The 131465-nt window shown below is 47.0% G+C and overlaps 1 protein-coding gene across 1 annotated transcript; it reads left to right on the top strand.

The window, feature by feature from the left end:
• Window positions 1-6549: 6549 nt before the first annotated feature.
• LOC137525529 (uncharacterized) lies at window positions 6550-109814 on the top strand. The gene is made up of 4 exons (XM_068246656.1): window positions 6550-6604; window positions 48084-48145; window positions 90326-90676; window positions 108977-109814. Exons 2-4 carry the CDS (start codon window positions 48091-48093, stop codon window positions 109177-109179), a joined length of 609 nt encoding a protein of 202 aa, XP_068102757.1. The 5' UTR covers window positions 6550-6604; window positions 48084-48090; the 3' UTR covers window positions 109180-109814.
• Window positions 109815-131465: the final 21651 nt, after the last annotated feature.

Raw genomic sequence — 131465 nt, forward strand, 5'->3', positions numbered from 1 at the left:
GTGTACTGTTCTGTGTCTGCTGGGAACAGTAGTACACCGCTCGTTAAGCCACACTATATAGCATTCTGTGTACTGTTCTGTGTCTGCTGGGAACAGTAGTACACCGCTCGTTCAGCCACACTATATAGCATTCTGTGTACTGTTCTGTGTCTGCTGGGAACAGTAGTACACCGCTCGTTCAGCCACACTATATAGCATTCTGTGTACTGTTCTGTGTCTGCTGGGAACAGTAGTACACCGCTCGTTCAGCCACACTATATAGCATTCTGTGTACTGTTCTGTGTCTGCTGGGAACAGTGGTACACCGCTCGTTCAGCCACACTATATAGCATTCTGTGTACTGTTCTGTGTCTGCTGGGAACAGTAGTACACCGCTCGTTCAGCCACACTATATAGCATTCTGTGTACTGTTCTGTGTCTGCTGGGAACAGTAGTACACCGCTCGTTCAGCCACACTATATAGCATTCTGTGTACTGTTCTGTGTCTGCTGGGAATAGTGGTACACCGCTCGTTCAGCCTCACTATATAGCATTCTGTGTACTGTTCTGTGTCTGCTGGGAATAGTGGTACACCGCTTGTTCGCCACTGTATAGCATTGTGCTCTGTGTCGCTGCTGGGAATAGTGGTACACCGCTCACCCGTCACTGTATAGCATTGTGCTCTGTGTCACTGCTGGGAATAGTGGTACACCGCTCACCCGTCACTGTATAGCATTGTGCTCTGTGTCGCTGCTGGGAATAGTGGTACACCGCTCACCCGTCACTGTATAGCATTGTGCTCTGTGTCGCTGCTGGGAATAGTGGTACTGTATAGCATTTCTGTACTGCCACTGTACTGCTGCCAGTCAGCGTGTACTGTAAGGATAAGTGAAATGAGGAAGAAATCCGGTGAAAGAGGGAGGGGCAAGGGAAGAGGTGTTTCCCCTGACGGTTCACGTACAGGCCACAGGGGAGCACCCAAGAAAACCCACTCAATACCGCCCATGTTGTCCAGGACAACAACCCTCACAAATCCAAAAGAACAAGACCAGATAATTACTTGGATGACCTCTCAAGCGTCCAGCAGTGGGTTAAGCAGCACCAGCACATCACGCACGAGGTCCGAGTCCTCAGCCAGTTACAAGGAGCCAGTGGGCACAAAGCTGACACAACCGGCAGCGACACCACGCACACAACTGCCAGATAACCAGTCCGATGAATTACCTCAGGACACAATGGGGTATTCGCAGGAGCTATTCCCAGCCCAACAAACTTCCACCTTTCAAAGGTCAATGGAGGAACAGCCAGAAATGTTGTGCCTGGATTCACAACCGTTAACTGTGGGAAATGCACCGCGCACTGAAATACAAGGCGAGTCCGAAGAGGACTCGGAAACCCAAATCCCAGAGCAATTTGGGCAGGAGGGGTTGCAATTGCAGGAGGTCGGCCGACAAGATCTGGAAGACGACGTTGGAGTGTGCTGCGCAGAGGTTGTTGTGGGGAGCTCTACTCCACGGCGGTGGCCCACAATGACATATGACGAGTTTGAGGAAATGGAAGAGGAGGGTATGGACAATGTGGACAGAGACCCAGATTTTGTTTGTGAACGAGAACATCGCCGTCGTAGCAGCAGCACAGATGAGTCTGTTGAAGAACACACTGCTGCACGAGTTCGCCTTGTGCCACAAGGTAGGCGGCGCGCAATTTCAGGCACCACAAGCGTGGAAGTTCAAGTGAGAGGCAAAAGAGGAGCAAACAGAAATCGCCAGCAAGGAGGCAGGTGCTCCAAAGTCTGGGCTTTCTTTGAAGACTGCACTGAGGATGTTACCATGGCGATTTGCAAGGTGTGCAAGACCCGCCTGAGCAGGGGGAAAAATATTAACAACCTCTCCACCACCAGCATGAGCCGTCACATGCTATCCAAACATCCCACTCTTTGGGCAAACGCGTCAGGACAGGGTACCAGAAACAACACTGCCTCCCTTGGGTTCACCAGACCCGCCTCAGCAGCAGCAGTAGCCCAGCCATTGCGTGGTTCACAACATTCACAAACATCAGACGACGCTGACACTGTCACTTTCCGGAGTAGTGCTCTTGAGGTCTCCCAGTGTTCATCAAACACAACAACCAACAGCCCTTCCGTGTGCAGCGCTACGGTTCAGTTGTCTGTGTCGGAGATGCTAGAGCGCAAGAGGAAATTGCCAGCAAATGACCCCCGGGCCGTGGCAGTAACAGCCAGCATAGCCAAGCTTCTGGCCTGCGAAATGCTGCCATATCGATTGGTGGAGACAAACAGCTTCAAGGGCATGATGTCAGTGGCCATCCCACGTTACGTGGTTCCCAGCCGCTACCACTTTGCACGCTCTGCAGTGCCTGAGTTGCATGAGCACGTGGTCAGCAAAATAACCCGAAGCTTGAAGAATGTCGTTGCCTGCAAGGTTCACCTCACCACTGACACCTGGACGAGTGCGTTCGGCCAGGGTCGATACATCTCCCTTACCGCGCACTGGGTGAACCTTGTGGAGCCTGGCAGCGATTCCTCACCTGCTACGGCACGGGTGTTGCCCACGCCACAAACAGCTGCACCGCCGTCCCTCCCACTGGATAACAGCAGCACCTACCTCTCTGACTCCTTCTCCTCCAACGCATCTCAAAGCTGTACCTCATCCGGAAACGCTAACCCAGCAGCAGTAGGATCGTGGAAGCAGTGCAGCACAGCTGTTGGCATGCGTCAGCAAGCGTTGCTGAAGCTAATCTGCCTTGGGGATAAGCAGCACACAGGGGAGGAAATTTGGAGGGGAATAAAGGAACAGACGGATTTGTGGCTGGCACCGCTGGACCTGAAACCGGGCATGGTTGTGTGTGATAATGGGAGTAATCTCATTCGCGCTTTAAGGTTGGCTAAGCTGACACACATCCCTTGCCTGGCGCACGTGATGAACCTAGTAGTTCAGCGGTTCCTGAGGACATACCCAGGCGTGCCCGATCTGCTGTTGAAGGTGCGTCGAGTGTCCAAACATTGTAGAAATTCCAGTACTGCTTCGGGGGCACTCGCCAAGATGCAGGAGCGCTTCAATCTCCCCCACTATCGCTTGCTGTGTGATGTCCCTAGGCGCTGGAATTCTACGCTGCACATGCTAGCCCGCTTTTGCGAGCAGAAGAGTGCAGTGGTCCAGTACATGACGGCGCAGTACCGAGGCGCATCCGGCCAGCTGCCAAGCTTCTGTGGATCCGATTGGGCCAACATGTTGGACCTCTGCCAAGTCCTCCAAAATTTTGAGCAATCCACGTTGCTTGTGAGCAGTGACAACTCTTCAGTCAGCATTACCATACCACTGCTGTGTTTACTGAAGAGGTCGATGTTAAAAATCAAGGAAACAGCTGTCATGATGCAACTGGGGGAATCTGAAGGAGAAAACGATCAGCGTGATGGTACCAACATCAGGCCATCCGCCTCAGGGAACGCTGGCCCCAGCAGCTATGACGAAGAAGAGGAGGAGGAACAGCTGGAGTTGGAGCAGGAATTTCATGCCACCACTGACGAGGGCCAGAGCGGTGCACGTTGGACTTCCACAATTCAACGCGAATGGTCAGCAGAAGCAGACCAGGAGGAAGGTGACGACTATGATGCATCACAACAACTATCACAACGCTCACAAGAGGATGATGAGGATTCTGGTAGGACTCTGGCACACATGGCTCAATTCATGCTAGACTGCATTGAACGTGACCCACGCATTGTGCGCATTCTGGACAACACCAATTACTGGGTTTATACCCTTCTGGATCCACGGTACAAACACAATGTTCCAAAACTGCTTGAAGAAAGAGTCAGACAGGTCAAAATGGAAGAATACCAGCAGGCCCTTGTGGAGACTTTAGAGAGGAGATTGACATCCTCCCCCTCCTCTAGCCAGTTGTACGCAGACAGACTGACTTCCGCAAACCCAGGACGACCAGGAGGGCAGCAAACAACGCAAGCCGCAGCTAGTACCCAAAAGGGAATGGTATCGGCAGTGTCCTTGGAGTGGGAAAATTTTCTGACACCCATGCAGCCGCAGCCCACTGAACAGCAAGCGTGCAGATCCACCTCCAACACCGATCGCCTGGAGAAGATGGTCAAGGACTACATGTCAGATGGCGTAGCTGTGTCGAACCATCCATCTGCACCCTTCAACTATTGGGTATCGAAGCTAGACACCTGGCACGAACTGGCAATGTACGCAATAGAGGTGCTGGCTTGCCCGGCAGCCAGCGTTATGTCGGAACGCTGTTTCAGTGCTGCCGGAGGTATCGTCACAGATCGGCGTATCCGCCTCTCTACAGAAAATGCAGACCGTCTGACTCAAATTAAAATGAATCAATCCTGGATTGGAAATGACTACGCAACACTCCAGGACCCCAACCAAGTAACATGACCAATGAACATCTGGGATGGTGTTGCGTTTCCGGGCCCTGTTTATTGAACCTCTCATCTGTATTACATTTATGACTGCATGGCGGCAAAAAGCATTGCTGCTATATCCGCACGCTTTTTGTCCACATGCAAGGCCTGGGTTGTTGTGTCTCACAAAGCGTGGCCTTCTCCTCCTGCGCCTGCTCCTGTTCCATCACGTCTGCTGCTGCTGGGTTAGCGTTGCCGCGTGGTCCCTGTTTATTGAACCACTTATCTTTATTACATTTATGACTGCATGGCGGTACAAAGCATGCTATCCGCACGCTTCTTGCCCTCATGCAAGGCCTGGGTTGTTGTGTCTCACAAAGCGTGGCCTTCTCCTCCTGCGCCTGCTCCTGTTCCATCACGTCTGCTGCTGCTGGGTTAGCGTTGCCGCGTGGTCCCTGTTTATTGAACCACTTATCTTTATTACATTTATGACTGCATGGCGGTACAAAGCATGCTATCCGCACGCTTCTTGCCCTCATGCAAGGCCGGGGTTGTTGTGTCTCACAAAGCGTGGCCTTCTTCTCCTCCTGCGCCACCCTCCTCCTGTTCCATCACGTGTGCTGCTGCTGGGTTAGCGTTACCGGTCCCTTTTCCTGGAACCTCTTATATGTATTACATTTATGACTGCATGCCGACAAAAAACATGTTACCTGTGCAAAGAAAACAGACATTTCCCGCATTTAAAAGACAGTTTTCCCTTTGAAACTTTAAAATCGATTTTCTCAAAAACTATAAGCTCTTTTTGCTAATTTTTTTTTCCTCTTGTACCCACTCCCAAGGTGCACATACCCTGTAAATTTGGGGTATGTAGCATGTAAGGAGGCTTTACAAACCACAAAAGTTCGGGTCCCCATTGACTTCCATTATGTTCGGAGTTCGGGTCGAACACCCGAACATCGCGGCCATGTTCGGCCTGTTCGGCCCGAACCCGAACATCTAGATGTTCGCCCAACACTAATGGTGTGTGCAATTAAATACATTGGGATTGGCATGTTGTTTGTATCTCAGGGACTCCCTGTATTATGCATCCACCCTATACGGCACATGGTTTTATCTGTGATTTGTTTTTTTTGTTTTGTTTTTTTGTGTTTTTTTTTTTGTTTTTTTGGTGGGGTGGGGGGGGGGGGGGGGGGTTGGTAGGGAGGAAGATAACACAGGACTTCTTGCCTGGAACGACAAAGAGGCTTGAATTGCCATTAATATTACCGTTACTTCCGCTTGTAAATACCGTGTGATGCGCTAGTAGTGTGACCCGCTGTACTATAGTATAGCGCCCTGAATCAACCATTCTCAGCTCTACTTGGTCCCAGTGCCAATTTTTATAAATGTATCGATGGATGCAGATGTATTTGAGTTGCAGCAGTTTTTGAGTTTTCCAGTGTTTTTCCAGATGAATATTGCTCCTTTTCCATTTTTTTTCCAGTCATAATTGATTTACATTAAAGAGGAACTGTAACGACAAAACGGCCCCTGGGGGGTACTCACCTCGGGTGGGGGAAGCCTCAGGATCCTAATGAGGCTTCCCACGCCGTCCTGCGTCCCTCGGGGGTCTCGCTGTAGCCCTCCGTACAGCCGTGACGCAATATTTACCTTCCTGGCTCCTGCGCAGGCGCTCTGATGCCTCTCGGCGCCGAAGTAGGCGGAAATACCCGATCACCGTCGGGTCTGCTCTACTGCGCAGGCGCAAGTTTCCGGCGCCTGCGCAGTAGAGCGGACCTGACGGAGATCGGGTATTTCCGTCTATTTCCGTGCAGAAAGTCGCCACAGCGCCCCCGCTGGAGCCAGCAAAGGTAAATATTGAACTGACAGTCGGCACAGTCGCCGGCTGTTCGGAGGGCTGCGGCGAGACCCCCGTGGGACAGAGGACGGCGTGGGAAGCCTCATTAGGATCCGGAGGCTTCCCCCTCACCCGAGGTGAGTACCCCCCAGGGGATCTTTTTAATGTTACAGAGTCTCTTTAAGGTTCTATTAGGAGCATATTAAAAAAACATGTTACTAATTCAGTACTTTGAAATAGATTTGCTTGCCCTGCGGACATCATCACTCTAGCCCCACTACAGTCTCCGAGCTGGTGGGTGGGGTTAATGCTGTTGCCTGTGTCAGCTGATTACTGGAAACACGTCACATGATCCTTACAGTTGAGGTGTTAGCTGCTAATGTCCTGCTATTGGCTAAGCAGAGGTACTAAGCAATGTGTGTGTGTGTGGGATGGAGGCGGGGGGTGATTTGGCATGATAACTCTAAAGGTGGCCATACATCTAATGATGTGGCTGTACGATCGACCATTTGATTCGATCATCTTATAGAATCCAGAGAGAATTGAGTGTTTCAGTATGTTCAGTCAATGAAAAGTGGCTAATATCATGTCGAATCAACCAGCTTGGTGGATCGAGCCGGATGCAAGATATCGGTCGTTCGCACAGGCTACTGTTCACGTCATTTGATCTACTCTGAATACATTTTTTTGCATTCAAAGCATAGAGACACAGCATGGTTCGGATCAATTAGTGAAGGTGAATTGCATAGACTATCGTTTGTAGTGTGTGGGCCACTAGTCCATCGATTTTCGATCTACCATACTGAAGCCGTTTCCTTAATAAAGTCAATTGCTTTGTCAATTGATTCAGAATTGCTAGATGTATGACTACCTTAAAGAAAACCTGAACTGAAAATTAAAAGTCAAAATAAGCATACACAAGTCATACTTACCTTCCAAGTAGTCTACTCCTCAGTGTCTTTCTCCTGTCCCGCATCCTATTTGTTCACTGTGATCAAGGGAATTTTCCGTCCTCCATTTTGAAAATGGCCATTACCCATAACAGCTTTCTGGTCAGCACACAGTCAAACTGTAACATCGCCCACTTGAGCCATAGGGAAACATGGACATTACCTGGTACATCAGTTTTCCTCTCAGCTATAACTGACAGCAACTGATATTTTACTGACAGCAACTGATATATTTCAGATCTGACAAAATATTGTCAGAACTGGAAGGGATTATTGTCAGAAGAAAATGGTGAGCTTCTGAGAGGAACTGATGGCAAGGTAACTATGCAATGTTCATTTGAAGTTATCTCATGTGTTTATTTTAAATATTTTTACTCAGTACAGGTTCTCTTTAAAGTGAACCTCCGGGCTAAAAATCTACTCAGCAGAACTGAAAAGGCTTGGTGTTTCTTTAACCGTATCACAGCATCAGAACTTTGTTTTTCTTACCAAAGCATCATTTTTAGCTGCATTTTTTAGCTAAGCTCAGCCCCATCAAGGAAAACTACCCGGGCTTTTTACCCTGATGCCGTGCAAAGCATGATGGGATTTCCTATGTTGTTGTTCACATTGCCTAGCAACTGGGTGGGGTGATCAGCACACAGGACAGTTGGAACTGTGTCTCATGCTCCCTGTCACCTCCTTTCAACCAAAAAGATGGCTGCACACATGAAATCACAAACATTTGCCTGTTCTTTTTAAACAGGGTGCATACGAGATTATATTACCTATCTATTTTAATTAACATAACTAATGTAACTTAATGACAGTATGTTTGTTTAGGCTGGAGTTCCTCTTTAAAGAGGCACAGTGACATCACACTGTGGGAGGGGTTTCACCACAATATCAGCCATACAGAGCCCCCTGATGATCCGTTTGTGAAAAGGAATATATTTCTCTTGGGAAAGGGGGTATCAGCTACTGATTGGGATGAAGTTCAATGCTTGGTTACGGTTTCCATTCCATTGACTGATCTTAACTTTGAGTTCTGCTGGCCACTGGGAGGGTAACAACAAAAAGCGTTCAATCACAGAAATGCAGTCCAATTGTTATCCTAAGACAGAGGGTCAAGGGACGGTAAATGTGCAAGACATCTGTGTACATGGATACAACATACTTTTGTCAGATTAACCAGGTCACTTGTGTAGCGAGACAGACTGGATCGCTAATTAATGTAACGGGGCCTCTTAGTGGATACCGCCTCCAGTGGCACCCTGCCTCCCAGAATCATGCAGACACCAGTATCAATCAATATATTTATTCCCCACAGACCAACGTGATCTAATGGGGTGAAGTAAGCAATAGAAAATATAGCACTGATCAAACACTTGTTAACTCAGCAAGATCATAACAATAAAAGTAATATGCTTCACACATTCAAAGTGCATCAAAAGTGTATGTCCAAAGTAGCCACCTCCTGCGCCCCTCCAGTGTTACTCCTAAACAAGAGTACACTAGACTGGCGCAGAACGCACCGCAGCAAATGGACAAGCTTAATAAACTGCAATCAACACACGGTAGTAACCTCTTGCACCCCTCCAGTGTCACTGTAAAGAAGTGCACACTACACTGGCGAAAGACGCACAACCATAGCAAAGAGACAAACTTAAGAAAATGCAATCAGTAGCACAACCTTATTTAACTCCCGACTGGCCAGTGGGCTATAATGCAGTTCTGCACTCGGGGTACCCCTTTAAGGAACATTATGTGCACAGTTGGGCGCCTTGTGAAAAAGCTGCAGCCGCAGGTAGACTCCTGATGCACTCAGCAATAACAGCATAGATGCCAGTGATGTGAGAGGGGACAGGTTAACCAGGCTATAGTTCAGAATGGCAGGCTATGGCAAACAGTCCTGACATGCACTGTCCACAGTTTGTTGTAAGAGGAGTGGTATGACTCCTAAACCTCTCAGCCAGGTTACTGCCCCTTTATCACTGCAAAGATAGTTCCTACCATGAGGTGCAGGGCCAGTCCCTGATAATGGTCACTCAGCAGGTGCAGAACTCACAGGCAGAAATTTTGAGGAGACTGAGATTCTTTGTAATCCAGCTAAAATGGTTCCTTCTGAAGTCCACACGGCTTGTACAATCCAGACTCCACCAACTTCACAGGTTCACACAGTTCTGGCCTGGCAGCTGTATCCTTTCCCCAAGATCCAGCAGCAAGATTCAGCTCAGGGTGCAGCAAATCTGTGTCACAGGATCCCTTCTTCACACTCAGCAATCAAATGGAAGCCAGTCCTATCGATTTAGCGTACATTAAAAAGGGGCGCTGGGAAAAAAGGGCGCGGGGTTTTAAACGATAAACATGGATAACGTACTATATTTCGTTTAAAAATAATGTTTTATAAAGTTATAAATCATTAAATAATGTTCATGAAATCGGCAATTGTGAAAATGTTAATCTTCCGTTTAAAAAGTGAAACGTATAATAACGTTTAAAAAAAAATTAGTAAGTAACCCTCCCTGTACCTACCCCTAACCCCTAGACCCCCGTATTGGTGCCTAAACCTAAGACCCCCCTGGTGGTGCCTAAACCTAAGACCCCACTGGTGGTGCCTAAACCTAAGACCCCCCTGGTGGTGCCTAAACCTAAGACCCCCCTGGTGGTGCCTAAACCTAAGACCCCCTGGTGGTGCCTAAACCTAAGACCCCCCTGGTGGTGCCTAAACCTAAGACCCCCCTGGTGGTGCCTAAACTTAAGACCCCCCTGGTGGTGCCTAAACCTAAGACCCCCCTGTGATAAGCATTAACCTATTTTGGTTCCTGGACGTAGTTTCTACGTCCAGGAACCATGCGCCCTACCACGCGCTCCCACGGCCGATCGTGCGCGTGCACGCGCACTCCCGGCCGCGGATTCGGTAGCCAAGGAATCAATGTATCGGGCTACGTCATGTAAACAAACTCATGGCCGCCATCTTGTGGCCAAAAAGTAATACTACACCTGAAAAAAAGAAAAAGAAAGAATTAACACACATTTACATTATAAATCTATGGTTTACCTCCCACCCTCCCAAAAGTACCCAAATAAAATGTTTTGTATTAAAAAAAAAAAAAACATTACAATTAAAAAAAAAAAAACATGTAAATATTTACCTAAGGGTCTAAACTTTTTAAATATCAATGTAAAGATGAAATATTTCTATATTTTTTTATTTTAAACTTGTTAATAGTGATAGATGCAAAATGGAAAAAATGCACCTTTATTTCCAAATAAAATATTGTCGCCATACATTGTGATAGGGACATAATTTTAACGGTGTAATAACCGGGACATATGGGCATATACAATACGTGAGTTTTAATTATGGAGGCATGTATTATTTTAAAACTATAATGGCTGAAAACTGATAAATAATGAATTTTTCCATTTTTTTCTTATTCTTCCTGTTAAAATGCGTTTACAGTAAAGTGGCTCTTAGCAAAATGTACCCCCCAAAGAAAGCCTAATTGGTGGCGGAAAAAACAAGATATAGATCAGTGCATTGTGATAAGTAGTGATAAAGTTATAGGCTAATGAATGGGAGGTGAACATTTCTCTCGTGAAAACCACGGAACCTGAATGGGTTAATAACGTTTCAAAAAAATATTGTGCGGTTTTTCGTTTAAAAATAATATTAAAACATTTATAAATCATTAAATAATGTGTGATAATGAGGAGCAGTTATAAAACATTAAGTCTCCGGGCGCCGCTTTTAAAACGTTATTTTTCTCCGGCGCCCTTTTTTCCTGTTGGGCGCCCATTAAACGATATTTATTATGGGAGTGAATGGCGGCGCCCTTTTTGTCCACTAGCCTCCTGCGCCCTTTTTTACTGTTACCATGGATTTAGGCCTGAAGATCCAGTCCCAGTCATTCCAGACCTCACTCCCAGGCTCTAGTGTTGTCCGGATCATGAACGATTCGGATCTTTGATCCGAATCTATTTTGTGAGTCGAATCATCCGAATCATCAAAATGAGTGATTCGGATCGCAAAGGGGGCGGGGCCAGGAGCGGCACGCCCCCTCTCAGCGGGCAACGGGGTCCTGGAAGGAAGCAAAGCAGAGATGGATCGCTCTGTTGGAGGGGAGCCAGCCTTGCAGGGACAGGTAGATGAGAGAGAGGGGACATTGGTGCCACTGCCAGATATGTGTAGAGCACAAATACTGGCTGAAATGTGCTGCTCATTATAGGCTGTCTGTTCCGTAGTTGTGCACAGTGAACACATTGGAAACTTTTGGCACAGCTCAGTAACAATACAGGCAGCATGCTGGGCTAGGACAGGGCAGGCACTGTGATTGCTGTGCAATATGATCCTCCTGCACTGCTCTAAACAGCTGCACTTCACTTCTGGGAATGCTTTGGGGAATGGGAGTTGGGAGTATACAGATGAACATATAGGTGAAATATATGTAAAGCATGATTGCAGCATGTTGGTATTGTGTGCAAACAAACATTTCTGCTCATCCCTCCTCCCTTCTTTGTCCACTCCCTGCCCTCTGTCCATCTTCTCCCCTTCTCTGTGTGTCCACCCCCTCCCCTTCTCCTGTCCTGCTAGTCATTTCACCCCCGAATGCTTCCCTTGTAAAAGGAAAAAGAGAAGAACCGAGAGCCCGATATGGTGTAGTATGTCAAGATAATTGGATTATTAGAAAGAGTATGAATTGTATACTCACAAACCAGGGTTACCTCCAGGCAACCACTGTGTAGGCAGGTGAGGAGATTAGCCTGTCCCCACTCAGGATTAAGAAGTCGCTCTCTGTAGGCTTGAAAAAGAAGAAGGGGTATCCCCCTCCACCAAAGGTGGATACAATCAGTATTATGATAGAGAACAGAGGCGCCAAAAGGATAAAAACAATATTTAAAAGTTTTAAAATTATTGCTTAGGAGGCAGTGGTGGACTCACCTCCCATAAGCAGACACAACGACTGTGTATTCACAAAAGGGAAATTTATTGGTATACTCCAATTAGGATCGCAACGCGTTTCGCAGGTCAAACCCGCTTCATCAGGCAATTATAGGAAGGAGCACACAACAGCAGTATGTCCAGATAGCACCTGGCGCCTCAGCACTTCCCTTGTAAAATGATCCAAGATTCGGATCAAAGATCCGGATCTTTTCAATGATCCGATTCGAATCATCCGGATCATTGAAAAGATCCGAACTTCGCATCTCTACCAGGTTCTAGGCACACCAGCCACACCTCAGCTCCCAGCAGCCTCTGCTCACTCCAGCCTCTCTTCCAGAATTCTCTGCAGTCTTAAAGGAACTATGCCCTCTAAAGGCAGCAGTATATAACATATCAATAACAGCACATTATATGGTGTTACATTTGTTTTTTAATGTACTAAAAGGGAAGAGATAAACAAAATCATAGTGTTTCTTTTAATAATAAGTATAACAACTTCTGATCCCTGAGTCCCTGACTGATTAGTTAATGCAATTTGTTTTCAGTGTGACCACACTATCCCTATCTAGACTATCAGTGGCGTAGCTAAGGAGTTGTGGGCCCCGATGCAAGTTTTACTATGGGGCCCCCCAAGCACTCTGTACATAACAATTGATACGACGCACCATGTTATTGCACATCCCATTCATATAGACAAATCATAGCATCATAATAAATAAACACACAAACAACAGTTGGCGAAAAGGCCGCGGCCATTTATTTTGGGGTAACCAAAAGATGTTTCCATAATAAACAATTGAATTTTTTGTTTTATTTAATAACTGAACAAGTAAAACATCACACAACTTTATTAACCAAATGTCCGCCCGCAGGGTGACATTACCCAGAAGGTACCCCAATGACCGCGACAGCGTAACTATAACTGGGAGGGGGGATGTCAGACGCTTGCTTCAGTCGGCTGCAGGATCCACGCAGCCGACCCTTTATATACTGCTGGCTCCCTTCCCATAGGCTGTTCCTTCAAACCCTGCACACCTGCAAAATTAAACAGACAAGAGCCAGTACCTGAGGGAAATACCCTTCAGGGACGGCTCTAACATGCAGGTGCAAGCTGATTGCTTGCACCTAGCAAAATCTGCCAGTGGCAACTACAGTGTCAGAGGTGCAAGAAGGGGATGGGGAACAGCTTGTTAATGATTACCACTATTCAAAGTATCTGTAGAAGTGATTATTATGAGCACAGGACCAATAGAGAGATAATACTGTATTTGAGGGAGGGCCCTTCGGGGCACCTCTGGCCCAAGGGCCCTGATGCGGTCGCAACCTCTGCAACCCCTACTGCTACGCCCCTGTAGACTATATAACTATTTGTATGGATTTAAAATGGTGAATATAAACTCTATGAACTGGGAAAGGAAAAGGGGGGGGGGGTTCTCCCCTTGAGAGGAAAAAAAGTTGAAATAGGGGACTACGAGGTAAGGGGAATTAAAGAGAGGAGCGAAAATAAAAGCTAACGGAGGCGGAGAGAAGAAAGAGATAAAAGGGATGAGAGTAAAGAAGGAATAATATAGTGTACAGCAGGATAACTGAGGGGGGGGGGGGATGAAACAGGTAAGAAAGGAGAGGGAAATAAAGGAGAGAATCAGAGAAGAAATAGAAAGGATTATATGCGGGGAGGGGGAAGGAGAGGAGGTTGAGGGAGTGAGGGAAAGTGAAGGGATGATGGAGGAGTAGAGAAGATAGAAGGTCTTAGGTAAAAAGGAAAAATAAATGGAGGAGAGGACAGAGAAGGTATGGTGGAGAGGAGAGAGAAGGTATGGTGGAGAGGACACAGAAGGTATGGTGGAGAGGACACAGAAGGTATGGTGGAGAGGACACAGAAGGTATGGTGGAGAGGACACAGAAGGTATGGTGGAGAGGACACAGAAGGTATGGTGGAGAGGACACAGAAGGTATGGTGGAGAGGACACAGAAGGTATGGTGGAGAGGACACAGAAGGGATAATATGGGGGAATAGAGGCACAAGAAATAAAGGAGAGGAGATAGGAACATATGGGGAGAGAGGCAAGAGGAATAAGAGAGCGGAAACATCAGAAAGAAAAGAGAAATAATGGATTGGAGGTGAAACACAGGGGAAAGGCATGAAGCCTTGTTAGGTCATGAGTTAGTGGGTGGTGCCATTTTATACGGGCAGTACAGTAGTTTGTACTCCTTTATTAGAGGATCATACCTGGTTTATTGTGTTTGTTTCTAGAGCTATCTCCCAGATTATCTTAAAAGCACCATAAATGTCAAAAGAAATATTTCCATAAAATACATAAAGCAAAAGTAAATTGACAAACATGTAGAATATCCCTTTAGGCTGCTCACAGTTATCCGTGCAAATGCACATTGATTCTTCATGTTTTGTACATACCAGATCTTACATTTTGCATTTGCTTTTTTCCTCTGCAATTTTGTGTTGTGTTTGTTTTGTTTTTGATTTTTGTGTGATCTGTCTGATTGGGATTGGTGTGTGCATGCCAATGTAGTTAATTTACATGAGAACGTATCCGAATAACTGTAAAATGGGACGGGATTTTCACATAACAAATGCGATTTTTCCGCATTTTTATTGACTTACATCACATGTGAATCGCACATCACACACGGAAAAAATCATCGCTGCAGCACGAAAAAATACAGAAATATTGCAAAATGCTTGAAAAATTTAATAAACATGAGTCAAAGGTGATGCTACTGAAATATATTAGATGTGCAAAGTAATGCAACTAATTCTGCATTATGCACTGTCACAGGAGCCCTTGTGGCTGACCGCACTTAGCCTTCTAAACGGTGCCAGCGCACAGATCGTGCGAACTCTGGTTGCAGTCAATGCGCAGGAACCGTTAAGAATTAGCCGCAGACAACTCAGAAGGGAGCCTGTGAGACACGGGTAATTACAACGTCACCTACTGGTTCAGAGTAAACTGCCACCACCGCGGTTACTATGGGACCGTGGGGCCCACTAACTGACTGACTAATCCTGCGAATAAAACGGTTAAACACACGATATTCTGTCTAGCCAACAACAAACAAACAGTAGCGTATCTTCAGAGACCCGGGATCATTTCTGTGTGTGCTGATAAGCAGGGTAGCGAAACAGTGAATGACTTGGGAAAAGTCGTTTATTCACGCAATATAAATAATTAATATATACAGACAATTATGAAAATCAACAATTATTAAAACAGTAATAGCCAGTATGAAAAATAAAAGAAGGGAGAAAAATACTTAGTTCCTGGAAAGATGTCCTTATTGTGGGAAGAATCATAAAGTCCTTGGTTTCAAAGTCCAGAGTTCAGACCAGGTGGATGCCAGCATATCCTCAAGCTGGCATCTGATGAGTGCAAGATGGTTCAGTGTGGAGGACTCCAGCCCGCCTGCTGGCTCTGTGCTTTTGATGAAGCTGGTTTGGGGGTGTGGCAGTGCCAGCCCCCTCTGAGCTACCAGCAAATGACAGTTCATTCCCTCTGAGAGATTTTAGAGCTAAACTTATGAATTGCTGTAACTCCTGAACCATACATGTTACATTTAGGGGGGTAACAGCTTCAGACTTGTTGGAAAATACAGATTAATATGACATCAGACACGGCTAAGCCAGCGGGTCAGGCTCCTGAGAAGATTCATATCTCGATAACCGGACGGTCTATCCCAAGGAATTTCATATCAGCACGATGGCCAGATTTTACCGGACAAGACGATATGAATTTTATAGCTGTGCGACATACGGTTTTCGTATGCCGACAGGAAATCATATCACCCATGCTTTCCTTATGGCCCATGCTCGGTGCCGGATCGGCTGGCTTTCTATGGCCCCCCTGTGGAGACAGTTTCCTGGTCCTTTTCATGGGGACATCTGCTGTAGGGGGAATGAGCTGGGCCCCACAGGGAGTCCAGCCACGTGCGACATTCCGGAGGGGTGAGGGGACTGCTTTGGCTCACAGGGGAACAGATCTCTGGATTTAAAACAACACAAAAATGTCATTTTCGGATCGCTTGCCTGACTACACAGATCCGACAGGGAGCGATCAGGAAAGCGACTGTGAATTCTCTAGATTCACCTGCGTTTCTCACGGCTATTCCGTGACACCTCCCTTTCCTGACGCTGTGTAGAGGGTTGTCAGCAAGACATCCGTCGTAGCAGCCATTGGCGCTGTTGGGCCTAGTTCCCCCTGACACCAGGACAGCCCATCAGCGTTCCGGTGTCGGCCAACCTGGCTGACGGGTCTCGGGTTGCCGGTGCGGCAGGGAAACCTATTGGAGCCTGTGGCTCGGTTCCCCTGGACCGGTCGCGGTCTGCTACCCTCAGGGTTGACCCGACATGGACCGTTCTGGACAGGGCGTTTGCGCCACTGCAGTCGGACGTGGTGTCTGCCGGGACTGCTGACAACGGGCAGTGGGTTGGTTAGGTCAACAGCCAGCCCACGCAGGGTTCCCCTGCTAAGTGGCTGTGGACCTAAGGGAACCCCGCGGGAATCCCTGGACCTTCCCAGCTCCTGACAGACGGCACATGCTCCGCAGTAGTTTGCTACATCCCTGTTCATCCGGGGCCAATAAAACTGTTTCCGAATACCGGCAAGTGTCTTGCGGACCCCTGAGTGCCCTGTCAGAGGATTACCATGTGCGGATTTCAGCACATGTCCCCTGAACGCACTCGGGACCACAAGCCATTTGGTATTCGCGTGGGATCTACCTGCAGGGGGCTGTACAGACTCACTGTACAGTCTCCCACCTTCCCAGTACACCTTGAAAGCGGCCCCGTCTGCGAGGGGCTCAGCGGCTTGCTGCCTGAGCACCTCCAGGCTTGGGTCACTTTGTAGTGCGGCTGAGAATACGGCGCTGTCAGTTTCAGCCAACTGGCTCATGTCACACGAGGGCAGCGGCGGAAAGGTCTCATCCCTGCGGTCAGAGGAGGGGGAGGAGGCCGGAACCCCCTCCACCTGTTCTGAGCTCGGGTTCTGAGCAGTGCAGCTGCGCGGTACTGCTAGCACAGGTACACTGTCAGAATGGCACAGACGGACATTACTCAAGTCATCATTGCATGCAGTAATGACATTGACAGGTATAGACATTTTTCCATTACAGACAGGTTGTACAGTAAACTCAGGTACAGTTACAGCATCATCACAGCAGACAGTCTGTACATCAAACTCAGGTGCCTTTGAAGCAGGCACTATTGAACCTGGTACCCTTGAACTGGGCACATTCAACCCGCCTCCCCCTGGTGCTCCCCCAAGTGTATAAAGTACCTGGTGGTGGGTGGAGAGTCCGTCTCCTTCCGTGAGCGACAAGGCAGTCGTGGCAGGTTCATAGTAGGACACAAGCTTGCCCAAATCAGTCCCTAGCAACACAGGGACTGGGAGATCCTTCATAACCCCAACAACCCGTTCTTGGACTCCTCCCACTCCCCAATCCAGCTTCACTTTTGCGTGGGCTATGTGGAAAAGGGTGCCCTCTACTCCAGTAAGGGCAAGGGATCGGCTGGAGCTGATGCTCTCCTTTGGTACAAGGTGTGAGTGAACTAACGTGAGGTCAGCTCCGGTGTCTCGGAATCCGGTGACAACTTTGCCGTTCACTCTAACAAGTTGCTGCTGGTCGGTTCGGTCGCGGATTTCCTTTCCGCGGGCAAACAGGACAACATCTGATGATCCAGGCTGTGGTTCGCTGGCGGATTGCCTCTGCTGTGGGTGAGGTGCAGGTGATGCAGATGATCCAGGTGCTGGTGGTGTCTGTCTCCGCTCCGGACAGTCGAATTTCATGTGTCCGGGCTGGCGGCAGTAGTGACAGGTGACCTCTCCAGGCGCTGCAGGCCTGGGTGCAGCAGCTGCGCTGGGTGGCCTCTGTGGAGGACGGCTCACAGGGGCAGGAGGGTCTGCCGAGGTATTGGGCTGACCTCCTCTCCAGCTGGATGGGACAGTTCTGCGGGTATCAGCCACCCGGGTAGTTGCAAAAGTCTCAGCAAGGTCTGCAGCGACAGTGGCTGAAGCCGGCCTGCGTTCTAACACAAACTGTCGTACATCAGCAGGGCAAATGTTCAGAAATTGTTCGAGGACTATCAAGTCCTCCAGGACGCCATAAGACCCTTTGGTGAGGCCTAGTGTCCACTGGCGGAGTGTGGTGAGCAAGCTGCTGGCCACATCTCGGTACGAATCAGAAGACTTTTTCTGCCAGGCCCTGAACTTTTTCCGATAGGCTTCTGGCGTCAGCTGGTACTTAGTAAGGATAGCGTCTTTTATAGCAGCATAATCATTATCCTTTTCCGCAGGCAATTCTGCGAAAGCATCAAGCGCTTTGTAGCGCAGCAAAGGTGTCAGATGTCTGGCCCACTGGTCTGGGGACAGACGATACTGACGGCATGCTTTTTCAAAAGACCGCAAAAACAAGTCAATGTCTGTGTCTTTTTCAATATTAGCAAATTTAAATTTTGCACTTACGGGTGCTGCAGCTCCTTCAGCAGGGAGGCTGGGCGGTGAACTCCGGCTGGCCTGTTGCACTTTTGCCATGTTTAGCTCATGCTGTCGTTGGCGCTCCCGTTCTCGCTCAGCGGCATCCCTCTCCGCGTGGCGTTCAGCAGCAGCAGCCTTGCGTTCTGCAGATTGGCGCTCCCGTTCCTCTCGTGCTTCCATGTACTGCATGTACTTTTCCAGGTCAGTCTCCATCAGCTTTTGTAATGCCTGCTGCATTACCGGGTCAGCACCCATGGACAGTCCAGTACTGGCCGGTTCCAGGCGAGTACTTTCAGAAACTCTGGGGTTGGGGTCCACACTGACATTCTCCTGCGTAACTGTTGATGCAGGGCCCTCAGGATGCACAACCTCTGTACGGTCAGGAGTCTCAGTCTCTGGTTCCCCTAGACTGTCAGATGGGCTGGTATCCACTTCAGCGGACACTCCCGGCTCCCGCAGTTGCTGGGCATCCCATCTGGACAAGTCTGCTATCAGGTCCCGTTTGTTCTTGCGGAGGATGCCAATGCCCCTCTCTTCGCAAAGATTTTCCAGGTCTGCTAGGCACATGTTCTGGTAGTTCCCGGACATTTCCATGCCAAATAAAATAAAACTTTTGGGGAGGGGTACTGGCTACACAGTCTCTCTGTATATATAAAAAATATATTGCCTTCCAGCTACACCAACGAATTAGTTCGTTTCTCGATAGCGCTAGCGCTATCGTAGATACTTTCAGCACAACACAGGTCCCAACCGCTGCCTAACACTGTCACAGGAGCCCTTGTGGCTGACCGCACTTAGCCTTCTAAACGGTGCCAGCGCACAGATCGTGCGAACTCTGGTCGCAGTCAATGCGCAGGAACCGTTAAGAATTAGCCGCAGACAACTCAGAAGGGAGCCTGTGAGACACGGGTAATTACAACGTCACCTACTGGTTCAGAGTAAACTGCCACCACCGCGGTTACTATGGGACCGTGGGGCCCACTAACTGACTGACTAATCCTGCGAATAAAACGGTTAAACACACGATATTCTGTCTAGCCAACAACAAACAAACAGTAGCGTATCTTCAGAGACCCGGGATCATTTCTGTGTGTGCTGATAAGCAGGGTAGCGAAACAGTGAATGACTTGGGAAAAGTCGTTTATTCACGCAATATAAATAATTAATATATACAGACAATTATGAAAATCAACAATTATTAAAACAGTAATAGCCAGTATGAAAAATAAAAGAAGGGAGAAAAATACTTAGTTCCTGGAAAGATGTCCTTATTGTGGGAAGAATCATAAAGTCCTTGGTTTCAAAGTCCAGAGTTCAGACCAGGTGGATGCCAGCATATCCTCAAGCTGGCATCTGATGAGTGCAAGATGGTTCAGTGTGGAGGACTCCAGCCCGCCTGCTGGCTCTGTGCTTTTGATGAAGCTGGTTTGGGGGTGTGGCAGTGCCAGCCCCCTCTGAGCTACCAGCAAATGACAGTTCATTCCCTCTGAGAGATTTTAGAGCTAAACTTATGAATTGCTGTAACTCCTGAACCATACATGTTACATTTAGGGGGGTAACAGCTTCAGACTTGTTGGAAAATACAGATTAATATGACATCAGACACGGCTAAGCCAGCGGGTCAGGCTCCTGAGAAGATTCATATCTCGATAACCGGACGGTCTATCCCAAGGAATTTCATATCAGCACGATGGCCAGATTTTACCGGACAAGACGATATGAATTTTATAGCTGTGCGACATACGGTTTTCGTATGCCGACAGGAAATCATATCACCCATGCTTTCCTTATGGCCCATGCTCGGTGCCGGATCGGCTGGCTTTCTATGGCCCCCCTGTGGAGACAGTTTCCTGGTCCTTTTCATGGGGACATCTGCTGTAGGGGGAATGAGCTGGGCCCCACAGGGAGTCCAGCCACGTGCGACATTCCGGAGGGGTGAGGGGACTGCTTTGGCTCACAGGGGAACAGATCTCTGGATTTAAAACAACACAAAAATGTCATTTTCGGATCGCTTGCCTGACTACACAGATCCGACAGGGAGCGATCAGGAAAGCGACTGTGAATTCTCTAGATTCACCTGCGTTTCTCACGGCTATTCCGTGACATGCACATATCTCCGCCTCCCCTTTCCATAGAGCACTGCACAGTTTTGGCTTTAAGCAGTCATCCTAAACTAGCCCCCCTCTCCCTGACAATTAATAAATAAGTAAATCTCCATTTGTGTCCACATTGCTTAAAGGGAACCTAAATCGGCATAAAACATATGCTACATGCTCGCGCTAAATTACCGAACGCTCGATAAAGCATTTGGTAAGCGTTCGGTAACACTTGATGAATTGAGGCCATGGTCTGGATCCAGTGGGGTTTTTTTTATATGATACTCATTTTTTGTATTAAATTGATAATAAAAATTACTTTTTTTCGTTATTATACTATTGTTATTGTGTATATGTGTATATACATGAACTTATGTGGGTCTTTATAAACTGTAAAGTAAAAAAAACACTTAATTGTTCCTTACATGTGTTTACAGTGTAAGTGATACTATTGAAATTCTGCTACTCTACAAGCCCAGCGTTGCAATTTTACAACATCCTCCCAAAAAGTTACTAAAATGTCAAAATAAAATAAAACCCTGATTTAGGCATCACAAGCCTCCTATAACAACATGTGAAAGGTTGAAAAAAATTTTTTGAAGTTTTTTTCTATATTTGGGTCTCTAGGGGTTAAAGTGGATCCGAGGTGAACTTTTACTCATTGCATAATTGTGTTCCTATCCTATTGTTTATAGGGCATTCCTCAAGCCAAATACTTTTTTGTTTTTGTTTTAATACTCTAATTCCCTATAAACTAAATAAACCACACCTGCGGGATTTCAGAGAGCCTTGACAGTAGCAAGGGCTCATGGGAGCTCAGTCTGGGCAGGAGGAGGTGTTACTAGCCATTGATTTCAGAGGCAGAGGGGAGGAGGGAGGAAGGGGGATTAGGTTTTTTTCACAGGCTGAGTGCTCAAGATACAGATAACCCTGCCTCTGTGTAATGTTTACAAACAACATGGCTGCTGTCATTGTATCACAGGAAGAAATAATCATTTTCTATTAAAGCTGTTTGCCACCATGTGCCAAAATTACATCCTGAAGATACCAACTACATCCAGGAATGTGGGCGCTGCAGTTTGGTGAAAACAGTGGTGTTTTGGCTATTGCACAGCCAGACACCATAGCAGTGAGGACTAGTGTTGGGCGAACAGTGTTCGCCACTGTTCGGGTTCTGCAGAACATCACCCTGTTCGGGTGATGTTCGAGTTCGGCCGAACACCTGACGGTGCTCGGCCAAACCGTTCGGCCACATGGCCGAACTAAGAGCGCATGGCCGAACGTTCCCCGAACGTTCGGCTAGCGCTGTGATTGGCCGAACGGGTCACGTGGTTCGGGCCCGAACGCGCTCTGATTGGCCGAACGGTCACGTAGTTCGGGTAAATAAATACCCGAACCACGTCATATCTCCGCCATTTGTCTGTGGGTTTAGCTTTGGGTAGGCAGGCAGGGTAGTTCGCTCTCCAGCCACGCTAGCCAGGGTCCCCCCCAGTCATTGTGTGTCGCTGCTGGGAACAGTAGTACACCGCTCGCTCAGCCACACTATATATAGCATTGTTTACTGCCACTGTGTACCTCGCTCAGCCACGCTATATATATAGCATTGTGTTTTCTGACACTCTGTGTACACGGCTTAGCCTGACTAATATAGCATTGTGTGTACTGCCACTGTGCACCTCGCTCAGCCACGCTATATATAGCATTGTGTGTACTGCCACTGTGCACCTCGCTCAGCCACGCTATATATAGCATTGTGTGTACTGCCACTGTGCACCTCGCTCAGCCACGCTATATATAGCATTGTGTGTACTGCCACTGTGCACCTCGCTCAGCCACGCTATATATATAGCATTGTGTTTTCTGACACTCTGTGTACACGGCTTAGCCTGACTAATATAGCATTGTGTGTACTGCCACTGTGCACCTCGCTCAGCCACGCTATATATAGCATTGTGTGTACTGCCACTGTGCACCTCGCTCAGCCACGCTATATATAGCATTGTGTGTACTGCCACTGTGCACCTCGCTCAGCCACGCTATACATAGCATTGTGTGTACTGCCACTGTGCACCTCGCTCAGCCACGCTATATATATAGCATTGTGTTTTCTGACACTCTGTGTACACGGCTTAGCCTGACTAATATAGCATTGTGTGTACTGCCACTGTGCACCTCGCTCAGCCACGCTATATATAGCATTGTGTGTACTGCCACTGTGCACCTCGCTCAGCCACGCTATATATAGCATTGTGTGTACTGCCACTGTGCACCTCGCTCAGCCACGCTATATATAGCATTGTGTTTTCTGACACTCTGTGTACACGGCTTAGCCTGACTAATATAGCATTGTGTGTACTGCCACTGTGCACCTCGCTCAGCCACGCTATATATAGCATTGTGTTTTCTGACACTCTGTGTACACGGCTTAGCCTGGCTCTATAGCATTGTGTGTACTGCCACTGTGCACCTCGCTCAGCCACGCTATATATAGCATTGTGTTTACTGCCACTCTGTGTACACCGCTCAGCCAGACTATATACCGTTGTTTACTGACACTCTGTGTACACCGCTCAGCCAGACTATATACCATTGTTTACTGACACTCTGTGTACACGGCTCAGCCTGACTATAAAGCATTGTGTGTAGAGTTGGGCCGAACGGTTCGCCGGCGAACGTGGTTCGCGCGAACGTAGGTGGTTCGCGTGCGGGTACCGCACGCGAACCTTTTGCGGAAGAAGTTCGGTTCGCCCCATAATGCACTGAGGGTCAACTTTGACCCTCTACATCACAGTCAGCAGGCCCAGTGTAGCCAATTAGGCTACACTAGCCCCTGGAGCCCCACCCCCCTTATATAAGGCAGGCAGCGGCGGCCATTACGGCCACTCGTGTGCCTGCATTAGTGAGAGTAGGGCGAGCTGCTGCAGTCTCTAATATAGGGAAAGATTAGTTAGGCTTAACTTCTTCCTGGCTGCATACCTGTTCTGTTCAGTGAGCCCTCAGCCCACTGCATACCTGTACTGTGATCCTGCCACTGCATACCTGTTCAGTGATCCTGCCACTGCATACCTGTTCAGTGATCCTGCCACTGCATACCTGTTCTGTTCAGTGAGCCCTCAGCCCACTGCATACCTGTACTGTGATCCTGCCACTCCATACCTGTTCAGTGATCCTGCCACTGCATACCTGTTCTGTTCAGTGAGCCCTCAGCCCACTGCATACCTGTACTGTGATCCTGCCACTGCATACCTGTTCAGTGATCCTGCCACTGCATACCTGTTCAGTGATCCTGCCACTGCATACCTGTTCTGTTCAGTGAGCCCTCAGCCCACTGCATACCTGTACTGTGATCCTGCCACTCCATACCTGTTCAGTGATCCTGCCACTGCATACCTGTTCTGTTCAGTGAGCCCTCAGCCCACTGCATACCTGTACTGTGATCCTGCCACTCCATACCTGTTCAGTGATCCTGCCACTGCATACCTGTTCAGTGATCCTGCCACTGCATACCTGTTCTGTGAACCCGCCACTGTATACCTGTTCTGTTCAGTGGACCCGCCACTGTATACCTGTTCTGTGAACCCGCCACTGTATACCTGTTCTGTTCAGTGGACCCGCCACTGTATACCTGTTCTGTTCAGTGGACCCGCCACTGTATACCTGTTCTGTTCAGTGGACCCGCCACTGTATACCTGTTTAGTGAACACGCCACTGCATACCTATTGTGTTCAGTGATCCTGCCACTGCATACCTGTTCTGTGAACCCGCCACTGTATACCTGTTCTGTTCAGTGGACCCGCCACTGTATACCTGTTCTGTGAACCCGCCACTGTATACCTGTTCTGTTCAGTGGACCCGCCACTGTATACCTGTTCTGTTCAATGGACCCGCCACTGTATACCTGTTCTGTTCAGTGGACCCGCCACTGTATACCTGTTTAGTGAACACGCCACTGCATACCTATTGTGTTCAGTGATCCTGCCACTGCATACCTGTTCTGTGAACCCGCCACTGTATACCTGTTCTGTTCAGTGGACCCGCCACTGTATACCTGTTCTGTGAACCCGCCACTGTATACCTGTTCTGTTCAGTGGACCCGCCACTGTATACCTGTTCTGTTCAGTGGACCCGCCACTGTATACCTGTTCTGTTCAGTGGACCCGCCACTGTATACCTGTTTAGTGAACACGCCACTGCATACCTATTGTGTTCAGTGATCCTGCCACTGCATACCTGTTCTGTGAACCCGCCACTGTATACCTGTTCTGTTCAGTGGACCCGCCACTGTATACCTGTTCTGTGAACCCTCCACTGTATACCTGTTCTGTTCAGTGGACCCGCCACTGTATACCTGTTCTGTTCAGTGGACCCGCCACTGTATACCTGTATGCTGTCCTGCCTGTTGAGGGACCCCCGTATAAAAAACCTCAAGGGGAATGAGCTGTACTGGGTGGCCACACTACTAGACCCTCGGTACAGGCACAAAGTGGCGGACCTGTTACCAACTCACCGGAAGGTGGAAAGGATGCAGCACATGCAGAACCAGCTGTCAACTATGCTTTACAATGCCTTTAAGGGTGATGTGACGGCACAACGCCAGCAAGGTACCACTGCCACTAATCCTCCTCCCGTGTCCACGCAGTCAAAGACAGGACGCTCCAGCGATCTCATGGTGATGTCGGACATGCGGACGTTCTTTAGTCCAACGCCTCGCCGTAGCCCTTCCGGATCCACCCTCCACCAACGCCTCGACCGGCAGGTAGCCGACTACCTGGCCTTAAGTGTGGATGTAGACACTGCTGTGAACAGCGATGAGGAACCCTTGAACTACTGGGTGCGCAGGCTTGACCTGTGGCCAGAGCTGTCCCAATTTGCCATCCAACTTCTCTCCTGCCCTGCCGCAAGCGTCCTCTCAGAAAGGACCTTCAGCGCAGCTGGAGGCATTGTCACAGAGAAGAGAAGTCGCCTAAGTCACAAAAGTGTTAAGTACCTCACCTTTATCAAAATGAATGAGGCATGGATCCCGGAGGGCTGCTGCCCGCCCCAAGACTAAGTCAGTCCCCGCACACACAGCATCTCTGCCTGCACGCCGTGTGACTGGCTGCCTGGCCTGCCCCAAAAAGACTAAGTCGCTCCCAGTCCCTCCACACAGCATGTCTGCCTGCAGGCCGCTTCACTACCTTCTCCGCCACCACCAACAGGGTCCGGGACTCCAGGCGGATTGCTGAATTTTTTAGGCCGCTGCTAGCAGCGGCCGCTGTAATAATTTTTATGGTGCGTGTACATGACTGCCTAATTTTTCTGGCTGCACTGAGGGCAGCTGCAACAACAAAAGAAAAGGCATGTACATGCGCCCATTCCCCTTCGTGATCATTACCTTGCCGTGGTGAAGGGGCTTGCGTATCACAATGAAGCAATGACCGGCGCCTAGATGAGTGTCTCGGGGGGCACACAAAAGATAATAAGGTCGTTGCTTCATTGTGGTCAGACCAAATTTGATCAGCTGGACAGTCACTGTTCTGTCATTCAGCTACATCAGCCAGGCCGACCATATGGGCTGTAAAGCCACCAAAACCTGCACTCTCGCCATGGTGCGCACCAGTCCAGCACGGCCGTCACTAGTACAAACAGCTGTTTGCGGTGCGTTACACGGTGAGTTTGGTGTGCCAGTGTGAAGCAGTACCTTAATTACACTACCTGATTGATGTATACACATGCAAGATGTTTTAAAGCACTTTAGGCCTGTCATTTAGCATTCAATGTGATTTCTGCCCTTAAAACGCTGCTTTGCGTCAAATCCAGATTTTTCCCGGGGACTTTTGGCGTGTATCCCACTCCGTCATGCCCCCCTCCAGGTGTTAGACCCCTTGAAACATCTTTTCCATCACTTTTGTGGCCAGCATAATTATTTTTTTTTTCAAAGTTCGCATCCCCATTGAAGTCTATTGCGGTTCGCGAACTTTAACGCGAACCGAACGTTCCGCGAAAGTTCGCGAACCCGGTTCGCGAACCTAAAATCGGAGGTTCGGCCCAACTCTAATTGTGTGTACTGCCACTGTGCACCTCGCTCAGCCACGCTATATATAGCATTGTGTTTTCTGACACTCTGTGTACACGGCTTAGTCTGACTATATAGCATTGTGTGTACTGCCACTGTGCACCTCGCTCAGCCACGCTATATATAGCATTGTGTTTACTGCCACTCTGTGTACACCGCTCAGCCAGACTATATACCGTTGTTTACTGACACTCTGTGTACACCGCTCAGCCAGACTATATACCATTGTTTACTGACACTCTGTGTACACGGCTTAGCCTGACTAATATAGCATTGTGTGTACTGCCACTGTGCACCTCGCTCAGCCACGCTATATATAGCATTGTGTTTTCTGACACTCTGTGTACACGGCTTAGCCAGACTATATAGCATTGTGTGTACTGCCACTCTGTGTACACCGCTCAGCCAGACTATATAGCATTGTGTTTACTTCCACTCTGTGTCTGCTGGGCCTGGGAACAGTAGTACACCGCTCACCCGCCACTGTATAGCATTGTGCTCTGTGTCGCTGCTGGGAATAGTGGTACTGTATAGCATTTCTGTACTGCCACTGTACTGCTGCCAGTCAGCGTGTACTGTAAGGATAAGTGAAATGAGGAAGAAATCCGGTGAAAGAGGAAGGGGCAAGGGAAGAGGTGTTTCCCCTGACGGTTCACGTACAGGCCACAGGGGAGCACCCAAGAAAACCCACTCAATACCGCCCATGTTGTCCAGGACAACAACCCTCACAAATCCAAAAGAACAGGACCAGATAATTACTTGGATGACCTCTCAAGCGTCCAGCAGTGGGTTAAGCAGCACCAGCACATCACGCACGAGGTCCGAGTCCTCAGCCAGTTACAAGGAGCCAGTGGGCACAAAGCTGACACAACCGGCAGCGACACCACGCACACAACTGCCAGATAACCAGTCCTATGAATTACCTCAGGACACAATGGGGTATTCGCAGGAGCTATTCCCAGCCCAACAAACTTCCACCTATGAAAGGTCAATGGAGGAACAGCCAGAAATGTTGTGCCCAGATTCACAACCATTAACTGTGGGAAATGCACCGCGCACTGAAATACAAGGCGAGTCCGAGGAGGACTCGGAAACCCAAATCCCAGAGCAAGTTGGGCAGGAGGGGTTGCAATTGCAGGAGGTCGGCCGACAAGATCTGGAAGACGACGTTGGAGTGAGCTGCGCAGAGGTTGTTCTGGGGAGCTCTACTCCACGGCGGCGGCCCCCCACAATGACATATGACGAGTTTGAGGAGATGGAAGAGGAGGGTATGGACAATGTGGACAGAGACCCAGATTTTATTTGTGAACGAGAACATCGCCGTAGTAGCAGCAGCACAGATGAGTCTGTTGAAGAACCCACTGCTGCACGAGTTCGCCTTGTGCCACAAGGTAGGCGGCGCGCAATTTCAGGCACCACAAGCGTGGAAGTTAGAGTGAGAGGCAAAAGAGGAGGAAACAGAAATCGCCAGCAAGGAGGCAGGTGCTCCAAAGTCTGGGCTTTCTTTGAAGACTGCACTGAGGATGTTACCATGGCGATTTGCAAGGTGTGCAAGACTCGCCTGAGCAGGGGGAAAAGTATTAACAACCTCTCCACCACCAGCATGAGCCGCCACATGCTATCCAAACATCCCACTCTGTGGGCAAACGCGGCAGGACAGGGTACCAGCAACACTGCCTCCCTTGGGTTCACCAGACTCACCACCAGACCCGCCTCAGCAGCAGCAGTAGCCCAGCCATTGCGTGGTTCACAACATTCACAAACATCAGACGACGCTGACACTGTCACTTTCCGGAGTAGTGCTCTTGAGGTCTCCCAGTGTTCATCAAACACAACAACCAACAGCCCTTCCGTGTGCAGCGCTACGGTTCAGTTGTCTGTGTCGGAGATGTTTGAGCGCAAGAGGAAATTGCCAGCAAATGACCCCCGGGCCGTGGCAGTAACAGCCAGCATAGCCAAGCTTCTGGCCTGCGAAATGCTGCCATATCGAGTGGTGGAGACAAACAGCTTCAAGGGCATGATGTCAGTGGCCATCCCACGTTACGTGGTTCCCAGCCGCTACCACTTTGCGCGCTCTGCAGTGCCTGAGTTGCATGAGCACGTGGTCAGCAAAATAACCCGAAGCTTGAAGAATGCCGTTGCCTGCAAGGTTCACCTCACCACTGACACTTGGACGAGTGCGTTCGGCCAGGGTCGATACATCTCCCTTACCGCGCACTGGGTGAACCTTGTGGAGCCTGGCAGCGATTCCTCACCTGCTACGGCGCGGGTGTTGCCCACGCCGCAAACAGCTGCACCGCCGTCCCTCCCACTGGATAACAACAGCAGCACCTACCTCTCTGACTCCTTCTCCTCCAACGCATCTCAAAGCTGTACCTCATCCGGAAACGCTAACCCAGCAGCAGTAGGATCGTGGAAGCAGTGCAGCACAGCTGTTGGCATGCGTCAGCAAGCGTTGCTGAAGCTGATCTGCCTTGGGGATAAGCAGCACACAGGGGAGGAAATTTGGAAGGGAATAAAGGAACAGACAGATTTGTGGCTGGCACCGCTGGACTTGAAACCGGGCATGGTTGTGTGTGATAATGGGAGTAATCTCATTCGCGCTTTAAGGTTGGCTAAGCTGACACACATCCCTTGCCTGGCGCACGTGATGAACCTAGTAGTTCAGCGGTTCCTGAGGACATACCCAGGCGTGGCCGATCTTCTGTTGAAGGTGCGTCGAGTGGCCAAACATTGTAGAAATTCCAGTACTGCTTCGGGGGCACTCGCCAAGATGCAGGAGCGCTTCAATCTCCCCCACCATCGCTTGCTGTGTGATGTCCCTACGCGCTGGAATTCTACGCTGCACATGCTAGCACGCTTTTGTGAGCAGAAGAGTGCAGTGGTCCAGTACATGACGGCGCAGTACCGAGGCGCATCCGGACAGCTGCCAAGCTTCTGTGGATCCGATTGGGCCAACATGTTGGACCTCTGCCAAGTCCTCCAAAATTTTGAGCAATCCACGTTGCTTGTGAGCAGTGACAACTCTTCAGTCAGCATTACCATACCACTGCTGTGTTTACTGAAGAGGTCAATGTTGAAAATCAAGGAAACAGCTGTCATGATGCAACTGGGGGAATCTGAAGGAGAAAACGATCAGCGTGATGGTACCAACATCAGGCCATCCACCTCAGGGAACGCTGGCCCCAGCAGCTATGACGAAGAAGAGGAGGAGGAACAGCTGGAGTTGGAGCAGGAATTTCATGCCACCACTGATGAGGGCCAGAGCGGTGCACGTTGGACTTCCACAATTCAACGCGAATGGTCAGCAGAAGCAGACCAGGAGGAAGGTGACGACTATGATGCATCACAACAACTATCACAACGCTCACAAGAGGATGATGAGGATTCTGGTAGGACTCTGGCACACATGGCTCAATTCATGCTAGACTGCATTGAACGTGACCCACGCATTGTGCGCATTCTGGACAACACCAATTACTGGGTTTATACCCTTCTGGATCCACGGTACAAACACAATGTTCCAAAACTGCTTGAAGAAAGAGTCAGACAGGTCAAAATGGAAGAATACCAGCAGGCCCTTGTGGAGACTTTAGAGAGGAGATTGTCATCCTCCCCCTCCTCTAGCCAGTTGTACGCAGACAGACTGACTTCCGCAAACCCAGGACGACCAGGAGGGCAGCAAACAACGCAAGCCGCAGCTAGTGCCCAAAAGGGAACGGTATCGGCAGTGGGAGTGGGAAAATTTTCTGACACCCATGCAGCAGCAGCCCACTGAACAGCAAGCGTGCAGATCCACCTCCAACACCGATCGCCTGGAGAAGATGGTCAAGGACTACATGTCAGATGACGTAGCTGTGTCGAACAATCCATCTGCACCCTTCAACTATTGGGTATCGAAGCTAGACACCTGGCACGAACTGGCAATGTACGCAATAGAGGTGCTGGCTTGCCCGGCAGCCAGCGTTATGTCGGAACGTTGTTTCAGTGCTGCCGGAGGCATCATCACAGATCGGCGTATCCGCCTCTCCACAGAAAATGCAGACCGTCTGACTCAAATTAAAATGAATCAATCCTGGATTGGAAATGACTACGCAACACTCCAGGACCCCAACCAAGTAACATGACCAATGAACATCTGGGATGGTGTAGCATTTCCGGTCCCTGTTTATTGAACCTCTCATCTGTATTACATTTATGACTGCATGGCGGCAAAAAGCATTGCTGCTATATCCGCACGCTTTTTGTCCTCATGCAAGGCCTAGGTTGTTGTGTCTCAAAAACCGTGGCCTTCTCCTCCTGCGCCTGCTCCTGTTCCATCACGTCTGCTGCTGCTGGGTTAGCGTTGCCGCGTGGTCCCTGTTTATTGAACCACTTATCTTTATTACATTTATGACTGCATGGCGGTACAAAGCATGCTATCCGCACGCTTCTTGCCCTCATGCAAGGCCTGGGTTGTTGTGTCTCACAAAGCGTGGCCTTCTCCTCCTGCGCCTGCTCCTGTTCCATCACGTCTGCTGCTGCTGGGTTAGCGTTGCCGCGTGGTCCCTGTTTATTGAACCACTTATCTTTATTACATTTATGACTGCATGGCGGTACAAAGCATGCTATCCGCACGCTTCTTGCCCTCATGCAAGGCCTGGGTTGTTGTGTCTCACAAAGCGTGGCCTTCTCCTCCTGCGCCTCCTCCTGTTCCATCACGTGTGCTGCTGCTGGGTTAGCGTTACCGGTCCCTTTTCCTGGAACCTCTTATATGTATTACATTTATGACTGCATGCCGACAAAAAACATGTTACCTGTGCAAAGAAAACAGACATTTCCCGCATTTAAAAGACAGTTTTCCCTTTGAAACTTTAAAATCGATTTTCTCAAAAACTATAAGCTCTTTTTGCTAATTTTTTTTTCCTCTTGTACCCACTCCCAAGGTGCACATACCCTGTAAATTTGGGGTATGTAGCATGTAAGGAGGCTTTACAAACCACAAAAGTTCGGGTCCCCATTGACTTCCATTATGTTCGGAGTTCGGGTCGAACACCCGAACATCGCGGCCATGTTCGGCCTGTTCGGCCCGAACCCGAACATCTAGATGTTCGCCCAACACTAGTGAGGACATCGGACATATCGGCGGGGGAACAGTGGGGCTATTGGAAACAGCAGCGGTGGAGCAGTGGGGACATTGGAAACAGTGGCAGTGGAGCAGTGGGGACATTGGAAACAGCGGCAGTGGAGCATTGGGGACATTGGAAACAGCGGCAGTGGAGCAGTGAGGTTAATTGAAATAGCAGCGGTGGAGCAGTGGGGACAGTGGAAATAGTGGCAGTGGAGCAGTGGGGACTGTGGAAACAGTGGCAAGGGGTCAGGGGAAATAGCAATAGTGGAGCAGTGGGGACAGTGGAAATAGCAGCAGTGGAGCAGTGGGGGCAGTGGAAATAGTGGCAGTGGAGCAGTGAGGACAGTGGAAATAGCGGTGGTGGAGCAGTGGGGACAGTGGAAATAGCGGCAGTGGAGCAGTGGGGGCAGTGGAAATAGCGGCGGTGGAGCAGTGGGGACAGTGAAAATAGCGACAGTGGAGCAGTGGGGACAGTGGAAATAGCGACAGTGGAGCAGTGGGGACAGTGGAAATAGCAGCGATGGAACAGTGGGGACAGTTGAAATAGCGGCGGTGGAGCAGTGGGGACAGTGGAAATAGTGGCAGTGGAGCAGTGGGGACAGTGAAAATAGTGGTGGTAGAGCAACAGGAACAGCAGAAATAGTGGCGGTGGGGCAGTGGGGTCAGTGGTAATAGCGACAGTGGAGCAGTGGGGACAGTGGAAATAGCGGCGGTGGAGCAGTGGGGACAGTGGAAATAGTGGCAGTGGAGCAGTGGGGACAGTGGAAATAGCGGTGGTGGAGCAGTGGGGGCAGTGGAAATAGCGACAGTGGAGCAGTGGGGGCAGTGGAAATAGCGGCGGTGGAGCAGTGGGGACAGTGAAAATAGTGGCAGTGGAACAGTGGGGACAGTGGAAATAGTGGTGGTGGAGCAGTGGGGACAGTGGAAATAGCGGCAATGGAACAGTGGGGACAGTGGAAATAGTGGTGGTGGAGCAGTGGGGACAGTGGAAATAGTGGCAGTGGAGCAGTGGGGACAGTGGAAATAGCGGTGGTGGAGCAGTGGGGACAGTGAAAATAGTGGCAGTGGAGCAGTGGGGACAGTGAAAATAGTGGCAGTGGAGCAGTGGGGACAGTGGAAATAGTGGTGGTGGAGCAGTGGGGACAGTGGAAATAGCGGCAATGGAACAGTGGGGACAGTGGAAATAGTGGTGGTGGAGCAACAGGAACAGCAGAAATAGTGGCAGTGGAGCAGTGGGGACAGTGGAAATAGCGACAGTGGAGCAGTGGGGACAGTAGAAATAGCGGCGGTGGAGCAGTGGGGACAGTGGAAATAGTGGCAGTGGAGCAGTGGGGACAGTGGAAATAGCGGCGGTGGAGCAGTGGGGACAGTGGCAGTGGAGCAGTGGGGACAGTGGAAATAGCGGCGGTGAAGCAGTGGGGACAGTGGCAGTGGAGCAGCGGGGACAGTGGAAATAGTGGTGGTGGAGCAGTGGGGACAGTGGAAATAGTGGCAGTGGAGCAGTGGGGACAGTGGAAATAGCATCAGTGGAGCAGTGGGGACAGTGGAAATAGTGGTGGTGGAGCAACAGGAACAGCAGAAATAGTGGCGGTGGAGCAGTGGGGTCAGTGGAAATAGCGACAGTGGAGCAGTGGGGACAGTGGAAATAGCGGTGGTGGAGCAGTGGGGACAGTGGAAATAGTGGCAGTGGAGCAGTGGGGACAGTGGAAATAGCGGCGGTGGAGCAGTGGGGACAGTGGCAGTGGAGTAGTGGGGACAGTGGAAATAGCAGCGGTGGAGCAGTGGGGACAGTGGTAGTGGAGCAATGGGGACAGTGGAAATAGCGGCGGTGGAGCAGTGGGGACAGTGGAAATAGTGGCAGTGGAGCAGTGGGGACAGTGGAAATAGCGACAGTGGAGCAGTGGGGACAGTGGAAATAGTGGTGGTGGAGCAACAGGAACAGCAGAAATAATGGCGGTGGAGCAGTGGGGTCAGTGGAAATAGCGACAGTGGAGCAGTGGGGACTGTGAAAATAGCGGCGGTGGAGCAGTGGGGACAGTGGGAATAGTGGCAGTGGAGCAGTGGGGACAGTGGAAATAGCGGTGGTGAAGAAGTGGGGGCAGTGGAAATAGCGGCGGTGGAGCAGTGGGGACAGTGGAAATAGCGACAGTGGAGCAGTGGGGGCAGTGGAAATAGCGGCGGTGGAGCAGTGGGGACAGTGAAAATAGTGGCAGTGGAGCAGTGGGGACAGTGGAAATAGCGGCAGTGGAGCAGTGGGGACAGTGGAAATAGTGGTGGTGGAGCAACAGGAACAGCAGAAATAGTGGCGGTGGAGCAGTGGGGTCAGTGGAAATAGCGACAGTGGAGCAGTGGGGACAGTGGAAATAGCGGTGGTGGAGCAGTAGGAACAGTGGAAATAGCAGCGGTGGAGCAGTGGGGACAGTGGCAGTGGAGCAGTGGGGACAGTGGAAATAGCGGCGGTGGAGCAGTGGGGACAGTGGCAGTGGAGCAGTGGGGACAGTGGAAATAGCGGCGGTTGAGCAGTGGGGACAGTGGAAATAGTGGCAGTGGAGCAGTGGGGACAGTGGAAATAGTGGTGGTGGAGCAACAGGAACAGCAGAAATAGTGGCAGTGGAGCAGTGGGGTCAGTGGAAATAGCGACAGTGGAGCAGTGGGGACAGTGGAAATAGCGGCGGTGGAGCAGTGGGGACAGTGGAAATAGCGGCAGTGGAACAGTGGGGACAGTGGAAATAGTGGTGGTGGAGCAACAGGAACAGCAGAAATAGTGGCAGTGGAGCAGTGGGGACAGTGGAAATAGCGACAGTGGAGCAGTGGGGACAGTAGAAATAGCGGCGGTGGAGCAGTGGGGACAGTGGAAATAGTGGCAGTGGAGCAGTGGGGACAGTGGAAATAGCGGCGGTGGAGCAGTGGGGACAGTGGCAGTGGAGCAGTGGGGACAGTGGAAATAGCGGCGGTGAAGCAGTGGGGACAGTGGCAGTGGAGCAGTGGGGACAGTGGAAATAGCGGCGGTGGAGCAGTGGGGACAGTGGAAATAGTGGCAGTGGAGCAGTGGGGACAGTGGAAATAGCGTCAGTGGAGCAGTGGGGACAGTGGAAATATTGGTGGTGGAGCAACAGGAACAGCAGAAATAGTGGCGGTGGAGCAGTGGGGTCAGTGGAAATAGCGACAGTGGAGCAGTGGGGACAGTGGAAATAGCGGCGGTGGAGCAGTGGGGACAGTGGAAATAGTGGCAGTGGAGCAGTGGGGACAGTGGAAATAGCGGCGGTGGAGCAGTGGGGACAGTGGTAGTGGAGCAGTGGGGACAGTGGAAATAGCGGCGGTGGAGCAGTGGGGACAGTGGAAATAGTGACAGTGGAAATAGCGGTGGTGAAGAAGTGGGGGCAGTGGAAATAGCGGCGGTGGAGCAGTGGGGACAGTGGAAATAGTGGCAGTGGAGCAGTGGGGACAGTGGAAATAGCGGTGGTGGAGCAGTGGGGACAGTGAAAATAGTGGCAGTGGAGCAGTGGGGACAGTGGAAATAGCGGCAGTGGAGCAGTGGGGACAGTGGAAATAGTGGTGGTGGAGCAACAGGAACAGCAGAAATAGTGGCGGTGGAGCAGTGGGGTCAGTGGAAATAGCGACAGTGGAGCAGTGGGGACAGTGGAAATAGCGGTGGTGGAGCAGTAGGGACAGTGGAAATAGCAGCGGTGGAGCAGTGGGGACAGTGGCAGTGGAGCAGTGGGGACAGTGGAAATAGCGGCGGTGGAGCAGTGGGGACAGTGGCAGTGGAGCAGTGGGGACAGTGGAAATAGCGGCGGTTGAGCAGTGGGGACAGTGGAAATAGTGGCAGTGGAGCAGTGGGGACAGTGGAAATAGTGGTGGTGGAGCAACAGGAACAGCAGAAATAGTGGCGGTGGAGCAGTGGGGTCAGTGGAAATAGCGACAGTGGAGCAGTGGGGACAGTGGAAATAGCGGCGGTGGAGCAGTGGGGACAGTGAAAATAGTGGCAGTGGAGCAGTGGGGACAGTGGAAATAGCGGCGGTGGAGCAGTGGGGACAGTGGCAGCGGAGCAGTGGGGACAGTGGAAATAGCGGTGGTGGAGCAGTGGGGACAGTGGAAATAGCGACAGTGGAGCAGTGGGGAAAGTGGAAATAGCGGCGGTGGAGCAGTGGGGACAGTGGAAATAGTGGCAGTGGAGCAGTGGGGACAGTGGAAATAGCGGCGGTGGAGCAGTGGGGACATTGGCAGTGGAGCAGTGGGGACAGTGGAAATAGCGGCGGTGGAGCAGTGGGGACAGTGGCAGTGGAGCAGTGGGGACAGTGGAAATAGCGGCGGTGGAGCAGTGAGGACAGTGGAAATAGTGGCAGTGGCGCAGTGGGGACAGTGGAAATAGGGACAGTGGAGCAGTAGGGACAGTGGAAATAGTGGCGGTGGAGCAACAGGAACAGCAGAAATAGTGGCGGTGGAGCAGTGGGGTCAGTGGAAATAGCGACAGTGGAGCAGTGAGGACAGTGGAAATAGCGGCGGTGGAGCAGTGGGGACAGTGGAAATAGTGGCAGTGGAGCAGTGGGGACAGTGGAAATAGCGGCGGTGGAGCTTTGGGGACAGTGACAGTGGAGCAGTGGGGACAGTGGAAATAGCGGCGGTGGAGCAGTGGGGGCAGTTGAAATAGCGGCGGTGGAGCAGTGGGGGCAGCGGAAATAGCGATGGTAGAGCAGTGGGAACAGCATAAATAGGAGCGTTGGAGCAGTGGGGACAGTGGAAATAGCAGCGGTGGAGCAGTGGGGAAAGCAGAAATAGCGGTGGCATAGGTGGGAGTAAGTTAGTGCTAGACATAGATGGGGAGAGGCTAGTGTGAGGATAGGATGTAATAGGCAGATAGTAGAATATTGGTAAATAATTAAAATAATATCTGGTGCCCAAATTAATGTGCAATGCTTTAAAGAGAATCTGTATTGTTAAAATCGCACAAAAGTAAACATACCAGTGCGTTAGGGGACATCTCCTATTCCCCTCTGTCACAATATCGCTGCTCCCCGCCGCATTAAAAGTGGTTAAAAACCGTTTTAAAAAGTTTGTTTATAAACAAACAGAATGGCCACCAAAACAGGAAGTAGGTTGATGTACAGTATGTCCACACATAGAAAATACATCCATACACAAGCAGGCTGTATACAGCCTTCCTTTTTAATCTCAATAGATCATTTGTGTGTTTCTTTCCCCCTGCAGCTATCTTCCACTGAAGTGTCAGGCTGTTTCTTCCTGCAGAGTGCAGACAGCTCTGCCTGTATGTAATGCCTCAGTATGTGAAAGCCCAGCCAGCTCAGAGGAGGATTTATCCAGCTTGTAAAAGATAATAGAGCAGAGAGAAGCTGCACTAATCTAAATAACACACAGGCAGTGTGCAGAGAGGGGCCTGGAGGGGGGAGATGCATCACAGAACCACAACACTGAAGAACTTGGCAGCCTTCCAGACACAGGCTGACAAGTCTGACAAGAGAGAGATAAGTTGATTTATTACAGAGATGGTGATAGTAGAACGTGCTGCAGTAAGCCAGAGCACATTAGAATAGATTTTGGAACTTGTAGGATGGAAGAAAACCGGATGAAATTTTTGTTACGGAGTCTCTTTAAACATACGCTTATTGTGTTGTTCTTTTTACTTTGTTGATAACTACTAAAAAAATGTCAGCACGGGTGCAATGGTTATGTAACAAGGAGGTAAAAGGAATCTTCTTTGAACAAGATTCACACGAATAAAGATGAAATGCTAAATGTCAGCAATGTGAAAAGCCAGACTTCCAGGCACCAATGTTCTCATGGTTGTTTGGAGACTCTTAGTTGCAGAGTTTGTTTTTTATCTTTATAGAGGTTCCATTTAGCCACTGTCACATAAATGTCTGTTTAGGAACCTTTGTGCACGTTGTGTTACAATACCATAGTAACGCAATGGGGCCATACCTCCCAACTCCTTAGTCCTTAAAGGAAAACTGTAGTAAGATGTATATGGAGGCCACCATATTTATTTCCTTTTAAGGCAGAGGCAGAGACATAGGTGCTCATACCTACTGCTTGACCCACCGAGTTTTGCTCCCATTTTTGCCTGAGGAAGTGGGTTCACGCCCGTGAAACGCGTTGCATTTGTGGAGTTGAATAAATTAATTGTCAATTCTGTTTTATCGAGACTCAAGTGAGTTTTCTTTTTTGTAAGAGGGAGGTAAGTCCACCCTAACATCCCCCTCTGCTTTTAAACGTTTTTTAAAATGTTTTACTCTACTCTGGTGCCTCTGTACACCGAGCTTTTGCTGATCTTCTAGTCCACCCTGGGTGGAGGGATGCATTCCCATCTGCTATCTACAGAGAGCGACTTCTTAACCTGAGTGGGGTCAGGTCCTAATGCTCCCCACCTGCGTTTAAAGTGGTTGCCTATGGGTAACCCGTGTTTGTGAGTATATACACATAAAATTGTATTGAACTCTTAATTTTACCTGACAATACTGCACCATATTGGGCTCTCGATTCTCTTCTTGTTTTTAAGCAAGTGGCCATACTGTGCATGCACACGTAGTATGTCCAGGTCAGAGGGCATGTGCTCTGGCTATATCTTCCCACAGGAGTGTGCGCATACTTCAGTGGACATACTGTGCCTGCGCCGACCCCGCCGACCATGACTTTGGACGACACATCTTTACATCTAAACAGAGACATATGCCAGGCCATGGGAGGTGCAGTAAGCCTATGAGTATCTCCCCACACACATGTCAATTACTGAATTGATTTAAGACTAAGATATACTTTATCTTAAGAAACAGGCACACTTTGAGACACGCCCCTGCCACACATCTAGCCACACCCCCTAGTCACAAATATCAGAAGGAATTCAAAAGCAAAAGATATTTTATCATGTAAACCAAGGTGGTCCATTCTATCATTAGTGGTGATGACAGTAATCAGCAAAATTACGATTTCGGTAAATTTTACGTACATTTTTGTAATTATACGTAATTACGATTTGCAAACTAAAATGATTTCATAGTCCTTCGTAATTTCACATAAAAATGTGTGTAATTGTCGTGAAATTTCACGTAATTTTGTGCCAAATTTGGAGGTTAAAAGCAAAGCCCTCATACATGCTGTTGAGACCAAAATTGCTACCTATGTTAAAGAGAGTAGAGGGTAAAAGGGAAAAAAGAATTTTCCAAATAGACCATATAGTTTTTGAGAAAATCAATTTTAAAAATGCAAAGAAAAAATGGTTTTTAAACTTTTAAAAATGACAGTTTAACAACCATTTTTCTTTGCATTTTTAAAATTGATTTTCTCAAAAACGACAATGTATTTTTGAAAAATTCTTTTTCTGCCTTGTATCTAATATTTTCCTTAACATATGTACCAATTTTGGTAGTAATAGCATGTATGGGGCTTTGCTATTAACCGCTAAATTCGGTACAAAATTTTGCGGAAATTACACAAAAAATTTAGCAAAATTATGAAATACTACTATTACATACGAAATCAATTACGATTTTCCCCGAAATTTTGTATTACAATTACGATGCGTAAATGTGAATTTCGATGCCAAATTTCGGCCCACCCGGCGTTGCCCACTTTTTCTAACCCTACTACACAAACACTCAATGACCAAGTGTGTGGGCTTTGGGGTTCTTGGCATCAATAATTTGTATTTTTTCATTGACTTAAAACAAATCTAATTGACTGTTTTTGGCTCCACCCCCTTTTCTGAATTTGAATCCCAGTGACCCAATGCCCAACTGTATCAGGTTTGAGGCTTGTGCCATTAACAGTGCAAGAAAGGCAGCAAATTAAATATTTCCCACGAAAATCAATAGGTGAATTTGAATTGGCTTTTGTAGGCTCCACGTACTTCCTTGATTATTAATCCCAGTCCTCCAGTGACCAATTGTGCAACGTTTGAGAACTCTGAGTCTGAGGCCACATACACACATCAGACCATAGTCTTTTGAAAATGAAAGATCACAGACCAATCTTACCCCCTACCATGTAGTATGAGAGCCATGCTCTACACAGTCTATTCTATGGAGCTGAACTCCCCATCAGAAAAAAATCTTTGCAAGATGCTGCACACACAGATGCTGTACAGACACAAAAGATCATTATCTGCAAAAGATCTGTTCCTGCCAAAGATCCGTTCCTGCAAATTGCATTCATAGTCTATGAGATCTGCAGATCATCATACACACCTTGTTTAACTGACATTCATCTGCAGATCAAGCAATCATCCGCAGATCTGAAAATCCATCCTGGTGGATCTGATCTGCAGATGAATGTCTGTTAAACAAGGTGTGTATGATGATCTGCAGATCTCATAGACTATGAATGCATTTTGCAGGAACGGACCTTTTGCAGGAACAGATATTTTGCAGATAATGATCTTTTGAATGTGTGCAGCATCTTTGTGTGCAGCATCTTGCAAAGATTTCTGTCTGATGGGGAGTTCAGCTCCATAGAATAGACGGTGTAGGTATGGCTCTCATACTACATGGAAGGGGGTAAAATTGGTCTGTGATCTTTCATTTTCAAAAGACTATGGTCTGATGTGTGTATGAGCCTTTAGAATGGCTGCAGTTTATATTCTCCCAGTAAAACTTGTATTTGGCTCTGCCCACTTTTTGTAACCCTGACACAGTCACTCAATGACCAAGTTTGTAAGCTTTCAGGTTCCTGGCATCACAATTGTGTGAATGGAAGCAGTTTATCCAGCAAATACATCTGATTGGCTGTTTGTACCCCTTTAGTGAATTGGAACCCCAGTCACACAATGACCGACTGTAGCAGGTTTGAGGCCTCTGCCATTAACAGTGTAATAATGGAAACAGTTGACATATTCCCCTTGAAAATCAATAGGTGAATTTTGATTGACTGTTGTAGGCTCCACCCACTTTATAAAATGTTAAAGCAGACCCAAACCAAACATGTTTTTTAATTAAAAATATTTAGTTGCACCACTCTGACACATACAAAGATAAATAAACACTGCTGCAAACCTATGAGCATTTCAGTGCATGCTTTTCACCCTTCTCTTTTCATAACTAGGGTTATACTGGGGGCAGCCATTAGCAATTCCTCCATTGCCAGACACCACTTACTCCATCGGCCGGATTTTGTCCCGGCAATTTGAAAGGAAGGGAGGGTTTCCTCCAATAAACGTAAAATATTTTATATTTGTCATCATGCAGCTGAAAAAAGGCTGCTATTTATTATTATAATTTGGAAAATAGATTTTATTTCTGAAATCTTGTATTTTTATTAATTTGGGTCCACTTTAACCCCAGTCATCCAGTGACCAACTGTGCAAAGTTTGAGATCCCTAAAATTAGCAGTGTAAGAATGGCTGCAGTTTATATTTTCCCAGTGAAATTTGTATTTGTCTCCACCCACTTTTTGTAACCTTGACACACAGTCACTCAATAACCACGTTTGTGAGCTTTCAGCTTCCTAGCATCAAAATTGTATGAATGGAAGCAGTATATCCAGCAAAGAAATCTGATTACCTGTTTGTGGCTCCGCCCACTTTAGTTAATTTGAACCCCAGTCACTTAACGACTGACTGTAGCAGGTTTGAGGTCTCTATCGTTGGCTGTTGTAGGCTCCATTCACTTTTCTGAATATTAATCCCAGTCACCCAGTGTAACGATTGAGGAATTATTTCTGTGGTCAGCGCACAGGATGCGCGCTGACACTGCGGAAATCCTCCACACGCGTATAATCTGAGTCAACCCAGCTGCGGTGCAATGCACCTGTAGAGGGGAATTCCTGCCGGCAGATGGAGCTGTGGAGAACAGAGGAACAACCCCTCTGTACTGCCACAGATGCCAGATAGGAATTGTACGAGGGAAAGCAATGCAGGGCAAGATAGCCCTTAAAGAGAGAGAGCACGGAGACAGGATGTATGTGTGTCCACCAATCTAGTCTCCACCCAGCGACGATGAATACACAACAGTGAAGACCAAGTGGGAAAGCAATCGCAAGAGATGGCGATTGCTAACAGTGACACAAGACAGAATAAGCACAGAGATGGGATGTATGTATGTCCACCAATCTGGTCGCCACCCAGCGACGGCGAACACACAACAGCGGAAACCAAGTGAGAACACAATCGCAAGAGATGGTGATTGCTAACAGCGACACAAGACAGAATAAGCACAGAGATGGGATGTATGTATGTCCACCAATCTGGTCGCCACCCAGCAACGGCGAACACACAACAGCGGAAACCAAGTTAGAACGCAATCGCAAGAGATAACGATTGCTAATGAGAATGAGCACAGGGACAGAATGTATGTGTGTCCACCAATCTAGTCGCCACCCAGTGACGGTGAACACACAACTGCAGAAACAAAGTGGAAATGCAGTCGCAAGAGTGGCGATTGTCAATATTGACACAAGACCGAGAAAGACAGAACACAAGTGTAGCAACAAAGGCACAGCAAACAACAATGATCAGAACATCAAGGAAAATAACAAACGCTAGCTAAATGTGAACACCGCACTCATTTGCAACAGCGAACTCATTTGAGACACGATCACCGCGCGTTAGGCGCCCAGTGATAAGCGTGCCAACCTAACTAACCAATGTAACACAAACACGGAATAGAGAACGCGAACGCTTGCTAAACGTTTACCTCACCGAATCTACAGCAAGCGTTCGTATCAGACAAGACAGACAGAAGGAGTAGCCAGTAGCAACCGCAGCTCTGGCCTACACTCCCAAACTGAGTACAGAAGGATCCACCGCCTCTAACGCTAGGGCGAGTGCGATCCAAACAGACAGAATGATCTCCTGTCGACCGCCGCTGGCGACAAGACAATCGCAAGACAGAAGGAGTAACCAGTAGCAACCGCAGCCGAGGTATACTCCAAGATACAGCAAAGAAATGAACAGCACTACTTAAAAACAGATGAGTGCTTACCTGCAAAAGAGTGCAAGCCCCACTTATGGGATAAAATACACACTGAGCATACACATGACCTGTCTACCACTTGGAGGATGTTAGTTTCCTATAACAGCTTGCATGCAACTTGTTAAGTACTTGTCCCTCCCACTGTCGAAGAAGTCTTTCCTCCATGGGAGGGGACCTAACACTAACTAAATCCTACCTATGCATATGCATAGCCTGGGCGCGCTACCAAGTAAAATTGAAAATTGCGCAAAAAGTGGGACCAGCGCATCACCTGAATGGCCTCTGCTCAAAGATGCGCTGAGCCCCCCCAGAAACTACAAACGCACCTTGAACCCAAACAGAGGCTCTGCATATACACCAAAGGCAAAACTGTTAAGTGGGAGCAGCTGACCAGAAATAAATACCACTGAAATGAAACAAATCTGGCTGTTTGTGGCCCTGTCTTTTTTCAGAATTTGAACCCCAGTCACCCAATGACCGACTGTACCAAGTTTGAGGCCTTTGCCATTAACAGTGTAAGAATGGCAGCAAAGTAAATACTCCTCTTGAAAATCAATAGGTGAATTGTGATTGGCTGTTGTAGGCTCCACCCACTTTTCTGAGTATTAAACCCAGTCACCCAGTGGCCAACTGTGTAAAGTCTGAAAACCAGCAGTTTATATATTTTTTTATATTTCCCCATGTAAAAAACATTTAGTTGTTAGCTCCACCCACTTTTTCTAACCTTGACATGCAGTCACTCAATGACAAAGTTTGTGAGCTTTGTGATCCTTGGCATCAATAATTTAAATTTTCCCACGGAAATGAAACCAATCTGATTGTCTGTTTGTGGCTCTGTCCCCTTTTTAGAATGTGAACACCAGTTACCCTATGACCGACTTTACCAGGTTTGAGGCCTTTGCCAGTAAGAATGACAGCAATGTAAATATTCCTCTTGAAAATTAATATGTTAATTTTGATTGGCTGTTGTAGGCACTTTCTTGAATATTAATCCCAGTCACGCAGTGACCAACTGTGCAAAGTTTAGGAACCCTGCCATTAAAAATGTGAGAATAGCTGCAGTTTACGTTGGCTCCACCCACTTTTTGTAACCTTGACACACAGTCACTCAATGACCAAATTTGTGAGCTTTCAGGTCCATGTCATCAATAATGTGTGAATGGAAGCAGTTTATCCAGCAAAGAAATCTGATTGGCTGTTTGTGGCTTCACCTCTTTAGCGAATTTGAGTTCCAGTGACCAAATGACTGACTGTAGCAGGTTTGAGGCTTGTGCCATTAACAGTGTACGAATGGCAGCAGTTTAAATATTCACCTTGAAAATCAATATGTAAATGTTGGCTGTTAGGCTCCACCCACTTTCCTGAATATTAATCCCAATCACCCGGTGACCAACTGTGCCAATGCCAAGTTTGAAAACTCTGCGATTTACAGTCTAAGAATGGCTGCAGTTTACATTTTCCCATTTAAAATGAATGGCTGAACTTCAACTGACTGTTTAATGCTCTGCTCACTTTTCCTAGATTTGTAACCTCGGTCACCAAGTGACCAACTGTGCCAAGTGTGGGGACTCTGGCTTGATTACTGTGAGAATGGCAGCCTTTTACATTTTTCCATTGACATGAATGGGTGAAATCTGATTTGCTATTTGTAGCTCCGCCCAGGTGTGCAGGGGAAACGCGAGACCCCCAGAACATATCATCCCAGGTAGTAAGGAATCTGTATACCAAGTTTCATTGAAATCAAGTCAAGGCGTTTTTGAGTGATCGCGGCACATACACACACACACACACACACATACATACACACACATACATACACACATGCAGTACATACAAATTTATATATATATAGATAGATAGATAGATAGATAGATAGATAGATAGATAACATTTAAAAAGTTAGAAATGTATACGTTTAAAAGATAATAATAAAGTTTCGAGTTTATTTAATGTCCTTGCCGGTCTAATTCTCGCCGGCAAGGAGGCAGCGCAGAACTTTTTTTTAATTTTTTTTTCTCAAATCATGTAGAGACTAGCGAGCCCAGGGCTCGCTACATGATAGCCGCTGAGCAGCGGCATCCCCCCACCCACTCCGATTGCCTTCGGCGATCAGAGTAAGCAGGAAATCCCGTTCAGAACGGGATTTCCTGCAGGGCTTCCCCGGTCGCCATGGCGACCGGGCAGGATGACGTCACCGAGGACGTCACAGGGAATCCCGATCCACCCCTCAGCACTGCCTGGCACTGATTCCCCAGGCTGCGCAGGGGTCTGGGGCGGGGGGGGGGGGGGCGGCTCGGCGCGGTGGGTAGCGGCGGATCCGCGACGAGCGGCAGCGATCGAATGTTACAAGCAGCTAGCAAAGTGCTAGCTGCATGTAACAAAAAAAATTTATGCAAATCGGCCCAGTGGGGCCTGAGAAATCCCCCTGCGCAGGTTACCCCGAGCTGAGCTCGGGATAACCGGCAAGGAGGTTAAGGCTGGTTTCACAGTGGGACGTTACAGGCGCACGTTAGAGCAGCCTGTAACGCACCCCACCGCACAGTAATGAAAAAACCATGGGGCTGTTCACAGTGCCCACGTTGCGTTACATTGTAACGCTGCGTCACAGGACAACGTACTGCATGCAGTACTTTAGACGCGGCTGAGCCGCGTTAGACTGCTTGCACATGCTCAGTAATCCTGTGGAGGAGCGGAGAGCGGCCAGGCACATGGCTAATTAATATGCACTGCACGTTGTGACGTGCAGTGTTTACTTCCTGGAGCGGCCGCTTTGTGCGGCGATTGGCCGGCGGGACCACGTGATGCCGCATGTGCACAAGAGTGCGCATCACGGCATCACTGACGCCAGAGTGAGCTGCACAACGCGGCTCACTCTGACGTCCAGATCCAGCACCACCAGGCGTTCCGTTAGGGGGACGTTATGCGACCTTAACGCCCCCTCTAACGCAACGTCCTGGTGTGAAATTAGCCTAAAGGATTGTTCAGGTAAAAAAATAAATATATTTACACAAATTTGTTTATCATTCCCGAAAGAGGGACACATGAGGAAAAAAAGGGACAGAGGGATTTGGTTGCCAAAGAGGGACTGTCCCTCCAAAATATGGAAAGCTATGCAGTGGTACAAAATCACGTGTGCCGTCTCTCTTTCGTTTGTTTATGGTGTACAAAGTCACATTGCCTATTAGACGTGCGGTGCAACCATGCAGTGAAGCACACAGTACAATGAAAGTATGCTTCACCGCCACTGTAAACACGTATGGGACTCACAGCACCGTACCCAGTGTGAATGTACCATAGGAATATCACTAAATCACATTGCAATGCAATGATATTGTCCCTTGCATCTGAGTGCATTGCATTCAGAGACAGATCATCCACAAGGATATTCTAGGCAGCTTCCTAGGGCCTGGAGAGAGCCTTGGGGCCCGGTGGACAAAACATGCTCTCTTGCCTAGGGCCCAATTTCATCTTAATCCTTGTTTGGGTGGGAGGTAAGGATAAATGCTGGGTGCTGGTGGGGTGGGAGGGAGGGATACATTCTGGGTGCTGATGGGGTGGGAGGGAGGGATAAATTCTGGGTGCTGATGGGGTGGGAGGGAGGGATAAATTCTGGGTGCTGGTGGGGTGGGAGGGAGGGATAAATTCTGGGTGCTGATGGGGTGGGAGGGAGGGATAAATGCTGGGGGCTGGTGGGGTGGGAGGGAGGGATAAATGCAGGATATTGGTGGGGAGGGAGGGATAAACGCTGGGTTCCGGTGGGGTGTGAGGGGTAAATGCTGGGTGCTGGTGGCGTGGGAGGGAGGAAGGGATGAATGCAGGGTAATGGTGGGGTGGGAGGGAGGCAGCAATAAACGTTGGGTGCTGTTGCAGTGGGTGGGAGGAATGGATAAATGGTGGGTGCAGGTGGGATGGCCTGGAGAAAGCCTAGGGGCCTGGTGGTCAGAAAGTGCTATCTTGCCTAGGGCCCCATTTCATCTTAATCTTTTTTCTGGATTCTGTGAAAAAGTACCCTTAGGGGCCACTAATGACAGTACAGAATTCAATCCAGACCAATAAGCTGAGCTCTTGTTGGACAGCTCTGTCTCTGTACCGCCCCCTGCAGGTTGAACAGCATGATGATGCAAAGTAGAAATGGTACAATTCTGCTGCATGCATTATTTTTGCTGGAATTCAATGGGCTTGATTCACTACAGCGTGCAAAGTGTTAGCACGCCAGTGAAAAGCCACTTAGCATGTGCCAACTGGCTTCGCACGTGCTAAGTAGCGTGATAAGCATACTTTGCACGCGAAGTAGCTGATTTGCACGTGAACGGAACGTATGGCGCAACACGCAATCAGTAACAGCTTTGCTGTGCAAACTACTTAGCACCCTAGTTTGCATGTGCAAAGCTTTTAAGCATGCTAACTGTGTTAGCACGCTTTAGTGAATCAAGCCCTATGTGATCGATTTGAACATTAAACTGATCTCTAACGACTCATATACACTCTATACAGTTTTCTGCCTTAACAACTAGTCAGGGCCAACTGTGCTGATATAATGCAGAGTGTACAGTGGCCTCAATTAGGGGCATCACCAAAAAGCATTAGGTCCCCCCTGCAAAACTTTAGATGCCCCCCTCCCCCCCACAGTCACACACACACACACACACACACACACACACACAAACAAACACACACACACGCACACACACATACACACACATACACACACACACACACACGCATGCACGCACGCACGCACGCACGCACGCACGCACACACACACACACACGCATACATACACACACACACACACACACAACACACTCACACACATACACACACATATACACACACACACTCGGGCGGGACACTAACAGGGACATGTAGGAGGCACAAGTGCAGGGAAGGCCCTGCGCCTTCCCTGCACTTGTGCCTCCTACATGTCCCTGTTAGTGTCCCGCCAGTACTACCTGTGTCCCCTCTAGTGTCTTCTCTGTGCTCGCTCCCTTCCTTCCCATTGTGACTCCTCAAATGCCACCTATGTCTGGTTAGCTGGCTGCAAGCTGATGCAGAACAGGATGTATAAACTGATATCAGGAGGTTTGGCCTCAGGCAAAGCTCTGCACATCAGAGGGAAGAGCCAGTGGCAGTAAGTGGAATTTCAAGTTTACGTTTTGTCACTCGGTGAAGCTTATATAGGCAGATCAGGTGTGCAGAGTGGCTGTACAGAGACAGGTGACTCACAGATCTCTTAGGGCAGAGGCACAGCTCATTCCCTCTCTATACAGTCCTGTCACCAAAGTCCTAATGTCATCTGTCATGTAAACTTCCACATCTTCTCATCCTTCCGCAGAGAAACGATGACCTTCAGGGGACTAGAGGTGACCCTTGTTCTGTGCATCCTCCTCAGGAGAGGTAAGTGAACCTCTATGTGTCACCTAATATAGATATATAATTCACATTTCCAAAGTGTTATTAGTAACTGACTATGTGAAAAAGGGCCCTGACACACTGGAGAGCGTTTTGTGGGTAATTTTCATTTTTTTAAGAAAAAAAAAACACTTTCACTGACTTCCATTAAAATCACTGTAAAATCGATGCAAAATTTCTGGGATCACAATTTTTTGAAAAATCTTGATCCTGTGAAAAAGTCATAAAAAATAAATGGGAACGTTTAAAAAAAAAAACTATTATCGACCCACAAAATTCTCTCTGGTGTGTCAGGGGCCTAATTGATGTTATATTGATTATAGATAAAGATAAGTAGGCAGATAGATGGGTCGAGAGTGGGTAAATAGATAGATAGACAGATAGATAGGGGTTGGCAAATGTTTGCTTCCTTCTTGCAGAGTCCCCCCATGCCATGGACCATGTTGGCTGGTATTGCTCCGGTGGTGGAGCCCCATGCTGGCTGGCTTTTGATGTCGGCAGCTTGCATGACGAGGGGGCTATGTTGATAAAAAGTTTGTTTAAAAAAAATCAAAAGTATCAGTAAAGCACTGAGGCATTAGCTAGGGGGCCTTATTCAATTACCTTTTTTCTCTTAAGTTTTCTCCTAGGTAATATTTTCACACCTTATCAATGACGTGCATTTTAAGAAACCAGCAAAACAGACAATACTTTTTTGGGGTTTTGACAGGACTTTTTCACCTACTTTTTGGCACTTTTTTATTTGCAGAGTCCTATAAAGTTATTTTATACAAAATATGAAAAAATTATCTTCTAGGAGAAAAAAATAGGCGAAAAGGGAATTGAATGGTGGTGGTGTGGTGCTGGAGTCAGTTCAGCAATATCCATAGAAATACATTCACCCTGATACACACTCCTGACATTAAAGTTGATTAGTTCAATGGGTCACTTAAATTAGAATTTCCACAGGCAACAGGAGTGTTACGTTCTTACTAGTTGAATTTGCTGATAACTTGTAGGTACACACATCCAATTTTGATTCGAGCACTGTAATCACAGCGCAGGAGATTTGGGCGCACACTGAGTAACTTTGGCGCCGTCAGAAGATGGAGCAGATGTTACATTTTAAAACACTAGAATTTGACCTCCAGCAATAGCTGGAAGCCAACTTATATTATACCCCACCATCCACGTGGACCTGGAGGGGGAATAGTAATTAACATCGCCGGTGCAGCAGCAGGATAAACCATATACCAGCTGTATCCTGCGCCCAAGTCTCCTGGCGGTGATTGCATATGTATGCATTTTGATTGGCCAATAATAATATTACATGGAGGTGGTTAATTTGGTCAGTGATTGTCCAATTATAATTGAAAGTGGGTACTAGGCTTAACTCCTGACTTACAGATGTGAGAGTTTCTATGTGAGTAAAAAGCACCACTCAGTATTTTAAGCATTATGAGTATGTATGTAGGTGGTGTAGTGGGTAGTACTATATTGTAGAGCAGCTGGGTCCCGGATCTGAATCTGAGCCAGAACACTATCTGCATGGAGTGTGTTTGTTCTCCCTGTGTTTTCTTGGATTTCCTTCAAACACTTTGGTTCCCTAATCCTTCCACATCCTAAAGTGGACCTTAGACAATGACAATAACATATCATTATGGAAGGGATTAGATTGTGAGGAGCAAATGTGAATCAGCAGTGAAATAATATTTTTCTATGCAGTTTGAGTCGGCTCTACCTTCAACTTACTCCGAGTCGAGATAATATCTCTGATCTTCTGTCCAAGGTGACTCTGAAGACTAGTTTGAGGTTTACCAGAATGCGGTGGGAGGGCACACTTGTTTTTCATGAAACTGAAGGCAATATCAAGTCAAGTTCACATCAGGGTATGGCCAACTTTATTAAACTGTCTCTTTGGCCAACGTCCACTACCCGAGAAAACGGTTTTCTGGAGAGTGACCCATTTGAGCTCTTTAGCTGAGGGAAACTTGGTTCTAATCTTCTCTAAAAGCTTTACGTTATGGTACCTTGAACATGCAATCCTGTTTTGTGAGCATAATATTCATTTTCCTAACCCAGCTTTTACTAAGTTCACATTTTTATATCTCTTTTACCAACATGTTGCCCTGAGATGGGTACATTTAGAAGTTAGAAGTGGTTGCTAGACATTCCTCAGGAGATCCTAGTTTTGGTGTAATCTGATCCAGCCTTCTTTAATTCTTGCATTAAAAACTATGATGGGTGCTAGTCAGTCAGAAAAGGTGAACAAATAATTGAACTGGACCTTTAAGGGGCCCACACACTCAGCCGATTTTCTGGCCGATCGATCAAAATCGATGATCGATTGGTCGATTGCAAATCGGTTGACCGATCGACCGATTGGCGGCCGATTGTGATCTATTTTGATTGATTTCAATAGATCTGGCAGGGTGGAAAATCTAGGTCGATCTGTTGAGATTGCTTATCATTTTGCATTGGCCCTAATGGAAATCTGATGGCAAAAAAAATGCCATCAGATCGATTTTCAATAGAAGTCATACTGAAATCTATTGGAGTTCTAATCCTAGTAAAAAATGTTCCTAAACACATCAGATAGATAAGAAATCTATCTGTTGATCTATCTGCTGCTAATCTAATGAGTGTATGGCTACCTTTACTTTACCAGGAAGGATACAAAACAGCAGGGACCATTAAATGTAGTACTTAGTAGATGCTGAGTTAGAAGTATGAATATTATGCTCACAAAACAGGGAAGCTTGACCATGTCAATCAGCTGAGGAGCTCAGGTGGGCCACTCTCCAGAAAAATGTTTTCTCGGGTAGTGGACGTTGGCCACAGAGACAGTTTAACCTCCTTGGCGGTAATCCCGAGCTGAGCTCGGGGTATGCCGCCGGAGGTCGCCGCTCAGGCCCTGCTGGGCCGATTTGCATTCTGAAAAAAGCAGCACATGCAGCCGGCACTTTGCCAGCCGCGTGTGCTGCCCGATCGCCGCCGCTCCGCGGCGATCCGCCGCGTGCAGCGGCGAAAGAGGGTCCCCCCAGCCGCCCGAGCCCAGCGCAGCCGGAACAAACAGTTCCGGCCGGCGCTAGGGGCTGGATCGGGCGGCTCTGACGTCAGGACGTCGACTGACGTCCATGACGTCACTCCGCTCGTCGCCATGGCGACGAGGAAAGCGAAACAAGATAGGCCGCTCATTGCGGCCTATCTTGTTACTTTCGATTGCCGGAGGCGATCGAAAGTACGCTTCCGGAGCGCCCTCTAGTGGGCTTTCATGCAGCCAACTTTCAGTTGGCTGCATGAAATATTTTTTTTTTAATTAAAAAAAAACCCATTTCAGCCTCCCTGGCAAAATAAATAAACCGCCAGGGAGGTTAATAAAGTTGGCCATACACTGATGTGAACTTGACTTGATATTGCTTTCAGTTTTCTTGAAAAACAAGAGTGCCCTCCCACCAGATTCTGGGAAGCCTCAAGTGTTTAGAGTCACCTTGGAAAGAGAATCCGTGATATTATCTCACCTCGTGGCCAGGTGAAGATGTATGCCTGTTCAAACTGCATAGAAAACAATTTGCTGACAATCAATCTGATCAAATTTCCGAATTATTATTTTTCTTTTTTATCTGAAAATAGTTTGTTGGTCAGGAATTGTTTGATCTGTGCAGCACACACTGAAATCGATTTCTAAAAGATTTTAATAGAAAATGGCCTCAATTCCAGTAGATGAGTAAACAAGAGTAATAGAGGCGCCAAAGTAGGATAAAGTAGTTAAAATCAGTCTAAAAGGAGGGATGTGGGTGGATTCACCTCCCTCAGGTATAATAATGACCAGGCTGAGTTTAGCCGTTAATATCACAATTATGTTTATTTCATAACAATCTCCAAAACATTGATGCAACGCGTTTCACGGGTCAAACTCCCGCTTCATCAGGCAATCGAAAAAGGAGAAACACAGCTGAAGATCAGTGTCAGGTCAGAGTGCCTGTCAGGATAGAGGCGCTCTGACCTGACACTGATCTTCAGCTGTGTTTCTCCTTTTACGATTGCCTGATGAAGCGGGAGTTTGACCCGTGAAACGCGTTGCATCAATGTTTTGGAGATTGTTATGAAATAAATATAATTGTGAGATTAACGGCTAAACTCAGCCTGGTCATTATTATACCTGAGGAAGGTGAATCTACCCACATCCCTCCTTTTAGACTGATTTTAACTATTTTATCCTACTTTGGCGCCTCTATTACTCTTGTTTACTCATATACTTAGTCCACCCTAGGTGGAGGGGTATATCCCCTAATCTTTTTTTTTTCTGTCTATAGAGAGTGACTTTTTAGACCTGAGTGGGGTCAGGTTATAATTCTCCCCACCTGCTGTTCCATTGGTCGCCTGTGCGGTGACCCGTGTTTGTGAGTATAACTTTAAAACACATACTTTTTTCACTTTACGCTAACATACTACACCAGATTGGGCTCTCGGTTTTTCCTTGTCTCCAAAGCTCAATTCCAGTAGGGTTTTCGAGCAAACTAGCGCATTTATAGTAATTTACCACGTATGGTAATGACATTTAGCTATTCTGGTAGATTTTAGTCATGTCTTACCGCATGCAGTAAATTTAAGTCATGAATTACTGCATGCGGTAAATTATGAGGTAATTCATGCAATAATTTGCATTAATTTTACTGAAAATTGCTATTCTCGTAGAAAATAGGGGCATGTTACCACATAATTTACAATCAGTTTAAGACCTGCATGTACCTGGTGGTAAAGTCAATTTGTATGCATTTTCAGTTTTTAGTGGAGTTCGTATAGCTATTGTAGTGGAGTTCCTATTCAGGCTGTGTAATAAAAAAGAATAGTAGAAATAAAACTCAAAATATTTATTGGATTTTTTTATAGGGGATAACTATAAATATACTTTCCATATAATGCTACATACTCAAATACACCTGCCCCCCACACTCAAAAAAATCTTCCAAAGACTATCCTAACTTATAAAAGACAATAAAAGACTACTATTATTTATTTACCGAATACCGCACTTTGTGCATTTTTCACACGTTTTACTGCATGTTTGAAAATGTGGAAAAATCTTTCAGAATTTCTATAAAAAAGAGGAAAATACCGCATGAGGTATTTTACCAACAAAAAAAATATTTACCGCACATAGCTACCAGAATTGAAGCCAATGTGCTGCCATGAGCTTTGGGTTAGGCCACAAATAAAATGAAGCCCTCTAAAGGGACTCCGAGCAGTGCAGAAACTATGGAAAGATGCATATCATTTTAAAGTTCTCTTTCTCCTCTTTCCAATGATATATAAACCACCGCCCTACGCCTTTTATTTTTCGCTATTTTCGCAATTGAAATTGATTTTAATCACGAAAATAGAGAAAACTAAAAGGCGTAGGGTGACGATTTAGGTGTCGCCAGAAAGAGGAGAAAGAGAGCTTTAACATGATATCCATCTTTCCATAGTTACTTGTATTACACAGGGCGACTTTTTCCTAAAGTCAGCATCTCCATTCTGCTGAATAGAGCTGCTGAAACTGGGGAAGGTGTCGCCCTGTGTAATACAAGTAACTATGGAAAGATATCATTTTAAAGCTCTCTTTCTCCTCTTTCTGGCGACACCTAAATCGTCACCCTACGCCTTTTAGTTTTCTCTATTTTCGCAATTGAAATTGAATTCCATAGTTTCTGCACTGCTCGGAGTCCCTTTAAACTCTGAAAATATCCTTTGCTGGACAACAAGGCCAGTTACTGGATCTAAATGTATTTTTCTAAGAGGTGATCGGTCTTGAGTGATGAAATCAGTCGTCGTAATTGTTTAGGAAGATAGAAATAATTTGAACACACCGGGTTTCTTTTGCCTTGGAGCCATGTATGTATGTATATTTTTATATCTGACTAGCCGACCCGCGGTGTACCATACGCCGCATAAGAGGGTAGAGGGCAGGAAGGGGGTATTGGGCACAGCGGCAGGGAGGGGGGTTTGACCCCCCCTCAACTGGGTCCCCCATGTGTGCTGTACCTCCAGCTTAAGCTCAGCAGGAACCCCCTCACCTGGGTGGGTCCCCATGTGCGCTCCCCCTGCAGCTTAAGCTCAGCAGGAACCCCTCCCCCCCCTGCTTAAGCACAGTAGCAGCCGCAACTATTAGTAAGAGGCAGCAGGCGGGGATGACTCACCTCTTCCATGTTCCATCATGCGTTCCACTGTTGTCACTTCCTGCGATGCCACACACTGTATTGGTGTAATGTGCCTTCCTAAAACAGAAGCAAATCTGCAATAATTCAGCTATAAGTGAACATTTGTGGTTACCCACAATGCACCACTACTAAATATGCAAATTATTCCTTTTCACCTTTGGTAAGTCAAGCAAGCCTATAGCTTTCAGTTTTACATAATCATATCAAACCCACATGTAACAGCCTATATCAGACTTTTGGTCCTCATCAGTACATAGCAGGAATTGATATGGCTGTATGAGATAGGGCTTGGACCAGTACAGCAGAGTAACCAAGCAGCTCAGGGTGACCCAAACTTCTAAGAATGTATAGGAGGGTAAAATAGACCAAAAAGCCCTTCTACTAAAAAAAAGCAAAGCTTGGTGTAATTTTCCTTCTTAAAACAGAAGCAAATCTGCAATAATTCAGCTATAAGTGAACATTTGTGGTTACCCACAATGCACTGCTACTGAATATGCAAATTATCCCTCTTCGCCATATGGCCCTACATATTCTTCTTGCTCGGACCAGCCTCTTCTTCTTCCTTGGACCGGCCCTGGGGGCAGGGCGCTACTTCTTCTTCTTGCTTGAAGGTTGAGGCACTTAGCCTATTATATATATAGATAATATACAGTAGTATATGAAGTATATACACAACTCATTCAGACAAACAAATACAAACCCTCACCATCCCAGACAACAGCTGATAATGGCCTTATTTGCAATTCCTATTTAACATAATATAGCGACTAACATTTGGCCTTTGAAAATATTTCTATCTACACTCCCAGGATAAAAAACTAATTAGGCGATCCAACAATAGCATGGCAATAGGGCTGTGTACACAGCAGCTGAATTATCAAACTAGATAATGGTTTTATTAAAATGAAATAACAAATCTTTATCGGTTCGAATAATCACCGCTGACAAAATCGCATGCGGGTAGATGTTCGGTTCAACTCATAAAACAGTGACACTACTCCTATCAGGACCCCATATCTTAATAGTGTGTGGTACGAACACTTCAGAACACAAGACCCTAGCTTAAGCACATTAAGGCAGCAATATCTGATCGCTTTTTGATTGATAGGTCTAAGTACCACTGCTTCAATCGAACAATGTAGCCAGGAAATGTTCCCCGTTACTAGTCAATCTGCCAGTAATGGTTAGATAGTGACTAGATAGGAGTTCATTAATCTGGCAAGGTTTAAGCCAGGACAACATGAACAGCTGAAGGCATGTTAATGTACCTGTATCACTACACTATGTTCATGTTTATGAAGATGTTGAACATATATTTGTCCAAACTAGATATACTCAACCTATGTGAAACTCCATGGACATCATGTTACAGTTTCCTATGTCATTGTCTTAACATATCTTTCAATAAAAATGTAATGATGGAAAAATTAAATAACAATATAATCAATAACTCCAGCTGGAATCCCGGGTCCATGCCATCTACCATACAAATCAAGTAAAGCCTGCCAGTATGCAAGAGGCATCTAAATTTGGCTCGAAGCACTGACTGGGCACTTTTATTTGGTCTGATGAAGTGGGTGCAGTCCCTCGAAATGCGTTGCTAGTGCACATTAAACATCGTTAATTGTATGATTGTGTCTTCACTTGAGGTAAGCCACTGCAACCTTTTTTCTTTTTAGCTGGTTTATCGTTTTTTTGTACACGGAAGAGTTTAGCTCATCAAAATGATAATTGCTGTTAAATTAGAGGGCATATGTTCAGAAAATGTAAAGGAGAACTGAAGGGAGAGGTATATGGAGGCTGCCATATTTATTTCCTTTTAAGCAATACCAGTTGCATGGCAGTCCTGCTGATCCTCTGTCTCTAAGGGCCCGTTTCCACTATCTCGAATCCGCATGCGTTGTCTGCATGCGGATTCGAATAGCCAATAGAAGTGAATGGGACTGTTTCCACTTTTCAGTTTTCCTGAGCGTGTTTTTGTGCAGGATTTTCTGCATGGCAGAGCCCGCAGAATTCGCTTGCGTGTGGAATGCATGCGATTTCGCATATAAACTAATGTAAATTCACACAGGCAGTGACATGGTTAAAATTTCATATACCCTAACCTATGCGAAATCGCATGCGAAATTGCGGCAAAAAACGCATGCGGAATCGCACCCGCATGCGATTTCGTCAGCGGTGATTATTCAGATCGCACACGTGGAAACGGGCCCTAATACTTTTAGCCATAGACCCTGATCAAGCATGCTGCAGATCAGGTGTTACTGACATTATTGTCAGATCTGACAGGACTAGCTGCATGCTTGTTTCTGGTGTGAGTCAGACACTACTGCAGCCAAATAGACCAGCAGGGCTGCTAGGTAACTGGTATTGCTTAAAAGGAAATAAATAAGGCAACCTCCATATTCTTCTCCCTACAGTTGTCCTTTAATCAAAAAGGGGCCTATTTTAGAGCTGCAAATACCTCTAATTCAAGCATTGGATAACTACACAGCATATCACCTTAAAATTTCGGGGGGTAGTCCATGTGACTAGCATGCAAGAAGGGGTTGCAAAGCTTCCCACCCGCTTGAAAAGTTGCCAACCACCGTTTTCTCAGTGGTGAGTTTTCTCACCGCAGAGCAGCCGCCGCCGTGCATCTCTCACATGTGATTCTCTCACATGTGACTCGGCGGCGGCGGCTGCTCTGCGGTGACGGCGCTGGAAGTGCTGCCGCTCTCTCTCCGTGTCAGAGCGGACAGCTGTTTGGTGGGGAGAATATATTGGCACCTGGTCCTGGTGGGGAGAGGGGGGTCGGGCAGACATAGGCATGCTCTGCATGCTAAGCAGTATCAGATATGCGGCTTTGCGTCCGGAGCGGGGAAAAAGGTTACATTGTAAAAAAATTAGATTGATTTTAAAGTTCTGCATTGGCTTTTTGGTTCACTGAAATACTAAATAAAACATTGCAATACAGATTTAAATTTCAATTTGGGGGCTAACAGTTACTCTTTAAGCAGTGGCTGGATGGTGTAATGGTTAAGGGCTCTGCCTCTGACACAGGAGACCAGGGTTCAAATCTTGGCTCTGTCTGCTCAGTAAGCCAACACCTATTCAGTAGGAGACCTTAGGCAAGTCTTCCTAACACTGCTATTGCCTATAGAGTGTGCCCTAGTGGTTGCAGCTCTGGCGCTTTGAGTCCACCAGGAGAAAAGTGTGATATAAATGTTATTTGTCTTGTCTATTTTTTCTCTTGACAACTGTTGAACACGAAAGGCAAGGCCATGCCTGCCTACATATCCTTAAGCAGTGGCTGGATGGTTTAATGGTTAAGAGCTCTGCCTCTGACACAGGAGACCAGGGTTTAAATCTCGGCTCTGTCTGCTCAGTAAGCCAGCACCTATTCAGTAGGAGACCTTAGGCAAGTCTTCCTAACACTGCTACTGCCTATAGAGAGTGCCCTAGTGGCTGCAGCTCTGGCGCTTTGAGTCCGTCAGGAGAAAAGCACGATATAAATGTTATTTGTCTTGTCTAATTTTTCTTTTGGATTGAGCATAAATTGTACATGCTAGGCTAGTTTCAGCTAGCTTCAGCTAGAAGTGTTGGTGGTATAATGGATATGTTAGTTTCCTACCATTCACTGAGGCCTGGGTTCAATCCCCAGCCACGGTATGTAAGCTGGCTTTTGAAATACTGGAATTCCCTGGCAGTTGAGACCCTCCTCCCTCCGGTAGGAGGGAATCGGTGGAGGGAGAGGGGAGGAGGGTGCTCCAGGTATTAGAACCCTTGAAACATGTTTTCTATCATTTTTCTAGACAGTAGACATTTTTGTAAATTTTGAAGTTAGCATCCCCATTGAAGTCTATTGCGGTTCGCGAACTTTTTCACGAACCGAACTTTCCGCGGAGGTTCGCGAACCGAAAATCGGGGGTTCGCGACATCACTAGTCCTGTGCAAGAGTTCAGGCCCACTTTAAGTTTGAGGGATTGTCTAGTTTCTCGACTCATAACCCTGTGTCTTCTGTGTAAATGTCGTGCAGTTTTCACCAGCTCAGATATAGTGTTGGGCGAACATCTAGATGTTCGGGTTCGGGCCGAACAGGCCGAACATGGCCGCGATGTTCGGGTGTTCGACCCGAACTCCGAACATAATGGAAGTCAATGGGGACCCGAACTTTTGTGGTTTGTAAAGCCTCCTTACATGCTACATACCCCAAATTTACAGGGTATGTGCACCTTGGGAGTGGGTACAAGAGGAAAAAAAATTTAGCAAAAAGAGCTTATAGTTTTTGAGAAAATCGATTTTAAAGTTTCAAAGGGAAAACTGTCTTTTAAATGCGGGAAATGTCTGTTTTCTTTGCACAGGTAACATGCTTTTTGTCGGCATGCAGTCATAAATGTAATACATATAAGAGGTTCCAGGAAAAGGGACCGGTAATGCTAACCCAGCAGCAGCACACGTGATGGAACAGGAGGAGGGTGGCGCAGGAGGAGAAGGCCACGCTTTGAGACACAACAACCCAGGCCTTGCATGAGGACAAGAAGCGTGCGGATAGCATGCTTTGTACCACCATGCAGTCATAAATGTAATAAAGATAAGTGGTTCAATAAACAGGGACCACGCGGCAACGCTAACCCAGCAGCAGCACACGTGATGGAACAGGAGGAGGCGCAGGAGGAGAAGGCCACGCTTTGTGAGACACAACAACCCAGGCCTTGCATGAGGACAAAAAGCGTGCGGATAGCATGCTTTGTACCGCCATGTAGTCATAAATGTAATAAAGATAAGAGGTTCAATAAACAGGGACCACGCGGCAACGCTAACCCAGCAGCAGCAGCAGCAGCAGCACACGTGATGGAACAGGAGGAGGCGCAGGAGGAGAAGGCCACGCTTTGTGAGACACAACAACCCAGGCCTTGCATGAGGACAAAAAGCGTGCGGATAGCATGCTTTGTACCGCCATGTAGTCATAAATGTAATAAAGATAAGAGGTTCCATAAACAGGGACCGGCAACGGTAACCCAGCAGCAGCAGCAGCAGCAGCAGCAGCACACGTGATGGAACAGGAGGAGGCGCAGGAGGAGAAGGCCACGCTTTGTGAGACACAACAACCCAGGCCTTGCATGAGGACAAAAAGCGTGCGGATAGCATGCTTTGTACCGCCATGTAGTCATAAATGTAATAAAGATAAGAGGTTCCATAAACAGGGACCGGCAACGGTAACCCAGCAGCAGCAGCAGCAGCAGCAGCACACGTGATGGAACAGGAGGAGGCGCAGGAGGAGAAGGCCACGCTTTGTGAGACACAACAACCCAGGCCTTGCATGAGGACAAAAAGCGTGCGGATAGCATGCTTTGTACCGCCATGTAGTCATAAATGTAATAAAGATAAGAGGTTCCATAAACAGGGACCGGCAACGGTAACCCAGCAGCAGCAGCAGCAGCAGCAGCAGCACACGTGATGGAACAGGAGGAGGCGCAGGAGGAGAAGGCCACGCTTTGTGAGACACAACAACCCAGGCCTTGCATGAGGACAAAAAGCGTGCGGATATAGCAGCAATGCTTTTTGCCGCCATGCAGTCATAAATGTAATACAGATGAGAGGTTCAATAAACAGGGACCGGAAACGCTAAACCATCCCAGATGTTCATCGGTCATGTTACTTGGTTGGGGTCCAGGAGTGTTGCGTAGTCGTTTCCAATCCAGGATTGATTCATTTTAATTTGAGTCAGACGGTCTGCATTTTCTGTGGAGAGGCGGATACGCCGATCTGTGATGATGCCTCCGGCAGCACTGAAACAGCGTTCCGACATAACGCTGGCTGCCGGGCAAGCCAGCACCTCTATTGCGTACATTGCCAGTTCGTGCCAGGTGTCTAGCTTCATGCCCGGTTTCAGGTCCAGCGGTGCCAGCCACAAATCCGTCTGTTCCTTTATTCCCCTCCAAATTTCCTCCCCTGTGTGCTGCTTATCCCCAAGGCAGATCAGCTTCAGCAACGCTTGCTGACGCATGCCAACAGCTGTGCTGCACTGCTTCCACGATCCTACTGCTGCTGGTGCTGGGTTAGCATTTCCGGATGAGGTACAGCTTTGAGATGCGTTGGAGGAGAAGGAGTCAGAGAGGTAGGTGCTGCTGTTGTTATCCAGCTGTTTGCGGCGTGGGCAACACCCGCGCCGTAGCAGGTGAGGAATCGCTGCCAGGCTCCACAAGGTTCACCCAGTGCGCGGTAAGGGAGATGTATCGACCCTGGCCGAACGCACTCGTCCAGGTGTCAGTGGTGAGGTGAACCTTGCAGGCAACGGCATTCTTCAAGCTTCGGGTTATTTAGCTGACCACGTGCTCATGCAACTCAGGCACTGCAGAGCGCGCAAAGTGGTAGCGGCTGGGAACCACGTAACGTGGGATGGCCACTGACATCATGCCCTTGAAGCTGTTTGTCTCCACCACTCGATATGGCAGCATTTCGCAGGCCAGAAGCTTGGCTATGCTGGCTGGCTGTTACTGCCACGGCCCGGGGGTCATTTGCTGGCAATTTCCTCTTGTGCTCAAACATCTCAGAGACAGACAACTCAACCGTAGCGCTGCACACCGAAGGGCTGTTGGTTGTTGTGTTTGATGAACACTGGGAGACCTCAAGAGCACTAGTCCGGAAAGTGACAGTGTCAGCATCGTCTGATGTTTGTGAATGTTGTGAACCACGCAATGGCTGGGCTACTGCTGCTGCTGAGGCGGGTCTGGTGGTGAGTCTGGTGAACCCAAGGGAGGTAGTGTTGCTGGTGGTACCCTGTCCTGCCGCGTTTGCCCACAGAGTGGGATGTTTGGATAGAATGTGGCGGCTCATGCTGGTGGTGGAGAGGTTGTTAATACTTTTCCCCCTGCTCAGGCGGGTCTTGCACACCTTGCAAATCGCCATGGTAACATCCTCAGTGCAGTCTTCAAAGAAAGCCCAGACTTTAACTGGCTGAGGACTCGGACCTCGTGCGTGATGTGCTGGTGCTGCTTAACCCACTGCTGGACGCTTGAGAGGTCATCCAAGTAATTATCTGGTCCTGTTCTTTTGGATCTGTGAGGGTTGTTGTCCTGGACAACATGGGCAGTATTGAGTGGGTTTTCTTGGGTGCTCCCCTGTGGCCTGTACGTGAACCGTCAGGGGAAACACCTCTTCCCTTGCCCCTCCCTCTTTCACCGGATTTCTTCCTCATTTCACTTATCCTTAAAGTACACGCTGACTGGCACTGGCAGCAGTACAGTGGCAGTACAGAAATGCTATACAGTGGTGGGTGAGCGGTGTACCACTATTGTCAGCAGTGACACAGAGCACAATGCTATACAGTGGCGGGTGAGCGGTGTACTACTGTTCCCAGCAGACACAGAGTGGAAGTAAACACAATGCTATATAGTGTGGCTGAGCCGTGTACACAGAGTGGCATTAAACACAATGCTATATAGTCTGCTATATAGTCACCCCGAACAGGGTGATGTTCTGCAGAACCCAAACAGTGGCAAACACTGTTCGCCCAACACTACTGGGAGGGAACGCAGATTTTAGTACCTAAACACACGATACAACATGTTTTCCGGGGTCGGACTCTGAGGCACATACAGATGGTCCCGATCATCATCCTCATCATACAACTCTTCTCCTGAGTCTGACCCACCCACCACCTCTGCCACCCCAACATCCCCAGACACAGACCCCTCATCGTCCTCAACATTAACTTGGGATGCTGGCCTGAGCCAGACCTCCTCCTCCACATCAGGCCCCATCATCTCCTCAATGGCAGCCCTCATTAATCGCTCTGGCGACGGACTGATGGACACAACGTTCTCCTCCGGGGAGGGCTGCTGCTGACCACTGGCTGCTGGGGTGGATGTTATAGCTTGCGTGGGGCGTTGGCTGTTGCTGTTGTTGGGAGTGCTGCTCACAGCGGAGGTCTCTGGGGAACTCATGTTGAGCTCATATAGTGGTTGACGGTGAGTGGAGTATTACTGATCCCAGCAATATACACACTGACTGGCAGAGTACGCAATGCTATATAGTGTGGCTGAGCGGTGTACACAGAGTGGCAGTAAACACAATGCTATATAGTCTGGCTGAGCGAGCGGTGTACTACTGTTCCCAGCAGAATCAGAGTGGCAGTAAACAATGGTATATAGTCTGGCTGAGCGGTGTACACAGAGTGTCAGTAAACAATGGTATATAGTCTGGCTGAGCGAGCGGTGTACTACTGTTCCCAGCAGAATCAGAGTGGCAGTAAACAATGGTATATAGTCTGGCTGAGCGAGCGGTGTACTACTGTTCCCAGCAGAATCAGAGTGGCAGTAAACAATGGTATATAGTCTGGCTGAGCGGTGTACACAGAGTGTCAGTAAACAATGGTATATAGTCTGGCTGAGCGAGCGGTGTACTACTGTTCCCAGCAGAATCAGAGTGGCAGTAAACAATGGTATATAGTCTGGCTGAGCGGTGTACACAGAGTGTCAGTAAACAATGGTATATAGTCTGGCTGAGCGGTGTACACACAATGCTATATAGTCTGCTATATAGTGTCAGTAAACAATGGTATATAGTCTGGCTGAGCGAGCGGTGTACTACTGTTCCCAGCAGAATCAGAGTGGCAGTAAACAATGGTATATAGTCTGGCTGAGCGGTGTACACAGAGTTTCAGTAAACAATGGTATATAGTCTGGCTGAGCGGTGTACACAGAGTGTCAGTAAACAATGGTATATAGTCTGGCTGAGCGGTGTACACAGAGTGGCAGTAAACACAATGCTATATAGTCTGGCTGAGCGAGCGGTGTACTACTGTTCCCAGCAGAATCAGAGTGGCAGTAAACAATGGTATATAGTCTGGCTGAGCGGTGTACACAGAGTGTCAGTAAACAATGGTATATAGTCTGGCTGAGCGGTGTACACAGAGTGTCAGTAAACAATGGTATATAGTCTGGCTGAGCGGTGTACACAGAGTGGCAGTAAACACAATGCTATATACTCTGGCTGAGCGAGCGGTGTACTACTGTTCCCAGCAGACACAGAACAGTAAACAGAATGCTATATAGTGTGGCTGAGCGAGCGGTGTACCACTATTCCCAGCAGACACAGAACAGTAAACAGAATGCTATATAGTGTGGCTGAGCGAGCGGTGTACCACTATTCCCAGCAGACACAGAACAGTAAACAGAATGCTATATAGTGTGGCTGAGCGAGCGGTGTACCACTATTCCAAACAGACACAGAACAGTGAACAGAATGCTATATAGTGTGGCTGAGCGAGCGGTGTACCACTATTCCCAGCAGACACAGAGTGGCAGTAAACAGAATGCTATATAGTGTGGCTGAGCGAGGTACACAGAGTGGCAGTAAACAGAATGCTATATAGTGTGGCTGAGCAAGCGGTGTACTACTATTCCCAGCAGACACAGAGTGGCAGTAAACAGAATGCTATATAGTGTGGCTGAGCGAGGTACACAGAGTGGCAGTAAACAGAATGCTATATAGTGTGGCTGAGCAAGCGGTGTACTACTGTTCCCAGCAGTGACACAATGACAGGGGGGACCCTGGCTAGCGTGGCTGGAGCGCGAACTACCCTGCCTGCCTACCCAAAGCTAAACCCACAGACAAATGGCGGAGATATGACGTGGTTCGGGTATTTATTTACCCGAACCACGTGACCGTTCGGCCAATCAGAGCGCGTTCGGGTCCGAACCACGTGACCCGTTCGGCCAATCACAGCGCTAGCCGAACGTTCGGGGAACGTTCGGCCATGCGCTCTTAGTTCGGCCATGTGGCCGAACGGTTTGGCCGAGCACCGTCAGGTGTTCGGCCGAACTCGAACATCACCCGAACAGGGTGATGTTCTGCAGAACCCGAACAGTGGCGAACACTGTTCGCCCAACACTACTCAGATATAATTTATATAAGCATGGAAATTACCTGAATAGCTGCAAGAATAGATTTAATAGAGACAATAATTATCTCTGAATCAGAGATAATCTTCATAGTTAAAAGCTGCCAGAGCCCATATACTGTATATTACATCACCATTTCTATAAATGCAGTAGCAGTCTGACATCACCGATAATAAGGCATCTACTTACTGCTAAAGCATAATGGCCTTTTATTAGCTCAAGTAATGCAAGGTGATTAAACGCTCAGCAATAGTTGTTTGATGTTTATATGAGGCACATGCGAAGATTTATGTTTTTCTTGTAGGATACGAAAAAAAAAAAAGAAAATAATTTACTTTAGTAAAAGACCAGTCCCTATATAACGGACCTAATCGCTATACAGGCCACGATATGTAAATAGAGACGAAAAAGAGGCACTGTTGCTGCAAAAAAAAGAGGTACTTTTTAGTCCACGGTGTAAAGACACATCAGGATATACAGTGGGGGTGAGGGGGGCCTGACAGCTGTTTTGCTTAAAACAAAAGCTTCTTCAGAAGCCAATCAGAGGAACCTCTGCATTAAAAGGTACAGTGCCTCTTTTTTTTCTGTATTCACAACTGCATTGACTGTCTCTGAGCAGCACGTTGAAGCATGGAGTACGTAATCCGGTGAACCCAGCATCCTGTCACTCACATCTAGTGCCAGTCTCTCTCTTTTCAATACAGGCCACTATATGTATGTAACTGAATGAAATATCACCTGTTCTGCCTGCAGTGGCTATGCATATTTTTTTTTTTTCTTGCAAAGAAAATTCTGGAAACTATGACAACGATATATAGTTTGCAGTTAGACATACCCAGATTTTTAGATGTCTGCACCAAGCAATAGTGTTGGTGTTTGGATGTGTGCATGAAATAGAGGCACAAGGAAAAATGGGTTTTCAACTTTACTTTAAAAACCATTTCATTATTCAAAAATACAGCTTAATTTAACCCTACTCTCACACAGAATCCTCCGCTTTTGGTGCCTAACCCTAAGACCTCCCCTGGTGGTGCCTAACCCTAAGACCCCCACTGGTGGCGCCTAACCATAGGACCCCCCCCCTGGTGGTGCCTAACCCTAAGACCCCTCATGGTGGTGCCTAACCCTAAGACCCCCACTGGTGGCGCCTAACCATAGGACCCCCTGGTGGTGCCTAACCCTAAGACTCTCCCATTGGTGTCTAACTTTGACCACTCCCCCACCGCACAAGCTCTGAGTGGTGCCTAACCCTAACCACCACCCCTGCACAAGCACCCTTACAAACATAGAAACAATAACATATTTGATAACGTAAAATTAATATGACAAAAACTATAATGTTGCAAGTTTCAAAACCATAACATATTTCAAAAACCTTCATGTTCTAATGCTGAAAGCAATATTTACCAGGTACCTTAATTTCTACTTTGGGCGATATTTGCATTAGTGTCTATGGGGCAGCCAGATCGTCCACTAGTCACCGGCGCCCAAATTTCCTGCTTATGTTTGTATTTGGTTTCCCCTCAATTTCCACCTAAACAACCCTTATTTGATCAGAGTCATATTTGTGTATCAGGCGGTAGGATGGGCTCTTTCATAATGTCCTGGCTTACCCACAATTCCCTGGCTCACCAATGGTGTTTGGATTGGGATTGCCCTCAAGTACTACCGGAACAACCAGGTGTAGCAATAAATCATGAGGTCCAATAGCAATATTTTGTTTCCCCCCCCCCCTAAAAAAAAATAAAGTCCCCTTTTTTGTGCTCCCCTCCCCCAAACGTTAGGTAGCCAGAGGTGCCCTCCAGTATGGGTAGCCCATCACTGCCCTGCAAATAAACAGGACCAGTTGACAAGCAGTTAAAGCGCATGTAAACTGGGATAAGAAAGTTGATGTTCATTTGCCTGGGACTTCTTCCAACCCTCCATAGTCTTTGAAGCCTCTCAGTTCCTCTGGGTACAGCCAGTGTGCCTCCTCCATTACGCTCCAGTGGCCAGGAGTGTCCGGTGGATGCATGGTTAACATTTTTTATGAACCATGCAGAAGGCTGGAACAGTGCAGGTGCCATAGCTGGGATCAGTGAATAATGGCGCACAGCGCCTATGCATAAAAATGGTGCCGCATTAAAAAGATACGCTTATCGCTATTTATTGTTAGTACTGCATAATAATGGCGCACAGGGAAAAAAGAAGAAAAACGGCACACACTAACGTTATTTATCAATAGTGGCACACACTAACGTTATTTATCAATAGTGCCCTACATAAGCCAAACTGCAGACATTATTTAACTGCAAAACGGTGAATGGATTTAATGTAACACTGTCAAGGTTAGGGTTAGGCACCACTGGGGGGGGGTCTTAGGGTTAGGCACCACCAGGGGGGTCTTAGGGTTAGGGATAGGTACAGGGAGGGTTCTGTGTGAGAGTAGGGTTAGGTATAGTTACAGTACAATATACACCACCAGGGGGGTAGTTAGGGTTAGGCACCACCAGGGGGGTGGTTAGGGTCAGGCACCACCAGGGGGGTGGTTAGGGTTAGGCACCACCAGGGGGGTGGTTAGGGTTAGGCACCACCAGGGGGTGGTTATGGGTTAGGGAAAGGTACAGAGAGGGTTCTGTGTGTTAACATTAAATAACAATAAGGCTTAAACGCTAAATAACAATAAGGCTTTAACGTTAAATAGCGATAAGCGGCAAACGGATTAGCGGCAACACCGTGCGCCATTATTCACAGGCGCCATTTTCAGATGGACGCGCCATAGCTACGACGCAGCCAAAGATTTTAATTAGGGATAACAGCAGCTTATCAGAGAGGGACTGGAGGACACTGAGGCGCCTCAAAGACTATGAGGGTCTGGAAGGAGCTCCAGGTTAGTAGGAATCAACTTCTTAACTCCCAGTTCCGATGTGCTGTTAGTGTACTACTGTACTGCTGTCATAGGTGCTCAGAGCTCATTTACACTGTGAACCTAGCACTTTTATTGACCTGAGGAAGCGGCTGCAAGCTGTGAAATGCGTTGTCATTTTGCAATCCTCTATAATAATCCCCTACTGTCGCTGCGTCCAGCAGCTGTCCCTGTGTCCGTGTTATTTTGTTACTGCGCATGTGCGCAGTAACGGACAGCTGGAGGGACCAGGGAGCGAGGTGGGTGGGTGGGCAGTTGCGTGCGCACGGTGGGCGCGGGCGTGAGGCGGACTGCGCATGACTGGTGGTGGCGGCGGCGGTAAAAAAAGACCTAGAGCCCGTTTTTAAACGGGTTTGGGTCTACTAGTTGTAAATAAAAATCTAACTATTCATCCAGCATCTTATTGAAGATAAAACCCACACTTACCTTCCTTTTCAACTGATTTTAAATATCCTGTGATCATCTTGGGTGCTTCCGTCCCTTTATCAGTTCAAACTGCTGTAAACCATTTAGGACCCATTTCCACTAGGAAAGCACCGCGGGTGTGCTGAAACGCATGCTGCAGAGTTTTGCATGGCCGCATCCACCCGCAGCCACGTCCCATCTCCTCAATTCTCTTCGGGAGATGCGGAAGTGATGCGGGCGACGGCGGAAGTGATGCGATCCTGTAAACGGAATTTCCACAGAAAGAAAAAGCCGCAAGAGTGTGGAACAGTAGGAACACTAAATGTGATGCAAATAATTTTGAGTTAATGTGGGCTTATGCAAATGTACTGTATGCTGCTTCAAAATATTTCAATCCCCATTTAACCCCCCTGGCGGTATAAAAAAATCCGCCAGGAGGGAGCGCCGCTGTTTTTTTTTAATTTTTTTTTCCCTATATCATGTAGCGAGTCCAGGGCTCGCTACATGATAGCCGCTGCTCAGCGGCATCCCACCGCCCTCTTCGATCGCCTTCGGCAATCTCCGATCAGGAAATCCCGTTCAAAGAAAGGGATTTCCTGGAGGGCTTCCCCCGTCGGGACGTCATTGGGAGTTCCGAACCACCCCTTAGTGCTGCCTGGCACTGATTGGCCAGGCAGCGCACGGGGTCTGGGGGGGGGGAGGCCGTGCGGCGCGACGGATAGCGGCGATCGAGCGGGGGGCGGCGGCGATCGGTGTGCTGACGCAGCTAGCAAAGGGTTACCGCCAAGGAGGTTAAAGGAGTCATCATTAAAAAGTGCCCTTTTGCTGACCTGGGGCTTCTACCAGCCTCTGTAGTCTTGTAGGTACCTCGCTGTCCTCATGGTTCCATTCATTGATCCACTGTGTGACCCAGTAAAGTCTGTGACCCAGCGAAGTCTCACACTTCTGCGCATGCACTGACCCAGTGATGTGCCCCCTCCTGCTCCTGTGGCCGTGAGTGTTCTGTGTATGTGCAGTTCTTAACTGCGCATGCGCAAATTGCTCCCAGCTACGGAAACGCATTCAAGGATGCAGTAGTGCGTGACTAAAGCTATGTAGCCATGTTGCGATTTTACAGACAATTTTTCAGATGACCGGCAATTTTTTTGAGCGCCGATCTGTTGTTTCCATTATTAAGTGGGTACAGGCGTACAACCATGCATCGTGCAGCAATATTGACTGTCACAGCAGATTGGATCTTTAAGTTTCCCGATGACTCCCATGCAAAGTGTAGCAAGTCTCGTTCGGCCCAGTGTGTAACAGGGCATGATGTGGTGCATACCTGCCAGAAAGAGGCTTCGCTGAACGACCGTTGTCAAGGGGACATCACTGGACCCGTCGAGTGGGGAGTATGGAGCTTTTAGCTGAGTCACAGACTCACTCACGGATCAAACTAGGGGACTGGTAGGGACTGCAAGGAACCTACTAGGCTATGGGGGTGGAAGAAGCCCCGGGTAAGTATAAGCACACTTTTTATTGCGTCTCGGGTATCCTTTTAGCCAGAAATTATTAGCTGTTAACAGTGTCAGACTGGGAGGTGGAAAGGCTGAGGAAATACCACCCGCTGGCCAAGCAGCAGTAACCCTGTGTTATCAGAAGTCTTCACTGTGGCCCGAACGGTTCGTCGGGGAACTTTTGTGGTTCGTGATCCCGGAGAACCGCAAATTCGGAAGTTCGGTCCTCTCCTATACTACATCATTAGGGTCAACTTTGACCCTCTACATCAGTCAGCAGGCACATTGTAGCCAATCAGGCTACACTCCCTCCTGGACCCCCCCCCCCCCCTTATAAAACGCAGGCAGCTTCAGTCATTTCACTAACTCATGTGCCTGCAGTAATTAGAGAAGGGAGAGCTGCTGCAGAGAGAGATATAGGGAAAGCTTAGTTAGGCTCTTGTAGGCTTGTTAGCTTGCTCCTTGCTGATTCTTATTGCTATAAAAAACACCCCTCAACAGATCTTTTGAGAGTTAATCTTGTTCTTGTGACTTATTTTTTTGTTTTTTTTCCTGTAGCCCACTTGCATTATACACAGCCCTGTCAGTCAGTCGCAGCTGGCCTTTGGCCCCTTGGTGGTAATTCCTACTGTGCCACTGCCAGGCCCAGCACTTTCAGTGATTACCTGTGTGTGTGACAGGCAGCTGCACATTTGTAATCCCAATTACTGCACCTGTTCACTGTTCAGTGCACCTACCTACCTACCTTCGTGAGCGCATGCATTGTTAATACCACCAGTCATTGCACATGTTCACGGTACCTGTGTGTGTGTATGACAGCTGCACATTTGTAATACCAATCATTGCAGTGCATACTTGTAACCTGTTCAATGCATCTACGTGACCGCAAGCAGTGTAATATACCACCAGTCACTGCATCTGTTCACGGTACCTGTGTGTGACAGCTGCACATTTGTAATACCAATTACTGCAGTGCATACCTGTAACCTGTTCAGTGCACCTACGTGACCGCAAGCAGTGTAATAAACCACCAGTCACTGCACCTGTTCACGGTACCTGTGTGTGACAGCTGCACATTTGTAATACCAATCCCTGCAGTGCATACCTGTAACCCGTTTAGTGTACCTACGCGACCGCACGCAGTGTAATATACCACCAGTCACTGCACCTGTTCATGGTACCTGTGTGTGACAGCTGTACATTTGTGTAACCGCACGCTGTTTAGTATACCAGTCCGTGCATACCTGACAATATGTAAATATAACACGTAAGAATCTGTATCCTGCTTCCTCTCATAATCTCCAACTGGCTCCACATAATCGGTGGGTGGTGTTGTTGATGGAATTCAGCTCATCAACAACCCTAACATGGCTGTTTGAATTCGATTTGGCTTGTCCACAAAAACACCTGATTTGACTGTACAAATTAGTCAAATTTGCATTAAAGTCAATGGTGTAGAGATTCACGGTAATAGTAAGGACCGCATGCATGCTAGAATCACCAAATTTGCTGCATATATAAGGGAGAACACTGGGAACAAGGGGTAAAAAATTAAAAAAGTCCTTGTAGTTTTGAGAAAATTGATTTAAAAGATTCAAAGAAAAAATGTCTTAACCTCCCTGGTGGTAATCCTGAGCTCAATGCAGAGTATGGCACGTAGCAGGCATTTTTACTCACCTCCCGGGGGATACAGACGTTGGTAGCCATTCTCCTTCCTGTCTTCTGAGGCTCTGAATCACTCTGGTGAGATTGCCATTATTGATCTCATCACAGAGTTACAGCGTCACCCAAAGGACGGAGGTAAAATTGCAGCGCTGGAGCCCAGGGAGGTGAGTGAGAGCAGGGACCGCTGCAGAGACTCTGGAGGCATAATTTTTTTCCTGATTTTATGGTCTGAAATGTTTTAAAAAGATCCTAAAATCTGGGAATAATCATACAGTAAAATGGCAGTAAAATTACATTTTGCTGTGGTACACTTTAATATATATATATTTTTTCACATCCCTATTTGATACATTTTTTAAAAGAAAAAAAAAATGATACATTTTTTTTCTTTAAATGTAGGTTGTAGGGTCCCCTAACCACTTGTCACTCACGCAGGATTGTGTCACCCCCCACTGGCGCACAGGGCAGGGCACCCACAGCACCCAACCCTGTGACAGCCCAGCTCAGGCTGCGGAGCTCCACACAGTCCAGGCTTTATAATCTGGCTATACGTACCAGCCGGTATGGTGACAAGGGGTTAAAGAATCTTGAAAGGTGAGACCCCATGCTGCCCATTTTTTTTTTTTTAAATGTTTTAATATATCAAATGTGTATACAGAGCTCTGAAAAGTATACATTAACCACTTCACCCCAATGGACAAGAGTGATTTTCACCTTTCAGTGCCCATCCCTTTCATTTGCCAATAGCTTAATCACTACTAATCACAATGAAATGATCTATATCTTGTTTTTTTTCACCACCAATTGGGCTTTTTGGGGCTGATATTTGTTTTCAGTAATTACTTTATTTTTATGCATTTTAAAGGGAAATACAAGGAAAAAATACACTATTTCTCTAATTTCATCCCCTATGGTTTTAATATAAACACTGCTACTGTACATAAAACCCACACATTTTATCTGCCTATTTGTCCTGGTTATCACAAGATTTTAATTATGTCCCTAGTACAAAGTATGGTGACAATATATTTGGAAATAAAGGTGTATTTTTTCTTTGGTGCTTTTTTTTCTTTACTATTTTCCCGTGCAGGTGAATGCACGTGCACATGCGGGAGCGCGCACACGCACAGCTGCAGCAGCACTGTCTGACTTATAAAAACATCCTTGAGCAATTAAGAGGCTCTAGCAGGATGTTTTTATAAGTCAGCATGTCATTAAGTGGTTAAAGTGAACCATTGCAAAATGACATTTTCCCGCCTTCAAAAACATTTTTCTTTGAATTTCTAAAATTGATTTTTTTTTACAAAATCTACAGGGTCTTTTTGAAAAGAAATGTTCCCCATGTTTTCACTATTCTTCTTAAAATATACAGCAAATTTGGTGATTCTAGCTAGAATGTGGCTTTGCTATTTACCAAAATTGGCACACTGACTTCAATGCAATTTTTTTTCAATTCAACATTCTATTTTGGGCTGCTACATAGACAACATACTTATCCTGTGGGAGAGCCCTGAGGCAGTTTTCATGGATTTCATGACTATGTTGAAAAACAACAATAGAGGCATGAGATTTACACATGAAATTCAGCTGGGATGTATCAACTTTTTCAAACTAAACATCAGCACACAGATTTGTCACAAACCAACATCTACAAACACCTTCTTACATACATGATCAAAGTCATCGCCCTGGCGGATCAACTTGGCCGAGTGTCGGCCAACTCCTTTGTGCACGCCACTCCCCTGCCCGCCGTGGGATGGCGCTGCTTTGTCACCCAACTGCACATCTGTTCAGAGGGATCGGGTCCCAATCCCCAACGTGCAATATCAGTCAAGATGTGTGTGCACCTTTACATTGGAGTAGTTTACACCCCCACTCCCTGATATCTGGCATTCTTCTATCTTTCCGAAGAGCACCTTCTCTTCGTGATCTTGTGGTTAATAGCCATTTTGTAGATCCCCGGTCTAATACTAAGCACTGTAAAATCACGGGCACATATACCTGTGGTGGTTGCACCATGTGCCGATTTATTCAGGTTGGAAGGAGTGTGTTGCTGCCGGATGGTAGGGATTGGTCGCTCTCGCACTATGTTAATTGTGGCACTGTTCTTGTTGTCTATCTATTGATCTGCCCCTGTGGGGCATTTTATGTGGGAAAGACTAAGAATGAACTCCGCTCCAGGATGTCACAGCACATTACTAGTATCAAGAGTTCGAGGGCGACCAATCTCACCCCGGTGGCGAGGCACTTTAAGGAAGCCCATAATGGCAAATACTTATCCCTGCGGTTTATTGGACTGGATAGGATCCATGGTTCACCTAGAGGAGGCAATATGGACCGCCTCTTGTTACAAAAAGAAGCCAGATGGATATTTGAGTTAGACGCAACTAAATACCCTGGCTTAAATGAGAATATCAGTTATGTTCCGTTTTTGCCCCTCTGAGTTTTGAGTTTTGACTTTTGTGGGTCTCTGGTGTGCTGCTGCATTCCCGTTTTACTGTCTGTGGGTTTAGGTGGGACCATCTGTTCTATTGGAGTATTCTCGTAGCCTTGCTATTTAATTTAGATTGACATTTGCTATTTCCACCTTAGTGGTGGTATACTTGCCCCACATGATTGGCACCATATGCATTCTGAGGGTGCCTATTCTATCTGTGGGGCATATTATCTTATATTATGATGGTTTGCTGGCTGCTGTTTTACATGGATTTATTTCTGATAAAAGGCTGGTTGTCAATGTTTATGAGGAAACATCAAATTGAGAAATCACCTGGCTTGTGAATGGTTTGTGCGCGCTCCCTGTGTGTCCCCGCCGCCTGATCCGGCTTCCTGGTCTCTCTCGCCCCTGCCCCCGGGCCTGCGTGCGGGGGGTGGTGGGGCTTGGCGGACGCGCTGGGCGCGCCATTGGTTGGCTCGCCCGTCGTGTCTGCCTGCCCCGCCCCCTTGGCCGCTCTGGCCCGGGGGCGGGGGCGCGAGTGGCCGTGTTGTGCGGCTGGATTGGGCGGCGGTTGCTACATAGGGAGTGCGTCACAACTGTTTGGACACGCCTCCTGAAGAAGCCGGTAGTAGCCGGCGAAATCGATCGAGGACGCCGTCCTCACATATGGCGGCGGGTCCCCCTGGTGCCTGACTCCCCATGCTCCCACAGGACATCACCTCCTCCCGGATAACGCTGCTGACATCTGCAGGAACTTTGCCCTGATGGGTGAGAGCCCACTGGGCAACCTATATGCAACCTGTATGCTCTGGCTGATACACATTGCCATCACGCTCCATGGCTGCTGCTGCTAATTTTCAACTGGCTGCTTGATCTGTTTTCAGCTCTTATGTGCTTATCTGCAATGAACTGCTATTGCCAATATTTGCTAATATCTGCTTGTGTTCATCTGAGCTATTGCTATATGGACTTTTGCTTCCATTGAATGCTGCATTACTCTGGCCTTCTGTGTATGTGCAACTTGAATTGATTTCCAGATACACAGGAATTAATGTGCACACATCAGTAGGGATATCATCAAGAGATAACAAGCAATTTGAGCACACGTGAATATCAATGAGCTGTTAACATCTGAGGTGGTGTCTGCATGGTTTGCAGAGAGTTGAGGACACCCGCTATTCCTTCTTTTTGGTCTCTCTCCATATATGGAACATCAACAATGAATTCTGGCTAAAATCATACGGCTAGACTGGACTCTTTTGTATTTTGAAATTTTTTTTTTTCTGTTTTTTGAGCTGCGCAGCTCCCATTCATTATCTATGTGCATTGAGTCCCCTGGTTGGATCTTGATTAAGAGGGCCCTAGGTATAGCGGGTTTATGGGTTTGGGGTTGTTGGGAACATGGGGTTCTCTGCTGCCATATATGGTTTTATGCTAATTTTGTATATTGTTATTGCAAGTGATTAATAAAGTTCTGTATTTTTACAAGTAATATATATATATATATATATATATATATATATATATATATATATATATATATATATATATATATATATATATATATGTATATATTTTGTATTCAATCGGGTCATACCCCTTCCATAAAATATCTCACAAGGTATCTTTCTAACCTTCTTACATACATGATCAAAGTCATTGCCCTGGCGGATCAACTTGGCCGAGTGTCGGCCAACTCCTTTGTGCACGCCACTCCCCTGCCTGCCGTGGCATGGCGCTGCTTTGTCACCCAACTGCACATCTGTTCAGAGGGATCGGGTCCCAATCCCCGACGTGCAATATCAGTCAAGATGTGTGTGCACCTTTACATTGGAGTAGTTTACACCCCCACTCCCTGATATCTGGCATCCCGACTGGGAAGTTCCTAAGAATGAGGAGGAATTGTACCACTGGAACTATTTTTGAGACTGAATGTAGCAATCTGGAATGCAGATTCCTACAAAGACGATATCCAAAGAGGGTAATTGATAAGGTTACAACAGAGCAAAGAAAACAAGCCATAGTGAAAACCTTGCATACAACTGGGATAAAACTGAGGTAATTCAAGGTCTCATGCTTGATCGGAACCTACTCCACTGAGTCACACATGATCTTAAGCATTCTGGAATGATACTGGCCCATCCTCCGGGAAGATAAAGACTTAAGGCCTTGCCTTTCTTTCCCTGAGCCATAATAGGCATTGGAAGTGATAAGGTGGCCATACACTGGTCGATTTGCCATCAGATTCGACCAAAAGATAGATCCCTCTCTGATCGAATCTGATCAGAGAGGGATCGTATGGCCACCTTACTGCAAACAGATTGTGAATCGATTTCAGCCTGAAACCAATCACAATCTGTGGAGCTGCCGCTGCTGCTGCCGCACCCCCGCATACATTACCTGTTCCGGCCGGCGCGAGTCCTCTGGTCCCCGCTGTCTTCTTCTCCGCCTGGTCCCGGCATCTTCTCCGCATCGGCTCCCGTCTGGCATCTTCTCCCATCACCTTCCGGCATCCGCAGATAACTTTCTGTCACTCCAGTGACAGCAGAAGTTCAGATAGAACGCCCTCTATTTGTACTTCCGCTGTCACTGCAGTGACACAGGAAGTTATGCCGGATGCCGTGATGCGGAAAAGATGCCAGCCGGGAGCCGACAGCGGTGACTCGCGCCGGTGGAGCAGGTAATGTACCTCCGCTGTATTGCGTCGGTCGTCGGGCATTCGAACGCCGCTATCGACGCACTCTCGACCCGCCGGCGATCGAGAAAAATCTTCCACACGGATGGATCGATGGGAGTAGACGGGAACGATGGATTTTGGACGGAAATCCATCATTCTGTCAGCGGGGTGCGCGGCGATTTCACTGCCGTTTCGATCACTGTGATCGAAACGACCGTATTTTGGCGGGAAAATCGTTAGGTGTATGGGCCCCAATAGATAGATACCCCTAGCAGTATGCCGCAGTTGCACAAACTGAAGCAGCAATGTGCTGGTGAAATAACCCTAAAAGCTGCCCACTATGGCTTTACATCTGTAGGACTGCTTGTGAACACATCACTACAGTCTGACCCCTTACATAATGCCAGGGGACTTATAACATTGCCTACACTTTGCAAGTTATGTAGCAGTGGGGCTACATTCCCCATTTTCCAGCTGTTACTTTGGATATTTACTCTCAACTAGCAACCAGTAATGTCTATGCCATTGATGGACAGACTAAGGAGGGTGGGATTAGACAAAAGATCCCTCCCATCTCTGACTAGCTCCCTGGTCATTCACGGGCCTCTTGATACATACAGTATTCATCATGCACATAGTAACATTGCCTTCACCTCCTCGCTGTCCAATCTGGACAAGTATGAGTGAGGATTCTGCTCTCATTCATGTCATTAGTAGGGAGGCAGGAACACAGGCATTGGGCAGAGCAGTGCAGAAGAAAGGAACATCTATCTGTACTCATGGAAGCCATCTGCCATGAGTGGTTTCCCTGGGCAATCCTCTCAGGGGTTGTACTCCTTTCCTCCCACTGTATTATAATCATATGGGTAGAGGAGGGATATATTAGAGTAGGAGTCCTATGGGTCATACAGAGAGTAGGGGCTCCATTATAGGAGTGTTAATGTGACACACCACTCCTAAAGATCTGTACCAATTGTATCTGTGCACCTCACATATGGGAGGAGATCAAGGGAAGGATCCTGTTTGAGATGACTCAGAAGATGATTTGTTGGGTTCTGGACATTACCACAGGTAGACTCTTTAGATCCAAATATTAATTAAATACAGGTGTTCTTTCAGTAGCACCTCAGCTCTTGCCTGAGCCACTTCAGGTCTGTAACAGGGTTTTTTTTTAGAAGCTATGATCAAACTTAGGAAAGTTTCAGCAAAACTCCACGAGTTGTTAGTTTACAAAAAACACACACTTTTGGATAGCTGTCATGATCGGTGCCTTTGTCATCCTGCTGGTGGCAGCACTGAGGAACTTGATGTGGACTTCCGCTGTCTACCAGCAGATGGCTCTCATATGCGGGGAGCTGTGCAGCTCCTCGGCTCACCAGCAGATGGACTGTGAAGTAATTCTGGCCAGTCACCTGATCAATGTACTGCATATTTGAGGCCGGACTTCCTAGCAGCACATTGCTAGATGATTTTGTTTGTTTCCTTGCAGTGTTGTGACTCTGGCCAACCTTCCTGTGTTCCGTGAACCTGTACTCTGAACTCCTGGTATTGACCCTTGCTTATCCGACTATTCTTTGCCTGCCGTCTGTATTACCGTGTATTCTGATTGCCTGGTTTGATTACTGCCTGTCTGACGATTCTCGTGTATGCTGATTTGGTTATCCACTTCTGTGTATATTGTGTGATATGCATCATTGTATGTTTTGTATATATTCTGTGTAGATAGACTGATAGGTTCAGTTGGTTGTGGTGCACCACATGTAGGTTGTATATAGATTGTATGTGTTTGGTGATCTGTGTTTGTACACATTGCATAATTGTAAATAAACACATTTATCATGTCTACTCCGTTGTACAAACGTTTATATTTCAGCGTGATCTTCTGGTTTCGTTTAAACCTAGAGGATTGCCATGCAGAGATCATGGATCTGCCAGTCTGGTTCTAGTCACGACCACGATCTGCATGGTCAATCCTTACATAATGACCTAGCCAACCCATATATTGATCACAGAAATACTGCAGATTCATCTATCTGTACAAAGAGTTGGAATTTTGATGCTGTGTACTACCATGTCTTGGTCGCTGAGGATAACAAAAGTTATTCCTTCATGTATTTTGCAGCTTCAGCAGTTAATGGAGTTAGTGCAAAACTATGTAAATCAGAAAATCTTGTCTGCAGAAGAGGTGCCGAACTTGCTGCAGGTCCTTCAATGGTTGCTGAAAAGTAAATTCTCCAAGGATAATTTTCTGGATCCACCATTTAGCCCATCTGATATTACAGTTTTGACTTATATTCTTAAGAATGACAGAGAATCTTTCTTTGACTTTTACTCCAAGAAAGACAAAAGTATTATGCAAGCTTGTGTTAAGTCCCTTCTATCGCTAATTGATTCAAGTGTATGCAAATTTGAAAACACCTCATTGTTATTATCTGCCTGGGAGGAGATGTTAATTTCCCAATGCAAACCTTGTTCTGTGACAGCAAAGAATAATATACAAACTGGTTCTTTGTCTGTTATAGTCCAGTCTTGATTCTGTTTCTGATGTAGTTCAGTCAAGTTCTATTAATAACCAAATTAATTCTCTGCCAGCTAGGAATCAATCCCATTTAACTCCTGTCGTTTGTGCAGATGATATTAACTATCTATTTGATTATTTAAAGAAAGATAGGAAAAGTTTTTTTAAAACATTATTCTAAAATGGAAAGTTCATGTCTGGCTAAATATGTAAAGTATGAGTGATTACAGACTGTGTCAGCGTGAAGCTGCCTCTGCTCTGATCCAAGTTTGGAAGGAAATCTTGTTGGTTGATTCTAGTGCGGATCCATGCATGCATGAGATTGAGGAAACTAATGAGTGGAAAGATTGCAACAATCGAGTCAGTTTTGATTTTACTGCAGAAGAGATCAATGCTTATTATGGCTATTTGAAGAATGATAGGGAAGAGTTTATGTCATTCTATTTGCAACAAGATGAGGAGTTTATTAGGAATTGTATGTGTGGAGTGAAGTCTCTGATGGTCAATCACCTATGTGAGTATGAACCTGCTGCGGATTTGTTGGAAGTTTGGCAAGATCTTCTACATTCTAAGTCTCCTTCTCTCCTTCCCTCTGTTAAACCTGTCAACTCTCAGTATAATCAAATATCCAATTTCCGTTAAAACCCCATTGCAAACTGCAGCCAGACTCACACCTTGGTCTTGGCAAAAAACGTTAAAAATTATTTCTGCATCCAAAAAAAAAAAAAAATTCTTTCCCACCAGCTCCATTCAGCATGCGCAGACTCTATCCAAGTCGGTGCAGACTCCATCCAGCTCCATTCAGACTCCATCCAGATTTGTGCAGACTTCAACCATGCCCATGCAGTCTCCAGTTGATTTGTGTCCTCAGCAATCTCCAGTCAGTCCTGAGCAGTCCCTCGCCTTTTTTTTTGGACTTTTTCATGGACTAGATTTGCTGACAGTGGGTCAGCCTGCCAGGCCTGCAGAGTTCCAGAATATTCACCCAGCAGTATCCAGTCCGGCTATGTCCCAGCCTGCAGAGTGTTGCATCCAGCCTGCAGAGTGTTGCATCCAGCCTGCAGAGTGTTGCATCCAGCCTGCAGAGTGTTGCATCCAGCCTGCAGAGTGTTGCATCCAGCCTGCAGAGTGTTGCATCCAGCCTGCAGAGTGTTGCATCCAGCCTGCAGAACGTTGCATCCAGCCTGCAGAACTTTGCTCCCAGCCCGCACAGGCTTTGTTCCAGCCCGCACAGACTGTATTGAAGTATCAGCCAACGGTTCAGCCTGGTGCTCAGCGTTTGAACCAGCTCCCTGAAATTATCCTGCCTGATGCCACCCTGTCTGAAACTATTCAGTCTGTTGCTAATCTGCCTGCAGCACTACCTGAAGTTTTCCAGTGTGCTGCCCAGATGTCACAGACTTCTGCTCAGTGGCGTAGCTAAGGGCCCTTTCACACCAGAGGGATTTTTCGACGTTTTAACGCCACGGCCGAAGTTGGCGTTTTGCTAGGTAAAAGAAAGTCCATAGACTTTCATTTTACCTTTCACATCTAACTCGGCGTTTTGGAGCGTTGCGTTTCAATGCTCCCAGGAGCTTTTTCAGGGCTGTTTACAGCCGAAGTTGGCTGTTGGCGTTTCAATGATAGTCAATTGAAAACGCCAACTTCAGTGTTTTCAAAGCCTTTTCAAAGCGTTTTACAGCTATCTTGTTCACTTATTTTTATAGAAGAAAAAAAAGGACGTTTTCATATGGGCTGTAAAACTCCTTCAAAACGCTTTGAAAATGCTATGTATTGGCGTTAAGCAAAAGGCTGACTTTCAGCTTTTTCTACCGCAGCCTCTAGTGTGAAAGAGCCCTAAGGAGCTATGGGCCCCAGTGCAAGTTGTACATGGGGCCCCCTAAGAACTTTATACATAACAATTGATACGGCGCACCAAAACCTGCCAAGAATCTCCAAAGTGTTGGAGGTGCAATTAGGGGATGAAAAACAGTTTGTTAGTGATTACTACTATTTAAAGCATCTATAAAAGTGATTATTACCAGCACAGGGCCAATAGAGAGCTAATATTGTGCTTGAGAAAGTGGTCTTTGGGGCCCTTCTGACCCAAGGGCCCCGATGTGGTCGCTACATCTGCACCCCCTATTGCTACGCCCCTGCTTCTGCTGCTGCTTCTGAGGGTATCCAGTCTGCTGCTGCTGCTTCTGAGGGTATCCAGTCTGCTGCTGCTTCTAAGGGTATCCAGTCTGCTGCTGCTTCTGAGGGTATTCAGTCTGCTGCTGCTTCTGAGGGTATCCAGTCTGCTGCTGCTTCTGAGGGTATCCAGTCTGCTGCTGCTTCTGAAGGTATCCAGTCTGCTGCTGCTTCTGAAGGTATCCAGTCTGCTGCTGCTTCTGAAGGTATCCAGTCTGCTGCTGCTTCTGAGGGTATCCAGTCTGCTGCTGCTTCTGAGGGCATCCAGTCTGCTGCTGCTTCTGAGGGTATCCAGTCTGCTGCTGCTTCTGAGGGTATCCAGTCTGCTGCTGCTTCTGAGGGTATCCAGTCTGCTGCTGCTTCTGAGGGTATCCAGTCTGCTGCTGCTTCTGAGGGTATCCAGTCTGCTGCTGCTTCTGAGGGTATCCAGTCTGCTGCTGCTTCTGAGGGTATCCAGTCTGCTGCTGCTTCTGAGGGTATCCAGTCTGCTGCTGCTTCTGAGGGTATCCAGTCTGCTGTTGCTTCTGAGGGTATCCAGTCTCTAAGTCTGCTGTTCCAGTCGCTGCTTCCAAGTCTGCTGTTCCAGTCGCTGCTTCCAAGTCTGCTGTTCCAGTCGCTGCTTCCAAGTCTGCTGTTCCAGTCGCTGCTTCCAAGTCTGCTGTTCCAGTCGCTGCTTCCAAGTCTGCTGTTCCAGTCGCTGCTTCCAAGTCTGCTGTTCCAGTCGCTGCTTCCAAGTCTGCTGTTCCAGTCGCTGCTTCCAAGTCTGCTGTTCCAGTCGCTGCTTCCAAGTCTGCTGTTCCAGTCGCTGCTTCCAAGTCTGCTGTTCCAGTCGCTGCTTCCAAGTCTGCTGTTCCAGTCGCTGCTTCCAAGTCTGCTGTTCCAGTCGCTGCTTCCAAGTCTGCTGTTCCAGTCGCTGCTTCCAAGTCTGCTGTTCCAGTCGCTGCTTCCAAGTCTGCTGTTCCAGTCGCTGCTTCCAAGTCTGCTGTTCCAGTCGCTGCTTCCAAGTCTGCTGTTCCAGTCGCTGCTTCCAAGTCTGCTGTTCCAGTCGCTGCTTCCAAGTCTGCTGTTCCAGTCGCTGCTTCCAAGTCTGCTGTTCCAGTCGCTGCTTCCAAGTCTGCTGTTCCAGTCGCTGCTTCCAAGTCTGCTGTTCCAGTCGCTGCTTCCAAGTCTGCTGTTCCAGTCGCTGCTTCCAAGTCTGCTGTTCCAGCCGTTGCTTCCAAGTCTGCTGTTCCAGTCGCTGTTTCCAAGTCTGCTGTTCCAGTCGCTGCTTCCAAGTCCGCTGTTCCAGTCGCTGCTTCCAAGTCCGCTGTTCCAGTCGCTGCTTCCAAGTCCGCTGTTCCAGTCGCTGCTTCCAAGTCCGCTGTTCCAGTCGCTGCTTCCAAGTCCGCTGTTCCAGTCGCTGCTTCCAAGTCCGCTGTTCCAGCCGTTGCTTCCAAGTCCGCTGTTCCAGCCGTTGCTTCCAAGTCCGCTGTTCCAGCCGTTGCTTCCAAGTCCGCTGTTCCAGCCGTTGCTTCCAAGTCCGCTGTTCCAGCCGTTGCTTCCAAGTCCGCTGTTCCAGCCGTTGCTTCCAAGTCCGCTGTTCCAGCCGTTGCTTCCAAGTCCGCTGTTGCTTCCAATCTCCAGTCTGCTGCTGCTCCTTAGGTTATCCAATCCGATGCTACTGTTCCTGTCAGTGTCAAGTCTGCTCCTGCTCTTCTTGATCCTGATGGGTTCCAGTCTATTCCTGCTCCTCCGGATCCTGATGGTCTCCACACTGCTGATGTTTCTGCTTCCCAAGCTGTGTTTCTGTGGGACTCTTTCCAGTCGCATAATGTCCAGCCTCCTAAGACTCCTGTGGTCCATCCAGATTTTATGTTTTTTTGAATTTTCTCCCTCCCTGCCCACCCAGTTTCACCTCCTCTATTGGGACCCAGGGGGGTAACTCTGAAGATCATGTGGAGCGTTCGGAGTCCGCTCCTAAAGAGGGGGGTTCAGTCATGATCGGTGCCTTTGTCATCCTGCTGGTGGCAGCACTGAGGAACTTGATGTGGACTTCCGCTGTCTACCAGCAGATGGCTCTCATATGCGGGGAGCTGTGCAACTCCTTGGCTCACCAGCAGATGGACTGTGAAGTAATTCTGGCCAGTCACCTGATCAATGTGCTGCATATTTGAGGCCAAACTTCCTAGCAGCACATTGCTAGATGATTTTGTTTGTTTCCTTGCAATGTTGTGACTCTGGACAACCTTCCTGTGTTCCGTGAACCTGTACTCTGAACTCCTGGTATTGACCCTTGCTTATCCGACTATTCTTTGCCTGCCGTCTGTATTACTGTGTATTCTGATTGCCTGGTTTGATTACTGCCTGTCTGACGATTCTCTTGTATGCTGATTTGGTTATATGCTCCTGTATATAGTGTGTGATATGCATCATTGTATGTTTTGTATATATTCTGTGTCGATAGACTGATAGGTTCAGTTACTTGTGGTGCACCACGTGTAGGTTGTATATAGATTGTATGTGTTTGGTGATCTGTGTTTGTACACATTGCATAATTGTAAATAAACACATTTATCATTTCTACTCCGTTGTACAGACGTTTGTATTTCAGTGTGATCTTCTGGTTTTGTTTAAACCTAGAGGATTGCCATGCAGAGGTTGTGGATCTGCCAGTCTGGTTCTAGTCACAACCACGATCTGCATGGTCAATCCTTACAATAGCCCTGCTTGTTAGCTTTCCATAATGGTGTCATCTGTGGCCTTTTTCTGGTGTCCAGACTCTATTGGGGCTATGCAAATAAAGTGTTTTGTAGGGGGGAAAAAGGCCTGTACAAAATCAAAGCAATATTATTTATTTTACTTTTTTATTTTCACATCTTTTGTACCAAAATGTCAAGCTTGTAAAAAGAAAACAAAGTGACAATTTAAAATAAAATACATACAATTTTACCTTAGGTTTTTTTTTTTCAATATGTATGCCATGAGTATATATTACTGTTGTTTATGCACATAATGGCTCGCAATTATTGCTAGAGTACAATGAGAAAAAAAAAACACAACATAGAAACAATAGACCTTTAATTCCAAATAATATATCATCCCCATACTTTACACTATGGATATAATTTAAATGTAGGGATAACCAGGACAAACTGGCAAATAAAATGTGTGGTTTTTTTTATCTACGGTAGTATTGTTTATTTTAAAACTATAGTAGAGGAAATGGAGACATTTGAATTGTTTTTTTTTCTTGCCTTTCTTTTTAAAATGCATAGCAAATAGGAAAATGTTTTTAGTCTTGGTAAAAGAAAATTTTGCTGAGTTTAAAAAAAAAAATGTCTGAATTTTTTTGGTCTTGTTCCCACAATTACCCTTAAAGAGGAGCTGTTAGGTATAAGGTCTCAGAGAAAATAAACACATATATCAGTAGCTAAAGATTGGCTGTACTTACATTACATATGCATTTCACTGTCCACGTTTGGATTTCACAGAATTTGTATATAGTATATGCAGAGATAGATGCTCCTGACAGCTCATGGCAGGCTCCATGTTTTTCTGTCAAATGTGTCGTCATGTCCTGCCTGCTTCCTGATCACAGATAAGCTCCTACTTGAACAACACAGTGTGCAGTGAATATTAATGAGCCATGTGGCTAGGAACAATAGCTGACTCCTGCAGTGTACTCTGCCCGGATATTTATCAGTGCTATGCGCTGGACTGATTAGAAGCTCCTGTACCGTCTCATTAGCAGCCGAGGGGAGGGCCCCAGAATGCTTTGCAGTTTAGTATGCGGCTTGCGTCCTTATGGTTCTATAACAGCCTTTCTGATAAGCACACATCAAAGGTAACTGAGATTTTTATCTTCACTAATGGCTTTTGGGCTTCCTTCTAAACTGTTTAACACAGGAGAATAGAGGTTTAAATTAGCTTCTGCAGCCTGACAGTTACTCTTTAACATACATAGCAATTTTGGTGATGATAGCATAACCACTAAAGTTTTTGCAAAATGATTGGGCCTTATTACTGTATATACAGTAAATGGTTTTTAACCACTTGAGGACCGTGGTGTTAAATCCCCCTAGTGACCAGGCTATTTTTAGTAAAATAGGCCACTGCAGCTTTAAGGCCTCGCTGCAGGGCCGTCCAACTCAGCACACAAGGGATTTCCACCCCCCCCCCGCTTTTCAATTGGACCAGTGTCCTCACTCACAGCCAGCTATGTAGAGGTAGATGTCGGGGGAAAATCTCCTCATCTCTGTGTTTGTTTGTTTTTTGCATATAGTGTACATATCAGTGGGTTGTATGTTGTTTAGGCCTGGTTGGGTAAACCCACCTTTCCTTTTTCCACTGATTATGCTCAGGCAGTCAGAGATTACAACAGAGAGGAAGTAGGACACAGGTCCTTATGTGTTATATTGGCAGGCTTCTGCTTTTTATATTATAGTTCATAAAAGTTATATTTTAACTTTTTTCCCAGTACACATAGGACCGTTACTTGTAAACATGTTGCCGGGTTACACTTAATGTTGTGTTTGGAATGTTAATTTCACACACATGCACCAAAATACTATGAAACACGTCATGTTGTGCTTCGAGTGATACTTTGACCAAAGAGGGATTAAGATGAAATAGAGCCCTAAGCAAGAAAGTAGCTTAGTGCTGTGGCTTCTCCTTATGGTCCTTTTGTTAATCTAAAATGGGAGATGGGTCAGAGAAAGTGGCAGTTGGGGCCCTGACACCCAGTGGGCCCAAGGCATCTGCCTAGGTGGCCTGGGGGATGATCCTGCTCTGAGCTGGGCACACCAAAACACAGATGTGATCATTACTAAAGTTAAGAAAGAAACTTTGAGATAGAATATAGGAGGGGTGTGGCCTGATTGAATACAAATATATTTCATATAAAAATACAAAACTTTATTTAACTCTTGCAGAAACAGACATACAACACATGACAGCAATCTGTCACAGCTCCTACCACCCCCAAACCCAGCTACCCCCACAATCAATACCCAATGATCCCACCCAATCGGTTAGCTATCATGTGCACATGGACCTATGTTGTACTAAGGCTGCACAGCCTAACAACAAAAAATAATCCAAGAAAAATAGCACTAGAACTCCAATATCAGATTGTGGAAAAATCACGTATTACTCTTCAACCAGAGTACATACCACAGAGTCTCCACCAGTATCACTTATATTGCAATAGATTAATGTGGTAGATGGATGTATTTGAAATAGGAATTGTGAAGGAATCACTCATACACCGCCTATAGGCGTACTCAGCAAATTCCAGATATTAGTCCATGCAACTTATGTAGTGACAGATTGGCCCACAGAATGAATGCTCAGAGAAATCTCTTCAATGTACAAATTGGCAACATCAGCTCCATTGTATCAGAGTTCATATATCAGCAGCTGGTAGGCAAGGCATAAGCACATGCATAGTGGTATTCGCTGTGTAGAGCAAGCAAGCCAAACTCAGTGTATCAGCCAGCAGTATGGCAAAGTTCAGGCAAACACAATTGCAGATGCTGTGTGGAGCGCTCAAATTACTGGATAGTGTCACATTGCCCACTGGGCTCTTACTGTGTCATGGTGGTTGGTCGAGGCTCAAGAAGGAGAGATGGATCCTGGGCTCAAGGATGGCTGGAGGGCAGCGGAGACACCGTCATGGAAGAGGACTGCATCCTCGATTAATTTCAGCGGCGCTGCCGGCTTCTTCAGGAGGCGTGTCCCAATGGTCGTGATGCGTCGGCTATGTGCCAACCACCGCCTAATCCGGCCGCAGTGCACGGCCCCTCCGCCCCCACCCATGGGCCAATGCGAGCACAGGGGTGGGCAGACACGCTGGCAGACACGACGGGCGAGCCAGCCAATAGAGCGCCCAGTGCGTCCACCAAGCCCCGCCCTCCCGCATGCAGGCCCGAGAGAAGGGGTGGGAAAGGCCAAGGCGCAAGGCAGTCAGGTCGAGTGGTGGGGACACAAAGCAGGCGTGCCACCCAACTCCAACAGTATATAGTACAAATATATGCAAACAGGGACATAGTCCATGAATGTAAAAAGTTTAGACAAAATCATATAGATAAAGGTAGCGGCACATCAATGAACAGAACATCCACAAGATAATATGTTCCTTGGAATAGGAAATGGTACAGCATGCAAATGCATAATGCCAGACCTATGGAGCTAGTCCATAATGGAGATATTTTGCGGGTGAATTTAACCATCAATCACAATTTAATAGTCATGGCCAAAAGGAGTATGTGAGATGCCCCAGCGGGACAAAAGTTAACCCCTGGCCACAGATGGAGGGGAACACGGCATTAGCAACAATGGCAACCAGATACATAAATATTATAAGGACCCATGCTAAAGCGTCAGGAAAGGAACATGACTTGTATTCTCATTTAGACCAGGATGCTTTGTTGCATCCAAGTCAAATATCCATCTAGCTTCCTTCTGTAAAAGTAGATGATCCATATTGCCACCTCTCGGTGAACTGTGGATCCTATCCAGGCCAACAAAATGCAGGGAATTTAATTTCCCACCATGAACTGTTTCAAAGTGTTTGGCTACCAGGGTGAGATTGGTCATGCTAGAACCCTTAATACTAGTAATATGTTAGAGATTCTTAAACGAAATTCATTTTTGGTCTTTCCAACATAAAAAGCCCCACAAGGGCATAGTAGTAAATAGACCACAAGAATCATTCTACAATTTACATAATGTAAAAATGACCAATCTCTCCTATCAGGTAGTCGAACTGACTTACCCACTTGAATGTAGCGGCATACAAAGCAGCCGCCACAGGTGTAGGTGATTTTACAGTGTTTATTGGTGGCCTGGGGATCCACAAAGTGACTATTGACAAGAAGGTCACGTAGGGAAGGTGCCCTGCGGTATGAAAACAAGGGGACCTCTGGAACTCTGGTGCTCAGTTTGGCATCGTTAGTGAGAATATGCCAATGCTTTTCTATAATCCTACGTATTTCTCGATGTTGTGCTGAAAATTTAGTGCAGAATCTAGAGGTTTGTATATCCCAACTGGATGCCTCCTGCCAGCAAGGAGGGTAGTTCTGGCGCTTGCATCAGCTCTCTTGTAAGCCCTAACAAGATTTTTGTCACTATAACCTCTTTCCCGGAATCTTGAATTTAATAAAATTATTTAGTAATGCAAATTTTAGTCTGAGAGTGTTCATACCATTTTGTTTTTAATGTTAATTGAACACGCATACTAAAATTTAGTGTGGTTGTTTATTCAAGAGAAGTATAGTTTTCTAAAGCTGAGCAATTTTATACACAGTGTAGTGCGGGATCACACATAATACTATTTTTAGCAACACACACATCCACAAAATAATGCCTGAGCCCACTAGCGCAGTTGTGTCCACTTTTCAGCCACACATCAATGTTACATATGCTGAAAAGCGGACAGAAGCGAACACAACTGCGCACAACTGAGCCCAACTGCATTAGTGGGCTCAGGCCCTAAGCGAACAGCCTCCATAGGCCGTCTGGTTTTACTTTGTTTTTTAAACAAAACAATTTGGATCCTTCTATTTTTTTTTGTTTGTTTATTTGTATGAAATGAAGACCCTCGAGAGGACTTCTGCTGCATACATTTAAAAAAGCCATAAGTTAAAATGGGTAAAGATTTATTTTTTAGTAGAACATTAGTAAATGTACCCATATTCTACTATCTACTTTTATCATCTACGTTAGTATCTGCCACAAATTCATAATTAACTTTGTGCATTACTGTAACTACCATGTTTCCCTGAAAATAATACACTGTCTTATATTCATTTTTGCTCCAATAGATGTGCTAGGGCTTATTTTCAGAGAATGTCTTATTTTGGGGGGAAACACTAGTAGTTTTCCTATACAAAATGTATATACTGCATGCCATGCTAAAACACAAGCAACATGCACAGAACTTGTGGTTTGCAGATATTGGCGGTCACTTACAAGAAATTGATTCTGCTGGTCATGTGGGTATAGCCCCATCTACACGATACAATTTTTTGTGCGATTCGTTAGGATCAAATTCGATTGATCGATTAAATCGGCAATGTCCGATCGGGATTCGATCAATAGTATAATCGATTTGCCATTGTTTTGCAATGACATTCGACCACACTATCGAATCAAATCCCGATCGGAGATGTCGGATTTAATCGATCAATCGAATTCGATCCAATCAAATCGCACAAAAAATTGTATCATGTAGATGGGGCTTAAGAGTCTATGGCCCATATGCAATTCAACTTTTCACCTGAGTTTTCTCCCAGGTGATATTTTCGCACCTTGTCCTAAAATGCCTTTTAAACCACCAGCAAACAAGAAAATACTCAAAATAACTTTAATAGTACTTTTTCACCTACTTTTATGTACCTTTTCCATTGTAAAATGCTTGAAAAATATTTTAAAGAGGATATGAAAAATATCTCCTAGGAGATAACTCAGGTGAAAAAGTTAATTGCATATAGGCCTATTTCTCAAAGCTGTATATTCAGGTGAAACTGAACAAAAATTTGAATATTGTGCAAAAGTCCATTTATTTCAGTAATTAAACTTAAAAAGTGAAACTAATATATAAAAAAGAATCATAGCATGCAGAGCGAGATATTTCAAGCCTTTATTGTTATAATTCTGACTATCCCAGACCATTAGAAAATTGTGTAAATGTTCAATATTCTATTCTCAAAGTGTCACTCTCATCAGCTAACTCATCCAAAACACCTGCAAATGGTTCCTATTTCATATATTACTGTAGATTCAGCTTTTAAGTTGAATTACTGAAATAGATGGACTTTTGCAGGATATTATAATATTTTGAGTTTCACCTGTATTAGTGTATACCGTAGCAAAATGTCAATGTCATACCGCATTTATATTTTGCGTAAGTGAAATTCGCACATTAGGAGCATTACTACCGGTTACTTTGTTGGTTGTCAATGCCTTAAAGTTTGGTACACGACACCATGCAATTTCCCGAATAGATTATTTCCGACAGGTCCGATCTTATTTCCAATCCTTTTTCTGATCGATTTTGTATAGAAGTGTTCAGAAAATTGATCAGTGAAACGATCGGAAATCAGAACTGATGTGATGTGTTGGAAAATCTATTTGACCCGTCTATCTGACGGGAAATTGCATGGTGTGTACTTTATTGTTATAATTCTGACTATCCCTGACCATTAGAACATTGTGTAAATGTACAATATTCTAGTCTTAAAGTGTCACTCTCATCAGCTAACTCATCCAAAACACCTGCAAAGGGTTCCTATTTCATATATTACTGTAGATTCAGCTTTTAAGTTGAATTACTGAAATAGATGGACTTTGGCAGGATATTATAATTTTTTGAGTTTCACCTGTATTAATGTATACCGTAGCAAAATGTCATTTACCGCATTTATATTTTGCGTAAGTGAAATTAGCACATTAGGAACATTACTACCGGTTACTTTGTTGGTTGTCAATGCCTTAAAGCCTGGTACACACCATGCAATTTCCCGAATAGATTATTTCCGACAAGTCCGATCTGATTTCCAATCCTTTTTCTGATCGATTTTGTATAGAAGTGTTCAGAAAATTGATCAGTGAAACAATCGGAAATCAGAACTGATGTGATGTGTTGGAAAATCTATTTGACCCGTCTATCTGACGGGAAATTGCATGGTGTGTACCAGGCTTAATAAAAAGACACTTGGTGCTCTTCTGAATAGTTTCGAGGCTTTTTAAAAATGCTTTTTCAAAAAATTGTAATTTATGAAACTGATAAAAATAAAATAAAAAAATGTAAATTTTATAATGTTTTTGCTTTTGTTGTGTCACAGCTTGCAATAGTCTTCTGGAGAATGGGGACAACGTGATTGATGGGTTGGTCAATCAGCACATTACCTTGCCATGCTACTTTATCGTAGCTGACAACTGGAAAGACAATGAGATTCAAGTTCTCTGGTTCAGGAACTTTTCTGACAAGTTAGTGGACTGCACAGTGACTGAGGGAAAGACGCCAAGGTGTCAAGTGCCTCCAAACTTATCCAGGATTCAGTTCTCGGGGAAGTCTTTTGACAATGTGAGCTTGGATATTTACAACCTGCAAAAATCAGATGAAGGTCAATACCAGTGTTGGATAATGTTGAAAGATGCCTACCGAAGACAGGACACCATGCTACGTGTACACAGTAAGCTACAAGTACTAAAATGTGGGTTTATGGGAGTGCACTTTCACGCAATATGGAATTCTCTACTTTGGGTGCAGTTTTTACATGACTCTGTCCAACATTGGCTCTTAAAAGTTTTTTTGGTCCTTAACTACTTCAGGACCACAGGCTTACACCTCCCTAGTGACTAGGCTATTTTTTTACAATTTAGTGCTGCAGAGCCATACAACTGTGCACACAAGAGAATCCCCCATCCCCCCTTTTCTGTCCAGCGAGGAGAGGGCCAGCGCATACCACAAAGGCTGCATCTGAAATGAGCAACAGCTCACATGTGCAGCACCTACAGGGGCGTAGCAATAGGGGTTGCAGAGGTAGCCACCGTATTGTGCCCTTGGGCCAGAGGGGCCCCGAAGGGCCCTCCCTCAACTACAATATTAGCTCTCTATTGGTCCTGTGCTCATAATAATCACTTCTATATATACTTTGAATAGTGGTGTTATTAGCAAACTTTTCCCATCTTCTTCTTGCACCTCTGACACTGTAGTTACCATTGGCAGGTTTTGGTGTGCCGTATCAATTGCTATGTATAGAGTGCTTGGGGGGGCCCATTGTAAAACTTGCATTGTAGCCCACAACTCCTTAGCTAGGCCACTGAGCACCTATAATAAGCTATCTGCACACTTCACATTCAATTCAGATGCAAATCATATGCATAACTACTATTACTTACCATGCAAACGGGAAACTCAGGATTATAGGCTGGGAGCAGCTAGTTTTGCTAGTATAATTTTGCTAGTATGTAACTACCAGGTTAGCTGCTCCCAGCCTGTATTCCTGAGTTTCCCGTTTGCATGGTTAATAATAGTAGTTATGCATATGATTTGCATCTGAATTGAATGCAAAGTGTGCTGCAGATAGCTTATTATAGGTGCTGCACATGTGAGCCGTTGCTCATTTCAGATGCAGCCTTTGTGGTATGCACTGGCCCTCTCCTCGCTGTCCATTAAAATGTAAGTTACACATTTTTGCTTAGCTGCTCCCAAGGTTATATATATGTTGTTTTTAATTTAGGTTAGGCCACTTGCCCGGAGGTTTGCCTCACCGTGGCGCAAGTGTCCAGTATATTATACTTTGCATGCAAACTATAGTGGAAGCCAAAGTTCCTCCATAGTATAATAAATGTAGCATTTGTTTTGGACGCAGGGCATGCATTTTCAGCCTAATAGAGGTGGTGCATGCCTGAGCTATTAACCAGTCAATTGCAGCATGTTTTTAGGGATGCGCAACCTCCCCCCCCCTTTTCTGTCCACCAACAGAGCTTTCTGTTGGTGGGCTCTGATCGCTCCCCCAATGTTTTTTTTTTATTATTATTTATTTGCATATTTTTGAAAAAAAATTCCTTATTTTTTTATTTTTTCTCCTTTCCCTCCCTCCCTCCCTCCCACACCCAATCCCAGCGATCAGCTCTCATAGGCAACTGCCTATGAGAGCCAATTGCTCTCTGAGCCTCTCCAAGGGACAGCCAAGTGACACAAGCGCTGACGTAGATCACAGCACGTACAATGTAAATAGACGGCAGTTTAGTCGCCTAACAGTCTAATAGCGGCGATCGCCGCTGTTAAACTGATGATGGAGCAGAGCTCTGCATGCATCGGCACGCGATTCCCTGCAAAACCCCGCCCCAGGACTTGACGCGTTTCGGGGTTAGGCGTTCCTGGGGCTGCCACCCTCCTGACGCCGATTGGCGTTCGGCGGTCGGGAGGGGGTTAAAGGACTTCTGTCGCTAAAATCTTAAAATTTAAAACATATGTAAACATATACAATTAAGAAGTATGTTTCTTCCAGAGTATTGCATCTTACATGCATCTTTCTGGGGAATACACAATAAATGTGTTTTGTCAAAATTGACAGTTATCATGTCTGCTTCTTGGACGTAAGTCCACCGCTGCCTCCAAAGCATTTTTAAAGTTTTTAGATACTTTTTTTTCCTGCTGGCGCCGCTGTTCTCTACTACTTGCACTGCTACAAGATTACTGCCCCTTAGCCGCCCCTTATTAGGGTAATAAATTTGATGCCCTAGGCCACGGCCTATGTGGTCTAACCTGAAATCCGGCCTTGTTTCAGACGCAATGCGTTGAAAGGCTCCTCAGTGTGAACTGACCCTTGCAGGCTGTGTTGGGCTTTTCACATAAAAACATGGCTTACTTTTTTATCAGGTGGTGATGAGCTTATTTTTAATGGCAATAAAAACTGGTTGGTAAAGAGTGATGAAAGAGGTCATCAATATAATATTGGAAAATAATCCCTTAAAGAGACAGGTTATCATTTAACATCATTTATCCTCATCACACAATGCTATCTCATTACCCTGAACTAGATATTTGAAAAGTGAATGATTGATCATCCTTCATCCAGGCACATAAACAATCATCATTTATTGGGTGTAGCAGGGTGGTTTACATGTATGTATAAGGATCATCAGAGAACTACCTTCATTCTGTAGGAACGATTAGCTGTCTTCTTCAGTAACACAACACATGTCCACTTGAAGGCTCCTCCTGATTTCCTAATTATAGGATCAAGTTCTTTTTACTGGTCCCCAGGCCACCTGAACTCTTGCACAGCACATGGTGAAAAAGTCTTTATTCCACATATTGGCCCATACACAATTCACTTTTTCTCCTGAGTTTTCTCCTAGAAGAAAATATTTTCAACTGTTTTTAAAAAAAACTTTTTAGCAATATGCAATTACAAAAATACCAAAAAGTAGGAGACAACTCACTATCAAAATTATTTTGAGTATTTTCTCAATTGCTTGCGATTTAAAAAGCATCATTTTATTTACAAGGTGTTAAAATATCACCAAGGAGAAAAGGGTAATTGCATACGGGCCATTGTTGCTAAAGAACTCCACTGCTATGTGCTTCTGGGTTTGTTTAGCCAGATCAAAGTGTCTACTTAGGTCTTATCAGGAGCTGCGAATAGACTGCAGGACAGCTTAACACTAGATTTACCATTTCTCCGCAGATTTGCGTAAATTCCCTGGAGCTCACACCTAGTAGCACCCCTGCTGAGTTTTTTAACATGCCATCAGCTCCATTGTTCTCTTTCTTTTGTTCTGAAAACACAACCATTACCTGTGAGGCCTTGCACATTTGTTTACTCTACCTCACATCCCCCACAACCAGAGGGTTCTGTTCTTTGTGTGCCAGACTGATACTGTAATCAAGGGGCTTTTATTGGTGTTTCAATGTGCACTGTGTGGGTAGAGGTCATGGGAGTGCCCAGTGCAGTAGCAAGTCACTCGTGCTTCACTGCGCAAGCTGGACCCACAAAGTCTGCTAAGGTTTGTCATTGCCATAATACATATGATATTTATTTAAACCCACGACGGACAATTTTTTTACTTCACTGTCACTGCTGCAGTGCAAAACAACGCTATTGGGCACGGTGAATAAAGTCAGGTGTGAACTTCCTCAGCTTGCAAAAGACACTGCACAGCGAGAGGTATTATTATTATTTATTGTATTTATAAAGCGCCAACATATTACGCAGCACTGAATATTAATTTAGGTTACAGACAATATTTAGGGGTGACATACAGCAATATGACAATACAGGAATACAAGAAAACTAGATCACACAGCACAGTATGAGTACAAGGTAATGCTTAGTCAGTCACTGGATGGGAGCATGGAGATTAGGTAAGTTAGGTTCACTCAAATGCGTAGCATGGGTTCACAGTAATGGAGGTGCATGATCAGGTAGGACACAAAAGGAGGAGGACCCTGCCCAAAGGCTTACAATCTAGAGGGAGAGGTAGGGACATGAAAGGTACGGGACCAGAGTTCAGCTGTGGGTTTAGAGCAATTGTGAGGGGTGGTAGGCCAGAGTGAAAAGGTGAGTTTTGAGGGCCTTCTTGAAGGTGTTGAAGGAGGGGGTTGCCCTAATGGGTGGAGGTAGGGAGTTCCATAGTGTTGGAGCGGCTCTTGAGAAGTCCTGGAGGCGTGCATGGGACTGAGTGATGCGGGGGACGGTCAGGCGAAGTTCATTGGAGGAGCGGAGTGAGCAGCTTGGTGTGTATCGATAACGTTTATAGATATTGGTTTCGCGCAAAAAATCTCGTTTGCGCGCGAAAACTTTATCGTTTCACGTGAAAATTCACGATCGCGCAAAACCAAAAATTCTGTTTTTTTTTCAGTGTTTCAAACTTTACAGAGTTTACAGCGTTTGCAGATCCAGTGTCCATCGTCCCTGCATTTGGCATAGGTGAATTTTTGACATGTTGCACAGGTAAACCTGCTGCGATTCCTGCTGCAGCTCTCTTGCACCTGGCACTGTGTTGTCTGTACAGTCCCTGGCACAGCAGCTGCAACAGCTTCAACAGCCCGCCTTTGTGCCAATATTTCCTTGTGCTGCATGAATCGGCAACGGAGTTCCTTAGCTAGAAGACTCAGAAACAATCTTCTTTTGCCTGTCCACCCTGTACATGCCTTGTACAAAATGTAGGCATTCACCGCCGCCAGGTCCAGCATATTGTAAAAAACTGCTACTGGCCACCTGCGTGTTGCTGCTCTTACGGAATACATCCGTGCCATTTGGTCCAACACGTCTACACCACACTGTAAAAGCAGAGAGAGAGAGACATAAGTATATGTGCTTTTTTTCTATAGGCCTGTATATTACACATCAGAAAACATTGTAGCACTGGCAGGGGCGTTCCTTGGGTCCTTGGAGATCGGGGGCACCTGTGCGGTCCCCCCCCCCCCCCCCCCCCCCCGGCCACCGCAGCTGTCCCCGCTGCCAGACGGGCAGCAGCGTCAGACCTCGATCAGCAGGCGACCAGTTAGAGTGGGCGCTAGGACCTACCTAGCGGACAACGCTGATATGCGGAAGTGACATCACTCCTGCATATTTGTGCCTGGCACCCGCTCTAACTGGTCGGGTCGCCTGCTGATCGAGGTCTGACGCTGCTGGCGAGTGACAGCAGGGACCCCCAGTTAGGTAGTGAGTGACAGCAGGGACCCCCGTTAGGTAGTGAGTGACAGCAGGGACCCTAGGTTAGATAGTGAGAGTGATAGTGAGTGATAGTGAGTGACAGGGACCCCCGTTAGGTAGTGAGTGACAGGGACCCCCGTTAGGTAGTGAGTGACAGGTGCCCCCTCACCTCGCAGCCAGCAGCGACCTGACCAGTTAGAGTGGGCGCTGGGCGCAAATATGCAGAAGTGATGTCACTTCCGCATATCAGCGGTGTCCGCTAGGTGCTAGCGCCCACTCTAACTGGTCGGGGCACCCCTGGAAATAGACTGGGGCACCCCAGAAAATTTTGGGGGCATGGGCCCCCCAAAATAGTATTAGCGACGCCACTGAGCGCTGGTGTAAAATTCAGTGCAGTTTCTAGGCTAAAATGCACCCAGGGCGAGGGTGTAAAAATTGCGCCCCCCCCCCCCAAAGCAAGGTATGGGTGCCCGCAGTATAGGTTAGCCAGGTCTAGTTGCACTCAGTATAGATTCCCCCAGTAAAGGTAGCCCAGAATAGGTACCCCAGTATAGGTAGCCAGCTATAAGTCCCCCCAGTATAGGTAGCCAGGCATAGGTGAGCCAGTATAGTTGCCTCCGGTATAGGTTAGCCAGGTAGGTGCCTCCAGTATAAGTAGCCAGTATAGTTGCCCCCAGTATAGGTTAGATAGGCAGGCGCCCCCGGTATAAGTTAGATAGGTAGGTGCCTACTCACTCGCCGCCAGTCTCCTCTCTGCATAGACGCTGATACACACGCTGCTTCCTGTGTGTGTATCAGCGTCTACTCTGTGCAGAGAGGAGACTGGCGGCGAGAGAGCAGCGATTGGAACCAGGGAGGTGAGTCGTTTTGTATAGCGCTTCCCTGCCCATTGCTTTGCAGTCCGAGGGGGAAGCACGGAGGGCAGCCTGGGAGAGGAAGGGAGGGAGAGGTCGGGCTGCCCTCCCCGCGGCTGCAGCTCCCCCCTCCATCACAGCGCCCCCCCTCCCAACAGCGCTCAGGGCGCCCGCACGGCCCTAGAAACGGCCATGGTAAAATTATACACACATTCACATACCTTCATGTGGTTATAGTCTGTTATCGTGTTGGGTTTCCTCTTTCTGCCGTCACCGATCGTCACGTCTTGGTGCATGGAACTTAGAACACACACAGTCTTGTTTTTTTTAGGTGCATAAATTGTCAAGGATACACTGCCACTTCTAAGCACTGAAGTGGAGAATACCTCTCGCTGTGCAGTGTCTTTTGCAAGCTGAGGAAGTTCACGCCGGACTTTATTCACCGTGCCCAATAGCGTTGTTTTGCGCTGCAGCAGTCTGTGCGACAGTGACAGTGAAGTAAAGAAATTGTCCGTCGTGACATATCTCCCATCATCCAAAAATGGCTCCATCAGATTCATGACCACGTTATCTGCCAGCCTCTCTCACTTCTGACGACTGGGGTCCTTTCCCAAGTAAGGAGATGCATTGCAGACATATTTGGTCTCCAAATCCGTGGCCATCCAGAACTTTATCCCAAATTTGTCTGGCTTGGTTGCGATGTACTGTGTGAATGGACAACGAACCGTGGTAGGGAACAGTTGTTCATCTATGGTCATGTGTTCTCCTGGAGTGAAACTCTCAGCACAGTTCTTGAAGCGTGTCCAGATGTCGGAGATTACAGCAAATTTGTCTGTTTTCACCCGTTCTTCTCGCGTGTCCTTGTCATAAAATCGAAGGTGTTGCATAATTGAAATGACCATTTTCTCGCGAATTTTCGCATTGTGCGCGATCGCGAATTTTCACGCTAAGCGAGAATGTTTTCACGCGTAAAAACGATATCGATTTTGCGGTAAAATTCGCGTTTGCGTGCAAAAACGTTATCGTTTCGCACGAAAATTCGCGATCGCGCGCAATGTGAGAATTTGCACGAAAACGGCCATGCTAACAGTTAGCACTCTTTTGTGAATCAAGCCCCATATCTGCTACAGGCAACCCTACCCCCACCTCTGTTTCAAATCAGACACTTTGTCTACACTTCAGAGTCCTCTACACTTAACACTACTTGTGTACAAACATACATTGGAGACTGAAGTGTTATCAAGTTTTCATTGTATTCATGTCATTGTATCAGCAACTTTTCATTCTGTTTTCACACAATTGTTTATAAAAGACTTGTGTTTCCATATATTGTGAATGTGTGTCTGCAATATTTGCAGGTCACTGAATGTGGGGTGGGGGATATTTTGTATAGATACGGCAGGCATGTCTGAAGGTTTCCAAGTCTCACACAGCTACTTTGTGTAAAGAAATGGAAATGTGGAGGCCTCACAGGTAATAATGGGTGGTTTGCACAACAATAGATTGAAGATAATCAACCCTGAAGACCTGTGAACATCTCAGTTGGGGTGAATAACACCTCTAGCCTTGCAACAGAAAATAGAAAACTCGGTAATTCTAGTGTTAACCCCTTCAGTGCTCACTTCAAATTAAAACCATGTTCTAAACTTGGGGGGAGGGGGGGGGGGGGAGCGTTAGGAGGATACATTGTAATTGAGAAAATTTTGTGTCCATACATGTTATCCTGCTGTGGTTAATCTTTTACAGCAGAGAGGAAATTCAGAGTTTAATTTCAATTTAAGGTATGTTTAAAGTGAACCAGAGACGAAGCATCCTCATGTATTTTACCATATATATCAGTGGGAACATTAGAGAAAGCACCTACCCTGCTCTCTGCTTCATCCTTCACCACTGCTCAGCCTGCTTGTTATCAGCCCTGATAAAATCCCTGACTGAGCATTCAGTCTGGCTTTACTCAGGAATCATTACAGCTGAATCTGTCTTCTCTGATGTCTTTTCAAGCCCAAGCCTGCCCCCTTCTGGCTCTGCTATAATGACTCAGCTATAATGATTCCTGAGCAAAGCCAGACTGAATGCTCAGTCGGGGATTTTATCAGGGCTGCTAACAAGCAGGCTGAGCAGTGAAGGATGAAACAGAAAGCAAGGTAGGTGTTTTCTCTAATGTTTCCACTGATACATATGGTAAAATACATGAGGGTGTTTAGTCTGTGGTTAACTTTAAACTGTTAGTTATGACCTTAATTAAACAAGAGTGAAGGCTATGTAGCAGGCATTCATCTGTAACTAGTTGACTAGGCACCTCTTGGTGCTATATTGACCTAGTACTGTTATATACTCCTCGTTTACAGCCTGATGAAGCAGGTTCAAGCCCGTGAAATGCGTTGCAACACTAGTTTGGAGCATGTCAGTAAAATTATGTGTTTTTGTAATTGACAGTTTTGTGTCTGCTTCAAGGGGATAAGTCCACCACGGCCTCCTTAGCTATTTTTAATGATTTTAGCTTATTTTATTCTTTTGGCTCCACTGTTTGCTGTATACAATGGTAGGGAATTAGATTGTGAGCCTTTCTGAGAGACAGTTAAAGAGAAACCGTAACCAAGGATTGAACTTCATCCCAATCAGTAGCTGATTCCCCCTTTCCCATGAGAAATCGTTATCTTTTCACAAAAGGATCATCGGGTTGCTCTGTATGGCTGATAATAATAATGCACCACATCAGATCAGTGAGTAACTATACATATCAGGGTGATGGGTTGTCCCAGAGCTTCCAAGAAACCCCCCAAAAAACGAAGGGAAAAATTACCAGAGGTCAATAGCAGGGTTGCTCAAATGTACCAAAATTCGATTCGGATACATTCGAATTCACGCCCGCGGAAAATTCGGATTCGGATGCGATCGCCGAATTCGGTTCGGGTTGCATAAAAAAATTCGGGAAAAATTTGTGTTCACGAATTCGGATGGGTTTTTTTTTTTTTTTTTTAAAGGTAAATCACATGTAAATAGGTCTATTATAAAAAAAAAAAAGGAAAAATGTGATGGAAAACTTTTTTTTTCAGCATTTCTTGTTTATTTATCGTCACTCTCCATCTTTTTCATCTTTTTCTTCACCATCTTCTTTTTCTGTTTTACCCTCTTTTTGTTTCTCGTCATCAATCATTCATTACTATCATCTTCATCATCTTCTTCTTCACTGGCATCTGGTTCTTTAAGTTCTTCTTCTTCTTCACCTGGTTCATCTTCATTTGTTTTTTCATCTTCTTCTTCACCTGGTTCTTCTTCATCTTCTTATTCTCCTTCATCATCATCATCATCTGGTTCTTCTTCACCTTGTTCTTCTCTTCTTCTTTTTCACCTGGTTCTTCTCTTCTTCATCTTCATCTGGTTCTTCTCTTCTTCTTCTTCTTCTTCATCTGGTTCTTCTCTTCCTCTTCACCTGGTTCTTCTCTTCTTCTTCTTCACCTGGTTCTTCTTCATCTTCTTATTCTTCGTCAACATCATTTGTTTCTTTTTGTCACCTGGTTCTTTTCTTCTTCACCTGGTTCTTTTCTTCGTCACCTGGTTCTTCTTCACATAGTTATTCTTCTTCTTCTTCACCGTCCACCACCAACATTCTTTGTTTTTTCCCTATACAGAACTATACTGTTGTAAAATGTTATCTTCAACACCAGCATAGCTATTGTAGTGGCGTAATAGCTAGTGGTGGCGCATGGCAGCAGCGCATAATTCTGTGGACCCTGGCGGTGGGAACACAGACAGGCAGGAGGATAACTATAGCAGCAACAGCAGCAGGAGGAGGAGGAGGAGTAGTGACGTATGGCAGCGGGCAATGTCACAGGCCAATGGTACCTAGCGTTGGTACCATGGCTGAAAATAAACAGCAAAGAGCAGGAGGAGGTTCCGGACAGCAGTCGTGCAGCCCACATTGTGCCCAATACACAACTGGGACAGCACAGTTTTCAACCCAGACACCTCAGAATTTTTTTTTTATACAACAGTATAGCTATTGTAGTGGCGTAATAGCTAGTGGTGGCGCATGGCAGCAGCGCATAATTCTGTGGACCCTGGTGGTGGGAACACAGACAGGCAGGCAGGAGGATAACTATAGCAGCAGCAGGAGGAGGAGTGGCGAATGGCAGCAGGCAATGTATTCTGTGGACCCTGGCAGTGGGAGCACAGACAGCAGGATAACTACAGCAGCAGGAAGAGGAGTGACGTGTGGCAGCAGCAGGCATGCATTGTGTGGTGAACAGCAGGAGGATGAAAATCAGCGCTTCGTAATATGTTGGCGCTGTATAAATACAATAAATAAATAAATGCACAAATAAATAAATTCATAAATAAATCAGTAAATTCATAAATATATAAATACATCAGCAACAGCAGCAGGAAGAGGAGTGACGTGTGGCAGCAGCAGGCATGTCACGGGCCATAGTAGCTAGCGTTACTACCACAGCAAGTGCAGAAACACCAGGCCAAATTATCAGGACCCCGGGAATGAAGGTTTATGTTGTCAAAGAATGATTCCCAGGCACCTCATGTCCTCCTCTCGCCGACAGTAGGTGCCAGGAACGTGCCTTCAATCCGGGCCTGGTTGATCTTCAAAAATGTCAGTCTGTCCACTCCCTCTGTGAACAGACGAGAGCGCTTCTCGGTGACCACGCCACCGGCCGCACTAAAGCAGCTCTCGGACAGCACGCTGGAAGGGGGGCAAGACAGGACTTCCAGGGCGTACTGCGCTAGCTCACTCCAGATGTGCAACCGCTCCACCCAGTATTCCATGGGGTCCACACTGCCGGTGTCAAGCCCACTGAAGGACCTCATGTACTCAGCCACCATCTGGGTCATGCGCTGGCTGTGGCTTTCAGAGGAGGTGGCTGCTGCGCGCACCTCCTCTCTCGGCTGCTCTACCGTCATGTAGAGCGCCTGCGTCAATGACAGCAGGTCTCCTGGGCGCCTGACGCTGCTGCTGCTGCTGGCCGCAGGCACCGGCTGCTGTGCTGGCTGGACAGGGATAGAGGGGGTGGAAGCCTGGGGGAAGGCTTCCTCCAGTCGCCGAACAAGGAGCTGCTGCAACTCGCTTGTGCGCTGCTCACGTACTCTAGCAGGCAGAAACTGAGTCCACTTCCCCCTCAGCCGTGGATCCAGGATCATGCTGATGCAGGCGTCCTCCCTCGCTTGCATCTGCTTCACCCTGGGGTCTGTGCGCGGCAATGCAGCATGTGCGCTGCCATGGGGAACAGGGTGGTCCGTGACACAGAGACATCAGGATCAGCGTCCTCCTCTGGCTCCTGAGCCTCTTCCTCCTCTCTCCACCCTCGGACCACTTCTGCTGCGCTCCGTTCCCCCTCAGCAGCGACGTCCAGCACCTCCAACTCCTCCTCATCCTCCTCCAGGGATTCAAATTCCTGCACAGCAGTGGACTGCGCAGGCGGCTGCTGTTCCAGCTGGTGCCGGGCCTCCTCTCCCAAATCCACCAAATTGCCAAGTGCCCTGTCCAGCAGACAAACAAAGAGCACCCACTGGCAGAGGGATGCCCGCTCCTGGCTCACCAGGTTGGTTCCCTGCAGGAAGGGAGCCAACACCAAGCAGACCTGCTGCATCTGCCCCCACTGTGCGTTGGTGAGGAGCTGGAGTTTGGGGTTGCCTTCCAGAGTGGCCTCCACGATGCACTGATTGACTGCCCTCCTCTGCTCAACCAGCTGCTCCAACATCGCCAGGGTGGAGTTCCAGCGAGTCGGCACATCGATGACAAGGCAGTGTGGTGGCAGGCCCTCGCGCTGCTGGATCTCTGCCAGCTTTGATGCAGCAGCAGCTGAGCAGCGGAAAGTGCGCACAATTTTCCACCTTGCTTCCAAAAGCTCATCCATCCCCTGGTAGGTGCGCAGGAACTTCTGCACCACCAGGTTCAGGACGTGGGCCAAGCAGGGGATGTGGGATAAGTGTCCCCTGCTGATGGCAGACAGCAGGTTGGCGGCATTGTTGGACACCACTAATCTGACTCGGAGGCCTCTGGGGGTCAGCCACATCTTCTCCTGCTCCCTCAGGTAGCGGAGCACGTTGGCTGATGTCAGACTGTTCTTCCCCAGGCTGACCATCTCCAGCAGCGCTTGGCAGTGGCGGGCCTTCACGCTGCTGTTGCGTTGTCGCTTGGTGGCGGGAGCTGCTGCTTCTCCCCTGACCCCGCGTGGTGGCACCACATAGTGGGCGACTGGTGCCACTGCTGCTGCTAATGCGCCCGAGGGTGGACCTGCTGCTTCCTCACTCGGGCTTTCCACCAGGCTGACCCAGTGTGCCGTAAAGGACAGATAGCATTCTCTCCTAAAACGGCTGCTCCATGAATCCATGGTTATGTGGATCCGCGCGGCCCTCGTTCTCCATGGCAAACCGGTGCAGTGCTGGGATCGCCGTGCGGGAGAAGTAGTGGCGGCTGGGGACTTGCCACTCCGGGATCCCAAAATGCAGCAGCGCTCTCATGTCACTCCCCTCCTGCACGAAGGAATATGGCAGGAGCTGGGAGCACATGGCCCGGGCAAGCAACCCGTTCAGCACCCGGATGCGCCTGTGAGCGGGAGGCAACACCTTGGTCACACCGGGAAAGGACTCGCTGAGCAGGGTCTGGCGACGTTTGCCTGTGCAGGAGGATGAGGAGGCCACTGTGGAGAGAGCTGATGAGGCAACTGAGGACTGGCTGCCCGGGGGAGGAGGAGTGAGTTGCTGCTGCTGTGCTCCTGCTGCTGCTGCTGCTGGGTGGGATGCTGCTGCTGCTGCTGAAATCTGTGCAGTTGCTCTCTGGCTCTAACCACTGCCTGTGCCACTTTGCATCAGCTTCTCATACTCACAAAAATCCTCAAAATGTCTGGTCTCTAAGTGGGTCAACAGGCACGAGGTACTCAGCTTGAGAAGATTGCGACCTCTGCTGAGACTGACCTTGCAACTGCTGCAAATTGCACGGGTCGGGCACATAGGGGGATCCAGCACGTCATCATCATCCCCGAACATGTCCTCTGAGCCCGCCTCAACCACATCCAGTGGCCCAAAATCCCCTGCATCACGCCCCTCCTCATCAGCGCCAACAACAAACTGCTCCACCTTAACTCCTCCTCCTCCTCCTTGCATGAAGATGTCCCCATTATCTCCTGCTCAAACTTCTCCACAACATCCCTGTACACGGCTGCAGTCACTGGGGTGAAGACCGAGCTCATTGAGGGCAGGCCGGTCAATGGGGTCACTGTGAACTCAAGCGGTGGTGGAGGCCTGCTGCGGACTGGAGTGCTGGTGGTGGTGACACTGGTCTCGCTGCTGCTGGAGGCCTGGCTGGAAACGGTGGCTTCCTGCTCCACCATCAGTTCCACCACAGCCTGCGCCTGACTCTCCTTAATGGGCCGGGGGCGACGACCCGTCGCAAAGATGGGCGCAACGCGCTGCTGTTGCGCCTCTGCTTTCTCCTCCAAACCTCTGCGGTCAGTGGCTGGCGGCGGACCAGTCACAGACCTGCTGCTGCTGGCAGTGGCTGCTGCAGTGGCGCGGCCTCTCCTGGTGGTGCCTCGTCCTCTACCTCTGTAAGTCATTTTGCACTTACCGTATATACTCGCATATAAGCCGACCCGCATATAAGCCGACCCCCCAACTTTTCCCTGAAAAAACAGGGAAAAATGATTGACCCCCATATAAGCCGGGGGTAGGAAATGCTGGATTGGTTCAGCCCCCCAGTGTGTCCCAATATAGCTAGTATAGTGCCCAGTATAGGTAGGTAGTGTCCAGTATAGCTAGTATAGTGCCCAGTATAGCTAGTAAAGTGCCCAGTATAGGTAGGTAGTGCCTCAGTTTAGCTAGTATAGTGCTCAGTTTAGCTAGTATAGTGCCCCAGTATGGCTAGTAAAGTGCCCAGTTTAGTTAGTATAGTGCCCAGTTTAGCCAGTATAGTGCCCAGTTTAGCCAGTATAGTGCCCAGTTTAGCTAGTATAGTGCCCAGTTTAGCTAGTATAGTGCCCAGTTTAGCCAGTATAGTGCCCAGTTTAGCCAGTATAGTGCCCAGTTTAGCTAGTATAGTGCCCCAGTTTAGCCAGTATAGTGCCCAGTTTAGCCAGTATAGTGCCCAGTTTAGCCAGTATAGTGCCCAGTTTAGCCAGTATAGTGCCCAGTTTAGCTAGTATAGTGCCCAGTTTAGCTAGTATAGTGCCCAGTTTAGCCAGTATAGTGCCCAGTTTAGCCAGTATAGTGCCCAGTTTAGCTAGTATAGTGCCCCAGTTTAGCCAGTATAGTGCCCAGTTTAGCCAGTATAGTGCCCAGTTTAGCTAGTATAGTGCCCAGTTTAGCCAGTATAGTGCCCAGTTTAGCCAGTATAGTGCCCAGTTTAGCCAGTATAGTGCCCAGTTTAGCTAGTATAGTGCCCAGTTTAGCTAGTATAGTGCCCAGTTTAGCTAGTATAGTGCCCAGCATAGGTGGGTAGTGCTCCCCCCCCCCGCTCCCCCCGTGGCCGCCGCTGCTATTTTACCTTCTTAGACAGCGGCCGCTTCCTAATCCGCGTTCCTCTTCTTTCTCAGAGCGTCAGTGTTTCACAGCAGCGCGCCGGGCGCTGCTGCTGTGACGATGCAGGGGGCAGGAAATAGCGCGGCTCCCTATAACGGCAATCTGTATCGCCGTTACCAAGGGAACCGCTCTTTCCTGCCCCCTGCATCGTCACAGCAGCAGCGCCCGGCGCGCTGCTGTGATACACTGACACTCTGAGAAAGAAGAGGAACGCGGATTAGGAAGCGGCCGCTGTCTAAGAAGGTAAAATAGCAGCGGCGGCCGCGGGGGGAGCGGGGGGAGCGGGGAGGGGGGGGAGCGGGGCGCGGACCACTCGACCACCCACCACCCACCACTAGACCACCAGGGAAGACTCGCATACAAGCCGACCCCCCAACTTTTGACCCCCTTTTTGGGGGTCAAAAATTCGGCTTGTATGCGAGTATATACGGTATATACGAATAAATACATAAATGTGTAGAAAACGGCGGGAAAGGGTGTAAACCTTAATAAAGTCTGGGTTGGTGGTGGTGATGAGTGACTGACTGGTGGTAAGTGTCAGCAAAAAATGGATGTAGTAGTAGTAGTAGCAGCAGCAGCAGCAGCAGCAGCAGCAGCAGCAGCAGCAGCAGCAGCAGCAGCAGCAGCAGCAGCAGTAGTAGTAGTTCTCTACAGTACTAACTCGTGTGTAGTAGTAGTAGTAGTAGTACGGTTGTACGCGCAGGTAGTAACTATTAAACACCTGCTGTACTAAACAGTACACAATATAACTAACTGCCAGACAGTGGGTGACCAATTACAGTCGGTCGGTCACGCACGGTCAGACACAATCAATAGGGTGCGCCGGCAAATGACAGTCACAGCAGGTGACAACAAGGGATGCTGGCCTGCGAATGTAACAATTTACTACAGAAAGGTAATAAATCACACAGTAACAAATGAAAAAAATTAAATGGAGGGGAGGGTGGGTGGTAGTAGTAGTGGAAGAGAGACTACCACCTACCTAGTAGTAGTACGGTTGTACGCGCAGGTAGTAACTATTAAACGCCTGCTGTACTAAACAGTACACAATATAACTAACTGCCAGACAGTGGGTGACAAATTACAGTCGGTCGGTTACACACGGTCAGACGCAATCAATAGGGTGCGCCGGCAAATGACAGTCACAGCAGGTGACAACAAGGGATGCTGGCCTGTACACAGTCAATCAGTAACTAACTAGTATTAACTAACAGTACTGAAGCTATAAACTAACAGACTACAGCAAACAGTAGCAGTACAATTTTACTAAACTACTATAGTACACAACTAACTAGAATCCCTATCCTACCTAAGCTAGTAGTAGGCTAAGGCTGCCCTAGGCTAGCAGGCCTAGCCTGCACACAGACTAACACTAGCCTAGCACAGTAGCACAGTATACAGTACACACTAGCTGACTACAAACAATCAAATTACTATCTATCTATATAAAAGTACAATGAATGTGTTTAGGAGGTGTTTAGGAAGCAAAACGCTAGGTTTAGCACAGAATACACTTGATCAGACACGCAGCACAGCACTGGAGATGCTCTCAGTACCAGCTCAGTCACACAAGTGTGTAGCTCCGCAAAATGGCCGCCGCCTTATATAGAGGAGGGGAGGGCCAGGCTCCCCTCCCATGATTGGTTGCTAGCGTTGCCAGGGACTCGGCTGCAGGAATTCTGATTGGCCCGCGTCACTCCCGAATCCCGAAGCCGAACCCCACGCGTCATCCGGCCGAATTCAAATGCGCACATTCGCTCACCTTCGGCTTCAGGTCCGGCACATTCGGCTTCGGCTTCGACTTCAGGAACGCTGAATTTTACCCGAATAATTCGGGTAAATTCGCATCCGGGATTCCTGGAGAGCACCCCTGGTCAATAGTGCAAACTGCAATTAACATCTTTCAGGCTGAGCATCAGGTATTATCAGGGGTGCCTCTAGCCATTTTGTCACTCCAGGTGAGAAAACCTGTGGCACCTACCCCCCTTCCCCCAAAAATAATGGTAATGTAGCCGCATTTCACCAGAAAATACACATATTGCAGAAACGTTTCACAAGAAATTAATCATAATGCGGCAGTGTTTCACCAGAAATTACACTTAAAAGTAATGATGCACAAAGGGTGACAAAGGGGGCACAAAAGGGTGACAGAAAAAGGCAGCGGGGGGTGTAAAGAGGCACAGGGAGACAAAAGGAGGCAGAGGGGGACAGACAAAGCCACAGGGAGACAGAAGAAGGAACAAAGGGGCACAGAAGGAGACACAGGGCGACAGTGAAAGGCGCAGGGGGCAGAGGTAGCACATGGGGACTGAAGAGGCAAATGGAGACAGAATGAGGCACAAAGGGAGACAGAAGGAGGCAGATGAGGACAGAAGGAGGCAAAGTGGGACTGCAGGAGGGACACAGGGGGGACAAAGAAAGGCACAAGGGAAATAAGGAGACACAGGGGGACAGAAAGAGGCAGAGGTGGAACAGGGGGACTGAAGGAGACACATGAAGATAGAAGGAGGCACAAAGACAGAAGGACAAACAGGGGTTCAGACATGGCACAAGGGACTGAAGGAGGCACAAGGAGTCAGAAGGAGACACAAAAGGGACAGAAGTAGGCACAAAGGGGGGGCAAGGATGTACAAGGCACAGAAGGACACAGTGGCAGTTGCCTGCAATTTATGCTTAGCAGATGCAGTAGAAGCAAGTAATAAAGCACCCGTGGGGGCGGGACTTAGTCAGTGGGCATGGCTTAGACCAGGGGTGTGGCTTAATCCAGCAACATGACGCCCCCAGGACCAATGGCACTCCAGGCAATGGCCTGTACTGCCTATGCCTAGAGGCTCCCCTGGGTATTATGCTCACGTATTTCTGGTTGCTGGGAAGAGCAACCACTTCCAAAACTTGCTGAAGATTCCTGCTTCCACTCGGGGTGGGGTGTCCACCCCTAGTGGTTGCTTTCAAGGAATTTAGTCTCCTCGGCAAACACGCAGTTCAGCCGCCCGTGTGAAAGGGGGCCTGAGGCTAATCAGTGTGGGGTATGTATCAATATGGCTGTATGGTAGGACTTTTGAGGCAGAGGTGTTAAAAAAACCCAGTTCTGTTTTGGGGAACTAGAGCAAGTAAGATTTGTAAAGAGGGCAAATAGGAACCAACCAACCCATTAAAAAACGAATACGTTTTTGGCCTCCTTTAGGGCTTGTTCACACTGCAGGCGGTTTCATTTTTTTTTTTTTACACGCAGGTGATTTTTAAAATCACCCCCCCCCCGACCGCGGGGACAATGAATGTCCATGAGAAGGTTCATATCAGCGCGGGTTGTGCGCTGTCCATTCAGTAAAGTGGAGCGTGTACCATTTGTGAGACAATTCCGCCTCAGTGGAAAGTATAGGAGAAACGCAAAACGCTCACAAAATTGTTTTGTGTAGCAATAGCGTTCACGTTTTTTAAGAATAAATACATTGTATTTATTCTTTTCAGGGTCAAAAAGTTAACTTCCTGACTTGCGTCAGGGAGTGAATTACAAAACCGCTCGGAAAAAATGCTTAGAAAACCACTAAGCACAAAAACGAATCGCCCACCAAAGTGCCAGGATTTAGAAAAAAATATGCGTCAAAAGCCGCCCAACGCGGATGGACACACAAACAGAACGCAATGTGAACAAGACCTCAGACCCTTTATAAAAATCCTAGTGCATAATATGCTTCTCCACAAAGGTTTACAGCCGTCTCCTAATACTTTATTCCATCTCTCAGGGCCCATTCACACTAGAAACGCTTTTCTGAGCGTTTTGCGATTGATTACCATTTTTTAAAATCGGTCCCATTCATCGCAGAAAAAGCGTGGTGATTACATGATCGCAAAATCGCAGTGATTTTACCGCGATTCAGGGTTATTGTGGGTAACAAAGTGTTCTTATTAGTTGAATGACTTAAGGCATTTGTCTCACCAGGTAATAGAATTCCTGATAGAGAAGCATCTTCTGTAGAAGAACCTCTCAGATGGCACCTGCTGGCGATCATGCCTTACTGGAATACCTTCCTGATAAGCGGATGGTCCATTGCTCTCTTCCTTGCTGGGATAATCCTAGCTCAGAAGTTCCGCCGAAGAAAGAAGATTTACAATCATTTCACTAGACATAAACAAGTAATATGAAAATATGTGGAAGTAAATCTGGACAATATCTCGAGGAGATTGGACTCTCAAGAGTCCTTCAAGCTGAATTGGTGGAGGACTCCAACCTTGTATCAACTTGCATATTTATTGCACGTTATCTACTGAGGAACTATTTTAGAAATGTGAATGACATAAAACAGTTCTGCCGAGAACCCAGGCTTGGACACATCCAAAACACTGTGTACTCAGTACTGTGATGGAGCAGAATAACAAACGTAGTTGCGACTGAGATGGAAATCTAAGAGGGGACTACAGACGTATCCAATTTATATATTGAATTTAAAGAGACACTGGAGCAGAAAAAAAAATGATGATATTATGATTTGTATGTGTAGTACAGCTAAGAAATAAAACATTAAGATCAGATACATCAGTCTAATTGTTTCCAGTACAAGAAGATTTAAGAAACTCCAGTTGTTATCTCTATACAAAAAAGCCATTAAGCTCTACGACTTTCAAAGTCGTGGAGAGGGCTGTTTTCTGACTTTTATTATCTCAACTGTTAGTTAATTTTTTACTTTTCCTCTGCCAGAGGAGAGGTCATTAGTTCACAGACTGCTCTGAAAGAATCATTTTGAATGCCGAGTGTTGTGTAATCTGCACATATTAGAGAATGATGCAATGTTAGAAAAAACACTATATACCTGAAAATAAAAATATGAGAATATTTTCTTTGCTGCTAATCTTCTAGTAATTATTCATAGTACACAACCAATTCATTATATCATATTTTTTTTTTCGCTTCAGTGTCTCTTTAATATTTGTGTCCCATTAATCTCCATCAGCCCTAGTGTTCACATTACCCAGAATTCCTTGCTCTGAGACTGATTACTGGGAACTTACATTCCCTCATACTTTACGTCTCATTTGAGCGGTACAAGGAATTTTCCACAAGCAGATCATTGCTCCTGGAATATTGTCTACATGGAAGAATGTAGGAGATAGGAGACAGTTCTGTTACTTATTGATGTTCATGACAATGTTGTCATACATTTAGCTGCTTACCAAGAAATATGAAGTCATATAGATGTACATATGTATAGTAGAATATTAATTCATACATTATTTATATTTTCCATCTGTAAAATCTTTCCTTTCCCTGATTTAGGTTGCAACATCTTCCTGTCAGGTAATCTCTGTGGAAAGTTTGTTTCTGAGAATTCTGAAGCCATTGAAAACAATATCTGGTCTCCCAGAATGCTCTGAGAGGAGAATGCCACATAGCTAAACAGCCTAGACTAAATATCACTGGGAAGGCGGGGCTACATACCAATATACAGCAACATATATAGATATATGATGTGTTTCTAATGCTGAAAAGATGATAATTACCATAAAAGTGGATATCCTGAATAATTTACTGCATTCTACTATATCTCACTACAGTGCCTCTTTAAGCTAAATGCACACACTAATTTTCCTTTGCATGAAGCGGTCACTCATGGTCAGTTTGGTTGAAACTCCAGCTTCTCTAATGATCTGTGGGTGTTTATGGGAAAATATTGTGAAAACACTGAAAAACTAGCACAGTTTTTGGAGCTGTTTTGCAAAGAAGAATGGGCAAGGATTTCAGTCTCTAGATGTGCAAAGCTGGTAGAGACATATCCTAAAAGACTGGCAGCTGTAATTGCAGCAAAAGGTGGTTCTACAAAGTATTGACTCAGGGGGCTGAATAATTACGCACACCCCACTTTGCAGTTTGGAATCATGTATGATTATCGTTCCACTTCTCACGTGTACACCACTTTGTATTGCTCTTTTAATTCCAATAAAATTGATTCATGTTTGTGGCAGTAATGTGACAAAATGTGGAAAACTTCAAGGGGGCCGAATACTTTTGCAAGCCACTGTATCTAATGAAGTATGTTTTTTGGTTTTGGCGCTTTTCCCAGGCCAATGAGTGCTGGTGGCCCAGAAGAAGCCCTCCTCATGTGGTGCATGAGACCAGTTGTGGTGCTCATACATTTGTCCTGTAGATGTACTACTTGTAAAACTTAGTATCTGTACTGTTGTGGGTTGTTGGTTCCTGTTTTCTGCTGTCTAGGAATCACAGAGGAAGATTCTGTTTTATGAATAGAGCTGCTGAAGTCTGTAAATAAACCTAGTTCCAGTCATTATGTATCAGTAACTACTGAACACTACACCAGTCCCACCTCTTCATCGCATGTGTTGCTGTTTCTTTCCCTTTCGTAGCTGATTTTGTGACTGCCCTTTGGACTGGTGGTCTTGTGCACAATTATGTTATTGCATGTAAATAGAACAAGAAATGCATCAATAATTGGGCTGGTCTGTGAAGGGGCCTAATAGGTGCCAGCAGCAGTGGCCAGAGCAGGGGCATTGTTAAGATCCTAAGAGATCTGGGGCACTTTTGGGCATGCCACCTGGAAAATGGGTGTGGCCACACACCAGAATGTGGTGTGGACATCAATGGAGACAAATTTACATGGGTTTAACAGTGGTCTAAGCAGGCCTGCCCAGCAAAATGTTGGATGAAGCTCGCTCTCCATTAATATGAAAAAAAGCATATCACATAAATATGCAGTGTCACTTAAAAAGAAACCGTGACCAAGAATTGAACTTCATCCCAATCAGTAGCTGATACCCCCTTTCCCATGAGAAATCTTTTCCTTTTCTCAAACGGATCATCAGGGGGCTCTGTATGGCTGATATTGTGGTGAAACCCCTCCCACAGGAAACTGGGAGGATCATGATCCGGGCAGTTTCCTGTCTGTGAACCTCGTTGCATTGTGGGAAATAGCTGTTTACAGCTGTTTCTAATTGCCAAAAAAGCAAGCAGAAACTACTTCCAGCGACCTCACCTGCCAACAGTAAAAATGTCACCGTGTGATAAATGTCAGAATGTAAATCAGGAAGAGGAAAGATTTTACAATGGGCAAACACTTGACTAAATCATCTATACATAAATATTGTAAAAATGAAGCACTTTTTTTATTATATTATTTTCACGGGTGTTCCTCTTTACACATAACTAGGCGGTGTTACCTAGGCTGACAGCTCAATGCCAAAATCACATGATGCTGAAGTCTCCGGACATGCAAGCTATGGACTCTTCACCAGCAAGTTGGAATTGACCCTCTGTCTACATAATGGTTCCATAGCATCCATCCTAATAGAAAGAGAAGCAAATGTACTGTCTCAGTAGATTTACCTCAGACTCACTTCATATTTACCTCATTGCTTTTAATTGAGCCTTTCAGCAATTTCCCTGTGTACTATACCAGTGTTTTGCACACCTGTTTTGGAGGGACAGTCCCTCTTTGGAACCCGAATCCCCTTGTCCCTCTTTCTTTCTCATTTGTCAGTCTTCCAGGTCTAATGTACAGATCTATGTAAATACACGTATTTTTCTCCTGAAAAATGTTTTAAATTGACTCTAAACTTTATTCTCATCCTTTAAATTAATATAACTTTCAAACGTTATTATGAAATAAAACTAATGATGATCAAAGGGACCCGGCATGGTTTAAATAATAAAACTACATCTTTTGCTTATGAATTCTTTGTGGTATGGATGACTTGGTGTGGACACTTAACATGGAAGGAGGCACTCTATAGGCTTGAACTGGAGTTCAAAATGTATTCAGGCACGTGCAGAGGGGGGTGCTCTGGGTGCCCAGGCACCCCCTCTTTTTAAAAACCTTCAAAAAAGGCCCCTCTCGTGGGGCAAAATAAGCTCCGCCCCTGATCTCGATAAGCCCCGCCCACCCACGGGAAGCTCCGCCCCCGCCTGGGACACTTTGAAGTGAAGAGGCCCAGACAGGAATCCTAGTGTGGCATACTGACCTCTCCCTCCACCTAGGACCCATACTGACTTCTACCTCCCCCAGCACCCACAGTGACCTCTCCATCCACCTAGCACCCACAGTGACTTCTCCCTCCACCTAGGACCCATACTGACCTCTCCCTCCCTAGTACCCACAGTGATATCTCCCATCACCTAGCACCTACAGTGACCTCTCCCTCCACCTAGCACCCACAGTGACCTCTCCCTTACTCAGCACCCACAGTGACCTTTCCCTCCATCTAGCACCCACAGTGACCTCTCCCTCCACCTAGCACCCACAGTAACCTCTCCCTCCCCCAGCACCCACAGTGACCTCTCCCTCCCCAGCTCTAGCAGTGATCCTGCCTACCCCAGCACCCACACTGACCTATCCCTTCTCCAGCACCCACAGTGATCTTTCCCTCCCCCAGTGGCTACCCTCCTTTCCCCTGCAGCACCCACAGGGACCTCCCATCCCAAAAGCAGCACCTACAGTGATCTCTCCCATTGCAAACGCCCACAGGGGCCTCTCCCAACACCCAGCATCCACTCCCTCCTCCATTAACTACACTGACTATCCAGGCACCCACAGTCACCTCCCCTTCCTCCAGCACCCATACTGATCTCTTCCTTCCACAGCACCCGCAGTGAATTACCCTTCCCCCAGCACCCACACTGACCTCTACCTCCCTTAGCAGCAAGCAACTATGCCATTCACAGCAGCACCCATAGTGACCTCCCCCTCTACCTCCCCCAAGACCCACAGTGACCTCCCCCAAAGGACCCACAGTGACCTCCCTTTCCTCCAGCACTCATACTGACCTCTACCTTCCTCAGCACCCACTGTTACTCCCCCCAGCACCCACAGTGACCTACCCTTCCCCCAGTACCCACACTGAGCTCTACCTCCCCCAGCAACCACACTAACCTCTACCTCCCCTAGCAGCAACTACGCCATTCATAGCAGTACCCACAGTGATCTCCCACCCCCTGCACCCACAACAATTCCACCAATGTTCAGCACCCACATTACACTCAACCAGCAACCCTCACTATAGCAAGCACCCAGTACTTGCACCCTGCACCAAATACTCACATCTGGCCTCAATATGACACTTTGTACTTGCATCAAACAGCCACATGACACCCAGTACCTGCACCCCTTCACCCTATAGCTGGCACCCAGTATTCACACCCACATGACACAGTACTTGCACCCAGCCCCAACATGGCACTCACTACTCACACCTGCACACCGCCTTCACATGGCACCCACTATCTGCACTCACATAACTAGTACTAGCACCCAAAGTACCTGCACTCAGAACCCACATAGCACACAATGCCCACCCATAGCTAGCACCCAGTGCAGGCATGGCACCAAGTATTCGCACCTATGATACCCAGTACCTGCACCCAACACCCACATGCTTCATCTGCAGTAGTTCCAGTTGCACTAAGCCTCCACTTAGTGCCCAGTACAAACACCAAGCACTCACATATGACATCCAGTACTTGCACCCAGAACTCACAAGGGACTGAGTACCTGCAATCAACACCTACATGATAGTTGATACACACCCATACAGCCAGAATCCACATGACACCCTGTGTCAGCACCCAGTACCCACATGGCACCCGGCATCTGCCTTAAGCACCCACATGACAACAAATACCCCACTATCCAGCATCCATCACCCATATGTCACCATGTACTCACTCCCAGTACCCATTTGGCACTCAGTATTGGCACCTAAGACCCACATACCCCCATAATCAACACCCACATGGCACAGTACTCACACGTCACCAAGTTCCAAAGCCATTATATGCACCCAGTACCCATCTATGACCAGCACCCAAATAGCACCCAGTACCCATCCTTGGTCCGAACCCATATGAGACTCAGTACTCTCCCATGGCACACATCCAGACCACACATGGCACTCCCTACTAACATGTCCAACACTCACATGTCTGCCTGTACCAATTACACTCACATGGCACCCACTATTGTTTATCACCATCTGCTACTCATTCAGCACCCAATACTGCATAGCACCCACTGCAAATAAACACCCAATACAAACTGGACCTTGGTGCCCACAGCAGCTTGACACAGACTGTACTTTGGCATCTCGACACCCAATGCAACTTAGCACAAAGTGAACCTTTGCATCTTACCACCCACTGTATCCGGGCACCCGCTGCACCTTGGCACTTACTGCAGTTTTGCATCTACTAATGCTTAGCAACCCCTGCGTATTGGTAACCCCTTCTTCTTTGCCTGAAAAGAGGCTTGGGTGCTGATCAAGAGGGACAGAGGTCCCAGTAATGAAAGGTGAGTCTGTCCCTCCACTGTGGGCTCCACTGTGCCCACTCTAACCTACTAACAGTAGGCACCTACCACTGGTGATTTGAGGGTGGTGGCGCCAAAAGAGTTGGTTGAAAGGAGACACAAAGTCTGCCTGATACTGCTATAAAGGTGTGTGTGTGTGTGTGTGTGTGTGTGTGTGTGTGTGTGTGTGTGTGTGTGTGTGTGTGTGTGTGTGTGTGTGTGTGTTAAAACTGCCTTCTGCTTTTTAGAGAGGGGATGTTACATACACAATTTAGCATGATTTATCAATTTCAAATTTGAGCACCACCCCTGTGAGGATCCTCTGCACGGCCCTGCCCCTTCCTGCAGCACCCACACTGACCTCTACTTTTCCCAGCACCCACCCCTTCCCCTCATAGCTGGCACCCAGTACTCACACTCACATGACGCCAAGTATCTGCACCCTGGCCTAAAATTGCACCCAGTACTCACACCTGCACACAGCTTTCACATGGCCCCCACTATCTGCACCAAGCACCCACTTAACCCGTACCCGCACCTAAAGTACCTGCATTCAAAACCCATGTGATAACCAAAGCCCACCCATAGCCAGTACCCAGTACAGACATGGCGCCAAGTATTCGCACCCATGTCACATTCAGTACCTGTACCCAGCACCCACATGACTTCCAGTACATGCACCCAGATCTTACATGGCACTAAGTACTTGCAATCAACACCCGCATGACACTCGATCTGTACCCAGAACCCACATGACACTCTGTGCTCACACTCAGAACCCACATCGCACCCAGTATCTGCATTCAGCACCCACATGACAACCAATACCCCCATAGCCACAAACGAGGAGGAGGGCATGCAGGGGAAGACGTTGCCAGGCCGCTTTTTTAAATTTGAGCACCCCCGACTTAAGGACCCTCTGCACGGCCCTGAAAGTATTCATGTCAGGAACACTGCATGCTATGATATTGGATGGGGTGTCTTGACACCCTAAAGGAAAAGGACACCGAAAAACAAACACGGGAGCCCAAATAACATAGTATGTTCCATAAAAATGTGATGAATGCAAACGTATAAAAGGGCTACCCACAAACCTTTTGTGGTTGCAGGGGGGGCAAACATCCGCTTGAAACAGGAGTAGGTAATTAACCCGACTCCATTTGGGGGGTCCTACCTGGACTCAGAGTGGTTGCTCTCTTTGATAGTAAAAAACTGGCTTTTACAATGGCGTCCACCATGTGAGGTCAGACCAGGCCCCAGTGGCAGAGCAGAGGGGGCCTAAGTGGTACTTGACGTAGACACTATTATCTCTCTACCCCCCCCCCCCCCCCACGTCGGTGGCCTCAAACCATACATTTTTATAAATATCTTTTCAATTCAAGAATCACAATCATTTTTTTCTGACTGATTGTAGCATTTCAAAAATCTGACCAATGTACCACACACATATGTTCAATTATGAAAAAAAGTTTGAAAACTCAGAAAAAAATTCCTTGGGTCTGTACATCAAGTAATCTACCACCCACCATACAATTTTAATAAAAATTGATCAGAAAAATCCAACACTCCCGATCTTCTTTTATCAAATAAATACTGGAAATTCTTAAACAAATGAATAAAAAAGCTTCCGATTTTTTGGGACAATCGATCGTAATTATCGAATTGGTGTAAAATTGAATGTTTTAATTGTATGGTGTGTGGCCAATTTAACCCTAACCCCCCAAACTTACCCCCAGAAACCTTAATCCCCCCTCTGCAGAATAGCTGTGATATGTGGTAAGGAAGGTACATTTCAGCACCAGGAGGTGCCTGATTAGCGGCAATGTCATTTCAGTGCCTGATAGCATTGCGGACCCGGGGGGCTTGCGGAAATCTGATAACAGGCGCCATCATGCACCTAAATTTCCTTTCTTTGCCACAAATTGCAGCTTTTACAATAGGCACCTATGGTGGCACCGTTTTTTCCGTAAAGGGCTCCTGCAGCCTTATTACCGGTTTCACATTTTAACACCTAAATGGGAACTGCTGTGTCAATTGTTGCAACTGTGATTGGATTTCCAGGACAATATTGTATTCTAAGATCTAGGTCGTACATAAACAGTATATAAAGTAGATACACACTCCTCAAAACTGAGATTTTTTCGTACTGCACATCGCGATGGGAGCATTATCAAGGACAGGCACAGCCAAGGCCGCACAGGCGCAGTGGCCATCGACTAAGTGGCCGAAAATAAAACTGGGGCACTGCGGGGGCATACATTTGAAATCGGTGCCGGTAGACTTGGGCGCAGGATACAGCCGGTATATGGCTGATCCTGCTTCTGCACAAGTCCGGGCCGTGTTAGTTACTATTTCCCCTCCAGGCCGCCATGGATGGTGGGGAGTGATATAATTCGGCTTCCAGCGATTGCTGGAGGCCGAATTATTATGTTTTTTTTAAGCAACTTTAGCTCCATCTTCTGACGGTGCTAACGTCACTCACTGAGCGCCGCTGTAGATGTGATTCCCATTATATTCAATGGTGGCGTGGCTGCGCCCTATTCTAGCAGCACTGAAAAGCACTGCTCTGCTGCGGGGGGCTGGAGGATTGGTATGTAAGGGCGAGGGCATAGGGTGGCTGCAGGGGTTGGTAGAAGCCCCAGGTAACTTAATCTGGATTTTTTCTTTGACTTTAGGTTTCCTTTAAGGAGCAAAATTAATTCAGTTTGAGCCTTGCTTGATCAAAATACAAAATATCCTTTAATTAATGAGCATCTGATTGATGAAAGACATCAGTGACAGATAATTAAAACCAATTTGCAAAGTAAATATGTGTCTGACCTCACACACCCAACTCATACAACCATCCACACTCCCCTCATACATCAACCCGCTGTTGGGAAAACTACAAGTTTGTATGTTAGGAGTGACAGAGAAGTTTAACTGGTTCTCTACAGCCAGGTTTCGGTGCCACAATTTAGAGGGAATGGCAAACACATCTCACATTTTCCTTTGGCATTTTTAACCTTTAGGGCTCATTCACACTTGAGCGGGAATCGCGCAATTCCCGCTCAGTGCAAAACGCCAGCGGTTTTTGAAAACCGCTTGCCCATGTAAGCCTATGACAGTGTTCTCACTGCCGCAAACGTTAGCGGTTAGCGTTAACCACAAATGCGTAACATGCAGCGATTCGCCGGGGATTCACGATTAGCATGCATAGCACCGCTAATCATGATCGCTCCCAAACCGCTGCAGTGTCCAGTGATTTTTCCACGTTAATCGTTTTAGCTGTGAATGGGGCCTTAACCTGCCTGGCGTTCTGATGGGAACGTTTTTTGCACATTTTTTTTTCATGTAGCTAGCCTAGCACTAGCTACATGATCCCCCCCTCCCTGTGGCGTCCCTCCCTGCCCTCTGATCGACGCCGGCGCAATGGCCCGTCCGGAAATCCCGTTCTGAACAGGACTTCCTTGAGGGCTTCCGCCGTCGCCATGGTAGCGATGTCGTGACGTCATCGACGTCAGCGACATTGTGACATCACAGAGAGACCCGATCCACCCCTCAGCGCTGCCTGGCACTGATTGACCAGGCAGCGCATAGGATCTCGGCTGGGGGGGCCCTGTATCGTGGCGGATAGCAGCGGATCGGCGGTGAGCGGCGGTGATCGGGTAAGGCACGCAGCAAGCAAAGTGCTTGCTGCATGTTTAAAAAAAATTGTACAAATCGGCCCAGCGGGGCCTGAGCGTTGACCTCCGGCGTCTCTGGACGAGCCCAGTAGGGAGGTTAAAGGAGTTATCAGCCGTTTTTAAAGAAAATAAGTGCTACTTACCCGGGGCTTCATCCAGCCCCAAGCTCCCAGCATGTCCCTCGCCGCAGCTCTGCCATCAGCCGTTTGCCGCAGCCGCCTCCCAGTCCCCGGCGACGACGTGAGCACGACCTCCAGGTCGGCCTGTACTGCGCTTGCGCGAGCGGCGTTGTCAATCACCGCCATGTGGATCGGAGAGTTCTGCACAGGCGCAGTACAGGCCGACCTGGAGGTCGTGCTGACATCATCGCCTGGGACCGGGAGGCAGCTGTGGCAAATGGCTGACGACAGAGCTGCGGCGAGGGACATGCTGGGAACTTGGGGCTGGACGAAGCCCCGGGTAAGTAGTACTTATTTTCTTTAAAAAAGGCTGATAACTCCTTTAAAGCAGACCTGAACTCAGAATTAGAGATGTCCCAAACTTTTGCGAACCGCAATAGACTTCAATGGGGAGGCAAACTTTGAAAACTAGAAAAAATTATGCTGGCCAGAAAAGTGATGGAAAACATGTTTCAAGGGGTCTAACACCTGGAGGGGGCATGGCGGAGTGGGATAGACGCCAAAAGTCCCAGGGAAAAAATCTGGATTTGACGCGAAGCAGCGTTTTAAGGGCAGAAATCACATTGGGCCTGATTCACAAAGCGGTGCAAACTTTTTCGCGAACTTTTGCGCGCGCAATTTGCCGCGAATCGCAGCAAATTGCGCGCGCAAAAGTCCGCGATCGCGCGAATCACGGCAAATTGCGCGCGCAAAAGTCCGCGAAAAAGTTTGCACCGCTTTGTGAATCAGGCCCATTGAATGCTAAATTGCAGACCTAAAGTGCTTTAAAACATCTTGCATGTGTATACATCAATCAGGGAGTGTAATTAGAGTACTGCTTCACACTGACACACCAAACTCACTGTGTAACGCACCGCAAACAGCTGTTTGCGTAGTGACAGCCGTGCTGGTCTGGTGCGCACCATGGGGAGATTGTTCTTCCTTACTCAATTATGTCAGGTAATGTCTTATCAACTTTCAATGGTTCTTTCTCTACCATTGTTAAAGCTTACATCTATTTTTTAAATACTTGTTCTGCTTGCTGTTCAGTACCTGCAACAAGAATCTTATGGTGGATAAGTCTGCCATTGCGAGAGACCACGGGTAATGGCTGGGGAATCCTGGTTTGATTCCGGTCTGGAGTGGGAGCCTAAGAAACGACTACCACCCCTGCACATCCAAGGAAGGCAGCAGGCATTGCATTTACGTCCCGAGGTAGTGACCAAAAATAACAATACAGGAGGACTTTCGAAGCCCTCCTGTATATGTGAAATGAATCAACTTTAAATCCTTTAACGAGAATCTGTTATTGAGGGCAAGTCTGATGGTGCCTTCACTGCGACTCACCAGGTTAGTCACCTCCTCAAGGAGATGAGAATCTGTTATGGAGGGTAAGTCTGCCATTGTGAGTGACCACGGGTAATGGCCAGGGAATCAGGGTTCTATTCCGGTCCAGAGTGGGAGCCTGAGACCCATGCTGTATAAGTAATGTACCTGCCCTGACCATGCTTTGCAGACCAGGCACCTGTGGTCAGATTGACCCTTGACCCAGCGCAAGATGAACCAAATCGAAAACATTTGGCAAGAATGTGTTATTATGGAGGGCAAGTCTGCCATTCATTCAACTGTGTGAAACTTTCTATGGTACTTTCTCAGTACCATGGTGAACACAGGTAATGGCCGGGGAATCCTGGTTCAATTCTGGTCCGGAGTTGGAGCCTAAGAAATGGCTACCACCACACATCCAAGGAAGGCAGCAGGCAGGCATACACGTCTTGAGGTAGTGACCAAAAATAACAATACAGGAGGACTTTTGAGGCCCTGCTGTATATGTGAAATGAATCAACTTGAAATCCCTTAACGAGAATCTGTTATGGAGGGCAAATCTGTTGGTGCCTTCACTGCGACTCACCAGGTTGGTCACCTCCTCAAACGGCCGCATGAGCCTGCATGCATTTCACATCAGTGTCCAGTTGTTGGGCCACAACATCCCTATCTGCCCAGATTGTGTCCTTACTGTAATTGTACAGGTACTGGGTGATGGCTTTCTCCTGTTCTAGCAGGCGAGATAACATTACCAGGGTCGAATTCCAGCGAGTCAGGCTATCACATATCAAGCGTCTCACCGGCAAGTTGTTTCTCCGCTGAATGTCCGCAAAGAGTGCCACTGAACACAACAGGTAGGTATATGCAGTGATGAGGTGGGTTCACTAAACACAACAGGTAGGTATATGCAGTGATGAGGTGGGTGCACTGAACACAACAGGTAGGTATATGCAGTGCTGGGTATTACAATGTGCACCTGTCACACAGGTAGTCACTGAATGTGCTGGGCCTGGCAGTGGCACACACACAGTATGAATTAGCAAGGCTGCCTATGCAGCACAAGTGTCAGTGGGACACACAGAAAAAAAAATAGATCACAAGATTAGCTCTCAAAAGAGCTATTGAGGGGTGCTATTTTAGCAATAAGAATCAGCCAGGAGCCTAGCTAACAGTCCTACAACAGCCTAACTAATCTTTCCCTATGAGAGAGTCTGATGCAGCTGTCCCTTCTCTATTTACTGCACGCAGACGAGTGAGTATAATGGCCGGCGGAGCCTGCCTTTTACAAGAGGGAGAGTGGCTCCACGAGGGAGTGTACCCTGATTGGCTACAATGTGCCTGCTGACTGTGATGTAGAGGGTCAAAGTTGACCCTAATGGAGCATTATGGGGGCAAACAGAACTTCCGGGAAAGTTCGCCTTACATGGCGAACGCAAACCGCCGGAAGTTCGCCGGGAACCGTTCGCCGGCGAATCGTTCAGGCCATCTCTACTCAGAATGTCCTCTCTGCTCTAAAAGATACACAACAGCAAAATAACCTTTAGGCCTTGTTCACATTATAAATCGCCAACGCTATTGCAAGCACTAATCAATGTATACTGTGATTTTTATTTATTTATTTAATTTATAAAGCACCAACATATTATGCAACGCTGGACATTAGTTTAGGTTACAGACAATATTTAGGGGCCACATACAGCAATATGACAATACAGGAATACAAGAAAACCAGATCACGCAGCACAGTGTGAGTACCAGGTAATGCTTAGTCAGTCACTGGGTGGAGCATGGAGATTAGGTAAGTTAGGTTCACTCAGATCCATAAGATGGGTGTACGGTGATGGAGGTGCGTGATCAGGTAGGAGACATAAGGAGGAGGGCCGTGCCCGAAGGCTTACTATCTAGATTGTTGAAGAGCTTTTCCCTGCAATTTGTGCTTAGAAAAGCGCTTCTCTGAGCGCAGTGGTGGATTTTTTCACTTCATGATGTCAGTCAGGAAATGAACTCTTTGACGAGGAAATGAATAAATACAAGGGGCTTGATTCACAAAGCCGATATAAATCATATCATGGTCGTGCTATCGTTTTGTGCATGCTATAAGGCGCATAACGGTTTTCTCACGCGAAGGTGAATTTGCAAGCGAAATTCTTTAGGCGCGCTATAATGCTAGCGTGACCGTGATAAGAGTTATCACTCTTATTTACTCTTTGTGAATCAAGCCCTATGTATTAATGCATGAAAGTGCTGGGGAAATCACAGTTCAAAGTGCTTTTTCAAGCGCTTTGCGCTTTCCCTATGCCTTCTATTAAATGGCAAACACTCAGAAAATGGTGCAGGTGCCGCGTTTGTGATTTAACAGGAAGCTCAACGCTCAAGTATGAACATTCACATTAAAAATCATTGCACAAACGCTTTTAGGGCGGTTTTTCAGAATCGCCAACGCTTAAAAAAACCTGAAAGTGCCCATAGTGTGAACAAGCCCTTAAAGTAAACTTTTCTTTGTTGCAGCTTGCACAAATTCTGCAATAAATCTGCAGTGTGTCTACTTCCTGCTTTCATGGAAGCAGATATTATTAACATTCTGTGCTTCCAAATAAGCTTATCTGCCATGGCAGTCAGCTGACACAAGGAAGAGATCAAATTACAATTTGTGATTAGACTCAGATGAGAGAAAATTAAACAGGCTAAACTCTCTAAATACATACAGGGTGACAGACTACCAAGCAAGCTCATGGTGAACCAGAACTCCAAGTATTGAATAAGGGGCTGCAAAGGACCAAAAAGCCCTCTTACTAAAATGTTAAAGCAAAACAAAAGTTTCTCATCTTAAAACAGAAGGTATTTGCCAAAATTCAGGTTGGAGTGAGCATATGATGTCTCCCATGATGCATCACTGCTGAATTTACAAAGCATTCGTTGTTGCCCCTGTAAGCTAACCACACCTCCAGAACTGCTGGCATACAGGGTGCATTTGTATTTGTTTTCCTCTCTCCTGTGCAAGAGTTCAGGTCCACTTAAATGAAGAGCAAAAGTCATGTACATGAGCATGCTAGGTATAACTCTTACTTAAAGGGACTCAGAGACGGGGGATACCAAAAATCTGTAGGCGCAGGCGCACAACGCTCCCAGCAAGACGGAAGAACGCACTGCGCATGCACCAACTGGTCCGTGATTGGCAGAAGCTTCAGGACCCATTACTGAAGACAGAGAAGGCTGAGGATGGCGGCATATCACTTTATTATACACGCACCATAAAATGATGTGGATTTAAATAAAATAAATCATTTGAATGAGTGGCTTCGTCACACTGAGTCGCTATACCCGTTTCTATAAGTTACATTGCGAGTTCTTGTTGAACCAAATCCCACTACCTCCTTTTTTAATGATTATAATAAATGATGTTTGCCTCGTTAAATAGGGCAGAATATTTCCATGCTGACTGTGAAAATATATCAAAATTGCTACCGAACCAAAGCAAAACAAGATAATTTAGATAATGTACAGAACGACCACACAGTCATATTGATGACATATTGAGAGACACAGGCTAAACATGAAGGGATTGGTACAGATTATTATCGAGTTACATGAAAGCTCCTGTCACTTGTCAGATGTCTGCTGAAAGCCTTGACTTTGCCTGGGGGCAGGTATATGAATTAACAGGCAGAGACGCTCTGGAGAGACCAAAAAAGGAGAGAGCTTAATTGTGCATGTAACATGTCAGATGTTAATTGTACCTTATGCCCATCTAATCTAGAGCGTGACACAGCCCTTAGAAATGCATATATCAAAAAATTATCGAAGCTTGGGCCAATTGTGTCATCAAGGAATACAAAAAAGCTTTATTAATACAAAACCGACAGTCAAATATCTCAAGGAATAATACACAAAACCTGTATTCACCAGCAATCAATTAGTTAAAAACAAGAGCCTAGCAGATAGCTTCATTAGTCAGCTGTGCAAAGGAATGTCCGTTCAAGATTGCAATGCATGTATGGCAGCAAGATACACACACATCCATCACTCGCCCGTGCATTCACATCAAAGTGCACCGTGCCCAGCCAAATGTTCCAAGAAGGTTGGGGGGCCCCCTTTCCCACAGCAGGGACTCTACAGTCGCAACACAGACTTGAATCCTTGTACTGGGACAGTAACGTCCTATATATACATTCCACAGTGCGCTATAGGGCTGTAACACAGGGAGATCTCACCAATTTGAATACTTGTGTTGCCACATCATATCTCACCGCCTCACGTGGACCCAGCAGATCCTGAAAGTCTTTGCACCTCTGCTCAATAGCAGCAGAGGGTCCATGTGTTTATGATTCCCCAGCAAATAGAGAGCACGCCGGGCTCCGGGGCAGAGACGCTCAGGAGAACAGATACTGTGGATGATTCCAATCATGGGCATAACTACAAATCATGCCTCACCCCCCAGCAAAACTTTTAAGGGGCCCTCTTAATGTTCACAACTCTTCCCTTGCCTCTTCTTAGTGACCCAAATAACATAAGGACCTATCTTACAAGGGTCATGAAACAAGTGTGGCCATCAGGATCTTCACACCCATAACATGTAACAGGTATGCAGTGACTGCTGGTATAACAATGTGCAGTCACACAGGTGCAGTGAAAGATATGCAGTGACTGGTATATAAAACAGCGTGCGGTCACACAGATGCAGTGAAAGGTATGCAGTGACTTCTTGTATAACAATGTGCAGTCACACAGGTGCAGTGAAAAGGTATGCAGCGACTGCTGGTATAACAATGTGCAGTGAAAGGTATGCAGTGACTGGTATATAAAACAGCGTGCGGTCACACAGATGCAGTGAAAGGTATGCAGTTACTGCTGGTATAACAATGTGCAGTCACACAGGTGTAGTGAAAGAGTAAAAGGTATGCAGTTACTGCTGGTATAACAATGTGCAGTCACACAGGTGCAGTGAAAGAGTGAAAGGTATGCAGTGACTGCTGGTATAACAATGTGCAGTCACACAAGTGCAGTGAAAGGTATGCAGTGACTGGTATATAAAACAGCGTGCGGTCACACAGATGCAGTGAAAGGTATGCAGTGACTGCTGGTATAACAATGTGCAGTCACACAGGTGCAGAGAAAAGGTATGCAGTGACTGCTGGTATAACAATGTGCAGTCACACAGGTGCAGTGAAAGGTATGCAGTGACTGCTAGTATAACAATGTGCAGTCAAACAGGTGCAGTGAAAGGTATGCAGTGACTGGTATATAAAACAGCATGCGGTCACATAGGTGCAGTGAAAGGTATGCAGTGACTGCTGGTATAACAATGTGCAGTCACACAGGTGCAGTGAAAAGGTATGCAGTGACTGATGGTATAACAATGTGCAGTCACACAGGTGCAGTGAAAGGTATGCAGTGACTGCTGGTATAACAATGTGCAGTCAAACAGGTGCAGTGAAAGGTATGCAGTGACTGGTATATAAAACAGCATGCGGTCACATAGGTGCAGTGAAAGGTATGCAGTGACTGCTGGTATAACAATGTGCAGTCACACAGGTGCAGTGAAAAGGTATGCAGTGACTGATGGTATAACAATGTGCAGTCACACAGGTGCAGTGAAAGGTATGCAGTGGCTGGTATATAAAACAGTGTGTGGACTAGTGTTGGGCGAACAGTGTTCGCCACTGTTCGGGTTCTGCAGAACATCACCCTGTTCGGGTGATGTTCGAGTTCGGCCGAACACCTGACGGTGCTCGGCCAAACCGTTCGGCCACATGGCCGAACTAAGAGCGCATGGCCGAACGCTCCCCGAACGTTCGGCTAGCGCTGTGATTGGCCGAACGGGTCACGTGGTTCGGGCCCGAACGCGCTCTGATTGGCCGAACGGTCACGTGGTTCGGGTAAATAAATACCCGAACCACGTCATATCTCCGCCATTTGTCTGTGGGTTTAGCTTTGGGTAGGCAGGCAGGGTAGTTCGCTCTCCAGCCACGCTAGCCAGGGTCCCCCCCAGTCATTGTATGTCGCTGCTGGGAACAGTAGTACACCGCTCGCTCAGCCACACTATATATAGCATTGTTTACTGCCACTGTGTACCTCGCTCAGCCACGCTATATATAGCATTGTGTTTTCTGACACTCTGTGTACACGGCTTAGCCTGGCTATATAGCATTGTGTGTACTGCCACTGTGCACCTCGCTCAGCCACGCTATATATAGCATTGTGTTTTCTGACACTCTGTGTACATGGCTTAGCCTGACTATATAGCATTGTGTGTACTGCCACTGTGCACCTCGCTCAGCCACGCTATATATAGCATTGTGTTTTCTGACACTCTGTGTACACGGCTTAGCCTGACTATATAGCATTGTGTGTACTGCCACTGTGCACCTCGCTCAGCCACGCTATATATAGCATTGTGTTTACTGCCACTCTGTGTACACCGCTCAGCCAGACTATATACCATTGTTTACTGACACTCTGTGTACACCGCTCAGCCAGACTATATAGCATTGTGTGTACTGCCACTGTGTACCTCGCTCAGCCACGCTATATATAGCATTGTTTACTGACACTCTCTGTACACGGCTCAGCCAGACTATATAGCATTGTGTGTACTGCCACTCTGTGTACACGGCTCAGCCAGACTATATAGCATTGTGTGTACTGCCACTCTGTGTACACCGCTCAGCCAGACTATATAGCATTGTGTGTACTGCCACTCTGTGTACACCGCTCAGCCAGACTATATAGCATTGTGTGTACTACCACTCTGTGTACACCGCTCAGCCAGACTATATAGCATTGCGTACTCTGCCAGTCAGTGTGTATATTGCTGGGATCAGTAATACTCCACTCACCGCCAACCACTATATGAGCTCACCATGAGTTCCTCAGAGACCTCCGCTGTGAGCAGCACTCCCAACAACAGCAACAGCCAACGCCCCACGCAAGCTATAACATCCACCCCAGCAGCCAGTGGTCAGCAGCAGCCCTCTCCGGAGGAGAATGTTGTGTCCATCGGTCCGTCGCCAGAACGATTAATGAGGGCTGCCATTGAGGAGATGATGGGGCCTGATGTGGAGGAGGAGGTCTGGCTCAGGCCAGCATCCCAAGTTAATGTTGAGGACGATGAGGGGTCTGTGTCTGGGGATGTTGGGGTGGCAGAGGTGGTGGGTGGGTCAGACTCAGGAGAAGAGTTGTATGATGAGGATGATGATCGGGACCATCTGTATGTGCCTCAGAGTCCGACCCCGGAAAACATGTTGTATCGTGTGTTTAGGTACTAAAATCTGCGTTCCCACTTCCCAGTACTGCCCGCAGTGCCCGGGTCCACGGATCCATATAATTTTTTGGGCAGCACTATCAAACTGTGGTACTATGAGTGAGTTGCCATGGTCCTTCTGTGCTGCCTGTCACACTCACCGTCTGTCTGCAGATGGATTGTTCAACACAGCTACGCCATCTGACATGTAGTCCTGGACCTTGACCATCTTCTCCAGGCGATTGGTGTTGGAGGACGTGGAACTGCCCGATTGCTGTTCTGTGGGCTGCTGCATGGGTGTCAGAAAATGTTCCCACTCCAAGGACACTGCCAATACCATTCCCTTTTCGGCACTAGCAGCAGCTTGTGTTCTTTGCTGCCCTCCTGGTCCTCCTGGGTTTGCTGAAGTCAGTCTGTCGGCGTACAACTGGCTAGAGAAGGAGGAGGATGTCAATCTCCTCTCTAAAGTCTCCATCCTCAAGGGCCTGCTGGAATTGTTCCATTTTTGACCTGTCTGACACTTTCTTCAATCAGTTTTTTAACATTGTGTTTGTATAAACTGGGTATAAACCCAGTAATTGGTGTTGTCCAGATTCCAGAATAATGAATAATAATGAATAGTGAATAATGCACGGGCCGCGTTCAATGCAGTCTAGCATGAATTGAGCCATGTGTGCCAGAGAGTCCTGCCAGACTCCTCTGTCTTCATGTTCTTGTAAGCGTTGTGATTGTTGTGATGCACCATATTCGTCACCAGCATCACTTTCTTCCTCTTCTGCTGTCCTTTCCCGCTAAATTGTGGAAGTCCAACGTGCACCGCTCTGTCCCTCGGCAGTGGGGGCATCCAATTCCTGCTCCAACTCCAGCTGTTCCTCGTCCTGTTCTTTGTCATAGCTGGGACCAGCGTTTCCTGAGGCAGGTTGCCTGATGTTGGTATCATCACGCTGATCGTTTTCATCTTCAGAATCCCCCACTTGCATCATGCCAGCGGTTTCCATCTTCAACGTTGATTTCTTCAGTAAACACAGCAGTGGTATTGTAATGCTGACTGTAGAGTTGTCACTGCTCAGTCACGCAACGTGGATTGCTCAAAATTTTGGAGGACTTGGCAGAGATCCAACATGGTGGCCCAATCAGATCCACAGAAGCTTGGTAGCTACTAGCTGCTGGAATGCGCCTCGGCACTGCGCAAAAGCGTGCTAGCATGTGCAGCGTAGAATTTCAGCGCGTAGGCAGGGACATCACCCAGCGAGCAATGGTGCGCTAGATTGAAGCGCTCCTGCATCTCTTGGTGAGTCCTTCAGAAGCGGTACTGGACTTTTAACAATGTTTTTTTTTTTTTCCTTCAACAGAAGATCTGCCACGTTGGAGTGAGGAGGACGCCGCCGACCCCGACACCAAGCTGAACCCCGGCGAACTCCAAGCAGAGGATCTTCAGGAACCCTCAAGGCTTTGAGCAAGCTGAGGAGGATCAGCAGTCCCGACGAGACCTCTCCTCATATGCGACTGAGTGCAGTGGAGCTCCCCAGAACAACCTCTCAGTTGTCACTTTGTCACTGGACACTTTGTCACTTTGTCACTTTGTCATTTTGTCACTTTGTCAGTTGTCACTTTGTCACTGGTCACTTTGTCACTTGTCACTTTGTCATTTTGTCACTTGTCACTTTGTCACTTGTCACTTTGTCATTTTGTCACTTGTCACTTTGTCACTTGTCACTTCTCACTTTGTCACTTGTCACTTTGTCATTTTGTCACTTGTCACTTTGTCACTTGTCACTTTGTCATTTTGTCACTTTGTCATTTTGTCACTTTGTCACTGGTCACTTTGTCACTTGTCACTTGGTCACTTGTCCAGATGATCTCGGTACACCTCCTGAGATTCAAATTCCTGCACACATTGCTCTGGGATTTGGGTGTGATGAATGATGCATCTAACTGGCCACCGGAGGCAATTAAGGCCTTCAAAACATTGAAAGCAGCTTTCTGTTCCGCCCCCATTTTGCGTCATGTTGAGTTGATGACGTCATGTTCATCCTCGGCCTCGCCTTGCATTTCAGTGCGAGGTGCATTTTCCACAGAAAAAGGTTGTGAATCCGGGCACAACATTTGTGGCTGTTCCATTGACCTTTCACAGGTAGAAGATTGTGGGGGTGGGAATAGCTCCTCCGAATAGCCCATTGTGTCCTGAAAACTACTCATTGCATTGCTTTGCGCACACATTTTTTCGTCCTCATGCAAGGCCTGAGTTGCACCTGAAAGCGTGGCCTTCTCCTCCTGCGCCTTCTCCTGTTCCATCACGTCTGCTGCTGCTGGGTTAGCGTTGACGCCCGGTCCCTGTTTATTGAACCTCTTATCTTTATTACATTTATGACTGCATGGCGGTAAAAAGCATGCTATCCGCACGCTTCTTGTCCTCATGCAAGGCCTGGGTTGTTGTGTCTCAAAAAGCATGGCCTTCTCCTCCTGCGCCTGCTCCTGTTCCATCACGTGTGCTGCTGCTGCTGGGTTAGCGTTACCGGTCCCTTTTCCTGGAACCTCTTCTCTGTATTACATTTATGACTGCATGGCGACAAAAAGCATGTTACCTGTGCAAAGAAACATGACATTTTCCACATTTAAAAGACAGTTTTTCCTTTGAAACTTTACAATCAATTTTCTCAAAAACTATAAGCTCTTTTTCAAATATTTTTTTTCCTCTTGTACCCACTCCCAAGGTGCACATACCCTGCTAATTTGGGGTATGTAGCATGTAAGGAAGCTTTACAAAGCACGAAAGTTCGGGTCCCCATTGACTTCCATTATGTTCGGAGTTCGGCGCGAACACCCGAACATCGCGGCGATGTTCGGCGAACGTTCGCGAACCCGAACATCTAGGTGTTCGCCCAACACTAGTGTGGACACACAGATGCAGTGAAAGGTATGCAGTGACTGCTGGTATTACCATGTGCAGTCACAGCAAATAAATATCAGCAAGGAGCAAGCTAACAAACCTCCTAACTATTGCTTTCCCTATCTCTCCAATGTCTCTCCCTTCTCTCACTAATATCAGCAGCAGACAGAGTGAGAAAACCTCTGATTTTGCTGCCTTTTATAAGGTGTGTGTGTGGGGGGGGGGGGGGGGGGAGGTCCAGGAGAGAGTGCAGCCTGATTGGCTGTCATGTGTCTGCTGACTGATGTAGAGGGTCATAGTTTAGCCCAATGATGTAGTATAGGGGGCGGGTTGAACTCGCATAATTTGAGGTAGAAAACTGAGAGAAAGACAAACAGAGAAAGTGGTAATTTGGCCCTCTGACTTCCACTAGGCCCCGACACCTGCCTAGATTGTCTTGCAGAGGATCCTGCTCTGGGCCCACACGTATTCATTTTTCTGTTTTGAGCACTTTGAAGTGGTATTGTCACCATAAAAATCAAATTTCAACAGCAACTGGTCTGAGTGTATTAAGTGATAAAGATGCTAAGCCTGCATTCAAAACTTTGAAAACTTTTTCTGCTGTTATGATTTGGAGTTATCACATACTTAAGGAACACTGACCCTTTAGTAGTCGTGCCAAAGAATTGCATGCTGGGGGTTCTTATTATCTACTAGCTGGTCACCCGGCGTTGCCCGGGTATGTAATTGGCTAGTGTTAGCTCTGCCCACTTTTTCTAGTCCTAACACACAATTACTCAATGATGACCTAGTTTGTGAACTTTGCGGTCTTTGGCATCAATAATTGGCATTGAAATTAAATAAATCTAATTAGCTGTGGCTCCA

This window comes from Hyperolius riggenbachi, chromosome 7, assembly GCF_040937935.1.
Source record: "Hyperolius riggenbachi isolate aHypRig1 chromosome 7, aHypRig1.pri, whole genome shotgun sequence".
Taxonomy (NCBI): domain Eukaryota; kingdom Metazoa; phylum Chordata; class Amphibia; order Anura; family Hyperoliidae; genus Hyperolius; species Hyperolius riggenbachi.

Excerpts from the sequence above, each read along its gene's own strand:
- LOC137525529 (XM_068246656.1), top strand. The coding sequence starts at position 48,091 with ATGACCTTCAGGGGACTAGAGGTGACCCTTGTTCTGTGCATCCTCCTC. Across the intron at positions 48,146-90,325 it reads GTGCATCCTCCTCAGGAGAG|CTTGCAATAGTCTTCTGGAG; the intron begins GTAAGTGAACCT and ends GTTGTGTCACAG. Across the intron at positions 90,677-108,976 it reads CACCATGCTACGTGTACACA|GTAATAGAATTCCTGATAGA; the intron begins GTAAGCTACAAG and ends TTGTCTCACCAG.